At 37.7% G+C, this 129,146-nt stretch overlaps 6 protein-coding genes, 1 long non-coding RNA gene and 2 pseudogenes across 13 annotated transcripts; 5 read left to right on the top strand and 4 right to left on the bottom strand.

The window, feature by feature from the left end:
• The first annotated feature begins 34,824 nt into the window (after nucleotides 1-34,824).
• LOC108172368 (beta-glucosidase 12-like) lies at nucleotides 34,825-38,240 on the top strand. The gene is made up of 13 exons (XM_029098511.2): nucleotides 34,825-35,016; nucleotides 35,164-35,233; nucleotides 35,499-35,557; nucleotides 35,720-35,795; nucleotides 35,970-36,047; nucleotides 36,142-36,229; nucleotides 36,311-36,566; nucleotides 36,751-36,866; nucleotides 36,971-37,188; nucleotides 37,325-37,356; nucleotides 37,452-37,554; nucleotides 37,698-37,806; nucleotides 37,923-38,240. Exons 1-13 carry the CDS (start codon nucleotides 34,846-34,848, stop codon nucleotides 38,119-38,121), a joined length of 1,575 nt encoding a protein of 524 aa, XP_028954344.1. The 5' UTR covers nucleotides 34,825-34,845; the 3' UTR covers nucleotides 38,122-38,240.
• A 3,158-nt stretch (nucleotides 38,241-41,398) lies between these two features.
• Nucleotides 41,399-44,025, bottom strand: LOC139196453 (uncharacterized). Of its 7 annotated transcripts, none has more exons than XM_070822407.1 (5): nucleotides 43,823-44,025; nucleotides 43,654-43,736; nucleotides 42,582-42,855; nucleotides 42,436-42,483; nucleotides 41,399-41,737 (listed from the first exon to the last, which is right to left on the bottom strand). In XM_070822407.1, the coding sequence occupies exons 3-5, from the start codon at nucleotides 42,792-42,794 to the stop codon at nucleotides 41,510-41,512; spliced, it is 489 nt and encodes a 162-aa protein (XP_070678508.1). In that variant the 5' UTR covers nucleotides 42,795-42,855; nucleotides 43,654-43,736; nucleotides 43,823-44,025; the 3' UTR covers nucleotides 41,399-41,509. The 7 variants fall into 7 exon arrangements, with proteins under 7 accessions (XP_070678508.1, XP_070678511.1, XP_070678507.1 ...); XM_070822410.1 differs by having other exon boundaries at nucleotides 42,582-42,656; XM_070822406.1 differs by having other exon boundaries at nucleotides 43,654-43,750; nucleotides 43,823-44,001.
• Nucleotides 44,026-61,526: 17,501 nt separating this feature from the next.
• On the bottom strand, nucleotides 61,527-62,793 carry LOC139196451 (uncharacterized). Its single transcript, XM_070822405.1, has 2 exons — nucleotides 62,456-62,793; nucleotides 61,527-62,375 (listed from the first exon to the last, which is right to left on the bottom strand). Exons 1-2 carry the CDS (start codon nucleotides 62,681-62,683, stop codon nucleotides 61,722-61,724), a joined length of 882 nt encoding a protein of 293 aa, XP_070678506.1. The 5' UTR covers nucleotides 62,684-62,793; the 3' UTR covers nucleotides 61,527-61,721.
• On the bottom strand, nucleotides 62,739-64,111 carry LOC139196450 (uncharacterized). The gene is made up of 2 exons (XM_070822404.1): nucleotides 63,018-64,111; nucleotides 62,739-62,931 (listed from the first exon to the last, which is right to left on the bottom strand). The coding sequence occupies exons 1-2, from the start codon at nucleotides 64,006-64,008 to the stop codon at nucleotides 62,825-62,827; spliced, it is 1,098 nt and encodes a 365-aa protein (XP_070678505.1). The 5' UTR covers nucleotides 64,009-64,111; the 3' UTR covers nucleotides 62,739-62,824.
• Nucleotides 64,112-64,759: 648 nt separating this feature from the next.
• LOC139196452 (uncharacterized) lies at nucleotides 64,760-66,218 on the bottom strand. Its single transcript, XR_011581368.1, has 5 exons — nucleotides 65,956-66,218; nucleotides 65,774-65,871; nucleotides 65,593-65,690; nucleotides 65,412-65,509; nucleotides 64,760-65,236 (listed from the first exon to the last, which is right to left on the bottom strand). It is a non-coding gene; the product is annotated as an uncharacterized lncRNA (long non-coding RNA).
• A 9,628-nt stretch (nucleotides 66,219-75,846) lies between these two features.
• LOC139196147 (uncharacterized) lies at nucleotides 75,847-76,374 on the top strand. Its single transcript, XM_070821806.1, has 2 exons — nucleotides 75,847-75,932; nucleotides 76,023-76,374. Exons 1-2 carry the CDS (start codon nucleotides 75,847-75,849, stop codon nucleotides 76,372-76,374), a joined length of 438 nt encoding a protein of 145 aa, XP_070677907.1.
• Nucleotides 76,375-81,641: 5,267 nt separating this feature from the next.
• On the top strand, nucleotides 81,642-84,967 carry LOC103419724 (beta-glucosidase 13-like; annotated as a pseudogene).
• Nucleotides 84,968-87,248: 2,281 nt separating this feature from the next.
• Nucleotides 87,249-89,568, top strand: LOC114825105 (beta-glucosidase 12-like; annotated as a pseudogene).
• Nucleotides 89,569-115,891: 26,323 nt separating this feature from the next.
• Nucleotides 115,892-116,341, top strand: LOC139196146 (uncharacterized mitochondrial protein AtMg00810-like). The gene has a single exon (XM_070821805.1). It carries the CDS (start codon nucleotides 115,892-115,894, stop codon nucleotides 116,339-116,341), a length of 450 nt encoding a protein of 149 aa, XP_070677906.1.
• The last annotated feature ends 12,805 nt before the right edge of the window (nucleotides 116,342-129,146 follow it).

Raw genomic sequence — 129,146 nt, 5'->3', positions numbered from 1 at the left:
ACAACTGGACTTCTTCTAGGTACAAACTTGTTCTCTACATTCCTAACTTCAAAATGGCTTTTGAATCACTGAGTTTGGTTAAGTAACGAGTTAGAAATCAACTCTAGAAGTTAGGAAGAAAATTTTAGTTTTTTGGAAAATTTCAGCAGTGGTCGTTTGGCCACATTCAGACCAAGTTTCTGAACAACACGAACTATATTCTAACTTTCTGTAAATTGGGATCGGTAGATCGCATTCCTAGCTTTAATTTGGCTTTTGTAGAAGTGAATTTGGTTGAGAATCGAGCTTGTTATAGGCTCTGGAAGATTTTCACGAAGAAGGTGAGTACAATGTACTCGTGGGGGTGCGTGGGCGCGCGTGGACTGAACCTTTAGGCGGCGCGTGGGGGCGCGTTCGGGGTTCGGCCGGCGCGTGGTTGGTACATGCACGTTCGTGTCGTCGAGTAGATCGATTTCACATATTTACACCCTAGGTTTGAGCTAACTATGGGCATTTTATTTAGTTTTCTGTTATGTGCTTAATTAATGTTATTTAGTTATTTCACATATAGGGGAAACTTATTCCGAGGATTTTCGAGGCCAAGCTAGGCTCGGGGGACCCAACGACATACTTGTGAGTGGGCAGTTGTTTTATACCTATATATATTTATAGTTTCCATAAATACGTATTTACTTCACTTTTACGCCTATATTGCATATTATCATTATTGTGATATAAATTGTGATAAATGCCGCTATATGGTTGTGATATTACTGTCATGACATTCATACATACTTGTGTACATGCTCATCTTGATGCACCTGGTGTTAGTATTCGCCCCAGGGCCAGGGCTAGGGCCAGGCCAGTTCTTCACGTGTATGTTCACATCTGCACCATTCGCTTACCTTGGATCAAAGTTTAGGTGCCAGTCTTGTCAGGTAGATTGCATTAGGCGATCCGACTTGTATGTGATGTGTTTTTGCACCAGTTTTCACGTGATCGTAATACTAGAGCATATTGATTACACCCAGTCCTGTTCGTGTCAGAAACCATCTGTTTGAACTTGTGTGTCAGCTTAGAGGGATGAGCACTTAGTTATATTGATTATCACATGATTATTATTGTGGCATATGATACATCATTTACTTGGCATATTTCTGGTTATATGGCTGATATATTGGATTTCATACTTACGTAGTATGTTTTGAGGAAACTATACTTGTTTTACAGCGAGGGGTTACTATATTCAAAGATAAATGTTTTCTTATAAGCATTGTTTTGCTGACCCGCTCAACTTTAATTTTCGCCCCTCTCGGACCTAGATAGCTGTACTCTCTGTGGCACTCGAGGAATCACGACAGTTCTGACATTTCCTTATGTTTAGATGTACGAACTTATCACTACTATGTAATAAGTGTACTTTGGTTGCCTTAACTACTCTTTCGTAGTCTCACTGTCTATTACACTCTGAATAATTGTAGTGGGTTCAACCCACGAATTGCGCACTCTTTCACTGTTTAGTTCTAATTAGTTTAAATTTTATTCACTTTTTGCATTACTTACCCTTATGGTTACGTCACCTCACGGTGACGGCAGCATGCTTCGACCTTTCCAGGTCGGGATGTGTTAGCTTGGTATTAGAGCATAGGTTTAGACAGTCCTGCACTTCCTAGTGTGTTTTAACGCTTGTTTTCTTATGTCAGAACCATGCCACCTCGTAGAGAGCCACGTTCTCCAGCGGAGAATAACTTTCCAGACTTTGGGCAATTTGGTGAGGCTATCGCCGCTACTATTCAGTCTTCACTCCGTCCTACCCCGAGGAATACTCTGGATATTGTATCCCGCGTGAAGATTAATGATTTCTATGGTAATGAGGGACCGTAGAAGTCAGAGATATGGTTCGATCATGTGGAGAAGACTTTTCTAGTTATGCACATGCAGGGTAATCTTTCCCTAGAGAGATGGGTCGAGACCGCGACCTGGTTCTTTCGATTGGGAGCAGAATCTTGGTGGGATCTTAAGAAGAAATCCTTATCTGATGCGGATGTTGCAGAATGGGATGTTTTCAAACAGTAATTTAAGGCCAGATTTATTCCTTCTGAGTATGTGGATAGTAAGAAGAATAAGTTCATAGACCTGAGGCAGGGCGATATGTCAGCCACTGAGTATCATCGAAGGTTTATTGATTTATCCCGTTATTGCCCCGAGACTGTTGCTAATCCCTGGGAGATGCTTCGTTTGTTTAAGAGGGGAACTTGCAAGAAATGGCGCAATATAGCAACTGCTATTCCTTGTGCTACTTACCAGGAGTTCTTCAAGGTCTTGCTTTGGATTGAAGATTTGGATAATGCTCATGATGATGAGAATGATGGTGCTGGCAGGAATGTCCAGAGGTACAATAACAGAGGGCGATCATCTCTTGGCCCGAGAAGGGCTTAAAATTTTAAAAAGAGTGGAAATAGCTCTAGATCCTCCAGCAGGGGTTCTAACTCCGGTACACCTCAGAGAGGAGGCAGGTCCACTGGTGGTTCTCATTTTCAGGAAACTCCAACAGTTTAGGTGTTTAGTTTTGTCGCAGGTGTAACACCCGTCATTATGGAAAGTGTAAGAGGGGAAACAGAGGATGTTTCACTTGTGGACAAACAGGGCATATGGCTTATAATTGTCCTCAGAATCAGAAGAATTAGCCTATTCTACCACTGACAGTCCCCCTATAGCAACTTCCAGCACTTGGCAACCGTCAGCAGTTAGGCCACGGTGGAGCCTTCCACTACTAAGGGGGCGTAGTTTCGAATTAGGGAGGACCATACCAGTATACACCTGAGGTTCCCTACTACTAGGGAGGCTATCAGCAGACTCAGGGAGGCTATCCACAGTTCCAGGGAGATTATACGCCGAATCAAGGCGGCAGAGCACATATATATATTGGAGGGTAGTATCAGAACCTAGACGTAGCGTCTAGCAATGGAGGTTCAGGCAGACAGGCAATTCCACCCCAGCAGGCCCGAGGTAATCAGGTTCAAGCAAACATGGGTCGTGGAGGCAGACAACAAGTTCAGGGAAGAGTTAACAACATCACCCTTTAGGATGCTCAGGCTAATCCGGACTTGATCATGGGTACGTTGAATGTTCTAGGCCATTTTGCTAAAGTTTTAATTGATTCTGGTGCTACACATTCAGTTATTTCCCATAAGTTTACTCAAACGACTCAAGCACATCCTACTTCACTCGACTATGAGTTGGAGTTCTCGATGCCTAGGGGTGAAATCTGTTATGTTAGTTGGGTGTATCAAGGATGTGATGCGATGAAAGTTAAGCACTTAAATTAAACCCTCTTTTGACAATTGTAGTATATGTATAAGTAGGGATCGTTCTGGACCGGGGATTAGGAGGGATTGCTAATCTAAACTAAATTGACTTACAAAAAGAAACTTAAAAACACTTAACTAGATTCTATAGACTTAAAACACTTAAAAACACAAACTAAAACAGATTCTAACTAATTAGACACACTAAAGTAAAGGGGGATTGGGTTTTGGACGAAAATAAAGTAAAACAAAACAGAAACTAGAACTAAACAGATTTGCACGAAATTGGTTGTTTTGGATGGATGATGGGCTAGCTAGAAGGTCTTTCTCCACACATGACACACTTGCATACAAATCAATCTCCAATTGCTTTTCAATAAACTATGATGCTCAACACCCCAGATTAACCCTGATGCACAAATTAACCCTCAGATTTTCCTTTACTCATTGAATTGGATGAATGCATGCGACAACCCAAATCATTCTCTAAAAGTCCCCTATATGAATGCATAATAGAGATACAATTAAAGATCATTAAGTTCCATGAAAATCATAAGCGTTGACGAGGCAATTGTAACTATGAATGCATGATACGTTTGCCAAGAATTTAATTAACGCGATTGTGACAAGCAACCTTCACTACTCATGAATATAAACTTGTAACGATTAGGTGAAACTTATTTATATCGTAGCATCAAATTCATGCATGAAAACTAAGTATGCATCCTTAATAAACATACACAAATCCGTTATGAATAAAATAGATAATTGAATTGCAATCACAACTTATTAAATCACAATTGGAAGAAATCAATTCATATTGCAAATATATTCATGGTTTTGAATTCTCCTCTAGCCAAAAGAGGTTTAGTTCCTCATACTTGCAATTAAGCAGAAACAATTGAAATTAAACATTGAAAACCAAAGTAGAATACACCTAGAATGCTCCAGCAATCCGAATTGAATGACTAGCACAACTCCAAGCAATCCTCATTCCTTGCAAATATGCGGCACCAAGGTGTGAGTGGTGAATGAATGGTCTCTTGTGGTGGTGGATGGATATAGATGAGTTATGGTGAAGGGTGGAGAGTTGTGTAGATGATGTGGTGTCTTTGGATGATGGCCCCCAAATTATGGTGAAGGGTGGATGTATTTATAGGCTAGGGAGATGAGTGTATGGAGTTGTAATGAGTGGATGTAATTGGTGTAATGGGTGAGTGTTGTGGTAATGAGTGGATGTAATGGGTGTAGTGGATGAGTGTTTGGTAATGAGTGGATGTAATGGGTGTAGTGGGTGGATGTAATGGGTGTAGTGGATGAGTGTTTGGTAATGAGTGGATGTAATGGGTGTAGTGGATGGATGTTTGGAGAATGGATGTGTTGGGTGAAATGAGTGGATGTAGTGGTAGGTGAATGTGGTGGGTGAAATGAGTGTGCTAAAATGGTTATTTATAGGGAGAGGATGATGTACAAACTTCAAATTTCGTCCATTCCTTTTGCTCCAAGCATATGTTATCCATTCCATGCCCAAAAATGCTCCAAAATGCTCCAAAATGCACTTCTTTGCCACATTAACCATTTGGACCTACAAACACACGAAAATAGCTTAAAATACTAAAATAACTACGAACTAACAACATAAATGCCAAGAAACAAGCTAACTAAGTCACATAAATATGCTCCTATCAAATTCTCCCACACTTAGCTTTTGCAAGTCCTCAAGCAAAACAAAACAAACAAAACAAAACAAAACAAAACAAAACACAACCTAGACCTTCCAACAATTGCCTCAGGGATTTTTAATGAAACATGATATGTTAAAAATCATCATTCTCACAGTTTTTGGTCATCCTTACGCTTGAGCACATACTTAGAGTCACCACTTACTAGTTCACAATTAACCAATTAAAACGATGTTTTGAATGTAGTAACATGCTTTCGAGAATTTACTCAATTCCTTACTAGATACTCTCTATTTTCACACACATTTTCTGACTACACACCCTACACTAGTTATATGTGAGAAGATTGATATAAACATGAAAACGAACACTCACATATATGTATAACAAAGAGGGCAATTTTCTGGAGTTATTCAGCATGTTTAGATATGATCTCATGAATGGAATGCTACTACTTAGATGTAAGAACCAGTGACACCATATGCTCAAACCAATTCCAAACTCCACATATTGAAACGCATAACACTCAAGATAAAGTTAAGGGTTGTAACGGGGGTTAAGGGTAATGGCTAACAAAAAAAGGATAAGGATAACAAACGTTCTGAAAGCAATAGCAAGCAAAGTAATGAAATAGACACTTGGAATTCACTTAATAATGCAGAAATTAACTTTTAAACACAAACGGAAGATTCAAGCAACACTTAGGGCCGAAATCAATGTTTTGGACCCTTTCTTCAACAAACAACACTTTAGAGCTCTTTTTTCACATATTTTTCAACTCTTTTTCACTCTTTTCACAACTTTTCTTCTTTTCATTCTATTTTCCACGAATGTTTCTTTTTTCTTTTTCTTTTCTACCCGTGCCTTACTAAGGACTTTGACACACACACACACACACACACACATACACAAGAATCACTTCCCCCACACTTGTTTTTATGCAAAAGTTCAACAAAAGGAATTCCTTCTAAATCATGTTTTACTATGCTTCAAGAACAAGGGTATGGATGGTCCTAATCTAGGCTAGGTGAGGATAGTGTGGGTTAACAAAGAACATAGGCTACAAAAGGCTCAACGAGGTTAAACTTAAACACATAATGAAATAGGGCACGGCAATTTGGCTGTGGTGGTCACTACACAACTTCATCTCGAATATGTGTTATGCAAATCAATAGCATGCTTTGAATGAAATAGGCATGAGTTCTAGCATTTGGAACTAAATGATGAAACGCCTTCTAAGTAGCAACCAAGCAAAGAATAATGAGATCATGCAACGACTTTAGAAAACAATAGTGCACATATTATTAACTCTCCAAATAAACGTTTAGGCTCAAGTCTCACAAGGTTGTAGCGTTCATTTGAGTACCTTCCTTCAAGCATGTTACAAAAATTGATTTTTCCTTTATGATTGCATGTGAATTCATAAATTATAACCACAACCAAGCATACACCAAAGAGTAAATCAAATTTTCATACATGTTTATAACTCTCTTTAACAATCATGTAATTAAAAACCAAATCCTCATCATTGTGTTGGAAGGTACCCTAAGACATAAATAAACATACAAAAACAACTCTTTTTAGGGTTTTCAAAACAATATTTCAAATTTTTATGAGATTTTCGGATTTTTATGTCAAAACACATTGAAACACTCCAAAACAGCTTAAAAACACTTAAAAACAGCAAGGAACAACACTAGAAGTAATGGGTGATAACTCCTACGAATTTCATGCAAAACAACTTGGTTACCCCCTCACACTTAAATCAAACATTTTCCTCAATGCTTCAAGCATAAACTCATACAAACAAATAACGAATAAACATGACAAGTATGGCAAAGTAAAAATTAGACATAGTAGAGTTTAAGAACGCAAATCTGGTTTTGGATATAGATGATCTTGTTATCTTTCCACAGCTTTGATCTCGAACTGGTTTGGAATTCTGAGCGAGGAATATGAGAGTTCCTTGGTTTCAAATCAGACTCCTTCTGCTGGGTTGATTTGATTGTGCAGTCTTCATTCTTCTCTGCTTGTTTCTTCTGCACGGCGGGCAGGCACGAGGTAGAGGTGTTGGTCTGTTTCTTTCTTCAATCTTTCCAAGTGCCCACCTCTTGCTTTCTTTCTCCTTGTCCCTAGCTGATGATGAATTAGTACCTTATCTCCATATGCTTCGAGGTATCATTTTCACTTCCCTTATCTGTTCCCCAGGCAGATGTGGTTGACGAAGAGGAAGCATAAGATGTTGAAGATGAGTACTCGAGAGCAGGGCTAGGTAAGCAATCAGGAAGGGGTTCCAGGCAGTCAGTTCCAGATCGGAAGATTGATACCAAGTGCTGGCTGATTGCTCTCTTTCTCCTTGTCCCGCAGATGAAAACAACGACAAGGAGAAGGACAGGAGAAAGCATGATATGAGATACTCTTGCTTTCAACCTTCATGATATGAAATACTTTTGCTTTGGATAAGTTGTTTGCAGAGGTACCCCAAGGAATAAGGTACACTGAGTGACTCGAGAGGCTTCGTTGGGAAGGCATTCTCGGAGATGACGGACGGTTATGTATGTCTGTCTTGCTATGGAGGGTGAAGGTCGAAATTTATAGGAAATAATAACCGGTACTATTCTTTCACTCTTGTCGGCAACCGTTAGATGATTGAACAGTAAACTTCACATGCTTTCTACTTCACCAGAAATCTTTGACAGATTGCCCGTGATTTCCGTAAAGCTGAGCGTGCATGTGACAGATGCTGACACGTGTGGATAAAGCAGATGCGTCTTCGATATCTGGAATCGGCGCTTCGACAAACTGCCCGTGATTTCTGCAAAGCTGAGCATGCATGTGAGAGATGCTAACATGTCTGGAAAAGCAGATGGCTATCCGATTTCTGAGCTTGCCTCTTCGAGTTCTGAGCTCAGTCGAGTGTAGAGGTTGCATGTGACGAGTGCAGAAAAATCTGGAACAGAGGATGACCCGTGGTTTTTGAGCAAGCCCAACTTTTGAGAAAGCTAGCGCCTCTTCGATTTTTGAGCTCGCCTCTTCGATTTCTGAGCTCACCTCTTCGATCTCTGAAATCCCATCGCATGCTGATTTTTATAGAGGTACGCAGGACGTTCAAAGCACACTTGAATTTCTGCCTGTAAAAACTCCCTTCTTGCACTTCTACAATCTTGACTTGTTCGACCTCTTCTTTCTTTAACACATTTGAAAATGTCTGGCCCCTCCGACCGTCGTTTTGACTTGAACCTTGGTGAAGAGGTAGTCCCGCCTTCTCCAGACAACATATGGCGCCAATCCTTCATATCCCCTACTGGTCCCCTTACCGTTGGGGATTCGGTGATGAAGAATGATATGACAGCTGCGGTGGTGGCCAGAAACCTTGTCACTCCCAAAGATAACAAACTACTTACCAAACGGTCTAATGAGTTGTCTGTTAAGGATTCTCTGGCTCTCGGTGTGCAGTGCGTAGGTTCTGTGTCTAATATGGCCCAAAGCCTATTTGCCCGAACCCGTCAAGTTGAATCATTGGCAGCTGAAGTGATGAGTCTCAAGCAGGAGATTAGAGGGCTTAAGCATGAGAATAAACAGTTGCACAAGCTCGCACATAACTATGCTACAAATATGAAGAGAAAGATTGACCAGATGTAGGAATCTGATGGTCAGATTTTACTTGATCATCAGAAGTTTGTGGGTTTGTTCCAACAACATTTGCCTTCGTCTTCTAGGGTTGTACCGCGTAATGAAGCTCTAAATGATCAACCTCTGATCCCTTCTCCTTCTGGGGCTCCTCCGACTGCTAAGGCTCCGCCGACTATTGAGACTTCTCCTAAACAACCTTTGTGAAGGCTCCCTCTTGTATTTATCTGCTTAATGTTCCTTTCTTTTTTATGAATGTAAAAATACCTTGCATAATTGTCAGTGTTTCAAAAATAAACCCACACCAAAAACAATTAAACAAGCAACAAATAAAAATGATAATCATGGCAAAATAAAACTGCAGAAAAGGGAAGGTTTTTAGAAACACAAAACTGATTGTGGAGCGATTAAAAAATCTTCCTTATTTGAATACATGGGTTGCCTCCCAAAAAGCGCTTGCTTTAACGTCTTCCAGCCGGACGATACCTCCATTTAAGCTTGTACAGGGCTCACGGCATGGAGGGGTACATTCTCCATGACATGCTCCTCAAAGTGCTCACACATTGAATCCTTGAACGGAACGGGATAGTAGTCCTTCCTGATTTTGGTGTGTTGCTTCCAAGAATCGATGTAACATTCCCTACTACCTTGCATTCGATTAGGTACCTGGACCATAGAAGGTAACAACCTATTAGTTGAAATGGGAATTGAAATTGGGTTAGGTGACGTACCAATGTGCTACAATGAAGTGGCAGCACTATCAATAAATGCACAAGGATTGCTCTCGGTCAGAATTGGGGTTTTGAGAGGTATGGTTGTGCACTCTTTGTTGTTCACTCCAATTTCCTCCTCGATGGTGGTTCGAGGTACTTTCTTTTTTATTAGTGTTGAACATTTCTGCCCTATATTTTCAATCACATTAATGGCACAACAAAAACGAACATCATTAGTATTCTCAACAGATTCAAGAATATTAAAGCTAATCATATTACCACCAAATGCCATAGTTACTGATCCTTTGGCTATATCAATCTTGGTTTGAGCCGTTTTCATGAATGGCCGTCCAAGGAGGATGGGCAATGTAGGGGAGTGGTCCGACTCATCCATTTCAAGCACGTAGAAATCCGTCGGAAAGATTAAGTGATTGACCTGCACTAAAACATCTTCCAAAACTCCCTTTGGATAGGCATTAGAACGATCGGCCAATTGTATAATCACACCATCATTTTTCAATTCGCCTAAGTGCATAGATGCATAGATTGAATAAGGCATGATATTTATAGATGCACCTAAGTCTAACATGGCCGATTCAAAACGAGTATTACCAATTACACAAGGAATGGTAAAACTTCCCGGATCCTTGCATTTAGTGGGCAGTTTACGTTGTAAAACAGTTGAGACATTTTCACTTACCTTGACAACCTCTTGCTCAAAATTCTCTTCCTAGTTGTGAAAAGTTCTTTTAAAAACTTGGCATACCTTGGAACTTGCTTAATTGCATCCAAAAGTGGTATATTAACTTGAACTTTTCTAAACGTTTCCAAAATATCCTTTTCAGCCTCCTCCTTCTTTGATTGCATAAACCTACGAGGAAAGGGTACATTTGGAGGAACAACATTAGAATTAATCAAAATTGGAACTTCCTTACCTTTGTTGGCCGAATTGGATGGTTTAGGAGCTTTTGGGGCCTGCGGCAAAGGTGTTTTTCCACCATTTCCATGGGGGTGCTTTGCTCCTCCTTTTCAATTATCAACTCTTCAACCTCATTGGAACGTGAATTGGACGGTTGGGGATTAGATCCAACTTGTTTTCCACTTCGTAAATTTATGGCTTTTGCAGATTCGAATCCTCCCTTCGGGTTGACAACGGTTGAACTAGGCAACTTACCTTGCTCTCTGAACTGTCCTACAAACTCCGCAATCTGCCCAATTTGCTTCTCCATTTGGTCCACCCTTTTTTCTTGGTTTTGCATTGCTTTGGCTTGATTTTTTTGCCCCTGAGACAAATTGGTGAGTAACTTAAGAAGTGTCTCATTATCTAAAGATGTACCTGAGGTATTTTAGGAAGGTTGTTGTGGGACTTGTGTTGGTGTGTATTGCTTGGTATAGAAGCCCGGAGGTTGCTGCCTAAAGCCTCCTTGTTGTTGGGGTTGTTGGGGCTCTCTCCACCTGAAATTTGGATGGTTTTTCCAACCTGGATTGTACGTATTAGAATATGGATCGTTCCTTGGTTGGTTTTGGCCTTGAAATCCAATTGCATTGGTACTTTCCCATCCACCATTTTCAATCAATTGCGGGCACTTTTCAGAGGCATGTCCTTGGATAGAACACACACCACATACATTTGGTTCTTTCATCCTCATTCTTTCGGCCATCTGAGACACAATGGAAGTAAGATTAGCTAATTGCGATTGAATGTCGGATGTGAAACTTACCTCATTCACTTGCTGCCGTGGGGTGTCCCCTTGACCAACGCCTTCATATTGTTGAGCATTTAATGCTCAGTTAGCAATTAAAGTCTTGGTAGCCATGAGTGTTTTGTCCACCAAAGCTCATCCCGCTGAGACGTCTAGCATTTGGCGTTCAATTGGTAGAAGCCCTTCGTAGAAATATTGAAGAAGAAGCTCCTCTTTCATCTGGTGTTGTGGACATGAAGCAATAAGGGTTTTAAAACGCTCATAGTAAGTGGGAAATGATTCACCTTGGTTTTGCTGAATGCCACTAATCCTTTTGCGTAGTAAAATGACTTGAGAGGTTGGGAAAAACTTCTCCAAAAATGCCCGTTTCATACTCTCCCATGATGTGACAGTTCCGGAGGTTAGCTTATACAACCAATCTTTAGCCTTTTCTAAGAGAGAAAAGGGAAAAGCCTTCATTTTTAGAATGCTCCCATCAACGTTCACAGGGGTCATGCTCGAGCAAATAACCTCAAACTCCTTCAAGTGTTTATTAGGATCTTCCATGGACATCCCGTGGAACTTAGGAATGTGATGCAACAAACTTGATTTCAATTCGAACTCATCCATCTTTCCTAGGGCAGCCATGGGGTATTGGATGCATAGGGGAGCGGCATTGTCCAATCCTGAAGCGGAAAGCACCTTGATTGTTCGATTGTCTGCTGCCATGTTGGGATCTTCCTCTACAACTTGTGACGTGGGCTCCTCTTGCTCTTCTACTTTGTCTTTTCCAAGATATGGTGCAGGTTGAGATGGTTGGGGTTCTTGTTGATTCCTTGCTCGTCTCAAAGTTCGTTCAAAATCGTCGTCAAAGTCACGGATGTGCTTATGAATAGGTTGAGAACTTCAAGTCATAAACCACCTAAAACAAGAAAACAAGTAAAGTCATCAACTAGGAACAAATACACATAAAAATAAACAAAAAGAAATAACAAGGGATTAACAAAATTGCTAATCCCCGGCAACAGTGCCAAAATTTGATGCGATGAAAGTTAAGCACTCAAATTAAACCCTCTTTTGACAATTGTAGTATATGTATAAGTAGGGATCGTTCTGGACCGGGGATTAGGAGGGATTGCTAATCTAAACTAAAATGACTTACAAAAAGAAACTTAAAAACACTTAACTAGACTCTATAGACTTAAAACACTTAAAAAAAACACAAACTAAAACAGATTCTAACTAATTAGACACACTAAAGTAAATGGGGATTGGGTTTTCGACGATAATAAAGTAAAACAAAACAGAAACTAGAACTAAACAGATTTGCACGAAATTGGTTGTTTTGGATGGATGATGGGCTAGCTAGAAGGTCTTTCTCCACACATGACACACTTGCATACAAATCAATCTCCAATTGCTTTTCAATAAACTATGATGCTCAACACCCCAGATTAACCTTGATGCACAAATTAACCCTCAGATTTTCCTTTACTCATTGAATTGGATGAATGCATGCGACAACCCAAATCATTCTCTAAAAGTCCCCTATATGAATGCATAATAGAGATACAATTAAAGATCATTAAGTTCCATGAAAATCATAAGCGTTGACGAGGCAATTGTAACTATGAATGCATGATACATTTGCCAAGAATTCAATTAATGCGATTGTGACAAGCAACCTTCACTACTCATGAATATAAACTTGTAACGATTAGGTGAAACTTATTTATATCGTAGCATCCTTAATAAACATACACAAATCCGTTATGAATAAAATAGATAATTGAATTGCAATCACAACTTATTAAATCACAATTGGAAGAAATCAATTCATATTGCAAATATATTCATGGTTTCGAATTCTCCTCTAGCTAAAAGAGGTTTAGTTCCTCATACTTGCAATTAAACAGAAACAATTGAAATTAAACATTGAAAACCAAAGTAGAATAAACCTAGAATGCTCCAGCAATCCAAATTGAATGACTAGCACAACTCCAAGCAATCCTCATTCCTTGCAAATATGCAGCACCAAGGTGTGAGTGGTGAATGGATGGTCTCTTGTGGTGGTGGATGGATATAGGTGAGTTATGGTGAAGGGTGGAGAGTTGTGTAGATGATGTGGTGTCTTTGGATGATGGCCCCCAAATTATGGTGAAGGTTGGATGTATTTATAGGCTAGGGAGAGGAGTGTATGAAGTTGTAATGAGTGGATGTAATAGGTGTAGTAGGTGAGTGTTGTGGTAATGAGTGGATGTAATGGGTGTAGTGGATGAGTATTTGGTAATGAGTGGATGTAATGGGTGTAGTGGGTGGATGTAATGGGTGTAGTGGATGAGTGTTTGGTAATGAGTGGATGTAATGGGTGTAGTGGATGGATGTTTGGAGAATGGATGTGTTGGGTGAAATGAGTGGATGTAGTGGTAGGTGAATGTGTTGGGTGAAATGAGTGTGTTAAAATGGTTATTTATAGGGATAGGATGATGCATAAACTTCAAATTTCGTCCATTCCTTTTGCTCCAAGCATATGCTATCCATTCCATGCCCAAAAATGCTCCAAAATGCTCCAAAATGCACTTCTTTGCCACATTAACCCTTTGGACCTTCAAACAGACAAAATAAATGAGTTTCACCTAATCGTTACAAGTTTGTATTCATGAGTAGTGAGGGTTGTTTATCACAATCGCGTTAATTGAATTCTTAGCAATTGTATCATGCATTCATAGTTATAATTGCCTCGTCAACACTTATGATTTTCATTGAACGTAATGATCTCTGATTGTATCTCTATTATGCATTCATATAGGGGACTTTTAGAGAATGATTTGGGTTGTCGCATGCATTCATCCAATTCAATGACTAAAGGAAAATCTGAGGGTTAATTTGTGCATCACGGTTAATCAGGGGTGTTGAGCATCATAGTTTATTGAAAAGCAATTGGAAATCGATTCATATACAAGTGTGTCATGTGTGAGGAATGGACCTCTAACTAATCCATCCATTATCTTATTTCTTAAATTCGTTTTACAATCTGCCTAGTTTTATAACTTGTTTGTTTGTTTCAAATTCATCAAAACTAAAATCCCCCTTTTACTTTCTTGTTACAAAGTGTTTAAAATCTGTTTTGTTTGTGTTTTAGAGTGTTTTGAGTCAAGTCAAAACCCAAATTTTGTCTAAAGTTGTGTCAGAGTCAGAAACTGCCTAGTTTGTGTTTTTAGGCAGTTTTGAGTGTTTTTAAGTTGTTTTGAGGCTTGTGAACCTGTTTGACTCCTTTAAGTCTATTCAAACATTTTTAACTTTGTTTTTATGTTTTTGAGTTAGTTTAGAGGTTTTAGCAAGCCCTCCTAATCCCCGGTTTAGAACGATCCCTACTTGGATTTATACTACAATTTGACAACAAGAGGGTTTAATTTGTGTGTTAAGAAAATTTTCGCATCAGGATGTCCCATCCTTGTTGAAGATGTAGTCATGCCGGCTAATCTTGTTCCTTTGGATATTGTTGATTTTGACGTTATCTTAGGCATGGTTTGGTTACACTGCAATCATGCCAGGTTGGACTGTTATGAGAAAGTTGTTACTTTTCACCGACCGGGCATGTCTACTGTCACGTTTATCGGTGAGCGTGGTGGTATAAAGCACGGAGTTATCACTGCCATGAGGGCGAGACGATTGTTGAGTAAAGGTTGTCAAGGTTACTTAGCTCATGTTGTGCTAGCGAAGGAGACTACTGCATCGGTGGTAGGCATCAGAGTAGTTAGACACTTTCCTGATGTTTTTCCCGAGGAATTACCTGGCTTACCCCCAGATCGTGAAGTGGAGTTCACCATCGATCTACTTCCAGGTACTAATCCTATTTCTCTTACACCTTACCGTATGGCTCCTGCAGAGTTGAAAGAACTTAAAACCCAGTTGCAAGAGTTGGTTGATAAGGGTTTCATTCAACTAAGCACTTCCCCGTGGGGAGCTCTAGTTCTATTTGTATGGAAGAAAAATGGAACCTTGAGGTTATGCATCGATTACAGGCAGTTGAATCGGGTGACGATTAAAAACAGTTATCTATTACCTCGTATTGATGACTTCTTTGATCAGCTCAAAGGTGCTTGTGTGTTCTCGAAGATTGATCTGAGGTCTGGTTACTACCAATTGAAGATCAGAAGCGACGACATTCCAAAGACAGCTTTCAGAACTCGATACGGTCATTACGAGTTCCTATTGATGCCATTTGGATTGACTAATGCACCATCAGCTTTCATGAACCTGATGAATCGAGTATTCCATTCATATCTCGATAGGTTCGTCATTGTTTTCATAGATGATATTTTGGTGTATTCTAAGAATGAAACTGATCATGCCAGGCATCTGCGTTTGGTTCTAAAGACGTTAAGGGTAAATCGATTGTATTCTAAGTTCAGTAAATGTCAGTTTTGGCTGGATCAAGTGTCATTTTTAGGGCACGTGGTATCAGCTCAGGGTGTGCTTGTGGATCTTCAGAAAATAATAGCTGTGGAAAATTGGGAACGACCTCGGACAGTTACAGAAGTTCGAAGCTTTCTTGGTCTTGCTGGTTATTATCGATGCTTCGTGAAAGACTTTTCGACCATAGCACTACCTCTGATAGAATTGACTAGAAAAGATGTTCCTTTTGTGTGGAGTAGTGAGTGTGAACAGAGTTTCCAGCAGTTGAAGTATCTTCTCACTCATGCACCTGTTTTAGCACTTCCCGATGATGGTGGGAACTTTGAGATCTACAGTGATGCGTCTTTGAATGGTCTTGGTTGTGTGTTAATGCAGCATGATAAAGTGATTGCTTATGCATCGCAACAGTTAAAGCCCCATGAGAAGAACTATCCTATTCACGACCTCGAGTTGGGAGCGATCATCTTTGCTTTGAAAATTTGAAGGCACTATCTTTATGGGGAAAAGTGTACGATTTTCACTGATCATAAGAGCTGTAAATGCGTCTTCAATCAGCCGAACCTCAATCTCCGGCAGCGGAGGTGGGTAGAGTTACTTAGTGATTATGACTGCCCCATTGAGTATCACCCAGGTCGTGCTAATTCAGTAGCTAATGCTCTTAGTAGAAAGTCTCATGGCCAACTTAATGCTCTTTATGCTAGCCGCATTCCTCTTTTGATTGACCTAAGATCCACTAGAGTAGCATTGAAAGAGGGTCGTCGGGGGGCCCTAATTGCCAGTTTTCAGGTCAGACCAGTTCTATTGGATCGTGTTCTCGAAGCCCAGAGGAACAATACAGAATCTCAGGAATTGATACAGGCAGTGTTAGATGGGAGAAAAAAGAACCTATGGATTAGGGATCTTGACGGCATGCTTATGCAAGGTGATCGGATGTTTGTACCGAATGTTGAGGAATTAAAGAAAGACATATTGGATGAAGCGCATATCTCTGCTTATGCGATGCATCCAGGGAGCACCAAGATGTATCATACCATCCGACACTTCTATTATTGGCCAGGTATGAAAAGAGAGATTGCAGAGTATGTTAGTCGTTGTGCAATTTACCAGCAGGTTAAGGCAGAAAGGAAAAAGCCGTTTGGATTGCTGCAACCGCTCCCGATACCTCAGTGGAAATGGGAAGATATTACAATGGATTTTGTGTACAAGTTACCTCGTACTCGAAATGGTTACGATGGTATCTGGGTAGTAGTTGATCAACTTACTAAGTCAGCGTACTTCATACCCGTTCGTGAGAATTACTCGTTGAATCAGTTGGCCGAATGGTTTGTCTCTGAAGTGGTTAGGTACCATGGAGTCCAAATTAGTATCATTTCAGACCGGGATCCTAGATTCACTTCGAAGTTTTGGGTAGCTTTTCAGGAAGCTTTGGGATCGAGATTACTCTACAGCACCGCTTATCATCCCCAAACAGATGGGCAGTCAGAGGGAATTATCCACACTTTGGAAGATATGTTGAGATCGTCAGTTCTACAGTTTGGAGACGTTTGGCACAAGCGCTTACCGTTGATAGAGTTTGCGTACAACAATAACTTCCATTCTAGTATTGGTATGGCACCATTTGAAGCGTTGTATGGGAAACTGTGCCGTACTCCACTTTGTTGGTTCGAGGTCGGCGAGTGAGTTTTAGTGGGGCCTGAGATCGTGGAGGAGACGACACTGAACTTTCAAGTGATAAAGTCTAACTTGAAAGCTGCCCAGGATCGGTAGAAGAGTATCGCCTACAGACATTGTACTGACAGAGTTTATAAGGTTAGTGATTGAGTATTCTTGAAGTTATCGCCGTGGAAAGGTGTTGTGCGATTTGGAAAGAAAGGGAAACTCAGCCCTAGGTACATCGGACCGTACCAGATCGTTGAACGAGTCGGTGAAGTTGCTTATCGACTTGCCTTGCCACCAGAGTTGGCGAGAGTGCACAATGTGTTTCATGTATCGATGCTACGGAGGTACGTTTCTGATCTGTCACACGTAATCCCTCCTCAACCTCTGGAGATCAATCCAGATTTGACCTATGACGAGGTTCCAGTGACTATCCTTGATTGGAAGGATAAGGTTCTTAGGAACAAGACCGTGCGGATGGTGAAGGTTTTGTGGAGGAACCACTCAGTGGAGGAAGCCACTTGGGAGACAGAAGAGCGTATGTGAGATATGTATCCACGTCTATTTTATAGCCTTGATAGTAGTTAGTATTGAAATTTCGGGGACGAAATTTTTATAAGGGGGTAGATTGTGACGACCCGTTCCTAATTTTCCTATGTAATTTATCCCCGAGTATGTGTATTGACGATTATGCCTTATTGGCAAGTGAAGTGGACTTATTCTTATCGTTTTCCATTTTATTTCTCGTTATCACATTTAAATTGTACACGCTAGTAAGAGTAGACGTAGATTTTAAAGTGTAAAAATATCTACTTCGGATAGATTTCGATTTCCTTTTACTGTAGGAAATCTAGAAATCTACCCCTTGGATTCCTTTTAAACCCATCTTGTGCACTTTCTGCATCACTCCACTTTCAGCTATTCCATCCCATCTTTTCTATACGTTCTGTCCCCCCTCTATCAGAAAAAGCAAAGAAAATTTGAAAACCTCTCTCTTTTTCCTCTCTCTCTCCCGTGAGCTCTCTCTCCCTCTGCAACTCCATGAACGAGCTCCAAACCTCATAGATCGAACAAACAAACTACATCATCATGCTCATCTCAGCCCCACGATCATGACCATACCCCTGGTTTGCGTGTTGACCGAGTTTTGAACGTCCAACTCGGAAGGTCCGACTCGGCGAGTTCGATACTACGGTTTTCAAGCCATGCATGGCTAAGGTAAGCCTTGAGAAACCCTTAGAACCTTCATTTCACTTCTATGGGTTGTTATTGATCCTTTGTTTGTGTTTTGAACGTGTGGTTTAAGCTAGAAACTCGAGAAGAAGGAGAACCCGAAGTTTTTCATACAAGAACCGTGGCCATTTAGTCACTTTCAAACCATTTTTCTGGTCAACCTCGACCACAACTAGACTTGTGCATGCCAATTAAGTGTCGACCCTTAATTAACAAATACAAATAAGTTATCAATCAAATAGTTAAGCCAACTGCATTCACCATTCAAGAGTTCATAACTAGAATTTATCAAATTATATTGCACACATAATCATGCCTTTGAAATCACCCCTAGCCAAGAGGGGTTTAGCCACTCATATTCACAACAAAACAAAAGAAAATGAATTTAAACATTGGAAACAAAAGAAAGAAAACACCTAAACGCTCCAACGATCCAAGTTGGACATTAAGCACATCCAAGCACTTTCCTTCCCTTCCTTTGCTACGGCACAAGGTGTTGGTAAGTGTTTGAAGGTTTGTTTGTATGGAGGAATGGATGTGAAGATGAATGGATGTGTTTGGATGAAGGTTGTATTGAATGCGGCAAAGAGTGGAGAATTGTGTAGATGATGTGTGTGTGTTTTGGATGGATTTTTTTCTCCCTTGTTATGGTGAAGGGTGGATGTATTTATAGGCTAGGGAGAGGATGTAGTGGGTGGTGGTTATGAGTGGATGTAGTGGTAGGTGAATGTGTTGGGTGGTTGAAAGGAGTGGATGTGTTGGGTGAAATGAGTGGATGTAGTGGTAGGTGAATGTGTTGGGTGAAATAAGTGGATGTAGTGGTAGGTGAATGTGTTGGGTGGTTGAAAGGAGTGGACGTGTTGGGTGAAATGAGTGGATGTAATGGTAGGTGAATGTGTTTGGTGAAATGAGTGTGCTAAAATGGTTATTTATAGGGAGATGATGATGCCCAAACTTCAAATTTCATCCATTCCTTTTGCTCCAAGCATAAGGTATCCATTCCATGCCCAAAAATGCTCCAAAATTCTCCAAAATGCATTTCTTTGCCACATTAACCCTTTGGACCTACAAACACACGAAAATAGCTTAAAATACATAATTAACTAAGAAATAACAACATAAATGCATGAGAACAAGCTAACTCAGTCGCATAAATATGCTTCTATCAAATTCCCCCACACTTAGCTTTTGCTAGTCCTCGAGCAAAACAAAACAAATGAAACAAACAAAACACAACCTAGACCTTCCAACATTTGCCTCAGGGATTTTTAATGAAACATGACATGTTAAAAATCATCATTCCCACATATTTTGGTCATCTTTACACTTGAGCACATACTTAATCACAGTCACCACTTACTAGTTCAGAATTAACCAATTAAAACGATGTTTTGAATGTTGTAACATGCCTTAGAGAATTTGCTCAATTTCTTACAAGATACTCTCTATTTTCACACACATTTTATGACTACACACCCTACACTAGTAAATGTGAGAAGATTAATGTAAACACGAAAGACTAGGACTCACATGTGTTATAACAAAGAAAACAATTTTCTGGAGTTATTAAGCATGTTTAGTAATGATCTCATGAATGGAATGCTACTACTAAGATGCGAGAACCAGTGACACCATATGCTCATACCAACTTTAAACTCCACAAATTGAAACACATAACACTCAAGATAGAAGTCAAAGGTTGTAACGGGGCTAAAAGTAATGGCTAACAAAGAAAGGATAGGAATAACAAACGTTCTTAAAGAAATAGCAAGCAAAGTAATGAAATTGAAACTTAGAATTCACTTTAGAATGTAGAAATCAACTTTTAAATACAAAGGGAAGATTCATGCAACACTTAGGGCCGAATTCAATGTTTTGGACCTTTTTTTTTTTTAACAAACTTTTTTTTTCTTTTCACTCTTATTTTATTTTATTTTATTTTTCTTTTCACTCTTATTTTCTTTCTTTTTTTTTTTTACCCATGCCTTATTAAGGACTTTGGCACACACACACACAAGAATCACTTCCCCCACACTTGCTTTCTGCAATACATTGATAAAAAAAAAAAAAGTTCATTTTAAGTCATGCTTTACTATGCTTCAAGAACAAGGGTATGGATGGTCCTAAAACTAGGCTAGGTAAGGATAGCGTGGATTAACAAAGAACGTAGGCTTAACAAGGCTTTAATAGGGTTAAACTTAAACACATAAAGAAATAAGGGCACGGCAATTTGGCTTTGGTGGTCCCTACACAACTTCATCTTGAATATGTGTTATGCAAATCAATAGCATGCTTTGAATGAAATAGGCATGAGTTCTAGCATTTGGAACTAAATGATGAATCACCTTCTAAGTAGCAACCAAGCAAAGAATAATGAGATCATGCAACGACTTTAGAAAACAATGATGTACAGATTATTAACTCTCCAAATAAACGTTTAGGCTCAAGTCTCACAAGGTTGTAGCATTCATTTGAGTTCCTTCCTTCAAGCATGTTACAAAAACTGATTTCTCCTTTATGATTGTATGTGAATTCATAAATTATAACCACAACCAAGCATACACCAAAGAGTAAATCAAATTTTTATCCATGTTTATAATTCTCTTTAACAGTCATGTAATTAAAAACCAAATCATCATCATTGTGTTGGAAGGTACCCTAAGACACAAGTAGACACACAAAAACAACTCTTTTTGGGTTTTTCAAAACAATTTTTCAAATTTTTATGAGATTTTCGGATTTTTATGTCAAAACACACTAAAACACTCCAAAACAGCTTAAAAACACTTAAAAATAGCAAGGAACAACACTAGAAGTAATGGGTGATAAACTCCTACGAATTTCATGCAAAACAATAGTTACCCCCCACACTTCAATCAAACATTGTCCTCAATGTTTTAAGCATAAACTCACACAAAAACAAGCAAACAAACAAACAATGAATAAACATGACAAGTATAACAAAGTAAAAACCAGACAGAGTATAGTTTAAGAACGCAAATCTGGTTTTGGAGATAGATGATCTTGTTGACTTTCCACAGCGTTTATCTTGAACTAGTTTGGAATTCTGAGCAAGGAATATTAGAGTTCCTTGGTTGTGCAGTCTACATTCTTCTTTGTTGTTTCTTCTACACGGTAGGTAGGCACGAGGTAGAGGTGATGGTTTGTTTCTTTCTTCAATCTTTCCAAGTGCCCACCTCTTGCTTTCTACCTTCATGATATGAAATACTTTTTCTTTGGATGAGTTGTTTGCAGAGGTATCCTAGGGAATAAGGAACACTGAGTGACTCGAGAGGCTTTGTTGGGAAGGCATTCTCGGAGAAGAAGGGTTATGTATGTCTGCATTGCAAGGGAGGGTAAAGGTCGATATTTATATGAATTAATAGACGGTACTATTCTTTCACTCTTTTCGGCAACCGTTGGATGATTGAATAGTAATTCTTCACGTGCTTTCTACGTCACCAGAAATCTTCAATAGATTGCCCGTAATTTTCGCAAGGCTGAGTGTGTATGTGACAGGCGCTGACATGTTTGGAAAAGTAAGTATCTCTTCGATATCTGGAATCGGCGCTTCGACAAACTTGCCGTGATTTTCGCAAAGCTGACTCTACATGTGGCAGATGCTAACACATCTAGAAATGCAGATGCCTCTCCGATATCTGAGCAAGCCCAGCTTTTGAGAAAGCTAGCACCTCTTCGATTTTTGAGTTGGCCTCTTTGATTTCTGAGCTCGCCTCTTCGATCTCTGAAATCCCCGTCGAGGGCTGATTTTTATAGAGGTATGCAGGACGTTCAAAGCACACTTGAATTTCTGCCTGTAGAAACCCCCTTCTTGCATTTCTACGATCTTGACTTGTCCGACCTCTTCTTTCTTTAACACATCTGAAAATGTCTGGCCCCTCCGACCGTCGTTTTGACTTGAACCTTGGTGAAGAGGTAGTCCCGCCTTCTCCAGACAACATATGGTGCCCATAATTCATATCCCTTATTGGTCCTCTTACCGTTGGGGATTCGGTGATGAAAAATGATATGACCGCCGCGGTGGTCGCCCGGAACCTTGTCACTCCCAAAGATAACAAACTTCTTTCCAAACGATCTGATGAGTTGGCTGTTAAGGATTCTCTGGCTCTCAGTGTGCAGTGTGCAGTTTCTGTGTCCAATATGGCCCAATGTCTATTTGCTCGAACTTGTCAAGTTGAATCATTGGCGGCTGAAGTGATGAGTCTCAAACAGGAGATTAGAGGGCTCAAGCATGAGAATAAACAGTTGCACAAGCTTACACATAACTATGCTACAAACATGAAGAGGAAGATTGACCAGATGCAGGAATCTGATGGTCAAATTTTACTTGATCATCAGAGGTTTACGGGTTTGTTCCAATAGCATTTGCCTTCGTCTTCTGGGGCTGTACCACGTAGTGAAGCTCCAAATGATCAACCTCTGATACTTCCTCCTTCTATGGCTCTGCCGACTGCTGATGCTTCGCCGACCACTGAGACTTCTCCTAAGCAGCCTTTGTGAAGGCTTCCTCTTGTATTTTTTTGCCTCCTGTTCATTTTCAACAAATTTTAATGTAAAATACCTTGCATATCTGTCAATGTTTCAAAAATAAACTCACACCAAAAACAATTAAACAAGCAACAAATAAAAATGACAATTATGGCAAAATAAAATTGCAGAAATGGAAGGTTTTTAGGAATGCAAAACATGGGTTGCCTCCCAAGAAGCGCTTGCTTTAACGTCTTGCAGCCACGGCACTAAGTGGGATTTCTTCCATAATCTGCCCCAAATCACTCTCATAGTATAGCTTCAAACGATGCCCGTTCACTTTGAATTCATCGCTGTTCCTTAAGCTTTTAACTTGGACTGCACCATGGGGAAAAACATTAGTGACAACAAATGGCCAAATCCACTTAGACTGTAACTTACCAGGGAACAATCGTAGACGAGAATTAAATAGTAGCACTTTCTGTCCAATTGAGAATGTTTTTCCCCGAATCATTTTGTCATGAAACGCCTTTGTTTTCTCCTTGTAAATTCGCGCATTCTCATAGGCTTTGTTCTGTATCTCCTCAAGTTCATTCAGTTGGAGCTTCCTATTCATTCCAGCAGCATTTAAGTCCAAATTGAATGTTTTCACAGCCCAGTGCGCTTTGTGCTCTAGTTCCACAGGTAGGTGACACGGCTTGCCGTAGATTAGTCGAAATGGAGACATCCCTATAGGTGTTTTGTAGGCAGTGTGATATGCCCACTGTGCATCTTCTAAACACAAGCTCCAATCCTTCCTGTTTGGCCCAACAGTCTTCTCCAAGATTTGCTTGATTTCTCTATTTGAGACTTCGGCTTGGCCACTTGTTTGAGGGTAGTATGGCGTGGAAACTCGATGCTTCACATTGTACTTTTTAAACAGCGCCTCAATGGTGCGATTGCAAAAGTGGGAGCTTCCATCACTTATGAACACCCTCGGCATGCCAAATCTGGAAAAATGTTAGCCTTGATAAAATCTGCCATCACTTTAGAATCGTTAGTATAGGTGGCTTTGGCTTCCACCCATTTTGACACATAATCAACGGCTAGCAGAACATAAGTAAAACCATATGAGGGCGGAAAGGGTCCCATGAAATCCATACCCCATACATCAAAGATCTCCACATTAAAGATGGGTGTTTGCGGCATTTGGTCCTTGGCACCTATTGTACCTGTTCTTTGACATCTATCACAAGTTATACAAAATGTTCTAGCATCCTTAAACAATGTAGGCCAATAGAAACCACTCTCTAAACCTTAAGAGCTGTCCTTTGGGTGCCAAAATGACCCCCACATGCATAACTATGGCAAAAATGCAAGAATTGAATTAAACTCGGAATTGTGCACACATCTATGAATAATCTGGTCAGGACAATACTTCCATAAATATGGATCATCCCACACATAAAATCGTGCATCATTTCTAAGTTTATCACGCTTGTACTTATCTAGAGTGCTAGGAACTTGTTTTGTGACCAAATAATTGACCAAATCAGCATACCAGGGCTCACTTACGTCTAGGGACAGCAATTGCTCAGGGAAGGTTTCTAGAATGGGTAAGGAGTCCTCCTCGTGCACCAAACGGCTGAGGTGGTCAGCCACCACATTTTCACTCCCCTTTTTATCTCTTATTTCAATGTTGAACTCTTGAAGTAGGAGCATCCAACGAATCAGCCTTGGTTTGGCCTCCTTCTTGGTGAGAAGATAATTCAACGCTGCATGGTCAGAATATACAATCACTTTAGTGCCAAGTAAGTATGAATGAAATTTATCTAAAGCAAATACAACTGCAAGAAGTTCTTTCTCAGTGGTAGAATAATTCAATTGAGCATCGTTTAGGGTCCGGGAAGCGTAGTGGATGACGTGGGGCTGTTTGTTCCTTCTTTGGCCTAAAACAGCACCAATGGCATAATCGGATGCATCACACATTAGCTCAAATGGAAGGCTCCAATCTGGTGGCATGATGATGGGGGCTGAAGTCAACATGTCCTTGAGGGTTTTGAAAGCGGTCTCACACTCCTTGTTGAACTCGAAGGCTACTTCCTTTTGGAGTAAACGGCAAAGGGGTTGGGCAATTTTTGAGAAATCCTTGATGAATCTCCTATAAAATCCTGCATGGCCAAGAAAAGAACGAACCTCCCTCACCGAAGTGGGAGAGGGTAAGTGACGTACAAGATCTATTTTAGATTTATCAACCTCAATCCCTTTTTCTGATATGATATGCCCCAAAACTATACCTTGTTTTACCATAAAATGGCACTTTTCCCAATTCAAGACAAGATTAGTTTCGATGCATCGTTGTAAGATCAGAGTAAGATTATTCAAGCATGCATCAAATGAGTCACCAAAGACACTAAAGTCATCCATAAATACTTCAATGATCTTTTCCACAAAATCTGACAAAATACTTACCATACACATTTGGAATGTGGTTGGTGCGTTGCATAGCCCAAATGGCATGCGCTGATAAGCAAAGGTACCAAAGGGACATGTGAAGGTAGTCTTTTCTTGGTCATCGGGAGTTATCACAATCTGATTATAACCTGAACAGCCATCAAGAAAACAATAAAATGAATGACCAGCTAACCTTTCCAGCATTTGATCAATAAATGGCAGCGGGAAGTGATCTTTTCTTGTCCTAGCGTTGAGCTTCCGATAGTCAATACAAACTCTCCATCCGGTTTGGATTCGGGTGAGAACAAGCTCATTATCTTCATTTTTTACCACAGTGACTCTGGACTTCTTAGGAACAACTTGGACCGGCGAGACCCAATGGCTATCAGAAATTGGGTAAATCACTCCACAATCTAGTAGCTTGATGATTTCCTTCTTCACAACGTCCATCATGGGTGGATTGAGCCGGCGTTGTGCTTCTCTAGATGGTTTGGCTTCTTCTTCCAAGAGTATTCGATGCATGCAAGTGGTAGGGCTAATTCCCTTGATATCGGCCAATGTCCACCCAATGGCAGTTCTGTATTCCCGAAGCACCCTCACCAACTTGTCATCCTCTTGTACAGTGAGTGAAGAAGAGATGATGACGGGCAGCGTCTCTTGTTCTCCGAAAAACATAATTCAAATGGCTCGATAATGGTTTAAGCTCTAAGGAAGGGGGCTACATTACAGAAGGAAGCAACTTGTTAGTCGAATTGGGAATTGAAATTAGGTTAGGAGACTTACCAGTATGCCTTGGATTTGACTTTAGGGCAGCAACCATGTCCACTAATTCTTCTTGGATAGGCACAACAAGATGTTCCTTGTTGTTGCCATGTGCATGCCTAAGTGCTAACCCTTCATTTTTTAGTCCAATGCTTTGCGTGAGAGTCTTTTCAAGTGCATCCTCACTCAAATCATCAAGGAATTCCTGCGCCCAAAAGTCAATCACATCAATAGAGAAACAAGAGTGACCATCATGAGGATATCTCATAGCATCAGAAATATTGAAATCAATAACTTCCCCATTAAATTCCATGGTCAATGTTCCCTTGAATACATCTATCTTTGTACGGGCAGTCTTCATGAATGGTCGGCCAAGTAATATTGGTAATTGAGAGGAATGGTTCGAGTCTTCCATTTTAAGCACGTAGAAGTCCGCCGGAAAGACTAGGTGATTCACCTGCACTAAAACATCATCCAAAACACCTTTTGGATACGCATTAGATCTATCGGCCAGTTGAATGATCACTCCATCATTTTTTAATTCTCCCAAGTTAATAGATGCATATATTGAATAAGGCATGGCATTTATTGATGCACCTAGATCTAACATGGCAGATTCAAAACGAGTATTTCCTATAACACAAGGAATTGTAAAACTGCCTAGATCTTTGCACTTAGGAGGTAATTTTTGTTGCAACACAGCTGAGACATTCTCACTTACCCTTACCACTTCTTTGTTCGAAGCCCTCTTCCTTGTAGTGCACAGCTCCTTCAGGAACTTAGCATACTTGGGGACTTGTTTAATTGCATCTAGAAGTGGAATGTTGACTTGCACCTTTCTGAATGTGTCAATGATGTCTTTGTCACTCTCATCCTTCTTTGATTGCATAAACCTGCGAGGAAAGGGTGCATTGGTTGGAATGGAATTAGAAGTCATGGAATTTGAACCCAACTTACCTTAGGTGGTCGAATTAAGGTGTGTAGGTGTTTGCGGCAAAGATTGCTCAATCCTTACCGAGGGAAGGCCTTGTTCTTTCTCCTCAGATTGCATCTTTTCGTCCTCCGTTTGATTGGATTTAGATGGGCTGAGATCAGATCTAACTTCTTGTCCACTTCGCAAGGTGATGGCTTTGGCAGATTGGAAGCCTCCCTTTGGATTCACATCTGTCGAACTAGGTAACTTACCTGGCTCTCTACTAAATTGGCCCATGAACTCAGCCATTTGTCCCATCTGTCTCTTCAATTCAGTCACCTCTCGAGCTTGGTTTTACACTTCCTTGGCGTAATTGTGCATATCTTTGGCTTGATTTTCCTGACCCTTCGCCAATGTAGTTAGTAACTGAATAACTTGAGCATTATCAAAAGACGAACCTGAGTTATTTTGGGCAGGTTGTGTTTGGGGTTGTGTGGGTGTATACGGCCTTTGATAGAATCCCGGAGGTTGCTGTCTGAATGCACTTTGTTGTTGGATTTGTTGGGGTTCCCTCAATTTGAAATTTGGATGATCTCACCAACCTAGATTGTATGTATTCGAGAACGGATCATTCCTTGGTTGGTTTTGACTCCCAAAACCCACGGCGTTGGCAGATTCCCACCCTCCATTCTCGATCAATTGAGGGCACTTATCCGTGAGATGTCCATTCATTGAGCACACGCCATAAGCAGTTACACTTTGTTCTTTTGGTTTTTCAACCACCTGTGAAAGAAGAGTAGTAAGATTAGCCATTTGATTTTGAAGTTCGGAAATAGCACTTACCTCATTAACTTTTTGCTGCTGTGGGTTGTCTCTTTGACCAACGCCTTCATATTGTTGAGCATTCAATGCTCGATTAGCAATTAAGGTCTTGGCAGCCATGGGTGTTTTGTCCACCAAAGCTCCTCTTGCTGAGGCATCCAACATTTAGCGTTCAATTGGTAGAAGCCCTTCGTAGAAATATTACAGAAGAAGATCCTCCTTCATCTGGTGCTGTGGACATGAAGCAACAAGGGTTTTAAAACGCTCATAGTAAGTGGGAAAGGATTCACCTTGGTTTTGCTGAATGCCACTAATCCTTTTGCGTAGTAGAATGACTCGAGAAGTTGGGAAAAACTTCTCCAAAAATGCCCGTTTCATACTCTCCCATGATGTGACAGTTCCGATGGCTAGCTCATACAACCAATCTTTAGCCTTTTCCAAGAGAGAAAAGGGAAAAGCCTTCATTTTCAGAATGCTCCCATCAACATTCACAGGGGTCATGCTCGAACAAACAACCTCGAACTCCTTCAAATGTTTATTAGGATCTTCCATGGACAACCCATGGAACTTAGGAATATGGTGCAATAAACTAGACTTTAATTCGAACTCGTCGGTCTTGTTTTGGGCCTCCCTTGGATATTGAATGCATAAAGGCAGAGCATTGTCCAATCCTGAAGCGGAAAGCTCCTTGATTGTTCGATTGTCTACTGCCATATCTTGGACTTCTTCAAAAGTCCTTATCGTGGCCTCCTCTTGCTCTTCTACTTTGTCTTCTTCAGGATCTGGTGCAGGTTGAGATGATTGGGGTTCTTGTTGATTCCTCGCTCGTCTCAAAGTTCGTTCAAAATTGTCGTCAAAGTCAAAGATGTGCTTATGAACAGGTTGAGAACTTCGAGTCATAAACCACCTAAAACAAGAAAACAAGTAAAATCAGCAACTAGGAAAAAAAACACATGAAAATAAATAAAAAGAAATAATAAGGGATTAGCAAAGTTGCTAATCCCCGACAACGGCGCCAAAAGCTTGATGCGAAATATATAATCATACAAATTTAACCCTCTTTTATTAATTGTAGTAAAGAATGTAAGTAGGGATCGTTCTGGACCGGGGATTAGGAGGGCTTGCTAATAACCTCCAAACTGACTCAAAAACATAAAACTAAACTTAAAAACACTTAATAAGACTCTCAAGACTCAAAGAAAACTTAAAATACTCAAAACAGCTTAAAACAACCAACTAAACTTAAACTAGACACTAGGAATCACTTTGGACGAAAATTGACTTTTACTTGAATCAAAACACTTAAAAACACAAATTAAAATAGATTCTAACTAATTAGACACACTAAAGTAAATGGGAATTGAGTTTTGGACGAAGTTGAAACAAACAAACAAGTATGAAAAACTAGACAGATTGTAAAACAAATTTGAGAAATAAGATGATGGATGGGATAGCTAGAGGCTTTTTCTCCACACATGACATGTATGCAAATAACTCGATTTCCAGTTACTACTTCATTGAATTATGAACGACAATGCTCCAAATTAACCGTGACATCACTAGTTAACTCTCAGATTTTCCTTGTTTTATTGGATTGGATGACATCATTCGACAACCCAAAACATTCTTCTAAAGTTCCCTACATGACATCATAATAGAGATACAATAAAAGATCATTATGTTTAATGAAAATCATAAGCATTGACAAAGCAATTGCAACTATGACATCATGTCACTCATGCTAGGAATTGAACTTAACGCGATCGTTTATAAGCGACCTTCACTACATGTGAATATAAGTTTGTAATGATTATGTGAAACTTCCTTATATTCTAGCAACGGATTTATGCATGCCAATTAAGTGTCGACCCTTAATTAACAAATACAAATAAGTTATCAATCAAATAGTTAAGCCAACTGTATTCACCATTCAAGAGTTCATAATTGGAATTTATCAAATTATATTGCATACATAATCATGGCTTTGAAATCACCCCTAGCCAAGAGGGGTTTAGCCACTCATATTCACAACAAAACAAAAGAAAATGAATTTAAACATTGGAAACAAAAGAAAGAAAACACCTAAACACTCCAACGATCCAAGTTGGATAGCAAGCACGTCCAAGCACTTTCCTTCCCTTCCTTTGCTACGGCACAAGGTGTTGGTAAGTGTTTGAAGGTTTGTTTGTATGGAGGAATGGATGTGAAGATGAATGGATGTGTTTGGATGAATGTTGTATTGAATGCGGCAAAGAGTGGAGAATTGTGTAGATGATGTGTGTGTGTTTTGGATGGATTTTTTTCTCCCTTGTTATGGTGAAGGGTGGATGTATTTATAGGCTAGGGAGAGGATGTAGTGGGTGGTGGTTATGAGTGGATGTAGTGGTAGGTGAATGTGTTGGGTGGTTGAAAGGAGTGGATGTGTTGGGTGAAATGAGTGGATGTAGTGGTAGGTGAATGTGTTGGGTGGTAGAAATGAGTGGATGTGTTGGGTGAAATGAGTGTGCTAAAATGGTTATTTATAGGGAGATGATGATGCACAAACTTCAAATTTCGTCCATTCCTTTTGCTCCAAGCATAAGCTATCCATTCCATGCCAAAAAATGCTCCAAAATGCACTTCTTTGCCACATTAACCCTTTGGACCTACAAACACACGAAAATAGCTTAAAATACATAATTAACTAAGAAATAACAACATAAATGCATGAGAACAAGCTAACTCAGTCGCATAAATATGCTTCTATTAGGTGACTAGGCGGTCTAGGTGCCTAGGCGAACTAGGTGGATTTAAGTAAATCTATTATGTTTCGTGTAAATAAGTGTCCCGTTTGCACTTAAAATATATATAATTTCATCATAAACTCCAAAATATAATGACATATAATTATGAAGTATTGGAACATAATGAAAACATGAGGAACAAACATGTAGTGTTTGTTCATTTAACTATTCAACAAGTCTCTTCCAATTTATTGAAAAGAGTAAAATAGAAAATGAAAGTTATCTATTTTCTGTTTAAGTAGTTGCAACCTAGGCAGGTGCCTAGGTAGTCTAGGTGGGTGCCTCATCAGGTCTAGGCACCCTTTCTTAATTTTCAAATGCTTAGGCATTAATCAGGGCGGTGGCCAACAACCTAGTGCCTAGGCGGCGCTAGGCGAAGATTTTAAGAATAGTGGTTAAAAGTGAAGAGAAATACCACTAGACTGCAGTACTAAGTGGCACTGCATGGCTTAAGATAGGAAACATACAGATATTACAAAACAAGCGATTGCAAAAGGAACCTTGGTGATTGAACCAAAAATAGTACGAGGCATATCAAAGAGGTTATGCTTGTTCCTGATTTAGATAAAAACTTGCTAAGTGTAGGCGAAATGCTGGAGCATGAATATTTCTTATTGTTTAGAGATGATAAAGTTGAAATATTTAAAGATAGAAGCCTTGAAAGACATGTGGTCGCAATACAAATGACAGGAAACATATGTTTTCCTCTCATCATGAAGGATATAATGCCATCTGCATTGAAAGCAATAGCTGAAGAAGACTCTCTAGAGTGGCACAAAAGATTTGGTCACTTGAATTTTCAGAGTTTGCATATGTTGGCTGATAAGGAAATGGTATTATGCCTATCTAAATTGAAGAAATCAAATGTTGTCTCTGAAGGATGCATCGTAGGAAAACATCACTGAGAGGCATTCAATAACGAAATGACTTGGAGAGCAAATAAGCCATTGGAGTTGATACACTCTGATGTATGTAGTCCTATGCAGGTCGCTACACTTGGTGGAAATAGACACTTTCTGATATTTATTCATGACCATATCAGAATGTGCTGACTATATTTCTTGAAGCCTAAGTCAGGCATATTATGTGTATTTAAAAGCTTTAAAGCTATGGTTCAGCTTGAAAGTGGTTATCAAATTCACAAATCGAGACGTGATTGAGGATGAGAATATATTTCTCTAGAGTTTCAAAGCTTCTGTGATGATCTAGGCCTTGAAAGGCAACTGACAGTGGCTTATTCCCCTAAATAAAATGGTCTTGCTGAGAGGAAGAACATGACCATTATTGAAATGGCTAAAGGCATGTTACTTGATAAGAATCTACCTTATGATTTTTGGGGAAAAGCTTCTAACACTACAGTATATCTTCTAAATAGATGCCAACTAAAGCTTTGCAGGACAAGAATCCATTTGATGCATTTAGTGGTAGAAAGCCAAGAATAAAACATCTCAGAGTGTTTGGCTGCATTTGTTACAATCATGTTCCTGGACAACTGAGATAAAACTGGATAAAGCTTCTGTGAAAGAGATCTCTGTTGGTTATGCGAAGTTGTGAAAGGTTACAGTGTTTGTAACTTAGTAATCAAGAAGGCTTTTGTGTCAAACAATGTTATATTTGATGAAGAATGTGTATGGGACTAGAAAGCTGAAAATGCAATTGCCATGACATTTTCAGTGAATTTGAACCTGAATGAGAAGGAACAAAAATAATCCCATGAAGAAGGTGTATGGCCGGTCACCCTCCTATAAATACCCCACGCATCCCACTAAAATGCTAAACCATTTTGCTGCCCAAAAACTCCTAAGAATACATTCTTTTAAAAATAATAACTTTGGTATCAGAGATTCTTCGGCCAAAGCCTTGCCGTTCATCGTGGGCGCGTGAGGCTTTTGGCCTTAATCGAAGGTGTTATAATTTTGTAGGTGCATTTTTGTCAAATTAACATACAGCGGAAATTTGCATCCACAATAGTATAATCAAGCACATCATCACATAATGATTCCTATTACACCAATTCCAATTTATCAAAACCAAAATTGAATAACAACGCATACAATAACCGAAATCCAGAGTGAGTATGCTAGCAATATAGTTTTCCTGCTACTAATTCCTAGAAAGGCATATGACTATAAATTCGTACTACCTCTTCGAAACGCATGAAAAAGTAACGTCCTGCATGTCACAGTCATACCACAAGGTGTGTGCTAATTTGTGGAGTTTAAAAGAGGGAAACAGGTGAAGACTGAAGAGGTATAATTTATTTGTTTTTAATTAAACACCTAAATGGCGTTGCTTTGTTGGGTGCTAGTTGGACACCTGATTGGGCATTAGTGCCTATGTGAGGCATAGGCGGACTAGGCAGATTTAAGTAAATTATTATATATTATATAAATTAGTGTCTAATTACAATGAAAAAATTATACCTAAATTAGGAGTTTGGGTTTATTTAACATACAACATATAAAAATGTTAGAATTTTTGCTTTAATTAGTGTCTTAGTAATTTGATGGTATGAAATGAAAATTCAAGTAGTAGCTCACTATATTTTGAAAAAAGACATTGCTTTTAGAAACATAGTAGACTTTTCCTTTCTATACTTTTTCACAATCATTGCCAACAAATTTTGTATAAAAAAATATTTCTTTATTGTTTTATCAAACACATTTAATATTTTAATTTTTTAATAAGCTATATTTAAAAAAAAAAAAACATCACAATTCCAGACCAAAGCTAAAAAGCATAGGCTAAGTGATGTAGACATGCAAGTGGTGACTGATGTAATATATTTGGTGCCACACCTCCCGATTTTGTTGTCGGCATATATATATCACCTCCCAATTCATAAGGGCTTTAGTGAATAGTATTAAAGGTGGCAGAAGCTCATAGGATGACAACCAAAGAAGACAAAAATTTTACTTTGCCACGAGGGAGAGAGAAAATGAGTCTCTCTGCATCATCTTCTTCGTTGGGACAAGGAGGCTGCTCCTCCTTCAGCAAACCAGACCTCATTTCCGATAGAACTAGAGGTGTGGCAGCACAGAATATCAGACTCCTAGGCTTCTTTCCGGCTAGAAGAGGGGCGGCCGTCCTCTTTGCGCCATAATAGGTTCGCCCTTGATAACAGGACGCTTTCAATATTAAAACTCTAACAAGAAGAAAAAGATCAGGATTTAATTCAAAGATTAAATTCTTCAACCTTATCGGTTATGTACTTACATAAAGAATTCAGGTCATAAATTTCTACTTTTTTATTGGGTCAAATAATTTTCTACTGTTTGAACAAGTCTCTGTAGCTAGCTGGAGCCTGGCGCATACGAAAAATCTCATCACTGATCGTCAATATTGACCTTCAGAAGTTATGGCTTCAAGTTGACTCATATTACATTATTAAACTCGTCCATACTCAACTTTTTTATATTGACCTTCAGAATGGGTATTGGGTATTGAAGCCTTCAACAGTTCGCAGACATAATATAAAAATGCAGATAAATGACTCTTTCTTTCCGAACGCAGATAATATTTTTCTCTTGTTGGAAAACTCAAGGGTATTTGATCATTTCAGATTAAGATGAGATCGATCGAAGAGTTGTCTACTTTATCTTACTTTTAACATAATCACAAGTCCTACCTATTCTTAATCTCAATTTGGATATCATATAGACAAAACACTGTTCAAATTGAAGACTGTTTAGTCATCTAAATGTATCAATATAATGAATAGTTCATTATAAATCTTTTACTTGGTGTCTAAACCGTCAATATGATTCATAAATTTAGATGACTAAATGATCTCAAATTCGAATAATTCTTTTTGTTTAGATGATCTTCAAATAAATATTAAGAAACTGAACCATCCCAATGTAAAATTTGTAGAACATGTGCATTCCTCGTTGGTGGAATGCAAGGATTATCCATTCTTTTACGTACATACGCAACTTTTGGGTTCATGAAACGGGAAAGGGATTCTCTCCGGATCCCTTCAACCAATTCCACCAATCCGGACTCTTGAAATTTGATCAAACGACTAAAAACAGGGCCCCTTTAAAAGTTATAATAACTTTAGCCGTTTGATCAAATTTTAAGGGTCCTGATTGGTGGATTTGGTGGAAGGGAACCAGAGAGGATCCCTTTCCCATGAAACGTGCTTTCTTTTAAGCTGCAGACCATGACCTGGTCTTTAAACTAGGACTTCAAAATTCAATTCGAATTTTAACCCTTTACTATTCTCATGAGCAAGTACGTGGACACCATATCCCTTCCTCCCTTCCTCTATATAAACCCCATGCAGTATTCCTGGAAGAGACAACTTAATTATCACGATCGATATCAAAATTCCCAAGTTATGGCAATGAAATATTCAAGATCTTTGCTCTTTGGTGTGCTGCTACTCATTGGCTTTGCATTGACAAATAGCAAAGCTGCTAATACGGATCCACCTGTTCATTGTGAATTTCTCAATCGCAACAGTTTTGAACCAGGGTTCATATTTGGCACAGGTTCTGCATCTTACCAGGTCAATATATATATGTATTATATATATATCTTCTGGGATTATTTACCATTTTATTGGTATATTTTATACATGCATGAATTATAATGTTGACATCTTCCTTACGTGTGTGGTAGTACACTTACAAATACGCATGTATGTATATTTCAGTATGAAGGTGCAGTAAAAGAAGATGGAAGAGGACCAAGCATATGGGATACCTACACCCACAAACATCCAGGTCTGTATTTTAATCAATTGGTAATATGAAAAGTTTAGCTACTTCATTTCAAAGGAGTATAATTAGCACCTCATTCTTTTCTTCATGAGGACAAGTATACCTAAAAAACTCCAACCCCTCTGATAACCATGCACTTTGTTGGGAGACAAATAGTACGTGGTCATGTGATATGTACAGTATATGTATATACTTCATCAATACGCACGCACATAAAATACTTTGCATATGATATGGATTTCACCATTATGTTTTTTAATAAGTGCAGAAAAAATCACCGATGGCAGTAACGGAGACGTTGCTATTGATCAATATCACCGCTATAAGGTCTAGAATCTCATCACTTTATTCTCTTGACCGTTTATACTTGAAGGGCACATGTTAACATATTAAATTGGAGCCTTTATAAAAAACACAATATAATGAGATCCTCAATATTTAATTTTAAATTTTTTTCTTATTATGATATATATCCTTTTGTCATTCTAGGAAGATGTGGGGATTATGAAGGATATGGAGTTGGATGCTTACCGATTCTCTATTTCATGGTCCAGATTATTACCAAGTAAGTTGCTCCACATCCTCATATTTGGTTGGGACCAATGTCAATATATATTGTGCATAAGAATTATTTGTCCTACGAGAAAATTATTCTCTTTATATACTTTTAACTAAATTAATGTGATCGAGTTATCTACTGTATAACCCTTATTTTTCTTGTTATTTTTGTTCTAATTAGATGGAACGTTAAGTGGTGGCGTTAACATAAAAGGAATTGATTATTACAACAATCTCATCGATGAACTCCTACGCAATGGTTAATCATCCTACCTTAAACAATTATTACATGAATTTTTAGAACATCATTCAATCAGACTTTTAATTTGATTTTACTGATCATGTATATATAGGATTAAAGCCATTTGTGACACTCTTTCATGGGGATGTTCCCCAAGCTTTAGAAGATGAATATGGTGGTTTCTTAAGCCCTCGTATTGTGTAAGTGAACAAAATTTATTCTCTCAGTGATAATTTGATAAAATACATACTGATATTCGTAACATAAATGTGTATCTACAGCGAACATTTTAAAGACTATGCGGAACTTTGTTATAAGGAATTTGGTGATCGAGTCAAGCACTGGTTCACGGAAAATGAGCCATATACTTTTAGTTACATGGGTTATGCTGTTGGTACTCAAGTACCGGGACGTTGCTCTTCTTGGCAAAACCTAAACTGCACCGGTGGAGATTCAGCCAGTGAACCATACTTGGTGGCACACCACCTTCTTCTTGCTCATGGAGCAGCTGTAGAATTGTACAAGAATAGATATCAGGTTCTATAACTTTTGTTCTTTTTTTTTGGGGACAGATTATTGGCTCCTAATTGAGAATTCTATATGAATCATTATTATTGAGTTGTAATACAAGAGGGAATACTCTCTGTAGTGAGATAATCTAAAGGTTGTATCTTTTTCCACAGCTCCTATTTGTTCAACCAAAATTCATATTTTTGTGTAGGCAACTCAAAAAGGCTTGATAGGGATAACATTGGTGTCAGACTGGTTTGAGCCTGCTTCAGATTCAAAGCAAGATAAAGATGCTGCCTTACGATCTTTGGATTTTATGTTTGGATGGCAAGTGTCTTATTAAATTATATATCAACCCATACCTAGCTAGCAGTACTCTTTATATATAATAATATAATTAGGCTAATATCCGGAATTGTCATGTTTTGTAGGTTTTTGGACCCATTAACAAGTGGTGACTATCCACACACCATGCGATCAATTGTTGGGAAAAGATTGCCCAAATTCACAAAAGAACAATCCAAGTTGCTAAACGGATCATTTGATTTTCTTGGAATAAATTATTATACTGCTAGATACACAAGTAGTGCACCCAAGAACAATTCACTACCGGCAAGCTACGTAACAGATTCTCGTGCTGATCTTACAAGTGAGTGCAAAAGGAAACTTAGTTTGAATAGCTTAAGTTCTTTGTACTTCTTTGCCTAGTTTAACTTCTTAATTACTTTAATTATATTCTAATATTTACACCAATTGTATTCTAATGTTTGTAAATATTGTGGCAGCTGAGCTTAATGGAGTACTCATTGGTCCACAGGTAAATATCAAATTTATCATTTTGAGCTATTTGCATTTGGAAGAGTAGTGTTTTTTTCCCCAACATTTACGTATTATCTTCAAATGGTGTTGCAGGCTGCTTCGGATTGGTTATATGTATATCCAAAAGGAATTCACGATCTTGTGCTTTACACAAAGGAAAAATATAATGATCCACTCATTTATATTACTGAGAATGGTATGTAATACAAACTTTTAAGCCTTGATTAATTGCAAAAGTTTCACATATTTATAGTGGTGTAAAATGAAACTACACGTTTTCTTTTAGTTTTAGAGGAAGAAACCAAATTTAATTTTTTGTGTGTAATAATATGCACATAGGTGTATCAGAGTTGAATAATCCAGAACTATCACTTGAAGAGGCCCTTCATGATACCAGTAGAATTGACTACTACTATCGTCACCTGTGTTACCTTCAAGCGGCGATCAAGTAAGTAGTTATTAACAAAATGATTAAGGCTATATACTGCCTAGCCTTCTTATGTTATGGTTATTTAATCATTATATTGACCTAACCCATTTGTACATTTGTGTGTGTGTGTGCAGAAATGGCGCGAAAGTGAAGGGATACTTTGCATGGACATTGTTAGACAACTTTGAATGGACTTCTGGATACACTGTCCGATTTGGTTTAAACTACGTGGATTATAAAGATGGGCTGAAAAGATACCCAAAACTCTCAGCACACTGGTTCAAAAATTTGCTTAAGAAGAATAAATTCGAAGAAAGCTATAGTTCATTATAAACATTTGAGTGGATAATTTTTTTTTTATGTATTTATATTTCAATTCCTTATGCATTTGTATTTCCTTGCAATAATGTAAACATTCTTGAGATTCAATAAAGCTATAAGTCCTGTGAATGCTACAATCAAACCTTTCTCTATAAACGAATAACTTATTTGTAGTCATAAAAAGTTTTGGTCCCTGTTTGGGTTTAGGAATAAATTTTACATTGTAATAAGTTATCATTTTAATAGGTCCTGTTGTAAGGAAACTCAGTTCGACATAGTAGTAATTGTTAATAGGGAACTTTAACGAAAAAGTTCTGGTACTGTTCACTTTAACAAAAAACCACAATTTTACACTAAAATGTCAATCATGGTACTATTCACTTTACCTTTTATTTTTTCGTTATCGTTAAAACTCAAAATTTTCAAGTTTTTTTCATTAGTTTTCCTTTGTTAATAAGGACAATAATAAGCTACGCCACAAATAAAATTTAAGATGGAATAATTTTATTTTTTTTATTTATTAATTTTTTTTGAGATAATACTGCAGCTTTGAGCTTGCAGGTACGTATGTAAAACCTTGTTAATATCTTTTTGTTGAAGTCAAAATATTTCTAACTCCTCAGGAGAATCATCTTGCCTTTCTTGCCTAATTGTATTAATGATTATTTTTTCAATTAAAGCGTACTCTACTTTTTACACAACTGAACACAAATGTTTTCAGTTAGCTGACTTTGCATATGACTTTGGGTTACATGACAATTTTGATAGAAGAAAAGAAAAAGTGTACGCTTGAATTGGTCGAAGATTGTATTGTACGTATTTGTCAAATTTACTTAGAAAGAAGAATTAAAGAGTTTTAAAACTTTTGCTATGTATTATAAACACCTATTTTTAATTCTTTGTTGAACATAAGGATGCTAATAGATTTGAATATGTTCCACCTGTTTAACACGGTTTTAAAACAGATGGCATCACACGGGCTCAATTGCTTGTAAGAGACTATTTACAAATAATGTTGATGCACAAAATAAGTGAGACTATGGAACGACGTAAAGTGTCAAGTTTGTTACCTTCTCAAAGTTAGTCCCGTCACCTAGTGAGGATAATATGTAAAGATATAGAGGGTAGATGAGTTCTAATTAATAGTGAAGAGTTTACACAATACACACGTTCAAGCATGAAATTGGTTCCAAGTGAAATATCCTGTAATTAAAATTCTATATATGCTTGACTGGCTAGTCATCAACACTAGTCAACAAAGATCACGTTTGTTAATTAACCAGCAACGGAAATAATCAATTTAAAAACTAGGTTTACAGACATGTCCCTAGTTAACTGAGGTCCAGTCTAGTATAAATGCAAATCTTGATAAGCTTAGATGCATGGACAAGTCTATATGCAAGTCAAGATGATCATCTATCATATACAAGATGTAAGAAATAAATCCAGGGAAATCAATAATACACACAGGATGTTTTTGGCTCGAAAAAAGTCACCTCTAGGGTTAAAAACTGGGGGCTTTCCATTGAGTCCAATCCACTAGTGAAATCAACATTCTTACAATGTAACCACACAAGCTCAATTCCTAATTCCTAATCTATGGAGCAACTTGTACCCTTGTGCAACCTTCCCTTTCACGAGATGGATTCCTTCAGTCTTCAGGAAGTGGCAACTCCTCCTGAGCTCTTCATCTTATGGCACCGAAATCAAATCAACTTATGCAAATGATGTTATGATGAAGTTGATGGCTAGTCAGTTTCAACAGTCACACACTTCAAAAGATGAAACTAAAGTGAATCCAAAAAGTAGTCAGCTCAAAGCTTTGAAACTAGAAAAGCTTGACCTAAATCAAAGATCAAAATCACGAAAACAATGCCACCCTAATATGCAATGATCTGGATAATCAGAAAAATATAAATCTCCTAGCCAAGTTGAAAAGAACCCTAGATTAAATTTTTATAGTGGGGCTTTGTTTTAGACAAGACGGGGGACAAGAAAAACCACGTGTCATGTGTACAAGCAAACTGGAAAAATCTAAGGCTGAAAAATCATTTTCAATAAAAAGCAGTCATATGGCTCATGTGGGTTGTCTTAAAGTGTGTGCCCAACTCGCGTGATAGCAACGAGAAGTTTTGACGACATAGAACCACTAGACAAAATGAACTGGAAATAATGACATCAAATACATAGGAATGAACAAACCTTTGATGAGAGAAGTTAAGCTCTTGAAGTGATATTTCCAGCAGCATGATCCCAAAAGTTGCAATTTAACCCTAAATATAACGAGAACATGTGTGGTACAATTGATTACATTTAACAAGGGAAGCCAAACAATAAAACTAGACTTCACAAAGCACAATCATTATGAGTGAGTTGTAATGACGAGTTTAAGTACAATAATGGCATTAGGAATTAACTGTAGGAGAACGGTCGTCTTTTATAGTTGAGGAGAGTCTTTGGCTCCCTTTCGCGGTTGATATGGTACTCTACGAGTTTTATTTGATGTTGACACATTTTGTGTTATGATTGGTCTCTTGATTCAACGTCCCTCCCTTCTTTAATGTTCCAAGGTAACGAGGATTGCAAAATACAAGAGCACTGTCATGATTATCCATATCACCATACCAATTTACCAGGTTATTTACACAATAGATTAGATTTCAAATATGCAAATAGGTGACAGTCCATTAGCCTTGGCATGAAAAAGTAGGGATACCAAGATCTAATATGCTACGAAGAAAGCAACGACGTGGTTTAGTTAAAATATTACCTCCGTACCTTTAATGGTAACTCTTTGCAACCATTGATGCTTTATCCTGTGGGGACATTAGAGTCACCAGTAGACAGTTTGCCAACCTGAAGTGTACGCGGAGAATTGCGAATGCCATTGTAATAAATTTGTGATTCTATCATTTATAAAGAAATTAGCGATAATGATAATGCAAATCTCTATCGTAAGTAGCAGCGATCTCTCATGTAGATCAGAAATTAATGAAATGATTTGGAAGCTATGTCAGTTATATAAAGTGTTCAAATAACTTCCGAGTCCAAGCATTTTTCAGCATGGTTATTACCTTAAGGTTAAGTTCCCTCTAAATACTGGTGTTGAAAAGGCTTGTCGCAAGCCAATTGCATGTCACTAGTACAATGCAAAACTACTTTGTGCGACGAAGGATCTCTTTGCGCGACGCATATTACTCTTTCGTCGCGCAAACCCCTTTTTTTTGCCAAAAATATTTTTTATTTAATTTTTAATAAATATTGTAATTAAATTCTAAACAATAATTAATAAACCAAGAAAAAGTATTTAATTATAAAATATATGAAAATGTACCTACAAAATGTTCGAACAAAAAAGAAAAAACTACAAGAAGTAGTCTTCTAGGTTTTATACATCAAGCTACTTGGTATCGGTTGGGCAAAGGAACTGGGAGGTCGAAGGTGGAGCAAGATCAAGTGCTGGCATCGGGATTTGGAGACGGAACATCTGTGAGGCCCATACAATAATACTCATCTGCTCGCCCTCAGCCGCAAGTTGACCTTTTAGGATTGTCACTTCCTCCTTCAAGGCATTGACCTCTCCTGTGGTCAATCTGGAAGAGAAGGCACCCGTCTCACAAACCCGCGCCTTTCCCATACACCGAACAATAAAAATATAACATTAGAAACTAATCATTTCTTGCATTTGAAACTAATCAATTAGCACCCAAAGTAATATCATATCCTTTCTTGCATTTGTTCACATATATATAAAAAGCAGTAGTGCAACTATAGAAACAATACTAATTAAAGATGTCAACTATACTTTAAACCAATGGGATCAGATGTTCCGTTTATGTGTATCTTGATTATTGTGGTCGCAAGTTAACATGATGAAAATCAATTTAATCTGTCGTAATTTTATTTGTCGTAAAATACATGTAAAAAGGCAATTCTAAGTAGACATATACTTGATGTCTATCCAAAAGCTATCTTCAAACACATTGACAATATTCTTAGTGCAGTTATTAAATTCTATACTTGCAATCTAACTAAGAAAGCTTTAATTATCATGGCCTATCTGACATGGACAAATCAATCATCAAACATAGACAGTCCTTATGCAACTAATTATACAGCACGGGAAGCATGACTTAATCAGTAAACAAACATACGCAGTCCTTATGCACAAAGAAAAACTGTAACTACAAATGTGAGAACAATCATCGTGTTAGAAATCATTTATCAATCTTAAATAAGTGTCCATACAAGCAAAGTGTTGGCAACAAACCCCGTAGACAAAGATTAGAAGCACAAGTGTAAGAAAAAGAAAGCTGGATAAGTTACCTTCTTCCCATTCTCATCCATGATAATCATGATCAGCAACAATTGAACCTGCATTAAGAAATTTGACTCTCATACAAAGAGAAATAGATTCACTAATGCCCAAACTCAATACAAGCAAACGAAGAGAGAACAATCTCAGAACTTACCAATCTGGAAAGAGATCCAAGGGTAGCACATGAATGGAGATTATAACACATATGCATATTTAAGACATCCAATCCCTGCAGAAGACAGATCAATACAAAACATATTTGACTATTTGACATGACTATCATCAGACTCTTCTTACGATACAGTGAAGCATCCAGCTTCAGCCACAATCCTCTTTTCATAAACTTCATATAAAAAAGAAAAACCATGTGATAAAACTTAGGAAATGAGCCATTTGATATGAGCTGCCCTCTTGTTCTGAAATATGAGCTGCCATGTGATAAAACTTAAGAAATGAGTCATTTCTCACTTAAACAAATGCAATATACAGATTAAGGGAACAAAGGCAATACCAAAGTTCATTACATTTAATAGTTCTCAAAGCAAATTAAAAGCTTAAGTACATGGAAGATAAGGTTGGCTTGTAGCTACCATTTCAAATAAAAGTAGTAATTCAATGATTAAATTGATTGATATCATGATAACATCATAAAGCTCATAGCTAGCCAGCTAAGCTTAAGTAAATGGAACAATTAATTACTACAAAACCAGGAAAAAAATATCTATTTTATGTCTCTTAACACAGCACTAAAATGCAGCTAATAGTTATTCTAATACTCAGAAAATCGAATAATACATCTGTACATACAAGAACCCTCAAACAAGTATGAGCCTCGTCAACTATATATCTCTTACACGGAGATAACAACAAATGATCCAAAGCAATCCAATTCTTTCACCCTTTACCCTCAACTCACTCAGATTACCCCATAAATTTACTACAACCCCACAAAACCATAAATCTACAGCAACCCCCAAAAACCATAAATTTACATCAACCCCAGAAATTCATAAATTTTACCACCCCATAAATTTACAGCAACCCCCAAGTCACACTTTGGACCTAGAATGGGGTAGTAAAACTGAAATCTGATACACAAACTAAAAATTGAAATCTGATACACAAACTAAAATTGAAATTTGGACCAAATAAAACCCTAATTATCATATGTTGAACGATTAAAGCAAAAAAAAGCAAAACATTGAGAGAGATGGATGTGAAGGGACCTTTGGAATTGAGACGGAGTGAGAGAGGAACGAGATGAGCAAGAGGGAAGAGAGAGACCAAGATGAGCGAAAGGATTCGTTTCCTTCATACAAGTAGCTAAATTGGGGAAAAATATAAATTAAAGATTGAAACTTTAGTTGAATCTGAGAAGAAGACAAACCGGATTACCTGAGATGAAAACTGCCCAAAAACGCCGGCAATTCTTCCCAGAAACCGGATTTACTGAAATGAGAAAGTTAGTGAAAATTTGTGAAGAAAACTGCCCAAATTTGTGAGAAATTTGTTAGGAGGAAAAAAGGGAGAAAGGGAAATTTGTTTGTAGATGGGCGAGAGTGAAAAGAGAGACCGAGTGGAATAAGAGCAAAAGGATCGACGTTTTGTCCAATAAAAAAAAATTGCAAAAATTTATAAAAAAAGCACCTATTATTTGCAATTGTACCGCCAAAAAGTGTCTTTGCGCGACGCATATCCTTGCGTTGCGCAAGTTATTTATTTATTTTTAAATATTATAAAATTTATTGAAAATGTGACTTTAGTTCTTTCAAATTCTTTTTTTTAACATAAAACACAATAATATATTTTTCTAATAAAAGCCCGATCCGAACTACAATAATAAATTTAAAGTTACTTAATAAATGTATATACCATTTAATCTCTTAAGTATTATAACAAAATAAATAAAATTAAAGCTACTTAATAAATATGTATACTATTGAACTTGATGGGATACGCATTCTATAAGACTAGTTTCAACGATTGAACCATCAAAATTGTTTGTATATGCTTTGAGATCGCATACATCAAAATTGCAAACAATAAACATTTAGAGATCAAGTAATGGAACAAAACTTTTCGATGGATATAAAAGAAAAATCTTGATTTAACGGTAGTTTTAACTCCAATTTTGATGATTTTTTATATCTGCACTTCTTGACCTTATATGAATACAATGAACTAATTCGATCGTCAACTGAAAATATTTACACTTATAGATACCACAAAATATTATGTTCTACTAAATGAAAGTATAAATAAACTCTAAGTGTTAGTGAATCTATTGTTTTGATGGGATACGCATTCTACGATACTAGTTTCAATTATCAAACCGTCAAACTAGTTTGTATATGCTTCGAGATAGCATACACCAAAAATCGTAAAAAATAAACATTCAGAAATCAAGTAACATGACAAAATTTTTTTACGATTATAAACGAAAAATCACAATTTAACGATAGTTTTAACTCCGATTTGGATTATTTTTAATAGCTACACTCCTTGACCCTATATGAATACAATGAATGAATTCGATCTTCAATTTAAAATGTTTACACTAGTGGATACTACAAAATCTTTATGTTATACTAAATGAAAGTATAAATAAACTCTTAAGTGTTAGTGAATTTATTGTTTTGATGGGATTCGCATTAAGTGAGACTAGTTTCAACGATTGAACCATCAAACTTATTTGTATATGCTTCGAGATCGTATACAACAAAAATCATAAAAAACAAACATTCAAAAATCAAGTAACGGGATAAAACTTTTCGACGGTTATAAAAAAAAATCACGATTTAACGGTAGTTTTAACTCTGATTTTGATGGTTTTTTACAGCTACACTCCTGGATCCTATATGAATACAATAAACTAATTCGATTGTCAATTTAAAATATTTACACAAGTGGATACCACAAAATCTTATGTTATACTTAATGAAAGTATAAATAAACTCTAAGTGTTAGTGAATCTATCATTTTGATGGGAAACGCATTGTACAAAACTAGTTTCAACTATCCAACCGTCAAACTTGTTTGTATATGCTTTGAGATCGCATACACCAAAAATCGTAAAAAACAAACATTCAGATATCAAGTAACGGGACAAACATTTGCGACGGCTGTAAACAAAAAATCACGAATTAACGGTTATTTTAACTCCGATTTTGATGATTTTTTACAGCTACACTCATTGATCTTATATGAATACAATGAACTAATTCGATTGTCAATTTAAAATATTTACACTAGTGGATATCACAAAATCTTATGTTATACTTAATGAAAGTATAAATAAACTCTAAGTATTAGTGAATCTATTGTTTTGATGGGATACGTGTTTGTACCATACTTGACCAATCCCGAAACTACCGAGCACCGGCCAACGCTATACTGTCAAGGACCCAGAAGAGTTCCCCTCCGACCAGGAGGCCAATCACTACTCGACATGTGTCAAGATTAGAAGCCAATCAGAGCGCAGCACGTGTCGACATCAAGAACCAATCATAACATGACACATGTCAATGTGACAAAGCTACAAGTTTTTCTATAAATAGGGGTCATTCCCCCACAATATTGCCTAATGCCATTTGTGTTAAATCATTCACAAGAACTCACTAAATTGAGAGCTTGATCCTTTGTACTTGTGTAAGCCCTTCACTACTAATAAGAACTCCTCTACTCCGTGGACGTAGCTAATTTGGGCGAACCACGTACATCCTGTGTTTGCTTCTCTGTCTCTATTCATTTACGTACTTATCCTCATTAGTGACCGAAGCAACCAAGCGAAGGTCACAAAACCTGACACTTTCTGTTGGTCCAAAGTCCTCACAGATTTTGTGCATCAACATTTGGCGCCGTCTGTGGGAAACGACACTTATTCCTACTCTCTTCAGCTGTGTCAAGCTGGTTTCTATCATTCGTACACTTTCTTTTGACCAGGCATCCCTCTCCAACATGGGAAGCGAAGGAAGCCACAGCACACAGAATGACACCCCCCTTGCACATAGTGCGAAACAACGAAAGAAGGAAGGAAAACGAGTTCTTCTTCAAGCTAAAGTCGATGAGTTGGAAGCTCAGAACAACAAGATAGCAATGAGGAATGAGGTCCTCCAGGAGCAATATGAGAAGCTCTTCGAGACACTCCACGAAGCTAGGCAAGCTCAGACACGCGAGCTTGTTGCCCCCGTGGAAGTCAACCATCAACTGGGTGCCCTCCAACATGGAGGGTCACATGCATTCGACATAGATATCCCTGATAGGGAACAGATTACCCCTCGACTTGATAATCAACATGAGGCTTCTCTTAACCCAGTTGCTTCGACCTGAACCATGAGAAGTGGAGGGAGACACCTCTTTGCTGAAGGGGCAGAAGGATCGAAAGCCGTCTTTCGCGATTGTCGGGATTTCCTGAAGCAACGTCGAGAGAATTCCATCCATATAAGCTCAAAGATTAATGACCCAAGGATTTCTGAGAGACTCGGTCCCCTGCCACGGCCCAAGCCGGCCACCAATTTGGGGAAGGGGCAACAAGTCCTAGAGAGACATGAGGGTACAGGGGACTCAGAGGTGTTCCGACAGACATACCCTGGAAGCCAGTACAGCGAGTCCAGGGAAAAATCACATGGCCTTGATCAAACCTTCCTAATTCCAAGAGGAGATGGAGATTTACGAAAGAAAGCTCCAGTGACACATAACTCCGCTCAGGACCCCCTTGTCCTACAACTTCTTGAGGAAGTAAACAAGTTGAAGGCTGAACGTCAGGCTGAAATACCTGACTGGAACCAACCCAGGCCTGGCCCTCTGACAAGGAGGATCCTCAACACCCCCCTTCAAGCAAAGACAAAGCAAAAGCTTGGCTTGCAACTTTATACTGGAAAAGAAGACCCGATTGAGCACCTTAACCTCTTTGAGTCCACCATGGCATACCGGATGCACACCGACGAAGAGCGATGTCTTCTCTTCCCCTCCACCCTCTCTGGTGGAGCTCTAAATTGGTATTGTCGTCTTACACCTGAGACGGTAGACTCATTTGAGGAATTGAGGAAACTATTTGTTTCCCAACACATTTTCCAAACCGATCGCTTGCACTCTGCAGATGACTTGTACACTATCCGCCAGAAGCCAGACGAGTCATTACGTATGTATGCTGGCCGCTTCAGCCATGAATACTCCCGGTATGCCGAGGCAGACGACAAGACTGCCCTCAAAGCCTTCACGGCAGGCCTACGTGATTGTTTCTTTAAATACATGATCAATGCCAATACTTGGAAGACTTACTATGAGGTGATGGCGCAGGCTTATAACCATGCCTCCGCCGAGGCAAAGACATATCATGTTTGCCGAAGCTTTCAGGGCACTCAGTGTAGATGAACACTTGCTCGATCGCTCGATTTCTCCTCTGATAAGCTTCTCCGGTGATATCGTGCAACCCTTAGGGAGCATACATTTACCCTTTACTATTGGTACAGGCCCTTACACGGCTACCATTACCACTAACTTCCTAGTGGTCAACTGCCCGACGGCATACAATGTCATCTTTGGGCGCACAGGCATCAATGATCTCAAGGCCATGGTATCCACACATATGTTGTTGATGAAGTTTCCAACCCCTTTCGGCAATGGGTACATCAGGGGAGATCAACTTAGTGCTCGATCATGTTACAACACTTCAGTCAAACAACAACACCTGCCTGTCCCCAAGGAGACTCTCTTTATACATCACCAAGTCGTAAAGACCAGTCCAGATGAATCCAACTCGGGTCTTCAGGATGGCAACAGTCAACCCGACGACCCTCGAGATGACTCATTCACCCAGCAAGCACAACCCGCTGAAGAGTTAGAGAAGATCTCTATCTCCAAAGACCATCCAGACCGCATGGTGAATATTGGCACCACATTGTCACCGCCCCTTCGATTAGCATTGATATCTTTTTTGAAAGAGAACACTAAAGTCTTCGCCTGGTCATACGAGGACATGCCAGGCATCTCTCCCGATGTCATCTGTCATCGTTTGAGTATTGACCCCAAGATCAAGCCGGTGAGACAGAAGCGAAGATCTTATGACGCTGAACGATACGAGGCAATGAAAGCAGAAGTTGAAAAACTCAAAGGCATAGGCTTTGTCCGCGAAGTCAATTACCCGACATGGGTAGCAAATGAAGGAAAAATTTTGTCCTAGCTAAGAACAAGTATGAACATTTGAATACATATGCTAGCAATTAACACTTTAAAGTAGGCATGCATCCAAAAACAATTCATAAAACCCATGACTTTCAAAGCCTAGTATATGGTGAACCAAAATAAACTCTTTAACAACATTAAAGAGAAGTAAAGATTTAGTGTTTCTTTACCCTTGAAGATCATCCTTGTTTACACAAGGGATTCACCCAAGTGGAGGGCCTTCAAGTCACCTCCAAGCTCCTTGAATCCTCCTTGTGTTTTCCTCCCTTTGGTGCTCCTTTGAAGATTTGAGAAATAAGGATTTGTTCTCCAAAACACCAAAAGCTTGATGTCTCTAATTCTCTACACCAAGGATGTATTTTGTGAGGATGATATGGATGACTTAAGGAAGAAGAGATTGCTAGATGTCCCTTCCTTTAGTGGCTGCCCTCTTTGAAGAAAATGGAGAGAACGTTTCACCCAATTTCAATTAAAAACACCTTAATGAAAATAAAGCTATAAAATTCCTTTTATACTTCATTTCTTTGGTGAGTGGCAAGCTTGCAATTAAGCAAACTTGCAATTCACCCTAATGGCCGGCCCTCCTTATTGTTATTGGGCTATTTGCCCATTTTGTTTTAGTTGTCATACAACTTAAACATAATGGGCCTTTTGGTCCAAAACGCTTTTGGGCCCCGTAACCCAAAACCAACATATAAGCCCAATACGAACCTTTCGTATAATTAATTAACTAATTAATTAATTAATCTTGACCATTCTTCAATTAAACCATTTAATTGCTAATCCATTTCATATAATTTCTTCACATACATCCTTACTCAGTGTACGATCCATTAGGTTCCAATTAGCGAGGCAGTGGGCGATGTTACTCTTAACTATCGATTGTGAATTGAAACCACATTTCAATTCTCCCTTTAATGATTAGTGTTACCTAATCATTTGGGCTTCCACAAACCATGAGTGACACCTAGCAGTATGTCATGGTTACCCAAGCTAAGTAGAATTGGTTGGAGAACCTATCCAGTTACAATTACAATGCAATACGGTCATTCTCTAATACAATACTCTTAATCACATTGTTTAAGTGATAGTTGGTTTCATGTCTACTATCCAATGTGATACTTTCCTATATGATTCCCTTGAATATGATTTGGAACAAACTTCCTAAGTCATATTCATTTGCTTTGGCCAAAGACTTTAGAATCATATCTTAGAGTATTCTCCCTCCACCATGGAAGGTTAGAGATCCCTTGTTGTACATTCATATGCCTACATGACTAGATAGCTTGACCCCAACAATGCCGTGGACACTCCAAAGGAATGCCGTTGACAGGATCAAAGATCAAGGACCTAACCATTAGACATCGATGATGCCTCAGGTCAAAGGACTACTTTGCATATTGCAACCTTAGAGTTCATACATGACATGTATGTTCGAACTCTCTTTTGATCGTAGTTCAGTGTACTCGAGTACTCTTTCGAGCACCTATGTGTTTGTCTTAGTGTCCAACACCAAATGACTTGAGACTAGTTATACTCACGATTGAGTCAACATAACACATACTAGCCTTAGCGGATTGTCAATGCCCAATTAGCAATCCTATGGCTAGGAACGTTTTAGGAATGAACATAAGAGAAAGGTCTCGATAATCTAACTCATTAGATCATTTATCTCTTAGAACAAATACATTCCTTGGATTCCCTTATTGCTTAAACACATGATACAAATAAATAGTGATTAACAATAAGATTGCCCTCCATTAAACATATAATAGTTTAACACAATAAGTATTCCAAAAAGCTATTACATCAAATGAGTGGCTTTGTGGGCATACTTCCAACAATCTCCCACTTGCACTCAAAGCCACCTTCCCATGTATCTAATACCCATCTTTTCCATATGACGGTCAAGCTGGATCTGAGACATTGGCTTTGTCAGTGGATCTGCTACGTTATCGGCTGAAGCAACTTTGAGGATATTGATTTTCCCCTCGGCAGCATATCTTCTAATGATATTAAAGCGTCTGTCAATATGCTTGTTCTTTTGATGTGCCCTGGGTTCCTTGGCTTGAGCTATCGCCCCACTATTATCACAGTACAAAGTTACTGGTGATGTAATGGTTGGAACCACCCCAAGTTCAGCGATGAACTTCTTCATCCAGAACGCTTCTTTGCCGGCTTCAGCTGCAGCGACATATTCAGCCTCTGTCGTGGAATCAACAATTACACTTTGCTTCTTGCTTTTCCAACTGTATAGCCTTCCACTCGCAACTCTGATGCTCCTCCATACACGAGGAACATGTCCTTAGTTCTTCTTAAGTACTTAAGGACCGTCTTGACAGCTCCCCAGTGTTCTGATCCTCGGTTAGATTGATATCGACTAGTAATGCTCACAGCATATGCAATATCTGGCCTTGTGCATATCATGGCATACATGAGACTTCCTATGGCTGAAGCATAAGGAACACAACTCATTTGCCGTATCTCTTCAGGAGTTTTAGGTTCCATGGATTTAGAAAGGTGAATTCCATGTCCAACAGGAAGAAAACCTTTCTTAGATTGTTCCATCTGGAACCTACTTAGCACCTTATCAATGTACATAGATTGGGATAATCCAATTAATTTTCTGGATCTATCACGATAGAGCTTTATCCCAAGTACATAAGATGCATCTCCCAAATCTTTCATGTGGAAGGTTTTGGACAACCACACTTTTACAGAAGAAAGTACTGCAGTGTCATTCCCGAATAGTAATATGTCATCTACATATAACACTAGGAATACTACTGCATCCCCAACGACCTTTTGATAAACACAATTGTCGTCTTCGTTTTGAGTAAAATCAAACGTTTTGATTTCAGTGTCGAAACGAATGTTCCAGCTCCTGGAGGCTTGCTTAAGTCCATAAATGGACCTTTGGAGCTTGCATACCTTAGTCTTTTCAGACTTGGACACGAAACCTTCGGGTTGAGTCATATAGAGCTCTTCCTCTAGGTAGCCGTTCAGAAAGGCCGTCTTCACGTCCATTTGCCATATCTCATAATCATGGTACGCAGCTATCGCAAGCAAAATCCGAATGGACTTAATCATGGCTACAGGAGAGAAGGTTTCTTCATAGTCAATCCCTTCTCTTTGCCTATAACCCTTGGCTACTAGTCTAGCCTTATAAGTCTCCACGTTCCCATCAACGCCTATCTTCCTCTTGAAGACCCATTTGTTTCCAACAGGTACAATACCTTCTGGAGGGTCTACAAGAGTCCAGACCTGATTTTGATACATGGAATCCATCTCGGATTTCATGGCCTCTTGCCATCTCTTTGAATCAATGTCGGACATTGCTTCAGTGTAGTCTCTAGGGTCCTCCTTTGTTTCATTGTCACCTAGAAGGCACAATTCATCAAAGTCATTGTCTAAGCCATACCTCTCAGGTGGCTTACTAACCCGTTCAGATCTACGTGGAGCTAGGGGTTTAGGAACAGGGTTGTCAACTTGTCGAGTGCTTATTTGTGGTTCATAATTAATCTCATTAATTTCTTTCAATTCTATCTTGCTAGTTCCTTTAAGAACGAATTCATCTTCCATGAATATAGCAGTTCTGGCGACAAAGACTTTCTGGTCGTCAGGGTGATAGAATTCGTATCCATAAGTCTGTTTAGGATACCCCACAAAATAACATTTAACGGATCTCGCTTCAAGTTTTCCAGCATCTTGTTTCTTAACATATGCTGGACAACCCCAAATCTTAAGATGTTTAAGACTTGGCTTCTTCCCATACCATATCTCATATGGTGTTTGTGGAACAGATTTAGATAGTACTGCATTTAGCAAATAAGCTGCTGTGTGTAATGCATATCCCCAGAATGATATTGGTAGATCAGCGGAACTCATCATAGAACGAACCATGTTCATCAAGGTTCGGTTTCTCCTTTCAGAAACTCCGTTATGTTGAGGAGTTCCTGGAGGAGTCCACTGTGATATTATTCCACACTCTTTGAGATAATCTAGGAACTCATTACTCAGATATTCACCCCCTCGATCTGATCTTAGGGTCTTTATCTGTTTCCCAGTTTGCTTCTCAACTTCATTCTTGAATTCTTTGAACCTTTCAAAGGATTCTGACTTGTACTTCATAAGATACACATAGCCAAACCGAGAGCGATCGTCGGTGAATGTGATATAGTAGGAGAAGCCTCCTCTCGACGTAGTAGACATAGGTCCACAAACGTCAGTGTGGATTAACCCTATAATTTCAGTGGCACGCTCTCCTTTTCCTGTAAATGGAGATTTGGTCATCTTCCCTTTCAAGCAACATTCACAAGTACCCATTCGGTCATTACCTAATGGGCGGATATATCCGTCTTTCGACATCTTGCGAATCTTATCAAGGTTCACATGTCCAAGTTTAAGATGCCATATCTTTTCTTGGTTAACTTCTTCTCTAGCCCTTTTGGGTTTTGAGGTATTCCCGCTTTCAATACAGTGCGTCCCACTATTTGTCTCTAGGTGAAAAAGTCCCTCTATCATATTACCATGAGAGATAATACGACCGTTCAAGTATAAAGTGCAACTCATTTTGTCAAACAATACTGAGTGCCCATCTCGTAAAAGCTTAGAGATAGAAATCAAATTCTTTATACATGAAGGAAAATATAAACAATTTTTAAGTTCCAGGACTTCCCCAGAGGGTAGGTTAAGCATGTAGGTGCCTATTGCTTTTGCAGAGATTTTAGTGCCGTTCCCAACTCGCACAACCATCTCCCCATTGCGCAGTGACCTGCTCCTTGCTAGTCCCTGCAACGTATTGCAAATATGTTGACTAGCGCCTGAATCAAATATCCAGGAATTGGAGCTCACTGTAAAAGCACTCTCTATGACATAAATAGTCTCTTCAAAAGTTCGTGTCATAAGGCTCGCAATGTGCACCCTGTATTTCTTCTTCCAACGTTCATCCTTTCCACAATGAAAGCATGTTCCTTTGGATTTCTTTGCCTTCTTCTTATGCAACCTTTTCCTTATGTTTGCATTCTCACTCCCACTGTCCATTTTGAAACCTTTTTCAAATCTACAGCACATGTCAATCATCTCTTTCAAAGAATGATCGAATCTATTCACTTTATAGTTTACAATAAACTTAGTGAAATCATCCGAGAGAGATGCAAGGAAAAAGTCTTGGGCCATTTTCCCATCGATGGAAGTTCCTAAACTTTTAAGATCTTTAAATATCTTTTCCATCTTTTGTCCATGTTCATGGACCGATGTCCCCTTTGCCATCTTGGCATTCATTAGACTACAAACATTTGAGAATCGTACGTTACTAGTCTCAATGTCATGCATCTTATGCAAACTTTCAACCATGGCACATGAAGTGTCCATGTGCTTATGTAGCTTCATAAGCTCCTCACTAAGTGAAGTGAGGATTACGCATTTGGCTTGTAAGTCATCCTCATAGTGTCTAACATAATTTTGACACTCCTCCTTTGAAGCTAGTTTCGTAGGAGGTACATGAGGAGGGGATTGCTTAAGCACATACAATATGTCTATCACCTTTGAGACATTCTCAATATGGCGATACCAAGCAAGGAAACGATGGCTCTTAAGGCCCCTTTTGTCAAGTATTATGGTGGGTATAATTTTAGGCATGTCGTTCACTACATAACATAACAGAAATCGTATTAGATTGTTTGTTTAAAACTATTTGATTGGGTCTTTGAATCAAATAGTACCACCCACTATTTTTGGCAAATTCCACATCCCTCAATAGAATTCGAGAGTTATATTGAACTCTTAGCGGGTTATGGGAGACTCACCATTACCAAGCCCACCTCAGAATTATATCATGTTGGTTAGCAAAAATAATGATGAGAGAATAACACATTATTCATTTACAACTCTTGTAATTACCCATCTTGTTTGGCCTCTAGAGAATGATTACCTCAGAATTATATCATGTTGGCACCATTGCACTTAGTTAAGTCATTCCCACCATGCTTAGTTTATGTAGAGGTTCAAGCACATCCTCAGAATTATATCATGTTGGTTATACTTGTTGTCTACACTCACCTCATCATATGTTTATGGGTTCCTCCTGGATGTAAACACATACTTTGTACTTCCCCATTATAGGGTGAAGCCGGTGCATGAGTCACAAACGATTGGATCCCACCACGGTGGAAGGCCTACGAAGAGATGTTCAAAGCATCTCTCGCTTATCAACTTAATATTCGTTTTGAGGGAGTAGTTTTGGGCTACATCAAAACATTTTTAATCACATTAAAAGAACTTGGGCCTATCACAACCATTGGTCCAAGTTAATATGAATTAGTAGCATATAATACTCCCACTGTTTCGTTGAAACAAGCGAGACTATATGGAACTACTAACGAACGCATTGCGTCCTCATATGGACTATATAGTCATATTAGGTTTTTAGGATGATTATGAACCGTTCGATTTGATCCAACACGAGCCTTGTGTTGGACCTTGGGTTTAAGGTAGATAGTTGTTGATTTTAGTTACGCGTTTAATCCAATTAAACCGTTATTTCCTATTGGGCGTTGGACCCAACTATTCCATTTTGCATACAAATAAACAAAAGGAATACATGAAATAATAATAATAATAAGGGCTTATGCCCTTTTACAACACAAATCAAATAATGGACTTATGTCCATTTACAACAACTTGAATTAATCAAATTACATTCAAATCTACACTACTAAAACCCAAACATTCATAATGTTTATCGGCCAATCACATAGCTCAATTATCGTGGCCTTTGGTTCATAATCACCTTTTTCTTAATCAATCATATTAACTAAGAAAACAACTTTAAACAATTGGTTTTTGGATCCATTGAATTGATTTAAATGGAACTAATATGAAATGAAAATCCAATTCTCATTAAAGAGACAAAACAATTTTGTTCTCATCCTTTTGGGCCAATAGGAAACTATGACCACAACAATTGGGCCATAATGCAAATACAAAAAACTTTTGGGGTCACTTTGCAAAAACACAATAGTCCACAACTTCATGTAATTACAACTAGATCCCAAAATTTTAATAATGCAAAACCATCATTAAAGGATCAAAACAATTTGTCCTTTAGAGTTTTTGGGCCTTAACGTAAAAACGTAAATTTTTGGACCAAAATGCAAATACACAAAAGTATCAAAACTTTATGTAATTGCACAAAAGACCCAAAAATACCCCACTTGATGGGGTGGCCGGCCAAGGAGATAAGATAAATGAAAATTTTCTAAAAGTTTTGCAAGTTGATTTTATTAGGTGATGTAAATGTGATAAGGATAAGTTTGTAAGAAATTTTTGTCAAACAATAATGAAATTTTGTCTAACAATTAATATATTTATTATCCTTCATCAATAATCATCACCCATCAAATATAAACCAAAACTTTATGAAAAACATAAAACTTTTGAATCAAAACTTCAAAACTTTATGTTCTTGGCAAGAACTTCAAGAACATTGAAGAACACTCATGAAAACTCATAATAGCCCCATGAATGTTTTCACTCATCAAAACTCAATTTTTCACCACTCAAAAGAGGGCTTATATCCTAGGGTACTTAGGGGTTCCATAAGTCACTTTAAAACCATTTTAACAAGCCAAACATGAACCCTAAAAATCACCCTTTGGATTTGGCCGAATTTCCCAAAACACATGGCACCAAATTTTAGTTCCAATATTCATGCTTAAATGAAATACATCTACAACATTTGAGATGCTAAATTTTCTAGCAAAATTTATATATTCAAAAGCAAGAACAAAGCTTGTAACATTTACAACATTTAAATCACAAAACATGAACATCACAAAACCCAAAAGGATTCACCATAAACTAGGCCTAGGCTCTGATACCACTTGAAGGAAAATTTTTGTCCTAGCTAAGAACAAGTATGAACATTTGAATACATATGCTAGCAATTAACACTTTAAAGTAGGCATGCATCCAAAAACAATTCATAAAACCCATGACTTTCAAAGCCTAGTATATGGTGAACCAAAATAAACTCTTTAACAACATTAAAGAGAAGTAAAGATTTAGTGTTTCTTTACCCTTGAAGATCATCCTTGTTTACACAAGGGATTCACCCAAGTGGAGGGCCTTCAAGTCACCTCCAAGCTCCTTGAATCCTCCTTGTGTTTTCCTCCCTTTGGTGCTCCTTTGAAGATTTGAGAAATAAGGATTTGTTCTCCAAAACACCAAAAGCTTGATGTCTCTAATTCTCTACACCAAGGATGTATTTTGTGAGGATGATATGGATGACTTAAGGAAGAAGAGATTGCTAGATGTCCCTTCCTTTAGTGGCTGCCCTCTTGGAAGAAAATGGAGAGAACGTTTCACCCAATTTCAATTAGAAAACACCTTAATGAAAATAAAGCTATAAAATTCCTTTTATACTTCATTTCTTTGGTGAGTGGCAAGCTTGCAATTAAGCAAACTTGCAATTCACCCTAATGGCCGGCCCTCCTTATTGTTATTGGGCTATTTGCCCATTTTGTTTTAGTTGTCATACAACTTAAACATAATGGGCCTTTTGGTCCAAAACGCTTTTGGGCCCCGTAACCCAAAACCAACATATAAGCCCAATACGAACCTTTCGTATAATTAATTAACTAATTAATTAATTAATCTTGACCATTCTTCAATTAAACCATTTAATTGCTAATCCATTTCATATAATTTCTTCACATACATCCTTACTCGGTGTACGATCCATTAGGTTCCAATTAGCGAGGCAGTGGGCGATGTTACTCTTAACTATCGATTGTGAATTGAAACCACATTTCAATTCTCCCTTTAATGATTAGTGTTACCTAATCATTTGGGCTTCCACAAACCATGAGTGACACCTAGCAGTATGTCATGGTTACCCAAGCTAAGTAGAATTGGTTGGAGAACCTATCCAGTTACAATTACAATGCAATACGGTCATTCTCTAATACAATACTCTTAATCACATTGTTTAAGTGATAGTTGGTTTCATGTCTACTATCCAATGTGATACTTTCCTATATGATTCCCTTGAATATGATTTGGAACAAACTTCCTAAGTCATATTCATTTGCTTTGGCCAAAGACTTTAGAATCATATCTTAGAGTATTCTCCCTCCACCATGGAAGGTTAGAGATCCCTTGTTGTACATTCATATGCCTACATGACTAGATAGCTTGACCCCAACAATGCCGTGGACACTCCAAAGGAATGCCGTTGACAGGATCAAAGATCAAGGACCTAACCATTAGACATCGATGATGCCTCAGGTCAAAGGACTACTTTGCATATTGCAACCTTAGAGTTCATACATGACATGTATGTTCGAACTCTCTTTTGATCGTAGTTCAGTGTACTCGAGTACTCTTTCGAGCACCTATGTGTTTGTCTTAGTGTCCAACACCAAATGACTTGAGACTAGTTATACTCACGATTGAGTCAACATAACACATACTAGCCTTAGCGGATTGTCAATGCCCAATTAGCAATCCTATGGCTAGGAACGTTTTAGGAATGAACATAAGAGAAAGGTCTCGATAATCTAACTCATTAGATCATTTATCTCTTAGAACAAATACATTCCTTGGATTCCCTTATTGCTTAAACACATGATACAAATAAATAGTGATTAACAATAAGATTGCCCTCCATTAAACATATAATAGTTTAACACAATAAGTATTCCAAAAAGCTATTACATCAAATGAGTGGCTTTGTGGGCATACTTCCAACAGCAAATGTGGTCCTTGTTAGGAAAAATCCGACCAAAGAAAGTCTTTTGCTTCAAAAGGTCTTGTGGAGGATGTGTGTTGACTACACCGACCTAAACAAAGGGTGTCCGAAAGATAGTTTCCCTCTTCCTCTTATTGACAGGCTTATAGACTCTACGGCAGGGTGTGAGCTCTTGAGCTTTATGGACGCTTATTCAGGATACAACCAAATCCTCATGAACCCCCCAGACCAAGAACACACGGCCTTCACTACTGACAGGGGACTATATTGCTATAAAGTCATGCCTTTCGGCCTAAAGAATGTAGGAGCAACTTATCAGAGACTGGTCAATTCAATGTTCGCCGAACAAATTGGGAGGAACATGGAAGTTTACGTTGATGATATGCTAGTCAAAAGCAAACATGCTGACCAACACATCACCAACCTATCTGAAACTTTCACCATTCTAAAGAGGTATCGAATGAGGTTGAACCCCAACAAATGTGCCTTCGGCGTGGGCTCTGGCAAATTCTTAGGCTTCATGATTAGCCAACGAGGCATTGAAGCTAACCCTGAAAAGATCAAAGCAATCCTCGACATGAAAGAGCCAATAACTTCAAAAGACATCCAAAGCCTTACTGGCAAGGTGGCAGCCTTAACCAGATTCATCTCTAAGGCCACAGACAGATGTGCTCATTTCTTCAAAGCACTCAAGGGAAATAAGAAGTACATTACATGGACGGAGGAATGTGCCAAGGCATTCAGGAACCTCAAAGAGTACATGAGTAAAGCCCCTCTGCTCTCCAAACCAGAAGTTGGTGACACTCTCATCATCTATCTATCGGTTTCGGCTTCAGCAGTCAGTTCTGTTCTTATTCGAATGGACAGTGGTGTCGAACGGCCCGTTTACTACGCTAGCAAGGCCCTACAAGATGCGGAGACACGATACTCCAACATTGAGAAATTAGCTCTAGCATTGGTCATGTCTGCTCGAAAACTCCGCCCTTACTTCCAAGCGCACTCCATCATCGTGCTTACCAATTATCCTCTTCGACAAATACTCCAAAGTCCTGACACTTCAGGGCGAATGATCAAATGGGCAATAGCGTTGGGTGAGTTTGACATCTCCTACCAACCAAAGCCAGCTGAGAAGGGCCAATCAGTGGCAGACTTCATTGCCGACTTCACATATCCAGTTGACATTGCTTCTACACCTGAAGCAGTGGCTTCATTACCCCCGGAAGCTCAGAAGATAGAACCAACAACCCCAGCATGGAGTCTGTATGTTGATGGCTCATCCAACCAACAGGGCTGTGGAGCGGGACTAGTCTTGACTACGCCCGACAAAGTAGCAATGGAGTATGCTCTTCGTTTCAAATTCAAGGCATCAAACAATGAGGCCGAGTATGAAGCCCTTCTAGCAGGATTACGTTTGGCCAAACACCTCGGGGTTAAACAAATTGATATTTTCAGTGACTCCCAATTAGTGGTCAACCAGGTTACCAACAACTTTGATGCTAAGGACAGCTCCATGGCAGCATATCTTGCGCAAACACAACTTTTGCTCAAGCATTTCCACTACCAGATCACCCAAGTTCCTCGAGCGGCAAACAGTCATGCAGACGCCCTGGCTCGCCTCGCCTCAGCTGTGGAGGACAAGATTGGAAGAAAAATTCATGTCGAACTGTTGGCAACACCAAGCACCATGGCCGCAGAAGTATGCAACTTACAACAGGGGGATAGTTGGATCACCCCGATCTATAATTTCCTTGCTCATGGCACCCTCCCAAATGATAAAGTCCAGGCTAAGCAAATTCGATACAAGTCTACCCGCTACCTGATCATCAATGATCAACTCTATAAGCGAGGTTTTAGCCTGCCATACTTAAGGTGTCTTACGCCTGCCGAGGCGGAAATCGTCCTTCGGGAAATACATGAGGGAGTCTGTGGAGATCATGCTGGATCTCGCTCCCTAGCACACAAGACTTTTCGCCAAGGATATTACTGGCCAACACTCCACCAGGATGCCATCAAAGTATCCCGCTCATGTGACAAATGTCAACGATATGCGACTATTCCTCATTCCCCTCCAGAGCCTCTTACTCCTATGATCAGCCCTTGGCCCTTCGCCCAGTGGGGATTTGATTTGATCGGCCCAATGCCGGCAGGGAAGGGCAAAGTCTGTTACGCAGTCGTTGCAGTGGACTACTTCACAAAGTGGGCCGAAGTAGAACCCTTGGCAACCATTACTGAGGCAAAGATAGAAGACTTCGTGTGGAAGAACATCCTTTGTAGATTCGGCATTCCCAATGCGATAGTCACTGACAATGGGCGACAGTTTGACAACAAGAAGTTCAGGTTGTTCTGCTCTAAGTTCAACATCAACTTATGCTTTGCCTCTCCAGCTCATCCCCAGTCTAATGGACAAGTTGAGGCCATCAACAAAATAATCAAGCGCACTTTAAAAACCAGCTTGGACAAAGCTAAAGGCTGTTGGCCAGAATTTGTACCCCAAGTTCTTTGGTCATATCGCACTTCATATCGGACTTCAACAGGAGAAACTCCATTCTCACTTGCCTTTGGCACAGAGGCGGTTGTCCCTGTTGAGCTCGAGCAAGCAACATTCCGAGTCCAGAACTACATTCAAAGTGAAAATGACAAACAACTCACCCTCAACTTGGATTTAGTCGAGGAACACAGAAACCAAGCTCACTTGAGGAATGTTGCCTACAAGCAGCGCATCTCCAACTATTATGACTCTAGGGTCAAGCCTCGTTCTTTCAAAATAGGAGACTGGGTCTTAAAGAAAAGATTACTCTGCGACAGAGTCCCGAGTGAAGGCACACTTAGTCCAAACTGGGATGGACCGTATGAAGTCATTGGCATCAGTCGCCCTGGCTCTTACACACTTAGAAGCTCCGATGGCAAGACCCTTGGCCATCCATGGAACGCTGATCACTTGAAGTACTACTACAAATAGACTCACGATGTACAAGTGTTGAGCTATAGCCGTTCGGCATCCTATGTAATGAAGGCCATTTGGCAATGAATTCAATAAAGAGGTAATTTAGCCAACTCAGCCCTCACTCTTTTACATTCCTAGCAATGGAACACTCAAGTGTTGAAACCTCAAAGCAGATATATCCAACACGAAACAAAATCTAAGTATGTGTCGACAAGACTATACAAAGAAAGGAACAACCAAACAATGGCTTATATCCAAACAATAGATCTATTCATACATAGCCAAACATGCATTAATAATAGTGCAAACACTCATAAACACCTAAAATCCAAAACTCTCAAGCTTATAACATGGGCACATGTTATACACACATCAGACTACTACATCCAGAATACATGCAGATAGTAAAGACACTGCTATTCATTCTCATCTGAAGCCGAACCCCTGGCAGTATCACTCCGCGTCCTACCATCATCCTCTGCATCCCCAAGATCCTCTTCACCATGCTCAGTCTGTGCATCAGCACTACCTTCATTATCAGACTCATCTTCGCTGCTAGGATCAACAGCAAGGACAAATGTCTCGCCCTTTCGATGATGCTCATCTATATCTTCGTGGTATTTTCGAAGAATGCTCCCATCATCATAACGATCAAGGACGGCCATCCATTTCCTTTTTTCAAAGCGAGCTTCTTGAGCACAGTAGGGTTTAATAGCAAGATGAAAGGTCGAAGAACTTAAGTATTCTTGCACAGCAGCCTCCCTTTCAGTTGGAATGCTCTCCTCCAGTTCAGAAATCTCAACTAAGGCACCATCCAATTCTCCCCTAACCTTGGATACCTCCAAGGTAGCCACCTCCAATTGTTTTTTAGTTGCCTCAAGCAATTTCTTAAGCCTTAGGTTCTCACCATTTCGCCTTTTCAAGCTCTCCATGGTTTCGTCCTTCAGTTGGAGAGCCTGCGTCAAAAGTCCCTTATTCATTCGGGCCTCATCCACAAGCTGCTTATTCTCCTTCAGTTTTGCCTTGTACCGCTCAACCTCTTGCAGTCTGTCGTGATACTCGGCCATGACCTGCATGGCAAGACGATCATCACTACCTAAATAATGATAATAAAGAGGAAAAAGTAAGGAAATGACAAAGTAACACTCACATATGAAGACAGCTTCAACATCCGGTCGCAATCCGATTCATCCTTAGCTAAGGGCTCTCCGAGCTCATCGAAGGCGAATCGACGCCCTACCAAGCAATTGTTGATATCCCCAAAATCCTTTGGCCGCGTGGCAACCCTCAAGTCCTTCCACGGGACACTGCCAGCTCTTTCCTTGCCTTTCCCCTCATGGCGGGAACCAGGATCACTTTCCTGGACAGTGTGCTCCATAGTAAGAGGAGGAGGCAACAGTCGGCTCCCTTCTCCTGCAACTACGGCAGCGGCATTTTCAACGGCCTCGATTCCAGTCTTCCTAAAGGCAGGCCCCTTGAGGACCCCATCTTGGGACTTAGGTCTAACGGATGGTTCCCCTCAGAACTTATGAATTTTCTTATGCGGTAGGATGTCTTCCGAAGGAACTAACACTGTTGCTTTCCTTTTATTGGTGCTAGTCCCTGTTTTCTTGCTTACCTTCTCCACTGCATAAGGAAAATCAAAATAAGAAATACAACTTTCCAAATAAAGTAAGGAAAAGAGCAAAGTTTACATGAAGGATACAACTTACTCGATCGTCCCTGGCTCTCGGAAACTAAGGGTTGGAAACCGTACCGACGAAATAAGGGTCGTAGCTTGCTTAAGTGTCTATCCTCTTTGGGCACCCTCAACACCTTCTCTATGTCAGATAGCTCCTGCCCAAACAGTTTGATGGTGCCCCGCGTCACTACATGAAGCAAAGTGTTAGAAGCAAGAAAAGACCACAACAAATAGCAAATAGTACGAACGGTTGATACGTTACAACCTACAGTCTGGAAGTGAGTAAGCACACGTCGCTCAGGCGTGACACCCTTATCATACTCCCAATCATTATACAGAAAGCACCAACGGTTTTTCCATGTGTAGTATGCCTTTTTCTTACCATACACAATACGCTCTCTCTCACTCCGACATGCACACTCGGCATAACCAGTGCATGATTTTGTTGGGCGCATCTTGTAACAGTAACGCCACTGATGGAAGGAAGGCTCACACAACCCACACTCCATCCAAATGATATAAAATCCAATCAAAGTATCCCAGAAACCAGGATTGAGTTGCCCAGGTGCATATCCGATCAAAGATAACATCTTTTGCAACCACGGATGTAAAGGTAGTCTCACCCCTAAAGTCAGTAATATCTGGGTGTAGAACATAACATGACCCTGGGGAGGCTCAGAAGGCCATTCTTCATCATGTACCAAACGTATCCCTACACTACGAGGGATATTACATGACTGCCTTAGCGCCTCAACCTGCTTCTCATTATCTAACAAGTTATTCTTTAGATGGTCTGCTGTGAACTCAGAGCGAACTATGGGTATGGCATAAAAAACAACCCCCTCATCCAACGCCATGGAGGAAGAACTAGCAATAGCTAAAGTTTGACGGTTGGGAAGATCATCCAATATTTCTCTAGTACAGGACTCTAACAAAGACCCTGAAGACTCCGACATTGCAGACTCAGACTTAGAGCTAAAGCTAGAAGAGCCCTCATCATTAGAACTTCCAGGCTCTGACATCTACAATAAGAAGAAACAAATTCTATCACTACATGCATGATCAAAAAATAAGGAAGTTCCTATATTACCCACATGAAGATGGTGCAAAGCGATGCCGGAACCCTTCTCAATCAGAAAGCAATCCGTCTTCCACAGTCACTACAAAACAAGCAAATGAAGATCGTGTCAAGCGCCAAAAAAAAAAAAAAAAAGCTTCATCCAAAAAGCTTCACCCGAAAAGCTTCACCTCCAAAACTTCACCCAAAAAGCTTCATCCAAAAAGTTTCACCCAAAAAGCTTCACCTAAAAAAGCTTCACCCAAAAAAAAACTTCACCTCCAAAAAGCTTCACCTGAAAAGCTTCACCTCCAAAACTTCACCCAAAAAGCTTCATCCAAAAAGTTTCACCCAAAAAGCTTCACCTAAAAAAGCTTCACCAAAAAAAAAAAAACTTCACCTCCAAAAAGCTTCACCCAAAAAGCTTCACCTAAAAAAACTTCACCCACAAAGCTTCACCTAAAAAGCTTCACCCAAAAAGCTTCACCTAAAAAAGCTTCACCCACAAAGCTTCACCTAAAAAGCTTCACCCACAAAGCTTCACCCAAAAAACTTCACCCGAAAAGCTTCACTTAAAAAAGCTTCACCTACAAAGCTTCACCTAAAAAAGCTTCACCTAGAAAGCTCCCTCTACATACTTTCACCATCAAAGCTTCACCTAGAAAGCTTCATTTAAAACAAAACCTTACCCATTCAAGTTTTCCAAATACAAAACCTTGCGGCAAAGAAATGGATTTTGTTCACAAAAACCACTCTTAAACGTATACAAAAACACGTGGGTAAACACAAACATTTTTTGTTTTACATCAACCACGTCCCTCCCATAAACGGACTTCCAATTATATATATGTTTCCAAACATATTCTAATTGATCAAATAATAATTCAAAGTCCAAAATTTAGTTATGGACAAAAATACAAGCAATTCACCAGTACTGAAGTTGCTACAAAAACTGGAATCTTCCCCAGACTAGAAATCCAACAAAGCTTCGCCTCCTTTCCTCTATCAAATTTTTGCAGCTGCTGCTTTTCTCCAATGGAGCTGAATTTTGGACACCCTCTAGTTCTTGAGCAGATGAACAACTTTCAAGAAGGAATCGTTTCTGTTTGAGCGACGGAAATTAAAGTGTTGAAGCTCCAAACATGATAGTCGGCTTCTTGTCGATTTCGAAGCTGTTGTGATGTTTCGAAGATCTGGAAATATTTAACCGTTAGTTCATCCTGAATTTTTGATATGTTATGAAACAGTCGATGAGGAACAACTTCAATGAAGAAAGCATGCCGATCTAAACAATAGAAAATGGAGTTTCGAAGCTCACAACAAATCTGACGGGTTGACAGAAAAATAATAACCAGTCATTCATCATACCTGAATTTCTTGAGTTATACAGCTCCGAGGGATCTCAATTTTGAATATGTTGTAGTTCACGAGCTGAGGAACAACTTCAATGAAGAAAGCATACCGATCTGAACAAGAGAAAATGGAGTTTCGAAGCTCACAACAAATCTGACGGGTTGACAGAAAAATAATAACCAGTCATTCATCATACCTGGATTTCTGGAGTTATACTGCTCCGAGGGATCTCAAATTTGGATATGTTGTAGTTCACAAGCTGAGGAACAACTTCAATGAAGAAAGAATGCTGATCTGAGGAAGAGAAAATAGAGTTTCAAAGCTCACAACAAATCTGACGGGTTGACAGACAAATGATAAACAGTCACTCATCATACCTGGATTTCTGGAGTTATACTGCTCCGAGGGACCTCAAATTTGGATATGTTGTAGTTCACAAGTTAAGGAACAACTTCGATGAAGAAAGTATGTTGATCTGAGCAAGAGAAAATGGAGTTTTTGAAGCTCACAACAAGTCTGACGCGTTGATATACAAATGACGAACAATCACTCATCATACCTGAATTTCTGGAGTTGTACTGCTCCGATGGATCTCCAATTCGGATATGTTGTAGTTCACGAGGTAAGGAACAACTTTCATGAAGATGGTTTTGCGATTTGAGCCACAGAAAATGGTGTTATATTGATTGTTAATGGCCATGACAACCTTTTCAGCAAAAATGGTAAAGCAAAGCAAAAGAAAAGCTAAAGGAAGACAAAATCATGGCACATGATAATGAGTCATACCCTACCCCTCATTGGATTCGAATACACCCATCCTCCAAAATCATGACAAAGGCCACATTATAGATATCTGTACAAACATTACAAAAAAAAAAAAAAAAAAAAAAAAAAAAAAAAAAAAAAAAAAAAAAAGGGCCTAGGCCTCCACTTCTTTGGGCCTAACACATCTTCATAACAAAAAACAATATATGAAGAAAGAGCCCTGGGTTACCACTTCGAAAAGAAACAAGTGACGTTTTCCTACTCATGACATTGACTACTAGCTAGACACCTCATTCGTCAACTCCCTCGACTGGAGACTTGGGGGACTCCCGCCATATGCTACTAAGCCTCGGTACTCAAGAGTTTCGTGACTATTCATCGACTTGGATTTTTCAAGTCCCCAATCGAGAAGTTTTCCTTACTCGGGAAATTAAGGGAACACTACCTCAAACTACATGCTTCACTCACAAAGCTTCAACAATACAGGTTTCAACAAAAGCAAAAATTCAAAGAACTTTATGAAGAAGGCTTCGGTGTATTTAACACAATATGTTGAAATGAAGCAAAGCTTATTTATTAATATTTTCGATAAGCCACAAATATGTACATATACATGAGTCAAAATAAACAAACAAAAGGGAGCCTTCACAAAGGTTGCTTAGGGGAAGTCTCAGCAGTCGGTGGAGCCCCAGAAAGAGAAAGCACCGGAGGGTGGTTATCCGGAGCCTCAGTACTTGACAAAACCCCAGAAGGAGGAGGCATTGGAAGTTCATCATTTGAAGCTTCATTACCAGGTACAGCCCCAGAGGACGAAGGCAATAAATGCCTTTGGAACAAACCCACAAACCGCTGATGATCAAGTAAAACCTTACCATCAGATTCCTTCATCTGGTCAAGCTTCCTCTTCATGTTTGTAGCATAGTCATGGGCGAGCCGGTGCAACTGCTTATTCTCATGCTTGAGCCCTCTAATCTCCTGTTTGAGACTCATCACTTCAGCAGCCAATGATTCAACTTGGCGGGTTCTAGCAAATAGGCGTTGGGCCATATTAGACACAGAACCTGCACACTGAACACTAAGAGCCAGAGAGTCCTTAACAGCCAACTCATCAGACCGTTTGGAAAGTAGTCTGTTATCTTTGGGAGTGAGAAGGTTCCTGGCCACCACTGCAGCGGTCATATCATTCTTCATCACAGAATCCCCAACGGTAAGAGGACCAGTAGGGGATATGAAGGATGGGCGCCATATGTTGTCTGGAGAAGGCGTGGCTGTCTCTTCTCCAAGGTTCAAGTCAAAACGACGGTCGGAGGGTCCAGACATTTTCAAATGTGTTGAAGAGGGAAGAGGTCAGACAAATCAAGATCTTAGAAGTGCAAGAAATGAGCTTCTACTGGTAGAGATTCAAGTGTGCTGTGGAACTTAATGCCAGCCTCTATAAAAATCTGCACTCGACGGAGCTTCAGAAATCGAAGAGGCGTTTGCTTTCTCAAAAGCTGGGCTGCTCAGAGACCACGAGGGCCGATCTCAGAAATCGAAGAAGCACCTGTTTTTTCAGCCTCGTCAGCACCTGTCACATGCACACTCAGCTTTGCGGAAATTACGGGCAATCTGTCAAAGATTTTTGGTGAAGTAGAAAGCACGTGAATCTCACTGTTCAATCACCGCTCTCCATATGCACCATCAACTCCTCGGGTACCACATATAACTTTGTCAAAGATCTCTGACAAAGTTTAGGCACGAGAATTTCGAAGTTCCAGCTACCCTACTATTACCCATAAGGGTAAAGGAATAGCACCACTGCTTGACAACTGGAAAGTCCCTATGTGTGTCAACCTCCGTGTTTTGCGGCAAGACAGGTTGGCAAGAACGTCCAACCTTTACTCACATTCGAGAAAAGACTCCCAACATAATTACTTTCTCAAAAACCGGAGTAGCACCGCTTTCCGAATCTCGAGAGTCAGATCCTCGACGGGATTGCTTGTTCGAAAACCGAAGAGGCACAACTCTCAGAACTTCGAGAGCCAGATTTCCTTAGATAAAGCTTGTCTGTAATCTTCACACGTAACATCAGCTTTCCAGATACCACATACCACTTTTTCAAAGTGCTCTGACAAAATTAAAACACGTGAAGCTGGCAGCTCCCACTACATTGCTGTGACCAAGAAGGGTAAAGGAATAGCATTACTACTTGTTATTGGGAAATCCCTATATACATTGACCTCCCTCCTCAACGGACAGGCAAACCTGCAAAAATGCTCAACCCTTTCTCGCATTCGAAAAGGCACCCTCAACATAACCTCTCGAAATACTCAGCTTTATTTCCCCCCGATAATACCTCAGCAAATAAGCCACACCAAGAACAAGAGTATCTCATATCATCAGGATCGAAAGCAAGAGTATCCCATATCATGCTTTCTCCCTGTCTTTGTCTTTGTCCTTGTCCACACCTGCAGGACAAGGAGAAAGAGAGCAGTCAGTCGGAACCTGAAATCAAACCTCCAATTTGGAACTGACTGCCTGGAGCCTTTGCCTGGTTGCTTACTTAGCATTGCTCTCGAGTACTCATCCTCAACTGCTGTCAAGGTCACGAATTCCACCGGCAAATACCTCATGACAGTTGATCAGATATTGGCTCTTTACACTGAAGCTACCAAGCGTGGATGAGTCACTATGAAGGAATGTTCTGAAGGACCATTTAAATGCAAAGGTTGCACACCACTTCTGCCATGTAAAAGATTGAAGCAGAAGGTTCAACGGTGAGCTGAAACAGATCACTACAGCACGACACCTTTCCATACCACATTCATTATTCCGTCAACAGCAAAAGTATCCCATATCATCAAGGTCGAACGTACTCTAGATTTGATGGACTTGTTTTGACCCTCAAATTTTTGAATCGGCCTTATACTCTGAAGGGCACCAGAAAACCCTCCAGCACAGTTCAAGAATAAGCCTGTGGAAAGTTACTTCTTCAAAAGCAAAAGTATCTCATATCATCTCTTATCCATTTGCTTCTCCTTATCCTGGCAGTTGAATGAGGGACAAGGAGAAGGAGAACAATCAACCGGAAGCCGAAGTCAAACCTCTGATCCTGGGTTGCTTACTTGGAAGTTTGACTGCTTACCTTGTCTGTCACCTCTTTCGGCAGATCTCCTAGCTCGGCGACTTGGGGGACTCCTACTATAAGCTAAATACACCATTCCCGGATGGAGGAAAGGTACTTCCAGAGAAGGGCAGATGAAGATCAGACCACACTTCGGTACTTAGAAGTTTCGTGATTACTCAAGGGATTGGATCTTGCAAGTCCCCAACCGAGGAGTTTCCCTCACTCGGGAACTTAGGGGAGCACTGTTTGTACCATACTTGACCAATCCCGAAACTACCGAGCACCGGCCAACGCTATACTGTCAAGGACCCAGAAGAGTTCCCCTCCGACCAGGAGGCCAATCATTACTCGACACGTGTCAAGATTAGAAGCCAATCAGAGCGCAGCACGTGTCGACATCAAGAACCAATCATAACATGACACATGTCAATGTGACAAAGCTACAAGTTTTTCTATAAATAGGGGTCATTCCCCCACAATATTGCCTAATGCCATTTGTGTTAAATCATTCACAAGAACTCACTAAATTGAGAGCTTGATCCTTTGTACTTGTGTAAGCCCTTCACTACTAATAAGAACTCCTCTACTCCGTGGACGTAGCTAATTTGGGCGAACCACGTACATCCTGTGTTTGCTTCTCTGTCTCTATTCATTTACGTACTTATCCTCACTAGTGACCGAAGCAACCAAGCGAAGGTCACAAAACCTGACACTTTCTGTTGGTCCAAAGTCCTCACAGATTTTGTGCATCAACAATACGCATTGTACGAAACTAGTTTCAACGATCCAACCGTCAAACTTGTTTGTATATGCTTCGAGATCGCATACGCCAAAAATCGCAAAAAACAAACATTCAGATATCAAGTAACGGGACAAACCTTTTCGACGACGATACACGAAAAATCACGATTTAACGGTTATTTTAACTCCGATTTTGATGATTTTTTACAGTTACACTTCTTAACCCTATATGAATACATTGAACTAATTTGATCGTCAATTTAAAACATTTACACAAGTGGATATCACAAAAGAAAAAGGCAATGCAAGAACCCCAAAATTAAAAGCAAAAGAAAAAAAAGAAAAAATTTTGCGCGACGTAGATGCACCTACATCGTGCAAAGTTGGGAAAAAAACGGTAAAGCATCTTGGTTTGGCGCTAAAATCTTGCGCGACGTAGAAAATGTCGCGCAAAAGGCCTTTGCGCAACGCCACTTTGTGCGACGAAGACTGGCGTCGCTTAAAGTAGTTTTGCGCGATGAATGTGCACCTATGTTGTGCAAAACTGCTTTGCGCGACGCCAGTCTTCATCGCGCAAAGTGGTGTTGCGCAACGTTTTCTGTTTAGCGTCGCACAAACATACTTTGCGCGACAAAATTTGCTGCGTCGCGCAAGTTGCGGTCGTGCAAACATGTTTTTGTACTAGTGTGTAGATTAAAAACCTGTAGAGACATACAACAGAGAGAAAAGTTTACTACAAAATATGTAAGTAGTTATGATGGAAATGGCCACATCAATATACTTCGCTAGTAGAAAAAACTACTTGTGCGACAATGAAAAAATCATCGCGCAAGATAGTTTTGCGCGATGGAAGAGGATATTAGTCACACAAGAAAGGTCAGCTTTGCGCGACGTAAAACTTTGTCGCGCAAACAAACTTTGCCCGACGAAAACAATACAATTGTCGTGCAAAGTCAGTAAGAAAAATCTCGAGCAATTTTTTGGTGCGAAAAACATGCGCAAATGAAGGGTGAATCTTTACGTGACGAAGGACTCGTCATGTAAGTCACTGTCAGTTTTTCCTAACAATTCAGTGCATGTGAATAAGAGGAATCAATACTGTATTTAGTGTCGATGTTTGTGCGACAAAGCATTTGTCGTGCAAAGTCCCTAACCTTTCTATATATATGCCATTTGTCGTGCAAAGTCCCTAACCTTCCTTTATATATGCCATTCTACTATCCTTATTCTTCACAATTATGTTCATGTTGTGATGGAGGATAAAAACTAGGATGAGAGCATGCCCGCCAACCCGTAGGATTTGAGACAACATGTGGAGTTCACGCATGCGATTGTTGTAGCCATGGGGAATAATTGTCCTACTGCTGAGTGGCGTTCTTGGAAATATGTGCCCGACAGTGTCCAGAAGGTGGTGATGGATGAATTATTAGTAATTATACTGTTGATGGATCAATAATTAATTTTGTGAATTTTTTTTGTTATATGTTGGAATGAATTGTTTGCATATATGTGTAACAGTGTAAGTATACTCTTGATGACGATACGAATGAAGAGTTGGTGAAGTTGATGGAGGCGGCGTTGGAGGGAGGTTACAACTGATGGCGCTATGACATCGAGCAGAATGGAGCACCATCGAAATTGTAGTTTTAAATTTCTGTTTTTGAGGACACTATTTAAATTTAAGGTTTTTTTTTATAAGTTATGTATTCGGACTCAATTACGCTTTAATTCCTGTTTGAGTTTTTAAATAATTGAATAGATTAACTCAATTAGGCTGTGCATTTCAGGAGGAGAAAGAAGAAAGCCAATTTTTTTTCAAAATGACTTGTCCAAAACGACTTCGTTTTGAGCCAAGTCATTAAAAAAATTTAAAACCTCACTCACGAGTCACATGAGAACCCTCACATGATAGAGCAATTAACTCCTTCAGCATTCAGAATCTTCACTTTAACAATAATACCTAATCGTCTGCCGCTCGGCCCACTCTTTTTCCTTACAGCATCGATCAACTCTCTGGTGCACTTTAGTTTCTGTTCACTATTGTACCGAAGGGCGGGCCGACGAGTCGACGATATCTCTGATGAAAATCTACATTTTTTTCTTCGTGTAAAGCTCTGGTCTATACTCTGGAGGCTGGCCGCTGGTCCTCTTCTTCTTGGTCGAAGAGGTTTGTAGTTTGTACTCTCTTTGACTCTGTCCATTAAATAATTTTGCCATCCTGTTATGATGCTGCATTTACTGATGCTGCATTTATTGATGATGCACCTACTGATGGTGCATCAATGATGCTACACCTACTGATGCTGCATCAGTGATGCTGCATATGAATAGCATGCTTTCAGCCTAGTTCCAATTTTTACTTGAATTTTAACTATTCTACAGTTCAAATGGATAGAGGCACATGGAGTTTTATAGTCTTATAGACTAGGCAATTAGCACTTGTTTTTTTTATTTGGAGCTTTTATATTGGGACCATCCGAAGTTATCTTATATATATATATTGGGACCATCCGAAGTTATCTTATGTCATTTAAGGATTAAAAAGTTATCTTATATATATATATTGTTTATTGTTGTCATCGTTTCGAACCTATTATTAAATTGTTGTGATCATTGTGTTGGATATGTATATTGTTTATGTCATTTTCAGGGTTTTGGAAATGTTTTCATTATAGGGAGGTTATGCAGAAATTTTAGTATGATTTGTTATTAGTTTTGGGTTGACGTTAATTTTTCATTTCTTCGCAGCCAAGAAAAACACCCGAGGACCTTGTCGGCAAATGAAGACGGCGAAGGTCACCCGGTTGACCAACGATCGTATCACAATCAGATATGATGAGCGACATCGGACAGCACCAACGACGGAGTAGCATAGTGCATTGGCCCATGACATTGGGCACGTCGTGCGGACCTTTTGCCCTATGCGATGGAAGTCTTGGAAGGCAATGCTGGAGAAGGTGAAGAACACGGTGCGCAATCAATTGTTAGTAAGTATTTTTGCCTTTTTAATGCTTTTCATCTAAAATTTATATATTTTGTATTTATTAATGTCTTTTATTACTAATACTTTCATAATATTTGTTACATGTAGACAAACTACAATTTGGATGACATCAACGAGGACATGTTGGCGTACCTCAATCGGCTATACTCTGAACACTATAAGCAGTGAAGAGTGACTTGCACCAGTATTTCGAGATGTTTAGTGATCCGTAGGTCACTCTCGAGGAGGGTTGCTTTAACGAGCTTGAAGACCGACAAGATAATTGGGATGGCTTTGCGGTTATTTTCAGGAGCCGGGCTATGTGGTGCATTTTTAATTAGGACTTCTTTCATGTTACTTTTAAAATGTTTTACTAATGTTTATTATGATTGTTTTTAAATTTTTTATGTTCTTTAAATATTACAACTAATATGTTTATTTTGTGTATAATAGAAGAAGGCGAAGGCAAACAAGGGCAATCGGGAGAAGAAGACTATTTTCCACCATTCGGGTTCAAGGCCGTTCTCATATAGGATGGAGGCGTGGCGGAAGGTATATATTACAGCATTTATTTCCAATTTTAAGATGTCGCTAATAATTTTTTTTGTTTGTTTTCGTACTAAAATTTTCCTTATCTTTTTCTATTTAAGGAAGGTTCAAAATTCCTGGAGATCGACGTCTTTGCTAACATTTATGTTCGGCCTGGGATAAGTTGACCGAGTCACTTCATGTATGCAATTTCTTATGCATTAAAGATTTATACTAATTATTTCAAATATTTTTCTATTAATAATCCATGTTTTTTTCACAGGCGACTATGGTGGAGAAGGGTTAGTCGCTTCAGGAGTTCACCTCCTAGCTTCCCCTGGACAGGCCAATCGAGTCTCTGGATCCCCCTGAAGATGTGGGGTTTCACATCCTTACAGAGATGTTTAACCACACTTTTGGTCGGACGCAAGGGACATATTGTCGGGGGATGGGAAATGCTAGGTGGCGGGGGAGTAGAGAATCTTCATCCTCGCAGTCGAAGGGCTAGGTTACGGATTTGTCGCAGGAAGTCGCTAGCATGAGGAGTGAGCTTGCATCGTACATGTCTTAAATGTCATTGCTTGTACAACCCTCAGTTCCTCCGGGATCTGTCTCCCCATTTTTTCTGCACCACCACCATCAGAGCCCCTCCACACCGTGCATACACAGCAATCAGGCCTGTCGACCTCCGACCCCGTCCCTTACCCCACCTTCTTCTAGTAGCAAGATTACCAAGCACCTCTAAATGACTTGCTTATAGATTATTCCTTATTTTTTTTCATAGTTTTTGTTCCCTCTTTCTTTTTAAACTTTGTATTTGTATGTATATTTTTATTTATATTATAAAAAAATTGTTTTTTATTCATTAATTTGTTTTTTTTTTGTCAATTGTATGAAATATATATTTTTAATAATATTCCTTTTATTCTACTTATTATTATTATTTTTTATTAAAAATTACACTTGCGCGACGCAGACATGTCGACGTGCAAAACCATGCGCGTGTTACATGTTTCGTCGCGCAAAGATTTTTGAGACGAATTTTAGACGTCTCTAGAAATTCTCGTCACAAAGCACGCTTGTACCCTTTTATATCATGCGACGAAAGCCTTTGTCCGTATACCTTTCATGCAACGAATGTGCACTTCTTCGTCACACGAGATCTTTTTTCACGACCTTTGCGCAAGGATCATGTTTACCTTTCTCATGTTCTATATAAAAACAACTCTTCATGTTGTAAGGATTATGTTGATCTTTACCTAGACTACTCCTTTTGCTATTGGACTTCAAATATTTTCTTTCCTACAAACCTCACCTAGTTAAAGGAATCCCACCTTCCTCTGCTTTCTTGATTTATTGTATTCTCTCAAATGCTATTATAATTTCATCTCTCATATGCCAAAGGAAAATCAAGTTGTTCGTACGATCCAAGTATTGCGAGTGTACGCTTACGATGATTATAGGTTGTTGTATCGTGGATGGTAGGGTGTCATAACCTGCTACACCGAGACATTGTCTTAGAGGGGCAAAATCTACTCTTAAGGACAGTGACTACACACCTCAACCTAAAATCTTATTCTAATTGAGGATCGACAAAGAACGTTCTCTACCTACAAAAGTTAAGTATTTTATTTTATTTGGTTTATTTTATTTAATAAATTGAGGTGATAAAATTGTGATATACTAATATTATTTTATGTGATTTGTTGTAGGAGAAGTAGCATCCTTATCGAAAATATTTACAACAAGTTCAAACCCTGTCGGCTCCTTAATCTAACATCTAATCTAACAAATCTATAGTTTGACCAAAAAAAAAATCTCAGGATTTTTTTTGAAGTTTAAGTTCGCAAAGTTTCTAATGGATGGCCACGATTATAACATCTGAATGGTGTAGATTGTGCCGCATGTCTTGTTTTATAACTGATTTAATTTGATCATGTGCAACTCATGTGTGCCGTTGTTATTGAGGTGTGATGCCTAGAAACAGCTATATCACACGCTCCTCATGCTCTCTTTTGAACAGATTTTAGAGAACGAGAGAATCCAATGTAGATATATTCTTGATAGATTACATTGGTGACCTTCTTTCTTCCATTTCTCTACAATTCAGCGATCACATTCTTAGTGATTTCATGAGTTAAATCCTACTAAAAATCGAGTTCATCACCCCTAAACACACTAACATGGCCTCAGAGCTAGGTTCGAATTGAATCAAGGGGCATGATCTGAGAAATGTTCTTTGAGCTTTCAACTAAGAGCTCAAGTAAATTGAAGAACAAAATGTCTGGATCTGGATCTGATCTTCAATAACTTTTGTGTGTCGAATGATGACTATATTCAAGTCTCACAATCTTTTGGGTTATGCTGAAAATGGCTATGAACTTCCCTCATATGAGAAGCAAATGGATGGGAAGTAGCTGATTGTTGCTCAGGATCTTATTTCCAGATATGCAAAAGCCCTGAGGTTAATTCAAAGTACAATGAGTGACGGGATTTTTTTCAGGATTGCAAATCAGGAGACATTTAACAAAGCTTGGGATATGTTGAAGCAGGAATACAAAGGCGATTATCAGGTCATGGCAATGAAATTACAAGGTATTCGTCTTGATTTTGAGAATGCTAGAATGAGTAATGGTGAATCTCTGTTTGATTATTTGACTAGATTGCTTGCTTGGGTGAGTCAAATGAAAATGCACGGAGGGGATTTGTTAAATAAAATTATGGTAGAGAAGCTGTACATTAGCCTAACTCCTACTTATGTTACTATTGTATCTTTTATTGAGGGTACAAAGAAAATCAGTGAGATTGATCCAACTGAGTCTACAACAACACCCAAAGGTTTTGAGCAAAGATGAATGAGACATGCTAAAGATGGAAAAGTGAATGAAAGAGCATTTAGTAGCCTAAGTATTCAACCAAAAGAGAACTCACAAGTTGGTGGTTATAAAGGCAAGAAGCCTTGGAAGAATAAGTAGTAGAAGAAACACTATGTGAAACAAAATGAGAAGCCAAATGTGATTGTAAAGAACAATGGTAGTAAAGGAGATTGCAAGATTTGTGCCAATTTACATTTTGGTGATTGCTGGTTTAAATCCAAAGTGTCACAAATGTGATAAGTTTGGGCATATTGCCAAAGATTGTAGGAGTAAAATGGTCAAACTGGTTCATTATGTCAAGGAGGGGGAAAAAGGCACTAGTATGTTCTTTGCTTGCGATTCCGTAACAACTGTCAAGAATGAACATGTCTGGTATATAGATAATGGATATAGCAATCACATGAATTTACATGAGTCGATGTTGATTGATGAAAACAGAAATGTGACTACATGACTTTTTTTTTTTTAAACAACCGATATTATTTATACACTAAGGGGGATGAGATGTTCTTATCTTCAGAATGGGCAAACAATAATGAGGTTCAAATTCACCTTTGACGAGAATCAAATCTAGGACCTCTCACTTACAAGCAAGGTTCTAAAAAACGTTAGGCTCTAGTCGGGCGTCGGGCTGGAGTCTAGCGCCTAGGCGGCTAGGTTGTCTAGGTGCCTAGGTGGATTTAAGTAAATCTATTATATTTCGTGTAAATAAGTGTCCCGTTTTCACTTAAAATATATATAATTTCATCATAAACTACAAAATAGAATGACATATAATTATGAAGTATTAGAACATAATGAAAACATGGGAAACAAGCATGTAGTGTTTGTTCATTTAACTATTCAACAAGTCTCTTCCAATTTATTGAAAAAAGTAAAATAGAAAATGAAAGTTATCTATTTTCTGTTTAAGTAGTCGCAACCTTGGTAGGTGCCTAGGTAGTCTAGGTGGGTGCCTCATCAAGTCTAGGCACCCTTTCTTAATTTTCAAATGCTTAGGCATTAATCAGGGCGGTGGCCAGCAGCCTAGTGCCTAGGCGGCGCTAGGCGAGGATTTTAAGAATAATGGTTAAAAGTGAAGAGAAATACCACTAGACTGTAGTACTAAGTGGCACTGCATGGCTTAAGATGGGAAACATACAGATATTACAAGCTATTGCAAAAGGAACCTTGGTGATTGAAACCAAAAATAGTACGAGGCATATCAAAGAGGTTATGCTTGTTCCTGATTTAGATAAAAACTTGCTAAGTGTAGGCCAAATGCTAGAGCATGAATATTTCTTATTGTTTAGAGATGATAAAGTTGAAATATTTAAAGATAGAAGCCTTGAAAGACATGTGGTCGCCGTACAAATCACAAGAAACATATGTTTTCCTCTCATCATGAAGGATATAATGCCATCTGCATTGAAAGCAATAGCTGAAGAAGACTCTTGAGAGTGGCACAAAAGATTTGGTCACTTGAATTTTCAGAGTTTGCATATGTTGGCTAATAAGGAAATGGTATTATGCCTATCTAAATTGAAGAAATCAAATGTTGTCTCTAAAGGATGCATTGTAGGAAAACATCACTGAGAGGCATTCAATAAGGAAATGACTTGGAGAGCAAATAAGCCATTGGAGTTGATACACTCTGATGTATGTAGTCCTATGCAGGTCGCTACACTTGGTGGAAATAGACACTTTCTGATATTTATTGATGACCATACCAGAATGTGCTGACTATATTTCTTGAAGCCTAAGTCAGGCGTATTATGTGTATTTAAAAGCTATAAAGCTATGGTTTAGCTTGAAAGTGGTTATCAAATTCACAAATCGAGACGTGACTGAGGATGAGAATATACTTCTCTAGAGTTTCAAAGCTTCTGTGATGATCTAGGCCTTGAAAGGCAACTGACAGTGGCTTATTCCCCTAAACAAAATGGTGTTGCTGAGAGGAAGAACATGACCATTATTGAAATGGCTAAAGGCATGTTACTTCATAAGAATCTACCTTTTGATTTTTGGGGAAAAGCTTCTAACACTGCAGTATATCTTCTAAATAGATGTCAACTAAAGCTTTGTAGGACAAGAATCCATTTGATGCATTTAGTGGTAGAAAGCCAAGAATAAAACATCTCAGAGTGTTTGGCTGCATTTGTTACAATCATGTTCCTGGACAACTGAGATAAAACTGGATAAAACTTCTGTGAAAGAGATCTCTGTTGGTTATGTGAAGTTGTGAAAGGTTACAGAGTTTGTAACTTAGCAATCAAGAAGGTTTTTGTGTCAAACAGTGTTATATTTGATGAAGAAGGTGTATGGGACTAGAAAGCTGAAAATGCAATTGCCATGACATTTTCAGTGAATTTGAACCTGAATGAGAAGGAACAAAAATAATCCCATGAAGAAGGTGTATGGCCGGTCACCCTCCTATAAATACCCCACGTATCCCACTAAAATGCTAAACCATTTTGCTGCCCAAAAACTCCTAAAAATACATTCTTTTAAAAATAATAACTTTGGTATGAGAGATTCTTCGGCCAAAGCCCTGCCGTTCATCGTGGGCGGGTGAGGCTTTTGGCCTTAATCGAAGGTGTTATAATTTTGCAGGTGCATTTTTGTCAAATTAACATACAGCGGAAATTTGCATCCACAATAATCAAGCACATCATCACATAATGATTCCTATTACACCAATTCCAATTTATCAAAACCAAAATTGAATAACAACGCATACAATAACCGAAATCCTGAGTGAGTATGCTAGCAATATAGTTTTCCTGCTACTAATTTCTAGAAAGGCATAGGACTATAAATTCGTATTACCTCTTCGAAACGCATGAATTGAAAGTAACGTCCTGCATGTCACAGTCATACCACATGGTGTGCGCTAATTTGTGGAGTTTAAAAGACGAAAACGGGTGAAGAGGTATAATTTATTTGTTTTTAATTAAACACCTAAATGGCGTTGTTTTGTTGGTTTTCCAGGGAATAAAAGAGAAACGTCGAGCGCAACAACAACAAAGTTAGGTGCTAGTTGGACACCTGATTGGGCATTAGCGCTTAGGTGAGGAGGCGGACTAGGCAGATTTAAATAAATTATTATATATTATATAAATAAGTGTCTAATTACAATGAAAAAATTATACTTAAATTAGGAGTTTGGGTTTATTTAACATACAACACATAAAAATGTTAGAATTTTTGCTTTAATTAGTGTCTTAGTAATTTGATTGTATGAGATGAAAATTCAAGCAGTAGCTCACTATATTTTGAAAAAAGACATTGCTTTTAGAAACATGGTAGACTTTCCCTTTCTATACTTTTTCACAATCATTGCCAAACAGATTTTTTATAAAAAAATATTTCTTTTTTGTTTTGTCAAACACATTTAATATTTTAAATTTTTTAATAAGCTATATTTTTTAAAAAAAAAACATCACAATTCCAGACCAAAGCTAAAAAGCATAGGCTAAGTGATGTATACATGCAAGTGGTAACTGATGTAATATATCTGGCGCCACACCTCCCGATTTTTTTGTCGGCATATATATATATATATATATATCATCTCCCAATTCATAAGGCCTTTAGTGAATAGTATTGAAGGTGGCAGAAGCTCATAGGATGACAACCAAAGAAGACAAAAATGTTACTTTGCCACGAGGGAGAGAGAAAATGAGTCTCTCTGCATCATCTTCTTCGTTGGGACAAGGAGGCTCCTCCTCCTTCAGCAAACCATACCTCATTTCCGATAGAACCAGAGGTGTGGCAGCACAGAAAATCAGACTCCTGGGCTTCTTTTCCGGCTAGAAGAGGGGCGGCCGTCCTCTTTGCGCCATAATAGGTTCGCCCTTGATAACAGGACGCATTCAATATTAAAACTCTAACAAGAAGAAAAAGATCAGGATTTAATTCAAAGATTAAATTCTTCAACCTTATCGGTTATGTACTTACGTAAAGAATTCGGGTCATAAATTTCTACTTTTTTATTGGGTCAAATAATTTTCTATTGGTTGAACAAGTCTCTGTAGCTGGAGCCTGGCGCATACGAAAAATCTCATCACTGATCGTCCATATTGACCTTCAGAAGTTATGGCTTCAAGTTGACTCATAGTACATTATTAAACTCGTCCATACTCAACTTTTTTATATCGACCTTCAGAATGGGTATTGGGTATTGAAGCTTTCAACAGTTGGCAGACATAATATAAAAATGCAGATAAATGACTCTTTGTTTCCGAACGCAGATAATATTTTTCTCTTGTTGGAAAACTCAAGGGTATTTGATCATTTCAGATTAAGATGAGATCGATCGAAGAGTTGTCTACTTTATCTTACTTTTCACATAATCACAAGTCCTACCTATTCTGAATCTCAATTTGGATATCATATAGACAAAACACTGTTCAAATTGAAGACTGTTTAGTCATCTAAATGTATCAATATAATGAATAGTTCATTATAAATCTTTTACTTGGTGTCTACACCGTGAATATGATTCATATATTTAGATGACTAAACGATCTTAAATTCGATTAATTCTTTTTGTTTAGATGATCTTCAAATAAATATTAAGAAACTGAACCATCCCAATGTAAAATTTGTAGAACATGTGCATTCCTCGTTGGTGGAATGCAAGGATTATCCATTCTTTTACGTACATACGCAACTTTTGGTTTCATGAAACGGGAAAGGGATTCTCTCCGGATCCCTTCCACCAATTCCACCAATCCGGACTCTTGAAATTTGATCAAACGACTAAAAACAGGGCCCCCTTTAAAAGTTATAATAACTTTAACCGTTGGATCAAATTTTAAGGGTTCTGATTGGTGAATTTGGTGGAAGGGAACCAGAGAGGATCCCTTTCCCATGAAACGTGCTTTCTTTTAAACTGCAGACCATGACCTGGTCTTTAAACTAGGACTTCAAAATTCAATTCGAATTTTAACCCTTTACTATTCTCATGAGCAAGAGGTCACATTTGGTGCGATGACAAGTGCCTTCGCCCATGAGCGGTAGGTCTCGGGTTCGAGACTTGGGAGCAGCCTCCTCATAAATGGGGGTAAGGCTAGCCGACATTCACCTCTCCCAGACCCTACGTAAAGCGGGAGCCTTGTGCACTGGGTACGACCTTTTTTACTATTCTCATGAGCAAGTACGTAGACACCATATCCCTTCTTCCCTTCCTCTATATAAACCCCATGCAATATTCCAGGAAGGGACAACTTAATTATCTCGATCGATATCAAAATTCCCAAGTTATGGCAATGAAATCTTCAAGATCTTTGCTCTTTGGTGTGCTGCTACTCATTGGCTTTGCATTGACAAATAGCAAAGCTGCTAATACGGATCCACCTGTTCATTGCGAATTTCTCAATCGCAACAGTTTTGAAACAGGGTTCATATTTGGCACAGGTTCTGCATCTTACCAGGTCAATATATATATGTATTATATATATATATCTTCTGGGATTATTTACCATTTTATTGGTATATTTTATACATGCAGTTAGCATCCATGCATGAATTATAATGTTGACATCTTCCTTGCGTGTGTGGTAGTACACTTACGAATATGCATGTATGTATATTTCGGTATGAAGGTGCAGTAAAAAAAGATGGAAGAGGACCATGCATATGGGATACCTACACCCACAAACATCCAGGTCTGTGTTTTAATCAATTGGTAATATGAAAACTTTAGCTACTTCATTTCAAAGGAGTATAATTAGCACCTCATTCTTTTCTTGATGAGGACAAGTATACCTAAAAAACTCCAACCCCTCTGATAACCATGCAATTTGTTGGGAGACAAATAGTACGTGGTCATATGATATGTACAATATATGTATATACTTCATCAATACGCATGCACATAAAGTACTTTGCATATGATATGGATTTCACCATTATGTTTTTGAATACGTGCAGAAAAAATCGCCGATGGTAGTAACGGAGACGTTGCTATTGATCAATATCACCGCTATAAGGTCTAGAATCTCATCACTTTGTTCTCTTGACCGTTTATACTTGAAGGGCACATGTTAACATATTAAATTGGAGCCTTTATAAAAAGCACAATATAATGAGATCCTCAATATTTAATTTTAAACTTTTTTCTTATTATGATATATATCCTTTTGTCATTCTAGGAAGATGTGGGGATTATGAAGGATATGGAGTTGGATGCTTACCGATTCTCTATTTCATGGTCCAGATTATTACCAAGTAAGTTGCTCCACATCCTCATATTTGGTTGGGACCAATGTCAATATATATTGTGCATAAGAATTATTTGTCCTACGAGAAAATTATTCTCTTTATATACTTTTAACTAAATTAATGTGATCGAGTTATCTACTGTATAACCCTTATTTTTCTTGTTATTTTTGTTCGAATTAGATGGAACGTTAAGTGGTGGCGTTAACATAAAAGGAATTGATTATTACAACAATCTCATCGATGAACTCCTACGCAATGGTTAATCATCCTACCTTAAACAATTATTACATGAATTTTTAGAACATCATTCAATCAGGCTTTTAATTTGATTTTACTGATCATGTATATATAGGATTAAAGCCATTTGTGACACTCTTTCATGGGGATGTTCCCCAAGCTTTAGAAGATGAATATGGTGGTTTCTTAAGCCCTCGTATTGTGTAAGTGAACACAATTTATTCTCTCAGTGATAATTTGATAAAATACATACTGATATTCGTAACATAAATGTGTATCTACAGCGATCATTTTAAAGACTATGTTATAAGGAATTTGGTGATCGAGTCAAGCACTTGTTCACGGAAAATGAGCCATATACTTTTAGTTACATGGGTTATGCTGTTGGTACTCAAGTACCGGGACGCTGCTCTTCTTGGCAAAACCTAAACTGCACCGGTGGAGATTCAGCCATTGAACCATACTTGGTGGCACACCACCTTATTCTTGCTGATGGAGCAGCTGTAGAATTGTACAAGAATAGATATCAGGTTCTATAACTTTTGTTCTTTTTTTTTGGGGTCAGATTATTGGCTCCTAATTGAGAATTCTATATGAATCATTATTATTGAGTTGTAATACAAGAGGGAATACTCTCGGTAGTGAGATAATCTAAAGGTTGTATCTTTTTCCACAACTCCTATTTGTTCAACCAAAATTCATATTTTTGTGTAAGCAACTCAAAAAGGCTTGATAGGGATAACATTGATGTCAGACTGGTTTGAGCCTGCTTCGGATTCAAAGCAAGATAAAGATGCTGCCTTACGATCTTTGGATTTTATGTTTGGATGGCAAGTGTCTTATTAAATTACATATCAACCCAATTACATGTTTACTTATGAATTGAAACATTGATACTACCTAGCTAGCAGTACTCTTTATATATAATAACATAATTAGGCTAATATCCGGAATTGTCATGTTTTGTAGGTTTTTGGACCCATTAACAAGTGGTGACTATCCACACACCATGCGATCAATTGTTGGGAAACGATTGCCCAAATTCACAAAAGAACAATCCAAGTTGCTAAACGGATCATTTGATTTTCTTGGAATAAATTATTATACTGCCAGATACACAAGTAGTGCACCCAAGAACAATTCACTACCGGCAAGCTACGTAACAGATTCTCGTGCTGATCTTACAAGTGAGTGCAAAAGGAAACTTAGTTTGAATAGCTTAAGTTCTTTGTACTTCTTTGCCTAGTTTAACTTCTTGTTTACTTTAATTATATTCTAATATTTACACCAATTGTATTCTAATGTTTGTAAATATTGTGGCAGCTGAGCTTAATTGAGTACTCATTGGTCCACAGGTAAATATCAAATTTATCATTTTGAGCTATTTGCATTTGGAGGAGTAGTTTTTTTTCGCCAACATTTATGTATTATCTTCAAATGGTGTTGCAGGCTGCTTCGGATTGGTTATATGTATATCCAAAAGGAATTCACGATCTTGTGCTTTACACAAAGGAAAAATATAATGATCCACTCATTTATATTACTGAGAATGGTATGTAATACAAACTTTTAAGCCTTGATTAATTGCAAAAGTTTCACATATTTATAGTGGTGTAAAATGAAACTACACGTTTTCTTTTAGTTTTAGAGGAAGAAACCAAATTTAATTTTTTTTGTGTAATAATATGCACATAGGTGTATCAGAGTTGAATAATCCAGAACTATCACTTGAAGAGGCCCTTCATGATACCAGTAGAATTGATTACTACTATCGTCACCTGTGTTACCTTCAAGTGGCAATGAAGTAAGTAGTTATTAACAAAATGATTAAGGCTATATACTGCCTAGCCTTCTTATGTTATGGTTATTTAATCATTATATTGACCAAACCCATTTGTACATTTGTGTGTGTGTGTGTGCAGAAATGGCGCGAAAGTGAAGGGATACTTTGCATGGACATTGTTAGACAACTTTGAATGGACTTCTGGATACACTGTCCGATTTGGTTTAAACTACGTGGATTATAAAGATGGGCTGAAAAGATACCCAAAACTCTCAGCACACTGGTTTAAAAATTTGCTTAAGAAGAATAAATTCAAAGAAAGCTACATTTCATTATAAACATTTGAGTGGATAATTTTTTTTTTTGATGTATTTATATTTCAATTCCTTATGCATTTGTATTTCCTTGCAATAATGTAAACATTCTTTGAGATTCAATAATTCAATAAAGCTATAAGTGTTGTGAATGCTACAATAAAACCTTTCTCTATAAACGAATAACTTATTTGTAGTCATAAAAAGTTTTGGTCCCTGTTTGGGTTTAGGAATAAATTTCACATTGTAATAAGTTATCATTTTAATTGGTCCTGTTGTAAGGAAACTCAGTTCGACATAGTAGTAATTGTTAATAGGGAACTTTAACGAAAAACTCTTGGTACTGTTCACTTTAACAAAAAACCACAATTTTACACTAAAATGTCAATCCTGGTGCTATTCACTTTACCTTTTATTTTGTCGTTATCGTTAAAGCTCAAAGTTTTCAAGCTTTTTTCATTAGTTTTCCTTTGTTAATAAGGACAATAATAAGCTACGCCACAAATAAAATATTAAGATGGAATAATTTTATTTTATTTATTTATTAATTTTTTTTGAGATAATACTGCAGCTTTGAGCTTACAGGTACGTAAGTAAAACCTTGTCAATATCTTCTTGTTGAAGTCAAAATATTTCTAACTCCTCAGGAGAATCATCTTTCCCTTCTTGCCTAATTGTATTAATGATTATTTTTTCAATTAAAGCGTACTCTACTTTTTACACAACTGAACACAAATGTTTTTAGTTAGCTGACTTTGCATATGACTTTGGGTTACATGACAATTTTGATAGAAGAAAAGAAAAAGTGTACGCTTGAATTGGTCGAAGATTGTATTGTACATATTTATCAAATTTACTTAGAAAGAAGAATTAAAGAGTTTTAAAACTTTTGCTATGTATTATAAACACCTATTTTTAATTCTTTGTTGAACATAAGGATGCTAATAGATTTGAATATGTTCCACCTGTTTAACACAGTTTTAAAACATATGGCATCACGCGGGCTCAATTGCTTGTAAGAGACTATTTACAAATAATGTTGATGCACAAAATAAGTGAGACTATGGAACGACGTAAAGTGTCAAGTTTGTCACCTTCTCAAAGTTAATCCCGTCACCTAGTGAGGATAATATGTAAAGATATAGAGGGAGATGAGTTCTAATTAATAGTGAAGAGTTTACACAATACACACGTTCAAGCATGAAATTGGTTCCAAGTGAAATATCCTGTAATTAAAATTCTATATATGCTTGACTGGCTAGTCATCAACACTAGTCAACAAAGATCACGTTTGTCAATTAACCAGCAACGGAAATAATCAATTTAAAAACTAGGTTTACAGAAATGTCCCTAGTTAACTGAGGTCCAGTCTAATATAAATGCAAACCTTGATAAGCTTGGATGCATGGACAAGTCTATATGCAAGTCAAGATGATCATCTATCATCATTCACAAGATGAAAGAAATAAATCCAGGGAAAGCAATAATACACACAGGATGTTTTTGGCCGGAAAAAAGTCACCTCTAGGGTTAAAAACTGGGGACTTTCCACTGAGTCCAATCCACTAGTGAAATCAACATTCTTACAATGTAACCACACAAGTTCAATTCCTAGTTCCTAATCTATGGAGCAACTTGTACCCTTGTGCAACCTTCCCTTTCACAAGAGGGATTCCTTCGGTCTTCAGGAAGTGGCAGCTCTTCCTGAGCTCTTCATCTTATGGCACCGAAATCAAATCAACTTATGCAAATGATGTTATGATGAAGTTGATGGCTAGTCAGTTTCAACAGTCAAACACTTGAAAGATGAAACTAACGTGAATCCAAAAAGTAGTCAGCTCAAAGATTTGAAACTAGAAAAGCTTGACCCAAAACAAAGATCAAAATCACGAAAACAATGCCACATTAATATGCAATGATCTGGATAATCAGAAAATATAAATCTCCTAGCCAAGTTGAAAAAACCCTACATTAAATTTTTATAGTTGGGCTTTGTTTTAGACAAGACGGGGGACAAGAAAAACCGCGCGTCATGTGTAAAAGCAAACTGGAAAGATCTAAGGCTGAAAAACCATTTTCGATAAAAAGTAGTCATATGGCTCATTTGGGTTGTCTTAAAGTGTGTGCCCAGCTCGCGTGATAGCAACGAGAAGTTTTGACAACACAGAACCAGTAGAAAAATGAACTGGACATAATGACATGAAATATATATGAATGAACAAACATTTGATGAGAGAAGTTAAGCTCTTGAAGTGATATTTCCAGCAGCATGATCCCAAAAGTTGCAATTTAACCCTAAATCTAACGAGAACATGTGTGGTACAATTGATTACATTTAACAAGGGAAGCCAAACAATAGAACTAGACTTCACAAAGCACAATCATTATGAGTGAGTTCTAATGACGAGTTTAAGTGCAATAATGGCCATATAAATTGTGCATAAGAATTATTTTTCCTACGAGAAAATTATTCTCTTTATATACTTTTAACTAAATTAATGTGATCGAGTTATCTACTATATAACCCTTATTTTTCTTGTTATTTTTGTTCTAATTAGATGGAACGTTTAGTGGTGGTGTTAACAGAAAAAGAATTGATTATTACAACAATCTCATCGATGAACTCCTACGCAATGGTTAATCATCCTACCTTAAACAATTATTACATGAATTTTTAGAACATCATTCAATCAGACTTTTAATTTGATTTTACTGATCATGAATATGTAGGATTAAAGCCATTCGTGACACTCTTTCATTGGGATGTTCCCCAAGCTTTAGAAGATGAATATGGTGGTTTCTTAAGCCATCGTATTGTGTAAGTGAACAACATTTATTCTCTTAGTGATAATTTGATAAAATACATATTGATATTCGTAACATAAATGTGTATCTACAACGATCATTTTAAAGACTATGCGGAACTTTGTTATAAGGAATTTGGTGATCCAGTCAAGCACTGGTTCACGGTAAATGAGCCATATACTTTTAGTAACATGGGTTATGCTGTTGGTGCTCATGCACCGGGACGATGCTCTTCTTGGCAAAACCTAAACTGCACCGGTGGAGATTCAGCCATTGAACCATACTTGGTGACACACCACATTCTTCTTGCTCATGGAGCAGCTGTAGAATTGTACAAAAATAGATATCAGGTTCAATAACTTTTTATCTTTTTTATTTTCGGGTCAGATTATTGGCTCCTAATTGAGAATTCTATATGAATCATTATGTTTGAGTTGTAATACGAGGGAATACTCTCTGTAGTGAGATAATCTAAAGGTTGTATCTTTTTCTATAGCTCCTATTTGTTCAACTAAAATTCATATTTTTGTGTAGGCAACTCAAAAAGGCTTGATAGGGATAACATTGGTGCCTTACGATCTTTGGATTTTATGTTTGGATGGCAAGTGTCTTATTAAATTATATATCAATCCAATTACATGTTTACTTATGAATTGAAACATTGATACTACCTAGCTAGCAGTACTCTTTATATATAATAATATAATTGGGCAAATATCTGGAATTGTCATGTTTTGTAGGTTTTTGGACCCATTAACAAGTGGTGACTATCCACACACCATGCGATCAATTGTTGGGAAAAGATTACCCAAATTCACAAATGAACAATCCAAGTTGCTAAACGGATCATTTGACTTTCTTGGAATAAATTATTATACCGCTAGATACACAAGTAGTGCACCTAAGAACATTTGACTACCGGCAAGCTACGTAACAGATCCTCGGGCTGATCTTACAAGTGAGTGCAAAAGGAAACTTAGTTTGAATAGCTTAAGTTCTTTGTACTTCTTTCCCTAGTTTAACTTCTTAATTACTTTAATTATATTCTAATATTTACACCAATTGTATTCTAGTGTTTGTAAATATTGTGGCAGCTGAGCTTAATGGAGTACTTATTGGTCCACAGGTAAATATCAAATATATCATTTTGAGCTATTTGCATTTGGAGGAGTAGTTTTTTTCTCCAACATTTACATATTATCTTCAAATGGTGTTGCAAGCTGCTTCAGATTGGTTATATGTATATCCAAAAGGAATTCACGATCTTGTGCCCTACACAAAGGAAAAATAGAATGATCCACTCATTTATATTACTGAGAATGGTATGTAATACATACTTTTAAGCCTTGACTAATTGCAAAAGTTTCACATATTTATAGTGGTGTAAAATGAAACAACACGTTTTCTTTTTTGTGTAATAATATGTACGTAGGTGTATCAGAGTTGAATAATCCAGAACTATCACTTGAAAAGGCCTTTCATGATACCAGTAGAATTGACTACTACTATCGTCACATGTGTTACCTTCAAGTGGTGATCAAGTAAGTAGTTATTAACAAAATGATTAAGGCTATATATTGCCTAGCGTTCTTATGTTATGGTTATTTAATCATTATATTGACCTAACCCATTTGAACATTTGTGTGTGTGTGCAGAAATGGTGCGAAAGTGAAGGGATACTTTCCATGGACATTGTTAGACAACTTTGATTGGAGTTCTGGATACACTATCCGATTTGGTTTAAACTACGTGGATTATAACGATGGGCTGAAAAGACACCCAAAACTCTCAGCACATTGGTTCAAAAATTTGCTTAAGAAGAATTGAAGAAATTCAAAGAAAGCTAATGTTCATTATAAACATTTAAGTGGATTATTTTTATTTTTTTTTATATTTCAATTCTTTATGCGTTTGTATTTCCTTGCAATAATGTAAACATTCTTTGAGATTCAATAATTCAATAAAAAGCTAGAAGAGCTGTGAATGTTAGAATAAAACCCTCTCTATAAAGGAAGGGTTCTTATACAAAATAGTCCATGAGATTTGCATGATCAATAGAAATGGTCTCTGAGATTGAAAATCAATAGAAATGATCACTGAGATTGAAAATCAATAGAAATAGTCTCTGAGATTGTCTATCATCCATGCTTTTGGTCCTTCCTTTAAAAACTCTTTGGGCAATGTTCAAAGCTTTGTAACTCAATCGTTTCTTAACCAAATGTGACCCATAATATATAAAAATGAAGATAGGAAAGTGTAGAATAAGATTATACCTATTTGGAAGCCCAATGGTTGCCGGAGATGGCTGGAAAATAGCCTGCAAGGTGACTCGTCTGCGAGAAAACTGGAAAACTCGCCGGAAACTGGGCAAACTTTAAACGTTCATAACTTCTTCAATACTCAACGAAATTGAGTGATTCAAAAATCCAAATCATACTTATTGATGAGATAAAGAGAATGTTACCTTTTTTGAAGGCTAAATGACCGTGTTTTGGTCGGACAATGGCTCAAAATTGGCTAACCATTTTCGAGTTAGCCACTTTTGAGCAGTTTTTCGGCCAAACCACTGCCATTTAGCAATCAAGAAAGATTCCATTCTCTTCGTCTCATTGGGACGTATGCTTTTTGTTTTTGAATCACTCGATTTCGTTGAGTATTGAAGAAGTTAGGAACGTTTAAAGTTTACCTAGTTTTCAGCGAGTTTTTCAGTTTTTCCGCGGACTAGTCACCTTTCAAGCTATTTTCCGGCCATCTCCGGCAATCATTGGGCTTCGACATAGGTATAATCTTTTTCTGCACTTTCTTATCTTCATTTTGATATATTATGGGTCGAATTTGCTTAACATCGATTGAGTTATGAAGCTTTGAAAATTGCCCAAAGAGTTTTTAACGGAATGACCAAAATCATGGATGGTGGACCATCTCAAAGACCATTTCTATCGATTTTCAATCTCAGGGACCATTTCTATTGATCATGCAAATCTCAGAGACTATTTTGTATAATAAGCCATAAAGGAATAACTTATTTGTAGTCATAAAAAGTTTTGGTCCCTATTTGGGTTTAGGAATAAATTTCACATTGTAATAAGTTATCATTTTAATAGGTCCTACTGTAAGGAAACTCAGTTCGACATAGTAGTAATTGTTAATAGGGAACTTTAACAAAAAACTCCTGATACTGTTCACTTTAACAAAAAAACCACAATTTTACACTAAAAAGTCAATCCTGGTACTATTCATTTTACCGTTATTTTGTCCTTATCTTTAAAGCTCAAAGTTTTCAAGTCATTTTCATTAGTTTTCCTTTGTTAATAAGGACAATAATAAGCTAGACCACAAATAAAAACCACATTGGAGATGATACTATAGCTTTGAGCTTGCAGGTATGTATGTAAAACCTTGTCAATATCTTCTTGTTGAATTCAAAATATTTCTTACTCCTCAGGAGAATCATCTTTCCCATCTTAATTGTATTAATGATTATTTTTTCAATTAAAGCGTACTCAACTTTTTGCACAACTGAACACAAATGTTTTCAGTTAGTTGACTTTGCATATGACTTTGGGTTACATGACAATTCTGATAGAAGAAAAGAAAAAGTGTACGCTTGAATTGGTCAAAGATTGTATTGTACATATTTGTCAAATTTACTTAGAAAGAAGAATTTAAGAGTTTTAAAACTTTAGCTATGTATTATAAACACCTATTTTTAATTCTTTGTTGAACATAAAGATGCTAATAGATTTTAATATATTCCACCTGTTTAACACAGTTTTAAAACTCATGGCATCACGTGGGCTCAATTGCTTGTAAGAGACTATTTACAAAAAATGTTGATGCACAAAATAAGTGAGACTTTTAAACGACGTAAAGTGTCAAATTCGTCACCTTGGCAAAGTTACTCCAGTCACCTAGTGAGGCTAATATGTAAAGATATAGAGACAGGAAAGTAAACAGAAGATGTACCTGGTTCACCGTAAGTTGGGTTACAGCCACGAGGGTAAATGAGTTCTTATTAATGGTGAAGAGTTTACACAATACACACGTTCAAGCATGAAATTGGTTCCAAATGGAATATCCTATAATTAAAATTCTATATATGCTTGACTGGCTAGTCATCAACCCTTGTCAACTAAGATCACGCTTGTCAGTTAACCATCAGCGGAAATAATCAATTTAAAAACTAGGTTTATAGAAATGTCCCTAGTTAACTGAGGTCCAGTCTAGTATAAATGCAAACCTTGATAAGCTTAGATACATGGACAAGTCTATATGCAAGTCAAGATGATCATGTATCATATACAAGATGTAAGAAATAAATCCAGGGAAGGCAATAGTACACACAAGATGTTTTTGGCCGGAGAAAAATCACCTCTAGGGTTAAAAGTAGGGGACTCTCCACTGAGTCCAATCCACTAGTGAAATCAAGATTCTTACAATATAACCACACAAGCTCAATTCCTAGTTCCTAATCTATGGAGCAACTTGTACCTTTGTGCAACCTTCCCTTTCACGAGATGGATTCCTTCGGTCTTCACGAAGTGGCAGCTCCTTTTGAGCTCTTCATCTTATGGCACCGAAATCAAATCAACTTATGGAAATGATGTTATGATGAAGTTGATGGCTAGTCAGTTTTAGCAGTCAAACACTTGAAAGATGAAACTAATGTGAATCCAAAAATCGGTCAGCTCAAAGATTTAAAACTAGAAAATTCCCTAAAACAAAGATCAAAATCATGAAAACAATGCTACCCTAATATGCAATGATCTGGATAATCAGAAAATATAAATCTCCTAGCCAAGTTGAAAAAACCCTAGATTAAATTTTTATAGTGGGCTTTGTTTTAGACAAGACGAGGGAGAAGAAAAAGCACGTGTCATGTGTAAAAGAAAACTAGAAAGATCTAAGGCTGAAAAACCATTTTCGGTAAAAAGCAGTCAGATGGCTCATGTGGGTTGTCTTAAAGTGTGTGCTCAGCTCGCGTGATAGCAACGACAAGTTTTGACGACACAGAACCACTAGACAGAATGAACTGGAAATAATGACATGAAATACATATGAATGAACAAACCTTTGATGAGAGAAGTTAAGCTCTTGAAGTGATATTTCCAGCAGCATGATCCTAAAAGTTGCAATTTAACCCTAAATCTAAGGAGAACATGTGTGGTACAATTGATTACATTTAACAAGGGAAGCCAAACAATAAAACTAGACTTCACAAAGCACAATCATTATGAGTGAGTTCTAATTACGAGTTGAAGTACAATAATGACATTAGGAATTAATTGTAGGAGAATAACCTCCTTGTATAGTTGAGGAGAGTCTTCGGCTCCCTTTCGCGATTGATATGGGACTCTAGGAGTTTTATTCTGGTGTTGACACGTTTTACGTTGTGATTGGTCTCTTGGAGAGGAACTCGTGTGCTTCTAACTGGTGCTCGCTAGTTTCGTGAGTGATGAAGTATGGTACAAACAACAAATATCAAATTTTCATAAAGCTCTTAAATCTCGATTTTATCTATTCAGACGAGATTACTTTGCCTAGTCTCGATTATGGTCATTTACTTTTGTAAATCTTGTTGTTCCCTTTGAATCCATATAATATGGGCCAAATTTGACAAGATCACAACTACAGTTAACTCGAACAATTTAAACAGTCCAAAACATGAACTTTGGGGAATATGACAGTGATAAATAACCTATGAACCTGTAAAATAACAATTCTTTAATCATTTTTCTTAATTCAACGTCCCTCCCTTCTTTAATGTTCCAACGTAACGACGACTGCAAAATATAAGAGCACTGTCATGATTATCCATATCACCATACCAATTTACCATGTTATTTATACAATAGATCATATTTCAAATATGCAAATAGGTGACAGTCCATTAACATTCGCATGAAAAAGCAGGGATACCAAGATCTAATATGCTACGAAGAAAGCAACGGCGTGGTTTAGTTAAAAGATTACCTCCATACCTTTAACGGTAGCATCCTTTGCAACCATTGATGCTTTATACTGTGGGGACATTAGAGTCACCAGTACAGTTTGCCAACCTGAAGTGTACGCGGAGAACTGCGAATCCTATTGTAACAAATTTGTGATTCTATCAATTATAAAGAAATTAGCGATAATGATAATGCAAATCTCTATCATAAGTAGCAGCGGTCTCTCATACAGATCAGAAATTAAGGAAATCATTTGGAAGCTATATCAGTTATATAAACTGATCAAATAACTTCCGAGTCCAAGCATTTTTCAGCATCGTTATTACCTTGAGGTTAAGTTCCCTCTGAAGACTGGTGTTGAAAAGGCTTGTCGCAAGCCAATTGCATGTAGATAAAAAACCTGTAGAGACATACAATGGAGAGAAAAGTTTACTACAAAATATGTAAGCAGTTATGATGGAAATGGCCACATCAATATACCTCACTAGTAGAAAAAACTACTTGCACGACAAACGTTTGCGCGACAACGAAAAAATCGTTGCGCAAGATAGTTTTGCATGATGGAAGAGGATTTTAGTCGCACAAGAAATGTCAGCTTTGCGCGACGCATAACTTTGTTGCGTAAATAAACTTTGCTAGACGAAAACAATACACTTGTCGCGTCTATTAGAAAAACCGCGGGTAAATTTTTGGTGCAAAAAACATGCATGACGAAGGGTGAATCTTTACGTGACGAAGGATTCGTCACGCAAGTCACTGTCAGAGGAATCAATGTTGTATTTAGTGTAGATGTTTGTGTGACACAGCATTCGTCGTGCAAAGTCCCTAACCTTCCTATAAATATGCCCTTATGCTAACCTTATTCTTCACAGTTATGTTCGTGCTGTGATGGAGGATAAAAAATGGGATGAGAGCGTGCCCGTCAACCCGTATGATTTGAGACAACATGTGGAGTTCGCGCATGCGATTGTAGTAGCCATGGGGAATAATTGTCCTACTGCTAAGTGGCGTTCTTGGACATATGTGCCCGACAATGTCAAGAAGGTGGTGATGGATGAATTATTAGTAAGTATGCTGTTGATGGATCAATAATTAATTTTGTGAATTTTGTTTTGTTATATGTTGGAATTAATTATTTGCATATATGTGTAACAGTGTTAGTATACTCTTGATGATGATATGAACGAAGAGTTGATGAAGTTGATGGAGAACTGTAATCGTCTGTCGTCGCGCAAGACCACTTAGCATGACGACTACTACTATTCGTCACGCAAAGGGTTCTTAACACGGTCAGACTGTCAGTCACACATTAAATGCTTGCATTTACAGCGGGCAGTTATAACAACCTAGCGCAACCAAGTATTCGTCGCTCAAAATGTGTCGAGTTTTATATAAACACAATTTTAGAACCTTATTTTGCAAAGGTTTTATATCAAACGATGGCCTATTCGGCTTTAGAGTCAACGAAAGGTTGGGAAGGAGAAGGTTCTCGTGAAGAGAAAGGTAAAAAAAAAATTATTGTTGAGTTAATTGTTTTACATTTGATATGGTTGAAATTATTGTTTTAATAGGCTATTACATTTTAAATTTTTGTGGTAGGAAACAAAATGAAGAAAGCTGTGGTGACATTATAGAGGTACTGACGTAAGCGTTTGCGCTCGTTTGCTAACAAAAGTTCAGCTGAAGCTTACGGCGAACTTATTTGCGATATAGGGGGATTGGTGCGGGAGAAATGTTGTGTCGAGTTTAAATGTTGGAAAATGGTGTCTGTGGACGTGAAGAACTTCATGGTGCAGCAGTTATCGATAAGTTTATATTAAAGAATGTGTAATTGTTTTGTTTAAAAATAACATTTTTGCAATATTTAATTTAATTTTATTGCAATTACATTTTGTTTGGGATGTTGATGAAACTGATGAGAAGCAACGGAAGTATGTCGACAAGCTTTTCAAGAAGTAGTTTCAGGAGTGGAAGTTAGATGTACAGAGGGCTGCAGAGCACGCACAAGTTGACATTAGTTATAATATATATTTTAGTTAATAAATTAGTTTTAATAAATGTTTTGGTAATATATAATTTGGTTTGATAATTTTAATTGGATAAAAACAAATTTACATTAAGAAAGAAAACAGAAAAAAAAAGTAACTTGCGAGACGAATATAGTGTTCGTCGCGCAAATAGATTACATTATTAAATTATAAAAAAAATGAAAAAGAGAATTTTGCAAAAAAAAAAAAAAAGGATACTTGCCCAAGGAAACTTGAGCAACGAATTATGTGTTTGTCGCACAAAGTGGTTCTTCCAAAAGTAATCTTGATAACCTGACGTTAGTTGCAGAAGGAGAAAACTGCAGTTTTATGTAGATTTCTCCCCTGCAATTTTTCCCTTCGTTTTTCTTCAATTTGGGATTCGTCGGTCCCATTTTCTCTCAATTTCTTCCTCTAAAACTTTGTCCATCTAAATCTCTAGGTTGATCGACGTATTTCGTTGTGTTTGGTAAGGGTTTTATTTTTTCTTATTTTCATTTAAAATTATCAATATCACTTCATACTAGCACCGTGAAATTCGTTGTGTATAGGGATATTGTGTGTGACTAGCATTCGGTGGATAACGATTTGGAAGGTATTCTTTTAATTTTATTTAAAAAATATATGAATTAGTTAAAGTATATTGAAATTATGTTGTGAAATTTTTTTATATTAAGTTGCTAAATTATATTGATTTTTATGTTATTATTATGTTTAATGTTGAATTGTATATGTACAAATTTGTATTTGACATACAAATATGTGTTGTGATGTACAAAGTTAATTGTAATTAACTTTGTACTTGTTTTATTTAGTAAAACTTAGGGCTGGTTTGGTATTGCTGTGCTTTGAAAAAAAGCTGCTATGAGAATAAGCGGCTGTTCTGTGAGAATAAGCGGTTGTGAAATAAATCAGCAGTGTTTGGTAAACTTTTTTGTAAAAGTGCTTTTGGAAAAAAAAGCAGTCTGATAGTGGATCTTTTCATTAAAGGAGCACTGTAGTTCTATGTGCTTTGAAAAAAAGCCAGTTTTCCAAAGCTACAAATTACAGCTTCAGCTTTTTCCTTTGATTTCAGCTTATTCTCACAGCAGCTTCCAAAATAAGCCTTTTTTTTTTAAGTTTACTAAACACCAAAAACACTCCCAGCTTTTTTTCATAGGAGCTTTTTTTAAAATCACCTCAACCCCAAACTGGGGCTTAGTTTCCCGTTTGAGGATTAGTTGGATGTCGTGCTTGAATTGTTCCATTATTTGGACAGTTTGGGAATGCAAAGTTACGCGGCGTAGTTTACGGTTAGGATTAGGTTTCGATCATGGGAATTTTGGTGTCATCTCCGTACGTTCTTCGGGTGGCACATAGGTATTTCATATTTATGTCGTGCACTTGAAGAACTGTACAAAGATGTTGTCAAAATTTCTCCACATTAAAATCTAATTCGAAGACATAATTTTGCATTCCTGAATGGGATGGGGCCCTTACCGGAGGCATAAGGTGAGAAAATCATGTAGATGTTGTTGTGATTGTTGCACTGTTATTGTGGTGGCAAGAATGATGGACAAAACGTGGATGCATAACCCGAACTGATGCGCCAACAAATACTTGGACGAATTGAGGATTTTATTCTTTGCACGTACACACAACATGGGTGCAACTAGAATCCGGTATCCTTGTAGGGGTGTAACAACACGTTAAGGGAAACTTTTGAAAATGTTCGATTTCATTTAGTAAGGAATCGAATGGTGAAGACCTATAATATTTGGAACCATCACAGGAAACAATTACACAATGCTTCGTCTTCAAACGTGACAACAGTGGGCCATGTTGAACCTAATATGGATCCTAATGAACAAGTCATGGAAATCTTAAATGACGTTTTTCCATTTGCGTCGACAAATACCAATCAGGAAGTGGAAGATGACGTGCCTACACCAATGGATAGGGAGAATTGAAGAATATGAAAAATTATTAAAAAAATGCCAACCAAGAGTTATACCCAAGGTGTGAGGGATTTTCCATTCTCACAACTATTGTGGAACTAATGCACGGAAAAATAAAGTATCGTATGTTGAACCAGTGTTTTGATTATTTTTTGGGGGTTTATCAAGAGAATGCTACCAAAGGACAATTGTTTGCTGAAAGACCATAGAAACGCTCAAAAGGTGTTGAATGGTCTCTGATTGGGTTATGAAAAAAATTCACGCTTGCAAAAACAATTGTGTACTATTCTATAAGGAGAATGAAGCATTGGATAAATGTCCTATATGCAATGAGTCGAGGTTCAAAATGTCATCTCAGAATAGATTGATGAAGATTCCACAAAAAGTCATGCATTATTTACCTTTGAAGCGTAGGTTGCAGCGGTTATATATGTCAACACATACTGCCACCGACATGAGATGGCATAACGAAAAGTGGGTAGATGACGATGTCCTGAGGCATCCTGCTGATGAAGAAGCATGGAAAGAGTTTGATCGAATGTTCCCTGGTTTTGTTGCTAATCCTTGGAACATTAGATTGGGACTTGCCACTGACGAATTCAATTCGTTCGGGGTTCTAAACCAACACCACAATACTTGGCCGATTTTTGTATTTTTGTATAATTTGCCGCCATGGAAATGTATGAAAAAAAAGATTAATGATGATGACTCTATTGATAATTGAGGATCCTGGTCGGGTGATTAGATTTTGGAATAGCTTAACTGGTAGGATTTTGCTCTGTTCGGGACAAATGTCAGTAGGACCATACCTTCTACACTTATGAACTGGGCATACAAGTCTATGTTTTTTGAGCTCCCGTATTGGTCAAAACTAAAATTGAGTCACAACCTTGATGTTATGCATGTTGAGAAAAATGTATTTGACACATTGGTTAGCACAATTCTAGATATTGAGGGCAAGACGAAGGACACGATCAAAGCTCGTCTTGATTTGGAACAATTGGGAATACAACGAGGTTTATGGATGAATAGGGACAATGATAAAGCCATAAGGGATCTTGAGTTTTTTTTTTTTTTTTTTTTTTTTTTTTTGTGAAACTGAATGACAAAAAATAATTTTTAAAGTTTTTGTTGTCTGTAAAGTTTCTCGATGGGTATGCTTCAAATATCGCGCATTACGTGAACATTGACATGGGTAAATTAGCTGGCCTAAAAAGTTATGACTGTCATGTGGTTCTGCAATGCCTACTTCCTGTTGGTATTAGACATCTCTTGGCAGATGATGTGGTGAAACCAATTATGTTGTTGTCCAGTTTTTTTTCTCAATTGACATCAAGAACATTGCGAAAGACGGATGTTAATCAGTTGCGCCATGACATTGTGCAAGTTCTATGCAAGTTTGAGATTATATTTCCTCCGGCTTTCTTCACAAGTATGATCTACGCGATGGTTCACTTACTGGATGAGGCATTGCTTGTTGGACTAGACAACTTTCGATGGATGTATCCAATAGAAAGGTATTTATTCCTCGTCATATTTTTTAATCAATATCTTACGATTAGTAAAATTTGTATCGTATCGTTTTATTTTGGCAGGCTTCTCGGAGACTTGAAGGAAAGTGTACGAAACAAAGCGAAGCCCAAATGATCAATTATACAAGCTTGGGTGGCATATGAGGTGTTCGTGGCTGGAATTTCTGTCGGGGATGTCTCCTAGCCGACGAGCACATAGCTCCCCGAGAGGTTGGCGCCGGTTGATGCTTTCTGTCGGGCTTCTGCTTTACTGGCGGGCTTGTCGGGCAAGGCAGAAAGAGAAGGACAGAGTTAACTTTGAAAGATGCCTTTGTGGGGCCTTAGGTATAGGCTTTGAGGCTCACAATCAAGATTAACTTTTTAAGTGCTCAGGCGTGCCACTGCCATCTTTAGCATGGCAGATGTAAAATGGATGTTGAATTTTAGTTGTACATGTACTCGAGAGGCTGTGTTAGTTATGACAGGTGCCTTTGTGGGGCCTTAGGTGTAAGCCTTGAGGCTTCCGATCAAGAACTAACCCAGTACTCAAATATACGATGTCTGTTTTATTGTTTGTAGAAGTGTTATAACCATTATACTTCTGATTATCCAAGCTCGCAGAGCAGAATGAACTCAAATATGTGCCTTTGTAGGGCCTTAGATATAGGCCTTAAGGCTTCCCATCAGAATTCCTTCTATATTCAAACGTTCTACTATAATCATAATATAATAGAAATAAAACTAAGAGATAGGTCGATTACTTGCGCCCTAAGTAACTTCGGACTTCTTGTTATCAAAGCTTGTCGTGGATGGGTGAAGTCCACATAAGGTTCTTTTTTATGCCTTGAGGCCAAGGACTTTTGAATGATCAATCTTATATGCCCGAGAGCTTAGAACTTAGATCTGGTTTGAACTGTGAAGACATATTCAAATTGGATTCAATAACTGAGAGAGTCTTTTAATCATCATCTTCTAGAAATAACTTGAATACAACTGGAAGTATACAACATAGTGCTAGGCTAATGAATGAAAAGACAAAAACAAAGAGGGTCGGGCAAGGCTGATCGTCTTGCAACTTCCTATCTTTGTGGTTTATCAAGGGGTTTGAGAGCTTTAGAAAGGGGGGGTAGGGAGATGAGTTTACAGAAAGAAATCGATACTACAGCAAGCTTAGGACAAGGTAGCAGAGCTATTACAAAGGCTTTAGGTGAAGGTTTATCCCAAAAGGGATGAAGGCTTGGGCTGACTACAGCTTCATTTGAAGGCAAATCTGGTTTTGAGCAGAGTTTGTGCTTGTATTTGTTTGTTTGATTGAGTGTCTTTAGTTCTGATTTCTCTTTCTTCTTTTATAGACACTTCGGCTTGGCCTCCTGTAACAGTAATCTTGCCTGAATGCAGCTTGAAGGGTAATGACTCATCAGCTATTTACTTGTATTGCCATTGTAAAGTGCTTTTGGGCTGATTAGTTGGCTGGTCTGTACCACTTGGTCTCTAGGCAGGTGAGCAAGTGGTGCAAATGATCTGCACCTAGTCGGGAAAGGCCTTTTCTGCCTTCTGGGCTTTGGTTGGGCTTCGAGCTTTTCCCTTTTCCAGAGCTTCTTTTGGGCCAACTCCTTCTTGAGCCAAAGTTCAAGTTTTAACCCAACCATGAGGTGCTTACATTTTGTGGAATGTATTTAAAGGATGTTGAGACAACTTTCAATCGTCCTTCTCGCAATAATGATGAGGGTGTGAGAAGGGAGAAACTTTCAGTTTTTGCCCAAATCGCTCGACAATTATGACGAGACATGGAGGTAGCACATTGGTTCATACTCAACAATTTTAACAAGACATTGTTATACGTAGACGAGCATGAAGATATGATAAAGCAGGCACATCCTTCACATTTGTATGTCAAGAAACACCGTGAATTGTTTTCGCGGTGGTTTCTCAAATATTTAAGTTTCAAGTGTTTTGTATTGGACATATATATAGTACCAATTATTTTGCTGGAACTAACAAATTTAAATGTTTGTCTAATATTAGGTGAATCAATTGAAAGCATCGAATTCCTCGGCTTATAGTGAAGAATTATATGACCAATTCAAGTTGAATTGTACTCGGGTTGCCATGTCAACGGTGTCAAGTTCTTAGCGGGTGCATGAGATGACAAGTTGTGTATGCAAAGCAGCGGTGTTCATGTCCCAAGTGGAGGCGAAAGTACAAACATTGAATTCTATGGCAAACTAACAAGTGTTGTGCAATTGCTTTACAAAGACCGGTGTCAAGTGATCCTATTTAAGTGTCGATGGTCTGATACAAACCCAAATAGACAGGGAAGTGTGAAAAGAGATCATGGATTACTATCAGTGAACACTACCAAAACTTGGTACGATGACGACCTTTACATCTTAGCAAATATGGCAAAACAAATTGTGTATCTAGATGACCCTAAAGCCCAGAGGGGTAGGAGAGTTGTTCAGAAGATGGATCTTAGGAACGCGTATGCTATACCAGAAGAAAACCTTATTGATAACGACATCGACAATGTTGCTGACCAATGTCTAGAATCTTCGATGGAAATTGGTGTTCAAAACACTCCGATATACTAATCTTATCCAAGAACCATTTCAGATAGAATGAGTATCTTCAATCGAAATACCAATTCATTTGATCACAATTGACCTCGGTAATCTTCCACGATACGATGGTCTAATGCGCATAAACGACAATGGTGACGTACCTATTGATGATGAAGAATGAGACACTAAAAATGATAATAGTGACGAAAGTGAAAGCTATTATAGTTCGGATCGAGATGAATGCAATTTATTTGTAACTTTTTTTGTAAAACACATTAAATGGTTAATGCATTATATAAATTAAATTATATATATATATAATTTTAAATTAAATTTTATACCCCTAAAAACTATAATAATTATACGTACAAAATAAATAGATTTAAATCTACTTAATATATATATATATATACCATTGAACTTGATGTGATACGAATTATTCGAAACTAATTTCAACGATCCAACCGTCAAACTTGCTTGTATATGCTTCGAGATCGCATCATTAAAGAATCGCAAAAAAAAAAAAAACATTCAGAGATCAAGTAACCGAACAAAACTTTTCGACGGTTATAAAACGAAAAATCACGATTTAACGGTTATTATAACTCCGATTTTGATGATTTTTTAAAGCTACACTCCTTGACCCTATATGAATAAAATGAATGAATTCGATCTTCAATTTAAAATATTTACACTAGTAGGTACCACAAAATCTTATGTTATACTTAATGAAAGTATGAATACACTCTTAAGTGTTAGTGAATCTATTGTTTTGATGGGATACGCATTCTACGAAACTAGTTTCAACGATCCAAACGTCAAACATGTTTGTATATACTTCGAGATTGTATACGCCAAAAATTGCAAAAAACAAACATTCAGAGATTAAGTAACCGAACAAAACGTTTCGACGGTTATAAAACGAAAAATCATGATTTAATGGTTATTTTAATTCCGATTTTGATGATTTTTTACAGCTACACTCCTTGACCCTATATGAATACAATGAATGAATTCGATCTTCAATTTAAAAAATTACACTAGTGGATACCACAAAATCTTATGTTATACTTACTGATAATATGAATAAACTATAATAATTATATATATTAATTTAACAATTTTATACCCCTAAAAACTAAAATAATTATAATATATATATATATATATATATATATTAAATTATGTGTTTTAATGTTTTGAAGTAATATTTATGTGCCAAAGTGTGCAAATTTTAGAAATTATTTTTTTTTTTTAACGGGTCATAACGGGTCAGGTCACTTTAAAGTGACCCGACCTGTCAAGGACCTGTTAAGATAACAGGTGTGACACGACACGACCCTAAAGTGACCTGACCTGTTAAGGACCTGTTAAGATAACAGGTGTGACACGACACGACCCGTTAAGATAAACAGGTGTTACACAAAAACGACACGAACACGATAGTCACGACCCGTTTGCCAGGCCTACTCACCGGTGCCCCCACACTCCAGACCAGATGTCGCAATCGGGATCCACAACCAATGCCTCGGGTACACAGCCAAGTATACTATCCTAATTTACTCCCTCATTCCCATGTTAACTTAGTTTTGTTATTTTAGGTTCATTTTGTTAAGTTATGTCCTTTAAGGATTAAAAAGTTATCATATATATATATATTGTTTATTGTTGTCATCGTTCCGAATCTATTATTAAACTATTGTGATCATTGTGTTGGATACGTATATTGTTTATATTATTTTCAATGTTTTGGGAAATATTTTAATTATAGGGAGGTTATGCCAAAATTTAGTATGATTTGTTATTAGTTTTGGGTTAACGTTAATTTTTCATTTCCTTGCAGCCAAGAAAAACACTGGGGGAACCTTGTCGGCAATTGAAGACAACGAAGGTCACCCGAGTGACTAACGGTCGTATCACAATTGGATATGATGAGCGACATCGGCCATTACCAACAGTGGAGTAGCATAGTGCATTGGCCCACGACATTGGGAACGTCGTGCATACCTTTTGCCCTATGCGGTGGAAGTCTTGGAAGGCGATGCCGGAGAAGGTGAAGAACACGGTGCGCAATCATTTGTCGGTAAGTATTTTTGCCTTTTTAATGCTTTTCATGTAAAATTTATATATTTATATTTATTAATGTCTTTTATTACTAATACTTTCATAATATTTGTTACATTGTAGAGAAACTACAATTTGGATGACATCAACGAGGACATGTTGGCGTACCTCAATTGGCTTTACTCCGAACGCTACTAGCAGTGGAAGAGTGACTTGCACCAGTATTTCGAGATGTTTGGTGATCCGCAGGTCACTCTCGAGGAAGGTTGCCCAAACGAGCTTGAAGACCGACAAGATAGTTGGGTTTGGCTTTGCGGTTATTTTCAGGAGCCGGGCTATGTGGTGCGTTTTTAATTAGGACTTCTTTCATGTTACTTCTTAAATTTTTTACTAATGTTTATTATGATTTTTTTTATGTTCTTTAAATATTACAACTAATATGTTTACTTTGCGTATAACAGAAGAAGGCGAAGACAAATAAGGGCAATCTGGAAGAAGACTCTTCTTCACCATTCGGTTTCAAAGCCTTTCTCATATAGGATGGAGATGCGCGGAAGGTATATATTACAACTTTCATTTCAAATTTTAAAATGTCGCTAATAATTTTTGTTTATGTTTTCGTACTAACATTTTGCTTATCTTTTTCTATTTCATGAGGGTTCAAAATTCCCGGAGATCGACGTCTTTGCTGACGTTTATGTTTAGCCTGGGATGAGTTGACCGAGTCCTTTCATGTAAGTGATTTCCTAGGCATTAAAGATTTATACTAATTATTTCAAATTGTTTTTTTTATTAATAATCCATGTTTTTTCACAGGAGACTATGGTGGAGAAGGGTTAGTCGTTGCTTCAGGAGTCCGCCTCCCAGCTTCACTTGGACACACCAAGTATGTGGATCCCCCCGAAGATGCAGGCTTTCACATCCTTACCGAGACATTCGACCACACTTTCGGTCAGAGGCTAGGGACATATTGTCGAGGGATGGAAACCTTGGTGATTGAAACTAAAAATAGTACAAGGCATATCAAAGAGGTTATGCTTGTTCCTGATTTAGATAAAAACTTGCTAAGTGTAGGTCAAATGCTACAACATGAATATTTCTTAATGTTTAGAGATGATAAAGTTGAAATATTTAAAGATAGAAGCCTTTAATGACTGTTATGAATGCTCAACAGACTGTACAATTCATTCCTCAACAGACTGCACAATTCATTCCTCAAGACTCATGGATTGTTGATTCTGGTGCATCGCACCACATGACGGCTGATATTGGTTCCTTGTCTCAAGCTACACCATTTGATGGTCTTGAGAAGATAACAATCGAAAATGGTACTGGTTTGTCAATATAGAGTATTGGTTCGACTACATTGCAAACTGATACTCATTCTCTTATTCTTAATAAAGTTTTACATATTCCACACATTGCTAGAAGTTTATTATCTGTGAAGGAATTATGTGTTGATAATAAAAGCTGGTTTATATGTGATGAGATTGATTTTTTTTTTGTGCAGGACAAGAGGACAAGGGAAATAGTGTATTAAGGAAAGAGTAAGCCTGAAGAATTGTTCTAGATTCCAGTGGTCAAGTATGGAAAAGGGTTGAAATGTAGTTCAAGGAATCCAGTGGCATAAGTAGGTAAAACAATAAAGTTTGATGTTTGGCATCAGAGGTTGGGGCTTCATTCCTCTGAGATATTGTCATCAATGTTACAACAATCCAATATTTCAGTTTCTGTACACAGTAGTGATAGTGTCTGTATCCCGTGTATTCAAGGAAAGATATCTAGAGTTCCATTTCCATCTAGATCAGCTAAATGTACATCTCCTTTTGACAAGATCCATACTGATATTTGGGGTCCAGCTCCTGATCGGATCATATTTATATATATTTTTACTTCGAATTCACTCGTCTTTTCTTAGTTAGTTCCTTATATTTTTGAGCTATTTATGTTATTTTTGTGTTTATAGGATTTGTTATGCAAAGAAAATAAAAATAGCATAAATGAGTTTTAAATAATAAACAGAAAGAATATTGATTTTATTTTTGGATTGGGTTTTATTTTGGTTTATTTTATATGCATTGAATTGATTGTTTCATAGAATATTGGTTTTGGATTTGTTACTTGAATTTGTTCTTAATTCCCAAACTGCTACTAATTTAGAGTTTATGATACAAATCAATTTTGTATTATATTGTGAAAGGAGAATCCAAGAAGGTAGGCTGCCAGCGGAAGAAAAGTAAAAGGTCAGAAAAGAAAAATAGGGAGACAGCTGGGGGAATAATTTTGGAACAAGAGGAGAGATAGAAGGGATTGATGCGGGCCCTTGCAGGTGGAAAGCTGTGAAGACCGACAGAATTGAGGGCAGCGAGGCAGCCAGGAGAAAAAGGAAAATAAAATAAGGGAATCCAAGAGAGAAAAACGTGCAGGACTGATGAAGTGAAAAAAAAAGAGAGAAGTCAGAGGGCATGTTATGTAGGAGCACGGGGAGAGAAGTGGGAGACAGCTACGGGAGGACACGGATTGGAAGGAATACAAAATTAAAAGCTGTCTGAGTAGTTTGGGAGTTAGGCGGGATAGAAGGGAAATAAGAAGGGAGAGACGGGATTGGCAGAAGAGAGAAGGGGGTGGAGGGAGGAAAATAATAAAAGGAGGAAAAGAGGTCAGAAGACAGGGGGGTCTGGGAGCGGGAGAAAGGAGCTGCCCTTTGGGCAGCTCGCAGGAGAAGGAGAGGTCAGACGCGGGGAGAGACTGACAGCAAAGTCAGGTGCACAGAAAGGAGGTGTGCTGCCTCTTGGGCAGCGTGATGCAGTGACGGAAACAGTGAGGACAGAGAGCTGCCCTTGGCAGCCTTGAAAAACAGAAAGAAGAATAAGGAACCAGAGCAACGCTGCCCCTTGGCAGCGAGAGGGAGGAACCAAGAGAGAAGGAGGGGGACTGACGCAAGGGCAGCGTGGGCAGAAGCAGCAAGCACTCTCCTCTCTCTCGGTTAAATCTTTCTAAAACTTCTATTTTATTTCTATTTTTAATAATGTGTAAATAAACTGATTTTGGTTAGAGGTTAATTCGAAACCATGAATATATTTGTAATATGAATTGATTACCTTCGGTTGTGATTTCATAAGTTGTGATTTCAATTTACTTATCCGTTCGTATAAAAACTGATTTGTGTATGTTGGTTGAGAGTGCACGCTTAATTTACATGCATGAATTTGATGCTAGAATATAAGTGAATTTCACCTAATCGTTATGAATTTATTTTCACAAGTAGTAAAGGTTGCTAGTCACAATCACGTTAAGTAAATTCTTGGCAAGAGTATCATGCTTTTCATAGTTACGAATGCCTCGTCAATGCTTATAGTTTTCACAAAGTTTAATGATCTTTGATTGTATCGCTATTGTGCTTTTCACGTAGGGGACTTTTGAAGAATGTTTTGAATTGTTGTATGCGTTTTTCCGTCCAATTCAATAACTTAAGGAAAACTTGAAGATTAAAAAAGTGTTGTTCACGGTTAATCTGGAGTATTGAGATTCACAATTTATTGAAAGAACAACTGAAAATCAATTTAGGTTGCATATGTGTCATGTGTGGAGAAAACCCTCTAGCTAGTCCGTCATTTATCATTTTACCTTAATTTTATGTTTTTGTCAATTCTGTAATTTATTTAAGTTTAATTTACTTCTAGTCAAAACCAAACACCCTTCCATTATTAAATTATATTATTTAGTTAGTTTTCTTTATTGTTAGTCTTTTAATTTAATTTCCGTCCATTTCAGTTCCTAGTGTTTAATTTAATTGTTTTCATTATTTTGAGTCATTTTAAGTGTGTTTCGAGTTATTAGAGTTTTTAGCCTAGTTTTGTGTCCTTGAGTCTTATTTAATATTTTTAAGTTAATTTAATAGATTAGCAATCCCTCCTAATCCCCGGCCTAGAACGATACCCTACTTACATCTATACTACAATTGTCAAAAAGAGGGTTTAATTTGTGTGTCAAGTAATTCACGCATCAAATTTTGGCGCCGTTGCCGGGGATTAGCAACTTTGCTAATCCTTTTATTTTTGTTTTTGTTTATGTTTATATTGGTGTTTGTGTATTTTACTTTTGATATTTGATTTATTTTTCTTTCTTTGATTTTAGGTTCAAATGGAGCCGAGGGAAATTTAAAGGAAAGATGCGTCCGGCTAAAGACGTTAAATCAAGCGCTTCTTGGGAGGCAACCCAAGCATTCAACGAAGGGAGACTTTGGAATCACTAACCCAATCAGCTTTGCATTCTTCCACCCTTATCTTTACTGCTTTCATTTTGTTTTGTTTAGTTATTTGTGTTATTTGGTTGATTTCAGTGAATTTGTGTTATTTAGTTTAAGTGTGGGGGAAGGTTAACCAAAGTCTCTTTACATTAATTTACATATATAAAAAAAAAAAAAAAAAAAAAAAGATAAAATTTAAAATTAATGCAAAAAAAAAAAAAAAAAAGTAGTACAAATATTTTACAATGATGTAAACTAATAGTATTCATTGGTCGGGTGGTGCTTCAGTAGTAGGCGGGGCTTCAGCAGTCGGCGGGGCCACAGAAGGAGGAGGCGGCAGAGGTTGATCAGTTGGAGCTTCACTACGCGGTGCCGCTCCAGAAGACGAAGGCAGATGTTGTTGGAACAAACCCACAAACCTCCGATGATCAAGTAAAATTTGACCATCGGTGTCCTGCATCTGGTCAATCTTCCTCTTCATGCTGGTGGCATAGCTGTGTGCGAGCTTGTGCAATTCCTTATTCTCATGTTTGAGCCCTTTAATCTCTTGCTTGAGACTCTGTATTTCAGCCACCAACGATTCAACGTGACGGGTTCGAGCATATAGGCGTTGGGCCATGTTGGATACGGAACCCGCACACTGCACGCTAAGAGCCAGAGACTCCTTAACCGCCAATTCATCAGACCGTCTAGCGAGCAGTCTGTTATCTTTAGGAGTGACAATGTTCCGGGCCACCACCGCTGCTGTCATATCGTTCTTCATCACCGAAGCCCCAACGGTAAGAGGACCGGTAGGGGATATGAAGGTTGGCCGCCATATGTTGTCTGGTGAAGGCGGAGCTGCCTCTTCACGAATGTTCAAGTCAAAACGTCGATCAGAAGGGCCTGCCATTTTCTGAAGGTGTTGAGAAAGAAGAGTCAGACTGATCAAGATTTCGGAAGTGCAAGAAGGGAGTGTTTACTGGAGGGATAAGTGTGTTGTGGAGCAAGATTAACGCCTCTATAAAAAGGAAGAAATCAAATAGGCGCTCCTCAGAAATTGAAGAGGCGTCCTCTCGCAAATCGAAGAGTCGGGGCTCCTTTCTCGAACGCCTGATTCTTTTCTCAAAAGAGGAGTCTCCGTTCTCAAAAGACGGATTCTTTTCTCAATTGAGGCGTTTAATTTCTTAAAAGTTGGGCTTGCTCAGAAACCACGAGCCGAATCCCGGATTTCGAAAGATCACTTTGTCCAGACGTGTCGTCACTCGTCACATGCAACCGGTAGCTTTGCGGAAATTACGGGCAGCTTTGTCAGAAAGCGCGTAATTTGTACTATTCATCCATCCACCGGCTGCCGACAATGAGTGAGAGAACAGTTCCGGTTGTGAAGAAAAGCCCTATAAGTATCTACCTTCGCCTTCCACAGCAAAGACACACCCTCTCCGCACTTCTTCATCTCCGAAAATGCATTCCCAAAGAATCCTCTTAAGTTACTCTGTGTTCCTCATTCCTTGGGATACTCCTGCGAACAACCCATTCAAAGCAAAAGTATTTCATATCATAAAGGTTGAAAGCAAGAGTATCTCATATCATGCATTCTCCATGTCCTTTTCCTTGTCTTTGTTCTAACCTGCAGGACATGGAGAAATTGCTCTCGAGTACTCGTCTTCCACTGCTGATGTACTTCCAAAGAAGCTGCCACATCTACCTGAAGAACAGATAAGGCAAGCGAAAATGATACCAACAGCATGTGGAGACAACGTGCAGAAGAAACAAGCAGAGAAGAATGCAGCTTGCACAATCATCCCAGCGGAAGGAGTCTGAGATGAAGAACTAGAGAAGCTGCCACATCTGCTTGGAGAACAAATAAGGAATTGAGCCTGCACAATCAACTCGAGAGCAGAAGGAATCTGAGTTGAAGAACTCAAAGAGCTTCAACAACATCACCAAAGAGCAAAGCTTCGCCGTACAATATCATCAAATCATCACTAAGCTAAGTGTCACCCCGTTCAAGAGGAAAGCTGTGGAAAGTCAACAAGCACGACCAATGATCACTTATTAGTTTTATTCATTATCTTTTATCGTGATTTTCAATTTTTCGTTTGCAATTTTATTTTATTTTATTTTCTTGCGTTACTTAACTGAATTATTTCTTTTCTTTGCAGGAACTTTTGGTTATTTCCACCCTTGAAGTTGATTGCTGAATTTTAGCTTGGGGGGTCATCGCTTGGTTTTACTACAAATTAGGGAAGTTTTCAGTCCAATTGCTTTATTTTGTTTCTTATTATTTATTTATTTTATTTTATTTTTATTTGCATTATAGTGTTTTCTGACATTGGGGACAATGTCAAGTTTAAGTGTGGGGGTAGAAATCTCTAGAATTTCATTTGTTTCTGTGTTGTTAGTTTTTGTTTTCTTAAAAAAAAAAAAAAAAAAAAAAAAAAAATCGGAAAATTTAAAAAAAAAAATCCAAAAATATTGTCTTGTTTCCCTTATTATTTTGAATTAGATTTTTTGTTAGTTTCCCGACCCAATGATATAATTGGATAAAATTTGAACCATGATCATCAAGAACTTAGTTAACATGTGTTTTGTGAAATTCCTTATTCTCTTGTTAGTTTTGTACATGTTTGACCATCTTTGAAAAACCAAATGCACATAGCCTTGTTAATGTGAAACTAAAGTATGACTTAAAGCTTCATATGTGAATTTAGTGACCATATACATCCTATGTGAGTTTTTGAGCCTATTGAAAGTGTGTGCATTTTTCATACACTCCTATTTTTTTATGTGTGATGAACTTATGTGAGATACATCTCTAGAACTTGCGTAACGATCTTTCAAAATGTTTGTCATTGATTGCATGAATTTGGAAATGATAGAGGCATTAGGTTTACCACTATGGCCCAAATAACCATGTTTCCCAAATAAGAATGATATCATTAGATTGCCAATTTGAGCCGTGTATGTTGAGCCTTTTATTTCTTATCACCAGATATGTCTACCCTTATACCTGAAACATTTTTTCCTTACCCTTTCCAAGCAAGCTAGTGAGCAATGTGAGATTGTCTTATGAGAAATGTTTGTGAAGTACTTTGAAGGTGTTTGGCAAAAGAATAAGTGTGGGGGTATTTCATGTTTGTAACTAAAAAAAAAAAAAAAAAAAAAAAAAAAAGAAAAGAAAAAGAAAGATTGTATACAAAGAAAATAAAAAGTTTTTAAAGTTTCAGTTTAAGAGTGTGGTTGGAGGTGCTAGAAGAATCGCTGGAAATATTGAGTTCTTATAAATCTAAACAAAAGAACTGCTTGTAGCTTGGAACTTGTGTTTACCTATTCTTTCATTTCAATAACCCTCTCCCTAAACCTCATTACGTCCAATAAAAGTCCTCTTGATTTAAGTTTTGCAATTATGACTGTGGAGAAGTGATCTTTATGCAAGCTTATGGTAGAACTTTCACATTTGATTCTTTGAGCGAAACACATTAAAACTAAACACATGTGTGATTGAGTGCATATCCCGTGAGAAGGTCACTAGTTTGCATATGATGATTTTAAAAATAAAAACTTGAAATTGCATTAGCATGGCTATCTCACACACTACACTTCAAGGATGATTCAAAGATTACTGCTAATATTTGAATAAGGAAAATGAACTTGGATTAGTTTGTTTGGTGCTAGCTATGGTTCTTGATGATTTGTTTTCTTGAATGAAATTCTATGAGGGTCACATAGAGGGAAGCTAATGTTTTTCTTGTTATTACTTTTTCATGTTTTCTTTGTTTTGCTCGAGGACTAGCAAAAGTTAAGTGTGGGGGTATTTGATCGGATCATATTTATATATATTTTTACTTCGAATTCACTCGTCTTTTCTTAGTTAGTTCCTTATATTTTTGAGCTATTTATGTTATTTTTGTGTTTATAGGATTTGTTATGCAAAGAAAATAAAAATAGCATAAATGAGTTTTAAATAATAAACAGAAAGAATATTGATTTTATTTTTGGATTGGGTTTTATTTTGGTTTATTTTATATGCATTGAATTGATTGTTTCATAGAATATTGGTTTTGGATTTGTTACTTGAATTTGTTCTTAATTCCCAAACTGCTACTAATTTAGAGTTTATGATACAAATCAATTTTGTATTATATTGTGAAAGGAGAATCCAAGAAGGTAGGCTGCCAGCGGAAGAAAAGTAAAAGGTCAGAAAAGAAAAATAGGGAGACAGCTGGGGGAATAATTTTGGAACAAGAGGAGAGATAGAAGGGATTGATGCGGGCCCTTGCAGGTGGAAAGCTGTGAAGACCGACAGAATTGAGGGCAGCGAGGCAGCCAGGAGAAAAAGGAAAATAAAATAAGGGAATCCAAGAGAGAAAAACGTGCAGGACTGATGAAGTGAAAAAAAAAGAGAGAAGTCAGAGGGCATGTTATGTAGGAGCACGGGGAGAGAAGTGGGAGACAGCTACGGGAGGACACGGATTGGAAGGAATACAAAATTAAAAGCTGTCTGAGTAGTTTGGGAGTTAGGCGGGATAGAAGGGAAATAAGAAGGGAGAGACGGGATTGGCAGAAGAGAGAAGGGGGTGGAGGGAGGAAAATAATAAAAGGAGGAAAAGAGGTCAGAAGACAGGGGGGTCTGGGAGCGGGAGAAAGGAGCTGCCCTTTGGGCAGCTCGCAGGAGAAGGAGAGGTCAGACGCGGGGAGAGACTGACAGCAAAGTCAGGTGCACAGAAAGGAGGTGTGCTGCCTCTTGGGCAGCGTGATGCAGTGACGGAAACAGTGAGGACAGAGAGCTGCCCTTGGCAGCCTTGAAAAACAGAAAGAAGAATAAGGAACCAGAGCAACGCTGCCCCTTGGCAGCGAGAGGGAGGAACCAAGAGAGAAGGAGGGGGACTGACGCAAGGGCAGCGTGGGCAGAAGCAGCAAGCACTCTCCTCTCTCTCGGTTAAATCTTTCTAAAACTTCTATTTTATTTCTATTTTTAATAATGTGTAAATAAACTGATTTTGGTTAGAGGTTAATTCGAAACCATGAATATATTTGTAATATGAATTGATTACCTTCGGTTGTGATTTCATAAGTTGTGATTTCAATTTACTTATCCGTTCGTATAAAAACTGATTTGTGTATGTTGGTTGAGAGTGCACGCTTAATTTACATGCATGAATTTGATGCTAGAATATAAGTGAATTTCACCTAATCGTTATGAATTTATTTTCACAAGTAGTAAAGGTTGCTAGTCACAATCACGTTAAGTAAATTCTTGGCAAGAGTATCATGCTTTTCATAGTTACGAATGCCTCGTCAATGCTTATAGTTTTCACAAAGTTTAATGATCTTTGATTGTATCGCTATTGTGCTTTTCACGTAGGGGACTTTTGAAGAATGTTTTGAATTGTTGTATGCGTTTTTCCGTCCAATTCAATAACTTAAGGAAAACTTGAAGATTAAAAAAGTGTTGTTCACGGTTAATCTGGAGTATTGAGATTCACAATTTATTGAAAGAACAACTGAAAATCAATTTAGGTTGCATATGTGTCATGTGTGGAGAAAACCCTCTAGCTAGTCCGTCATTTATCATTTTACCTTAATTTTATGTTTTTGTCAATTCTGTAATTTATTTAAGTTTAATTTACTTCTAGTCAAAACCAAACACCCTTCCATTATTAAATTATATTATTTAGTTAGTTTTCTTTATTGTTAGTCTTTTAATTTAATTTCCGTCCATTTCAGTTCCTAGTGTTTAATTTAATTGTTTTCATTATTTTGAGTCATTTTAAGTGTGTTTCGAGTTATTAGAGTTTTTAGCCTAGTTTTGTGTCCTTGAGTCTTATTTAATATTTTTAAGTTAATTTAATAGATTAGCAATCCCTCCTAATCCCCGGCCTAGAACGATACCCTACTTACATCTATACTACAATTGTCAAAAAGAGGGTTTAATTTGTGTGTCAAGTAATTCACGCATCAGCTCCTGTAAAATCCATAAAGGGATATAGATATTATGTAACACTGATTGATGAATATACTAGATATGTGTGGATTTTTCCCATGTGCAATAAATTAGATGTCTTTGCAATTTTTGTGAAATTCTACAATTTTGTTCTTATACAGTTTGGGATACACATTAAAGCTTTACAAACAGATGTGGGAGGGGAATATACTAGCAAGAGTTTTACTTCTTTTCTTGCAAGTAAGGGTGTTAACCAGCTAATTTCATGCCCTTACACTCCACAACAGAATGGATTGGCTGAGAGAAAACATAGACACATAGTTGAAACTACAATCACTTTGCTTAATGCTGCTGGTTTACAATCTGAATTCTGGTATTTTGCTTGTGCACATTCAGTGTTTCTGATTAACTGAATGCATTGCAAAACATTGTCCATAAGTTCACCTTATTTCTTGTTGTATAAAAAGGCTCCAGATTTGAAGTTATTGAAGATTTTTGGGTCTGCAGTTTTCCTTGGTTAAGACCCTATAATGCAAATAAGCTCTAGCCCAGGTCTGCTATGTGTGTGTTTCTAGGATATTCAATGGCATATAAGGGTGTGATATGTTTCAACTTACATACAAGGAAATATATAATTTCTATACATGTGGTATTTGATGAGTCTAGATTTCCTAGTAAATTGTATAAACCACAATAAGTGACAGTATCTCATAGTAAAGAATCTCATCATTTCACACCAATTATTGTTCCACTCCAGTGTCACAGAATCAATCGACCACAAGTACAGAAGCAATGCATGGTTCAACATAGTCTGGACCACAAGTATCTGGAGTAAATGGTCAGTTTCAACATTGCTCTCAGGATGCCATCAGTTCACCAACATCAAGTACTCAGGTTCATAACAGTTCATCAACATATCAATCTTCAACACCAGATTCAGAATCACCTCCTGGCTATACTCTTTCCATTCATCATGATACACCTCCCTTGCTTCTTGTCCTAGATCCTGCACAACTACAGGTAGTTCTTCCCTTTTCTAATTCTTCTAGTTCAATTTCATCTGAGCTAAGACATCATGGTGTACAAACTAGACTTCAAACAGGTGCAATCCAAAGGAAGAACCATGCCAATTTTCTAGCATTACTACCTGAGTTATCATCACTACAACTCATGGATTCAATCTTTGACAATCAAATATTAGATCAGTCTTCTGTTGGTTTTTCCTTCTTGGCTAATATTACTGATATAGAAGAGCCTAAGACTTTTAAATGTGCTTCCAATAAAGTGGAATGGCAACAAGCTATGCAGGAGGAATTTGATGCTTTAAAAGCACAGGGAACATGGGTCTTGGTACCACCTCCATCAAATAGAGCTATTATTGGGAGTAAGTGGGTGTATAAGGTGAAAAAAGAATCCAGATGGGTCTGTATCAAGGTTTAAAGCTCGCTTGGTTGCACAGGGGTATACTCAAGAACGAGGTCCCGATTATTCTGAGACGTTTAATCCAGTGGTTAGACATACCACAGTTCGACTTATATTGGCATTGGCAGCATAATTTAGTTAGTCATTGAGACAGCTAGACATTAAGAATGCATTTTTGCATGGCGATCTTGAAGATGAAGTGTTTATGAAACAGCCCCAAGGTTTTGTCGATCTTGAACATCCAGATCATGTTTGCAAGCTGATCAAATCACTATATGGGTTGAAACAAGCTGCAAGGGCATGGAATTCAAAGTTTACCAGTTATCTTCCAGCTCTTGGTTTTCAAACATCACTTTCAGATACCAGTTTGTTTGTCAAAGTTGATAATGATGACATTATTCTACTTTTGTTCTATGTAGATGATATAATCCTCACTGGATCCAGTTCAGTTAAAGTCCATGAAGTAATTAATAACGTGGCATAGGTATTTGATCTTAAAGACATGGGACCACTCTCTTATTTCTTGGGGCTGCATGTACAATACAATAGTGATGGTTCTTTGTTCATACATCAATCTAAATATGCCAAGGATATGTTAAAGAAAGCTGGAATGGAAAATTGCAAGCCAACTTCAACTCCTTCCAAACCTCATACTCAGTTACTTGCAGATGAAGGCAGTTTGATGTCTGATCCAAGTCATTATAGGAGCATTGATGGTGCTCTCGAGTACCTTACTTTTACTAGACCTGATCCTGCACACTCTGTCAACATGGTATGTCAATATATGACTCAACCCACAGATGGTCATTATTATCTAGTGAAAAGAATACTCAGATATGAGGGGACTATTGATCATGGCCTACACTATATAAAGAGCTCCGATTTTCAGATTGTTGCATATTCAGACTCTGATTGGGCTGCATATATCAATACCAGAAGATCTATATCATGATTTGTTGTATATCTGGGGTCTAATCTGATCTCATGGCAATCTAAGAACCAATCAACCATTTTAAGAAGCTCCACAGAGGCCGAGTACAAAGCATTAGCTCATTGTGCAGCAGATGTGTTTTGGGTTCGATCTGTGCTCAAAGATACTTATCAAGTTTTATCAAAGCCACCTGCACTGCATTGTGACAATCTGTCAGCCTTAGCTTTGAGTTCCAATCCTGTATTTCACTCAAAGATTAAGCATCTTGACACATATTATCATTATGTGCGTGAGAAAGTGCAAAAGGGAGATATTAGTGTGCATTATATTCTAACAAGATCAAGTTGCAGATGTGTTTACCAAAGGTTTGCACAGTCCTGTGTTTATCAAGCATTGCAGACATCTTGGTTTGACATCATCAACATTAGGGCAGCAACCTAAGCCTGGCAATGCCATGCTTAGTTTGAGGAGGGAGTAATGGCAATAGCATATATGTGATATTAGGTGTTATAAGGTGGAAAAATGGATCAAGTTAGTTAGAAATAAGTGGGATTATGATAAAGGGTAATGTTGTAATTCTAGTACTAGGAAGCCTACTATAAAGAGGAATTAGTTAGGTAGTTAGATAGGAGCTTGTAATTCTGACTTACACAATATTGGATTAGCTTTCTCTCTCTCTCTCTCTCTCTCTCTCTCTCTCTCTCTCTCTTTTCTCTCGATCTCAGATATCTTCATACCTTCATTACTTCCTCTGAGTTATGAGTATCATGAAGGGCCTCTTCAAGTGATAGTTCTGGATTATTAAACTCTAATACACCTATGCACATATTATTATACAAAAAAAAATAGTTTCTTCCTCTAAAACTAAAAGAAAACATGTAGTTTCATTTTACACCACTAAAAATATGTGAAACTTTTGCAATTAATCAGGGTTAAAAGTATATATTACATACCATTCTTAGTAATATAAATGAGTGGATCATAATATTTTTCCTTTGTGTAGAGCACAAGATCGTGAATTCCTTTTGGATATACATATAACCAATCTGAAGCAGCCTGCAACACCATTTGAAGATAATACGTAAATGTTGGGGAAAAAAACTAATCCTTCAAATGCAAATAGCTCAAAATGATAAATGTGATATTTACCTGTGGACCAATAAGTGCTCCATTAAGCTTAGCTGCCATAATATTTACAAACATTAGAATACAATTGGTGTAAATATTGGAATATAATTAATGTAATTAAGAAGTTAAACTAGGGCAAGAAGTACCAAGAAAATCAAATGATCCGTTTGCAACTTGGATTGTTCTTTTGTGAATTTGGGCAATGTTTTCCCAACAATTGATCGCATGGTGTGTGGATAGTCACCACTTGTTAATGGGACCAAAAACCTACAAAATATGACAATTCCATAAAATAAATAACTTTCATTTTGTATTTTATTTTTTTCAATAAATTGTAAGAGACTTGCTTAATAGTCAAATGAAAACACATTATATACTTGTTCCCTATGTTTACACTATGTTCCAATACTTCATAATATATATTTCATTCTATTTTGTAGTTTATGATGAAATTATATATATTTTAAGTGTAAACGGGACACTTATTTATGACGAAATACAATTATTGTCCACCAAGTCCACCAAGGCGCATAAATTATGAAAATCCACCTAGTCCACTAAGGCGCTTATCTAAGTAATTGTATATTTTATGACAAAATACAATTACTTAAATCCACCTCGTCCACCAAGGTGCTTAGACCCTGCCTAGGCGCCTAGGCCCTAGGCTCCAGCTTGCTGCTCGACTAGAGCCTAACGTTTTTAGAACCTTGCTTGTAAGTGAGAGGTCTTAGATTTGATTCTTGCCAATGGTGAATTTGAACATCATTTTTGTTAGCCCATTGTGAAGATAAGCACACCTTCCCTCCACCTTAGTGTATAGATAATATCGCTTGTTCAAAAAAACAAAAAAAAAAACCATGTAGTCACATTTCTGTCTTCATCAATCAACATTGACTCATGTAAAGTCCTGTGATTGCTGTATCCATTATCTATATACCAAACATGTTCATTCTTGACAGGTGTTGCGGAATCGCAAACAAAGAACATACTAGTGCCTTCTCCCCCCTCCTTGATATAATGAACCAGCTGGACCATTTTACTCCTACAATCTTTGGTAATATGCCCAAAGCAACAACCTAGTCAAATAATCAAACAGAGATTCAACATTACTCATTCTAGCATACTCAAAATCATGACGAATACCTTGTAATTTCACTACCATCACCTGAGAATCGCCTTTGTATTCCTGCTTCAACACATCCCAAGCTTAGTTAAATGTCTTCTGATTTGCAATCTTGAAAAAAAATTTGTCATTCACTGTACTTTGAATTAATCTCAGGGCTTTTGCATCTCTGCAAATAAGATCCTGAGCTACAAGCAATTGCTTCCCATCCATTTGCTTCTCATATGAGGGAAGTTCATAGCCATTTTCAGCACAACCTAACAGATTGTGAGAATTGAAGATAGTCTTCATTGATGCACAAAAACTCATAGTTGACACCAATGAAGGCTGGAGCTCAAAGATCAGCTCCAGATCCAGACATTTTGTTCTTCAATTTACTTGAGCTCTTGGTTGAAAGCTCAAAGAACATTTCACAAATCACGCCATTTGATTCAATTTGAACCAAGCTCTGAGGCCATGTTAGTGTGTTTAGGGGTGATGAACTCAATTTCCAGTAGGATTTAACTAATGAAATCATTGAGAATGTGATCGTTGGATTGCAGAGAAATGGAAGAAAGAAGGTCACCAATGTAATCTCTCAAGAATATATTAACATTGGATTCTCTCTCTTCCTAAAATCTGTTACAAAGAAAGCATGAAGAGCGTGTGATATAGTTGTTTCTAGGCATCACACCTCAATAACAAGGGCACATGAGTTGCACATGAGCAAATTAAATCAGTTATAAAACTAGACATGTGGCAAAATCTACACCATTTAGATGTTATAATCGTGACCATCCATTAGAAACTTTGCAAACTTAAAGTTCAAAAAAATCTTGCGTTAGATTTTTTATATTAGGGAGCCGACAGGGTTTGAACTTGTTGGAAATATTTGCGATACGGATGCTACTTCTCCTACAAAAAATCACATAAAATAATATTAGTATATCACAATTTTATCACCTCAATTTATTAAATAAAATAAACCAAATAAGATAAAATACTTACCTTTTGTAGGTAGAGAACGCTCTTCGTCGATCCTCAATTAGAACAAGATTTTAGGTTGAGGCGTGTAGTCACTGTCCTTAAGAGTAGATTTCACCCCTCTAAGATAATCTCTCAGTATAACAGGTTATGGCACCCTACCCTACAGGATGCAACAACCTATAATCATCGTAAGCGTACACTCGCAATACTTGGATTGTATGAACAACTCGATTTTCCTTTGGCATATGAGAGGTGAAATTATAATAGCATTTGAGAGAATACAATAAATCAAGAGATGTGAGGAAGGTGAGACTCCTTTAATTAGGTGTGGTTTGTAGGAAAGAAAATATTTGAAGTCCAATAGCAAAGGAGCAGTCTAGGTAAAGATCAACATAATCCTTACGGCTTGAAGAGTTGTTTTTATATAGAACATGAGAAAGGTAAACATGATTAAGCATGGTCTAAAAACGTTACACAATATAATTGCGTAATTAATGGGTTAATCAAGATGGCATATTCAAAGAGAAAATGTAATTTATAGCACCAATATTATAACATCTTTAATGCATCAGTTTTTGGTTTGCAAACAAAATTGAAATCAAGATTAAAAGAAATCATTAAGAATGATATTAACATTGTACAATTATCAGAAAGACGGGCCATACGGCCCACTTCCAATAACACCGATACTGTCCCCAACTTGGTAATTACCACCTGCACAATCCGTCAGGTGTGAGATTTTATTACAAAAGGCCTCGATAATAGTTGGAGTGGGGTTAGAATATTTAAACTCTTATTTTCTCATTGATACGGTCGATGTGGGACATTTCAACATGCCCCCTCATGTGGGACCCAATTAGTGGGTCACATGTGGGAGATCCACACTTCGACAATCACAACCACGTGGAGCCAAGGGGACTCACCATACACGCGGGGCCAAGGGACCCACCATCATCACGCGGGCCAAGGGGACCCACCCATCACGTGGCAGTACATAGTATTAGAGCCTAACAAAATAATAAGAATATTATTAAACAAACGAAAATGTCGGAACGGCTACAAAACCCTAATAAGCTACATTGTGACTAGCTTGTTTTCTAATAAATAACAAAACACTCTATTTATAACCCTAACCCTAATGCTAATAGGCTAGGCCCAAACCAAACTTATAAGAAAACTCAAACAAAATAATACCTAAAATACTAATATATTCCAACACCCCCTGTCAAACTCATGGCGGTATACGACATGAGTTTGTAAACAAGCAGATGCGGACTAGCTCCGTTAGGCGGACTGACAGGCATGCAAACTTGACTTGACTTGACTTGAATGGCAAACTTGACTTGATTCTTGACTTGACTGGCAAACTGGTTCTGGTTGAAACTGGCTAGTGTTGAGAGTATGGAGAGAACCTGTCACTGAACGAACGAGATTTCCATATATCAATTGTACTAACAAACGAACAACGTTAAAATATTCTAGCAACTCGAGAATTCATTGCGAACGGCAACGGCAGATACCCAAACTTCAAAACAAAGACCTCACAATAGGATAACCATTTTTTTTTGTTGCTCATGTGGGCCTTAAACAAACAGCAAACAATTGTTTTTCTTTTTCCTTCTCTTTTTGCTTTTTTTTTTCTATCCTTTCCTTACTTCCCATTTTTCTTTCTTTTTTCTTTTATGCGAACAAACAACAGAACCTTTCTGTTTTCCTTTTTTTTTCTTCTGTGCAAACAAACAGCAGCAGCAAGATCCTTTCTATTTTCCCTTTTTTTTTTCTTGCAAACAATCAATACCAACTAACAAATCTAAAACGAAAACACAAACAACGGAAGATGATGGAAACAAAACTAATACAAACAAATTGATACCAACGAGAGCGGATTGAACCCTAAGGATCGAACCCGCTCTGATACCATGTAGAATTATCAGAGAGACGGGCCATACGATCCACTTCCAACAACACCGATATTGTCCCCAACATGGTAATTACCACCTGCACAATCCATTAAGTGTGGGGTTTTATTACAAAATGCCTCGGTAATAGTTGGAGTGGGGTTAGGATATTTAAACTCTTATTTTCTCATTGATACGGTTGATGTGGGACATTTCAACAAACATGATCAATGAGTACATGTATTTTGAAATACCCAATCACAAATTACAACAGAACTCACGTCGTGGTGCAAGGGCAATACTCTTCTCTCCCACTGTAGTAGAGGGCCATTTTCAGTTGAAAAACCACCAATTCTAATTTCTAAGAACTGAAACTTGAAATTCCAGACATCCTATTTCTTCATTCTTCCTGTAGCTACAAGACTTATAATTCAACACATTCCTGTGAGTGTTCCGTAATTTGTTCATTCAAGTATTTTTCCCTGTTCCCATTATTCGCTGTAAATTATTGCATCTTTCTGCGGTGCCTTTAGTCCTTTGTTGAGTGTAATGGCATGAACTTTGCTCGATCTGGTAGGGTGAATCGAATGAGTGATCCTATTATGTGGCCTGGAATGGCCGAAAACATCAAACATAAAAATGAATAAAAGTATGTATAACAATTTAGCGGTACCCCCTTAACTAAACCTTCGTACAATCTACTTTGTCAATACTTCAAACCTAGCATACAAAGTTGACAAGAAAGTCACTCTTGCATTGGCCAATGTAGTTGAACACACTAGATTCCCTAATCAAAGCTTATTTCATAACCCACAATAATATATGTCAAGGCTCAATAGCAGATGCGATATATATTTCCTCGACAATGGAGTAATATTTGTTTATTGGCGACCTTCATGCTTGATGCAGTTGAATATCAGAGTGCTCTATTTATAACCCTAAAAGATAAGAAACCGAAACTCTAATGCTAACGGGCTAAGTCTAGAAAATCAAACATTCAAATAAACCAAAATACAAATATTTTCCGACACCCCCCATCAAACTCATGGCGGTACACGACATGGGTTTGCCAAAGTAGATGTGGATGCAAAACTCCAAATTCCAGTGCTAATGCCGATGTCAATACCAATGCCGATGCCGATGCCGATGCCGATGCCAATACCGATGCCGCTGCCAATACAGATGCCGATGCCGATGCCGATGCCGATGCCGATGCCAATACCAATACCGATGCCGATGCCAATGCTGATGCCAATACCAACTTCCAAACAAACAATAAAAAAATCCAACCAAATAGACTATATATTTCTTTCTGCCCGTGTGGGCCTTCAAACAAAAAACCAACGTTTTTGTCTTTATTCTTTTCTACTTTCTCTTTTTTTTTTTTTTTTTTTTTTTTTTGTAAAATCCCCCTCTTTTTTCTTATTCTTTTTTTATTTTCCCCCTTTCCTTCTTTCCTCCTGTTGGGCCTTTTTTTTCAATGCATCAAGTCTGAACCATTTAAAATCACAATACATTTGTTCACTTGCAAAGATAAAATCACAATCTCCTTGGTGATATAATATGTGGAACTTAAACTCGTCATTAGAACTCACTCATAATGACTGTGCTTTGTGAAGTCTAGTTTTATTGTTTAGCTTCCCTTGTTAAATGTAATCAATTGTACCACACATGTTCTACTTAGATTTAGGGTTAAATTGCAACTTTTGGGATCATGCTGCTGGAAATATCACTTTAAGAGCTTAACTTCTCTCATCAAAGGTTTGTTCATTCATATGTATTTCATGTCATTATTTCCAGTTCATTATGTCTAGTGGTTCTGTGTCGTCAAAACTTCTTGTTGCTATCACGCGAGCTGGGCACACACTTTAAGACAACCCACATGAGCCATCTGACTACTTTTTACCAAAAATGGTTTTTCAGCCTTAGATCTTTCCAGTTTGCTTTTACACACGAAACGTGGTTTTTCTTGTCCTCTGTCTTGTCTAAAACAAAGCCCACTATAAAAATTTAATCTAGGGTTCTTTTCAACTTGGCTAGGAGATTTATATTTTTCTGATTATTCAGATCATTGCATATTAGGGTAGCATAGTTTTCGTGATTTTGATCTTTGTTTTAGGTCAAGCTTTTCTAGTTTCAAATTTTGAGCTGACCGCTTTTTGGATACACATTAGTTTCATCTTTCAAGTGTTTAACTGCTGAAATTGACTGGCCATCAACTTCATCATAACATCATTTGCATAAGTTGATTTGATTTCGGTGTCATAAGATGAAGAGCTCAGGAGGAGCTGCCACTTCATGAAGACCGAAGGAATCCATCTCGTGAAAGCGAAGGTTGCACAAATGTACAAGTTGCTCCATAGATTAGGAATACATTGTAAGAATCTTGATTTCACTAGTGGATTGGACTCAATGGAGAGTCCCCTGTTTTTAACCCTAGAGGTGATACATGATCATCTTGACTTGCATATAGACTTGTCCATGCATCTAAGCTCATCAAGGTTTGCATTTATACTAGACTGGACCTGAGTTAACTAGGGACATTTCTGTAAACCTAGTTTTTTAAATTGATTATTTCCGCTGCTGGTTAACTGACAAACGTGATCTTAGTTGACTAGTGTAGATGACTAGCCAGTCAAGCATATATAGAATTTTAATTATAGGATATTCCACTTGGAACCAATTTCATGCTTGAACGTGTGTATTGTGTAAACTCTTCATTATTAATAAGAACTCATCTACCCTCGTGGTTGTAACCCAACTTAAGGTGAACCAGGTACATTTTAGTGTAAAATTGTGGTTTTTGGTTAAAATGAACAGTACCGAGAGTTTTTCGTTAAAGTTCCCTACTAAAAATTACTACTATGTCGAACTGAGTTTTCTTACAAAAGGACCTATTAAAATGATAACTTATTACAATGTGAAATTTATTCCTAAACCCAAACAAGGACCTAAACTTTTTATGACTACAAATAAGTTATTCCTTTATGGCTTATTATACAAAATAGTCCATGAGATTTGCATGATCAATAGAAATGGTCCCTGAGATTGAAAATCAATAGAAATGGTCCCTGAGATTGCCCACCATCCATGATTTTGGTCATTCCGTTAAAAACTCTTTGGGCAATTTTCAAAGCTTCATAACTCAATTGATTATTAACCAAATTTGACCCATAATATATCAAAATGAAGATAAGTGTAGAACAAGGTTATACCTATGTAGAAGCCCAATGATTGCCAGAGATGACCGGAAAATAGCCTAAAAGGTGACTGGTCCGCAGGAAAACTGGAAAACTCGCCGGAAACTGGGTAAACTTTAAATGTTCATAATTTCTTCAATACTCAACGAAATCGAGTGATTCAAAAACAAAAATAATACTTCCTGATGAGATGAAGAGAATGGAATCTTCTTTTACTGCTAAATGGTCGTGGTTTGGCCGGAAAAGGCTCGAAAGTGGCTAACTCGAAAATGGTTAGGTAATTGCGAGCCATTTTTCGACCAAACCAAGGCGAGTTAGCCTTCAAAAAAGGTACCATTCTCTTCATCTCGTCAAGAAGTATGATTTTCGTTTTTGAATCACTCAATTTGGTTAAGTATTGAAGAAGTTATGAACGTTTAAAGTTTACCCAGTTTCCGGCGAGTTTTCCAGTTTTCCAACGAACGAGTCACCTTTCAGGCTATTTTCCGGTCATCGCCAGCAACCATTGGGCTTCCAAATAGGTATAATCTTATTGTACACTTTCTTATCTTCATTTTGATATATTATGGGTCGAATTGGGTTAAGAAACGAATGAGTTACAAAGCTTTGAAATTTGCCCAAAGAGTTTTTAACGGAATGACCAAAATCATTGATGGTGGACAATCTCAAGGACCATTTCTATTGATTTTCAATCTCAGAGACCATTTATGTTGATCATGCAGATCTCATGGACTATTTTGCATAACAACCCTTCCTTTATAGACAAGGGTTTTATTGTAGTATTCACAGCTCTTATAGCTTTTTATTGAATTATTGAATCTCAAAGAATGTTTACATTATTGCAAGGAAATACAAATGCAAAAGGAATTGAAATATAAATACATAAAAAAAAAATTATCCTCTTAAATGTTTATAAGGAACAGTAGCTTTCTTTGAATTTCTTCATTTCTTCTTAAGCAAATTTTTGAACCAGTGTGCTGAGAGTTTTGGGTGTCTTTTCAGCCCATCGTTATAATCCACGTAGTTTAAACCAAATCGGACAGTGTATCCAGAACTCCATTCAAAGTCGTCTAACAATGTCCATGGAAACTATCCCTTCACTTTCGCGCCATTTCTGCACACACACACACAAATGTTCAAATGAGTTAGGTCAATATAATGATTAAATAACCATAACATAAGAAGGCTAGGTAGTATATGGCCTTAATCATTTTGTTAATAACTACTTACTTGATCGCCACTTGAAGGTAACACAGGTGACGATGGTAGTAGTCAATTCTATTGGTATCATGAAGGGCCTCTTCAAGTGATAGTTTTGGATTATTCAACTCTGATACACCTACGTACATATTATTCCACAAAAAAATTAAATTTAGTTTCTTCCTCTAAAACTAAAAGAAAACGTGTAGTTTCATTTTACACCACTATAAATATGCGAAACTTTTGCAATTAATCAAGGCTTAAAAGTATGTATTACATACCACTCTCAGTAATATAAATGAGTGGATCATTTTATTTTTCCTTTGTGTAGAGCACAAGATCGTGAATTCCTTTTGGATATACATATAACCAATCTGAAGCAGCCTGCAACACCATTTGAACATAATACGTAAATGTTGGGGAAAAAAACTACTCCTCCTAATGCAAATTGCTCAAAATGATAAATTTGATATTTACCTGTGGAACAATAAGTACTCTATTAAGCTCAGCTGCCACAATATTTAAAAGCATTAGAATACAATTGGTGTAAATATTAGAATATAATTAAAGTAATTAAGAAGTTAAACTAGGGCAAGAAGTACAAAGAACTTAAGCTATTCAAACTAAGTTTCCTTTTGCACTAACTTGTAAGATCAGCTAGAGGATCTGTTACGTAGCTTGCCGGTAGTGAATTGTTCTTAGGTGCACTACTTAAGCTATACAATAAAGAGTACTGCTAGCTAGGTAGGATCAATGTTTCAATTCATAAGAAAACATGTAATTGGGTTGATATATAATTTAATAAGACACTTGCCATCCAAACATAAAATCCAAAGATCGTAAGGCAGCATCTTTATTCTAATAAATTATTATATTCTTTTGATCCTAAAATATGTTCTACTCCTATTTCTAAAATTAAAATTTTCATTTCTTCATCTGAAATTCTATGTAGTCCTAAATCATATGTTTTATATTTTTCTAAATATTGTTTATCATCTAAATGATCCATATCTTCTATAAGCTTATCTACAATATGATCAAAAAATTTCTCAACTAAATTAATATCTAAATCATCAAAAGCCATATGTATACCATCATTTTCGATTTCACTCTCATTCTCTTCTATTTTTTTTTAGCTTCTTGTAATTACTAAACCTAATTGTTGCTTGACCTATACTAGTTTCGTATATTTGTACTTTATCTGGTTGTCTATTTCTTGCTACTTGTAAATTGCGTAACGTCCACTAAGTTCATTCTAAAAAGCTATTATCTACCGGTTCTGCTTTTATCATATTTACATGTTTACTATCAAATGTTTGAACTAAATTTTGAAACTCTAAATTAAATTTATGATTATATTTATTAGACACTTTACCAATATACATTAAGCTAATACACAAATTTTTATACTCTCCTTTCATATTGTAATTTTTTGTTCTTATGCTCACTTTAATATATTTACTAAATTCATTAATTGTCATAACATAATTTGGAATACAACCTATGACTGCTAAGTTTGAACTTAAATCTACTTCAGCTGTTGCTATTGTTGCTTGTTGGTGATTATCCCATCTATCATCATATATGTATACTAATACTTTTGTGCCTACTTGTGCTCTGGTCAATCATGTTATTCCAATTAATATTGTTCCTATATGTATCTGACTAAAATGTGATTTTCTCAAATGAGTAACTACTTCTTTACTAATTAAATTAAGTGTAACTTCTTTATCAATACAACTAACTTCATGTTGACTGATGCTACTTATAATTCTACTTATGTTTTCAAATAAACCTAATTGATACAAGTTATATTTATTTTTCTGTGTTCTCTTAAAACCTCTTCGAATAAATTCTTGTGCTTCTTCATTTGGATAAATATCTTTAGCTCTAACTACTTCTTTTCCTTATTTTCCTAAAGAGTTCCATTTTCTATTATCAAAAGGATTTAGCTTAGGTCTTCTAATATTACTATTTGCACTTAAAGTTAAAATTTCTAATTTATCTAGCAAAGATGGTGGAAATGATGAAGATATGTTATGTAAAACTTGGTTTATTTCTGCTATTTGTTTTTCAACTTGATCTAATTTTTCAGCCAAACTTAAAACTAATTGAATAATTAAATTATTTTTCCTAATGGGAATATTACTAATGGCTACTTGTGTTGAAAAATCTGTTAAATCTACTAGTTCTTTATCTAGCTTACTAATTTCTTTCAAAGCTTGGATATATTTTCTGCTAGTTCTAGAATCGGTCATTAAACTAATAACTTATCTATTTTATTATGCAACTTATCTATTTGTTCACTCAACTCTTTTTGCATTAATTGAATTTTTTGAACTTCTAATTTTAACTGCTCAACTATTTCTAGTGATCTAAGTTCTACTTGCTTAGGCTTACTATCTATGAGGTCAATAAGTTCTTTTATCTCTGCTTAGTATGGTGTTCAGGTGTTGGTATGTTGAGGGGTTGAGAGGATGGTATGGTGTTTCTCTGCTGTGTTGTTTTTCCGTGTTCTGCATGGGAGGAAAAGCTCTCTTATATACAAAACCTAGTCCCTAAACAACAAAATAATTTTTCAACTATTTACAACTTTTTTGAATAGTGCAAATACACTGTTTCCGAAAGCTGTCAACACTATTTCGAAAAGCTGATTGACTTGTCCTTGCTTTAATGAAGGTCATGTGAATCCATGTTGGCTTGGCTGCTGCATGCTTTGCCACCTTATCTTTTGCATTTAAATGTTATTTGAAAGTGTCAATCCTCCTTTTTCCTCTTTTGGATGTATTCTTTGGTGAAGACCACATGAACTTTGCAGAAGACTGGGCCAATTTTGTATAGATTTTTGAAGGGTAGCATCGTCATTTTTGAAAAATTTTGTCCTAATGATTAAAAGGAAACTTTTTTTGGGGCTTTTGTTTAGTTTTCCCTTCTTTTAAACTACAGACCATGACTTGGACTTTAAACTAGGATGTTCAAAGCCAATTTTCTTTTCAAATTTTAACCCTTTACTATTCTCATGAGCAAGTATGTAGACACCATATCCCTTCCTCCCTTCCTCTATATATATATATATATATATATATATAAACCCCATGCATTATATATTCCACTATATATATATATATATATATATATATAAACCCCATGCAATATATATTCCAGGAAGAAACAACTTAATTATCTCGATCGATATCAAAACTCCCAAGTTATGGCAATGAAATATTCACGATCTTTGCTCTCTAGTGTGCTGCTACGCATTGGCTTTGCATTGACAAATAGCAAAGATGCTAATATGGATCCACCTGTTC

The sequence above is a fragment of the Malus domestica genome, chromosome 05, assembly GCF_042453785.1.
Source record: "Malus domestica chromosome 05, GDT2T_hap1".
Classification (NCBI taxonomy): domain Eukaryota; kingdom Viridiplantae; phylum Streptophyta; class Magnoliopsida; order Rosales; family Rosaceae; genus Malus; species Malus domestica.
The sequence above is the reverse complement of the archived record's forward strand: the minus strand, read 5'-3'. Positions and strand labels throughout refer to the sequence as shown.

Excerpts from the sequence above, each read along its gene's own strand:
- LOC139196146 (XM_070821805.1), top strand. The coding sequence starts at position 115,892 with ATGGGACCACTCTCTTATTTCTTGGGGCTGCATGTACAATACAATAGT.
- LOC139196147 (XM_070821806.1), top strand. The coding sequence starts at position 75,847 with ATGACTATATTCAAGTCTCACAATCTTTTGGGTTATGCTGAAAATGGC. Across the intron at positions 75,933-76,022 it reads GAGAAGCAAATGGATGGGAA|GATTGCAAATCAGGAGACAT; the intron begins GTAGCTGATTGT and ends GATTTTTTTCAG.
- LOC139196451 (XM_070822405.1), bottom strand. The coding sequence starts at position 62,683 with ATGGAGCACACTGTCCAGGAAAGTGATCCTGGTTCCCGCCATGAGGGG. Across the intron at positions 62,376-62,455 it reads TGTTGAAGCTGTCTTCATAT|GTCATGGCCGAGTATCACGA; the intron begins GTGAGTGTTACT and ends CTTGCCATGCAG.
- LOC139196453 (XM_070822406.1), bottom strand. The coding sequence starts at position 43,742 with ATGAAGGAAACGAATCCTTTCGCTCATCTTGGTCTCTCTCTTCCCTCT. Across the intron at positions 42,484-42,581 it reads TTGGATCTCTTTCCAGATTG|GTTCAATTGTTGCTGATCAT; the intron begins GTAAGTTCTGAG and ends TTCTTAATGCAG. Across the intron at positions 41,738-42,435 it reads TGGATGAGAATGGGAAGAAG|GCGCGGGTTTGTGAGACGGG; the intron begins GTAACTTATCCA and ends TGTATGGGAAAG.
- LOC108172368 (XM_029098511.2), top strand. The coding sequence starts at position 34,846 with ATGGCAATGAAATATTCAAGATCTTTGCTCTTTGGTGTGCTGCTACTC. Across the intron at positions 35,017-35,163 it reads CAGGTTCTGCATCTTACCAG|TATGAAGGTGCAGTAAAAGA; the intron begins GTCAATATATAT and ends TGTATATTTCAG. Across the intron at positions 35,558-35,719 it reads ATCAATATCACCGCTATAAG|GAAGATGTGGGGATTATGAA; the intron begins GTCTAGAATCTC and ends TTGTCATTCTAG.
- LOC139196450 (XM_070822404.1), bottom strand. The coding sequence starts at position 64,008 with ATGTCAGAGCCTGGAAGTTCTAATGATGAGGGCTCTTCTAGCTTTAGC. Across the intron at positions 62,932-63,017 it reads CGAGAGCCAGGGACGATCGA|TGGAGAAGGTAAGCAAGAAA; the intron begins GTAAGTTGTATC and ends TTCCTTATGCAG.